The 144,179-nt window shown below is 33.8% G+C and overlaps 5 protein-coding genes and 1 pseudogene across 13 annotated transcripts; 4 read left to right on the top strand and 2 right to left on the bottom strand.

Annotated features, from left to right (window-relative positions):
- Positions 1 to 7,442: 7,442 nt before the first annotated feature.
- On the bottom strand, positions 7,443 to 21,437 carry ARFB1B (ADP-ribosylation factor B1B). Its single transcript, XM_088219920.1, has 7 exons — positions 21,146 to 21,437; positions 10,226 to 10,316; positions 9,063 to 9,178; positions 8,696 to 8,755; positions 8,543 to 8,608; positions 7,757 to 7,956; positions 7,443 to 7,665 (listed from the first exon to the last, which is right to left on the bottom strand). The coding sequence occupies exons 1-6, from the start codon at positions 21,200 to 21,202 to the stop codon at positions 7,765 to 7,767; spliced, it is 582 nt and encodes a 193-aa protein (XP_088076046.1). The 5' UTR covers positions 21,203 to 21,437; the 3' UTR covers positions 7,443 to 7,665; positions 7,757 to 7,764.
- Positions 21,438 to 32,525: 11,088 nt separating this feature from the next.
- Positions 32,526 to 63,868, bottom strand: LOC110816306 (serine/threonine-protein phosphatase 4 regulatory subunit-like protein). 3 transcript variants are annotated; one of them, XM_022044447.2, is made up of 9 exons: positions 63,713 to 63,868; positions 63,399 to 63,517; positions 62,989 to 63,102; positions 59,422 to 59,502; positions 57,773 to 57,821; positions 57,477 to 57,573; positions 44,463 to 44,515; positions 38,642 to 38,704; positions 32,526 to 33,407 (listed from the first exon to the last, which is right to left on the bottom strand). In XM_022044447.2, exons 3-9 carry the CDS (start codon positions 63,081 to 63,083, stop codon positions 33,138 to 33,140), a joined length of 708 nt encoding a protein of 235 aa, XP_021900139.1. In that variant the 5' UTR covers positions 63,084 to 63,102; positions 63,399 to 63,517; positions 63,713 to 63,868; the 3' UTR covers positions 32,526 to 33,137. The 3 variants fall into 3 exon arrangements, with proteins under 3 accessions (XP_021900139.1, XP_021900138.1, XP_021900144.1); XM_022044446.2 differs by lacking the exon at positions 63,399 to 63,517; XM_022044452.2 differs by lacking the exons at positions 38,642 to 38,704; positions 63,399 to 63,517.
- Positions 63,869 to 65,118: 1,250 nt separating this feature from the next.
- LOC148269221 (ethylene-responsive transcription factor ERF061 pseudogene) lies at positions 65,119 to 65,931 on the top strand (annotated as a pseudogene).
- An 8,099-nt stretch (positions 65,932 to 74,030) lies between these two features.
- Positions 74,031 to 131,457, top strand: LOC110818655 (putative GTP diphosphokinase RSH2, chloroplastic). Of its 7 annotated transcripts, none has more exons than XM_088219894.1 (19): positions 74,031 to 74,625; positions 74,999 to 75,057; positions 75,131 to 75,262; positions 75,955 to 76,095; positions 84,930 to 84,986; positions 85,405 to 85,499; positions 86,029 to 86,161; positions 89,977 to 90,150; positions 102,328 to 102,518; positions 102,683 to 102,749; positions 104,513 to 104,646; positions 108,463 to 108,531; positions 114,813 to 114,879; positions 116,575 to 116,637; positions 116,727 to 116,971; positions 117,057 to 117,186; positions 117,990 to 118,082; positions 128,578 to 128,615; positions 128,858 to 128,996. In XM_088219894.1, exons 1-18 carry the CDS (start codon positions 74,274 to 74,276, stop codon positions 128,581 to 128,583), a joined length of 2,208 nt encoding a protein of 735 aa, XP_088076020.1. In that variant the 5' UTR covers positions 74,031 to 74,273; the 3' UTR covers positions 128,584 to 128,615; positions 128,858 to 128,996. The 7 variants fall into 7 exon arrangements, with proteins under 7 accessions (XP_088076020.1, XP_088076027.1, XP_088076014.1 ...); XM_088219873.1 differs by lacking the exon at positions 128,578 to 128,615 and adding an exon at positions 130,944 to 131,457 and having other exon boundaries at positions 74,037 to 74,625; positions 128,858 to 129,043; XM_088219882.1 differs by lacking the exon at positions 128,578 to 128,615 and adding an exon at positions 130,944 to 131,457 and having other exon boundaries at positions 74,536 to 74,625; positions 75,127 to 75,262; positions 128,858 to 129,043.
- Positions 131,458 to 132,701: 1,244 nt separating this feature from the next.
- Positions 132,702 to 134,343, top strand: LOC148269220 (anthocyanidin 3-O-glucosyltransferase UFGT-like). The gene is made up of 2 exons (XM_088221632.1): positions 132,702 to 133,171; positions 133,374 to 134,343. The coding sequence occupies exons 1-2, from the start codon at positions 132,703 to 132,705 to the stop codon at positions 134,267 to 134,269; spliced, it is 1,365 nt and encodes a 454-aa protein (XP_088077758.1). The 5' UTR covers position 132,702; the 3' UTR covers positions 134,270 to 134,343.
- An 8,392-nt stretch (positions 134,344 to 142,735) lies between these two features.
- On the top strand, positions 142,736 to 143,506 carry LOC148269219 (uncharacterized). The gene is made up of 2 exons (XM_088212282.1): positions 142,736 to 143,026; positions 143,090 to 143,506. Exons 1-2 carry the CDS (start codon positions 142,736 to 142,738, stop codon positions 143,504 to 143,506), a joined length of 708 nt encoding a protein of 235 aa, XP_088068408.1.
- The last annotated feature ends 673 nt before the right edge of the window (positions 143,507 to 144,179 follow it).

The raw sequence follows: 144,179 nt of genomic DNA, 5'->3' as shown, positions 1-144,179 counted from the left end.
AAATTCTTTATCAGTTGATGCATAAACAGGATATAATTATAAAGATTTATTATTGTCGTTTTTTATACATAGAATACGATGGTGTTAATTTTCTGTAAGCTGAATTTAAGGATAAATTAACTTGTTTTGGACATTCCTTCTAAATTTCTATGTTGGCTTCCTTTGTTAAAATTCAAAAGTTTTTCTTTTATTATTTTATTTTAATTTAATTTAAAATTTTGTTAATTTTGTTTTATTTTAATAATTAACTTATAATATTTTAATTTAATTTAATTTAATTTAATAGAAATAAAAATAATAATAATAATAAAATATGGTAAAATTATTTTTAGAGATTTAATTGAAATTGATTTTGAAAAAAAATTGTGAAAATTTGGATTCTGTTGGTGTTTTTGAAAAGAAAATCGAAAACTGGGGGTCAAAACACAATTTAGAAAAATAGTGCCACGTCAGCAGCCCGGTCAGCAGTCCCGGCCAACCAGGACACACCGCGTGGTAGGGACGCTGACGCAGGAAGCCACGCGGGACGGAGACATGTGGGTGATCCGTGTGCACGCGATCGGACGGTCCAGATCCGTTCTCGCGCGCACGGAGGGACCAGATCAAAAGTGCGCATGGATGGCCAGATCTCATGCGTGCGAACGGTCCAGATTTGATCACGCATGGACGGCCCAGATCGCATCACAATGGACGGCCCAGATTTATTTTTAATTTAATCACGATCGGACGGTCCAGATTAAATCATGATGGACGGCTCAGATTAAAAGGGGAATGTTATAAATAATCGCATCCACACCCAACCCCAAACCCTAGCCGCCAGAACCCTCGCCAGAGAAGACGACCCAGCCGCCACCACCCACCGCCGCACCGAGGATTTTTCAGCCGCCAGACGAGGTAAAATTTCTCCCCTTGGCTCGTTTTTCGATGTCGAGCCTTCCTGTGGCCAAATCGGAGTCAAATCACCAGCCGATTAGCCGAAAAACACTGCCGAAATCCAGCAGCACCGCTGCAGGTTTCCTTAGTTTTTGCCTCCGATGAGGCCCTTCCCAGTTCCCGTTCGATGTAATTTTTATACCACTATGACCACCGTCCTTTTCTCTACAGGTTGACCAGAGCAAAATACCAATCGCAACTCGTGTCAGAGGAGCCGTCATACCCGAGAGCTTCGTCGCCGGTAAGTCTCGATTTTCTAGAATTTTTTAGCCCACCGAGGGCCCTAAGGGTGTTTTATCACAGGAAACAATGCAAGTTTGACCGAATTCGGCCGAAAACGGCCAACCCGAGGCGGATCACCGCCGTGCCGAAATTTCAAAATTGGCTGAAAGGGCCCTCGGTCTGATTTGGAGTTTTTTTTGGGACATGTACAGGTACCGGAAGTGTGTCTCAGTTTCTGGAGAAAAATTTAGGAAATCTAGGGACTGCCCGTAGGCGTAGTGAGAACTCGATTTCAGATTCCGAAACAAGTAAGGACCCCTCACCCTATTTCCTATCACGACATTAAAGTTTAATAAATGATTAAACGGTATTTTATGAATTAATAGATATGTATAATTAATTAAGGTTGTTAATAGGGCCCGAACCTGATGTATTTGTCAGTCTGTTTCTGTTTGATGTATTTTACAGTTTAAATGCAGTATAGTATCTGATTGTTTATTCTGTGGTTCCGTATGCATGAATAACTGTTTAATCTATTATGGTTTGAATTATTGTGAACTCGATGTTGTGTTGTCTTGTTTGGTGTGCATTGTTGGTTTACGTATTTATGTTGATTGGGTAATTAAGACTAAGAAAAATATGGATGGTATGTGAATTTATAAGTGGATAAGTCGACAGCCTCACTAGATATCCTGGGAGATGGTGGACGGACCGGGTTCATAGGGAACCCTACCGGGAATGTGGTCTCTCATATCGGACGGGGTATGGAGACTTTATGTGTTTTGGCGCCCATACCAGACGGGGTATGAGGACGGTCCGTTTCACTCTCATACCGAACAGGGTATTGAGGTTTATGGTTTTGGCGCCCATACCGAACGAGATATGAGGACGGCCCTGAAATTAAGTTATTAATGTGAATGGTTCACGTGTAGCGGGGACCCCCTGTGGATCTCCATGGATACTAGTAAGTTGATAAAAGAGAAAATTTGTTGTCTGATGATTAAAATACAAAAGTATGACATGTACTATAATACAGATTATGTATGAATTCATAATATTTATGATGTTATTGTTTACATAGGTCGTTTTCATGAATCTCACTGAAGTAAGTGGACAGTAAAGGTTTTATTATTGATAAATGAGTTTGTTATAAATTATGCTCCATTGGTCTTTTTTGTTTTCTACCAACCTTTATTTTTGTGACAGTGAGATAGTGTGATGTCTTTACTGGGCTAGTGTAGCTCATTCCTTACTTAACAATTTCAGATCAGGAAGACTTGATTCTCGACCCCGTTCTGCAGGAAGACGGCGAGTAGAAGCCAAAGAATTTATTAATTTTTCTTATAGCATTAATTAATAGTATTTTCTTTAAGTTAGTTTATTCTTTCATACGTTTAATTCGTTTTGGTTATTGTGTAAGGGATGTTAATCATAATTTATTTTATTTCGCTTCCGCACTTAGAATAAATATATACATTTCCTTTTAATTTTTGGGGCCGTTACATCCTTGTATATGAAGTCAAGTAAATAATAGCTTTCACTTTTGTGCGGTGCTAGAAATCATTATTTATTCGGATAATAAAAAACAATAAATAAATGTTTGTAATAAAAAAGTAATTGCATAATCGATTTATTCTTTTTTGATGGATGAGGAAAATTCTTTTACACAAATGTGTAAGCGTCGATTTTTCTATCCTGAACATCTCATGACATTGTCTTAGATGGCCATCTAATACTTGCATGACAAATGCATAACTTGTACGATCTAAAGTTGTGCACATATTGTGGCAACATCAACTCTTACTCCCCCTCCCTTACATTGTGCTAGTTCCTTCATCTTTTACACAATCAACATCTAACTCATCCATGTTTTACTTCTTCTTCACTTTACTATTTTTGTTATTGTCATAACTCTTAACTAAATGAAAAGGAAACACTATAAAATAAGGAAGAAATTGAATCAGCTCTACTCTGACTTGATTTCTCCATTGCAATACAAATTCAGTCTTAAATCTTTATCATAATCGAAACTACATAGAAGTCCTCTGGCTTCTTTACCCACTGTCCTCATTTTTTTCTTTTGTTTTTTATACCTTGTCTTCATATCATCTAGACCTACGTTAACAATAATCATTATAGTCACCACTTGCTACAATTTTGATTGTATCATGATCACTGATAGTCAAGTACGATGCTTGCAGCTGATTTCTGTGCTTTATGCTTAGTACTATCCAGACCAGAAAATGGTTAACAGTCATACATACGGCCATTAAACGCAAGAGAAGAAGTTGTAAATTTAGTAGCCCTTGGAACCACTTATAGTAATATAGTAGTTAATTTAAAATGAAATACCTGTAAATTTCATACAAAGAGATCTCAGATGAAGATGGAAGATTTTCTTTTTAAGTGTTTTCTCAAACTATAATCATTAGCTTCAATAATACTAGCTTTGTGATTTTCTCCTTATAAAATATATATATATATATATATATATATTTTGTTCAGAGTTGTCACTCTTTTCTTAACAAATTCTATTTATTTTTCAATCATCTTATCTCAAAACGAAGAATTATTTTCCAAAACCAGGAACTAATTAATTAAGTCACCACGATTTAATTAATTAGTGTATCCAGTTAATACCCAACTAATTTAATTATTATCGTTCTTCTTCACTGAACAAGTGGGAGTAACACCATAACCTCCCAAGAGCTTCCCTCAGATTCTTGTGGTTCAAATCAACAACGGCTTCATAGCAGGAAAAACTACAGTTTCTCTGACCTGTGTCTTCTTCAGCAAATGAGAGAGAGAGAGAGAGAGAATGGAAAATTAATTAATAATATATAATTAACGTAGAATAAATGAAGTAAACCTTTTTTTTCTCTGATGAACATATTTACAAGAGAGTGAATGTAATAACTTTAAAATGAGAAGTTTTATTTAAGAAGTCTCTAAGCTGAACGGAAATAGACAGCAATTAGATGTAGTTTTCAAATCGCATTTCATCAAAAACAGATTTAATTAAAACATTTCCTCATGGAACACAACATTTCTTGACATAATCACCTTTCCATCTCCTGTATCCAATAGCTTGTACCCTTTTACACCAAATTGATATTCAAGAAATACATATCTCCTCCCTCTTGGATCAAACTTGTGCCTATTGTTGGTGAGCGTTGAGCCAAAAGCTAAGCATCCAAATACGAAGATATGCTTGTCTGTTGGTTTCCTTCTAAGCAACATCTCAAAAGATGTCTTCTGTTAGGTATTCTACTCATAATATACACTGTAGTTAAGCAAAATCACTCTAATATGTCAGCTTAAAAACTACTTTTGAGAATTTGTTGGTGCGCTAACAACATTCAGAATTTGTTGGTGCTTTCTTTCAATTCTGTCATTTTGTTGCAGAGTCTCAATGCAGCTTTTCTTATGTGTAATATCATTCTCCAAGTAGAACCCTTGCCTGTCAGACTCTTTGCCAATGTCAGTCTGTATGATCCCGATTTTGGCATCAAATTGTGTTCTTACCCAAACATAGAAACCTTCCAATCCTGGGTCTGTCTCAAATTTGTTCTTGAGTAAAATCATCAAGAACAGACAGAAAATATCTATATTCTTCGTAGGATAATTCATTATAAGATCTCCAAATATCACAACGAACAAGAATGAAACAACATTCAGACTTACGTTCACCCATAGGAAAGGTAATCTATTAAGTTTAGCAAGAGGACATATGTCACATTCTTTATGTCCTACATCATTGATCAAATTTGAAAAGAAACCTGATATCGAAAGCTTTGAATACCCAAGATAACAGTGTCAAAGCCAAAAGTTCTTCCTTAAGTTGCCCCGAGGTACCAAATTAGTGACCAGAGTTGCTTAGTCTTCACCAAAACAACTTCTTCCTTCATACAATAAATACATACCATGCTCCATCCTACCCATTTCAATCTTCGTTCATATCGAAAAATCCTACGTTGCATAGATTTCAGATTTAACGATTAAAAAAATATCAATAATCTTTAGCCAATCTCCTAGTTGATCAAGTTAAAATTTAAGATGGTTACACATAGAACATTATTGATGATCAAATCCTCTAATAATTTGATTGTTCCAGCATGAGTCATATTAATTTTTTCTCCAATTGACAGCTCAATAGTGGAGACAACATTGACCATATTACTTGTGTACAAATATGGTGTACACACAAGTGATCCAGGGTACTTGTATTAATTATCCAATGAGCTATTCTCAATAATTTTATCTTATTCTACATGAGTTAAGGCAAAAGTACATCCAAGAAAATCCTGGGATGCTGTTGTCTGTGTATGGTGTGGATGATGATTGTACCATGTATGCCGAGGAGTTATTCTATTGCGACAAGGTCGTTAGTTGTGCATATTGGTCTTTTGTGATCATACTTTGATTTCTTGCCACACTTTCACCAGCTAAAGGAGAAGTTGAAACATGATTTGTATTGGACACCATGCCTTTCCTACGTAATTTATTTCTTTCGGGATATCCATGTAATTTATAACATCCCCTTTTATTGTGCCCATGTATCCCACAATGAGCATACGCAAACTTATTAATAGTGGTCTTAAAACATCTGTCAATAAAATGACTCGCTACCTATGTGTATAGTAGTGTCTCTCCTGACTGAGACTAGTAAATCTAGTGTTCTTATTTAACTCTCTAATGCTAAAAGTCAAATATCCTATTAGATGGAACACTTGGATGATATTTCTTAAGTTTTTTCTGTTATTAAATAATAAAGCACACTTCATTTAATTTAGAGAAATATTTTATTAACAGTACTTAGTACCTTAATATTTTTATATAATTTAGTTAACCCCATCAAAAATTTCATCACCTAATCTCTCATTTGATATTCTAGCATAAACTTTAACCCCCCGCATGTATAATTTAGAACTGACTCAAAATTAAACAGTTCATCAAATAATGTTTTAAGCTTCAAAAAATCAATACTTATAGTATCTTGGTCTTGTACTTCATAAATCCCACAAGCATTATGATATGAATGCATTTACTTCAGTTCATTTCGTAGTTGATAAGTTATTCTAATGTAAAATGTGCTGCATTTAATGTTTACTGATGATGTATTTTGTATTCAGATAATTATAATATCGTTACAATGCAGCTAGTGCTCCATAAATGGACTGCTCGAATCTGCAAATTTCCTAAGACTCCCGTCGAGAAACCCTAAATTGTTTTTGATTTTGAATATATGTTGCATAAACCTATCTCGAGAATGATAGTTACTTGAGTTCAGCCACTATGTGACTCGTATACCTCTAGAACTCTTGTTAGTTTCGATATAATAGGAACTACTTGCATGTGGAAGGATCATAAACAACATCGTTTAAAGGATTTATACTTTGAGTTGCATTTGAAATGAAGATCTTATTCTCTATCATCCGCTTTGATACCATAAAAGGTTTCCCCTTTAGATTTATGTAAAAAGCAAGTAAAATTACAGGAAAATCTTATCAAGTAAGGTCGAAAGAGCCAAGGGAAAAAACCCTATATCAACCATATGGAATGTTCTCTCTGTTTTTCTTATTGTCAAAAAATGAATGAATGAATATTTATATATAGGTGAAAAACATGTGTACCAACACTTCACCCCCATGAAAACAATCATGCAAAAACTCTTAAAAAGCAATCGATGTGGTTCACATTGATTCATATATACATACACACACATTATATATATATTTATGCACATGTAAAGACATCCTCAGGCATCTATTATCATTTAACATTCCGTGCACCACGTCTCGCATTCTTCAACAAAGTTTGTTTCCATTTAACATATTTTACACGATTTTATTAGCTTAAGAGACAATAAATCAAGAACTCCTTCAAAACCATCTTAATTCATTTTTAAATTCTATCAAGTTTGATAACAGTAAAATATATAGTTTTGATTCTAATTTTAAATTTGCAACTAAATTTTCGTGATTTATGCTTAATAAGTATAAACACTACAAAATTTCTAAATAAATTCAAAAAAATAATAATTTATTTGTTATATTTGAGCGCAATCTCTTTCCTGGTTTTGACTATTAATAAAAGATACAAGAATAAACCATGAGCCTTCAACTGGAGTGGTAATTTGCCTTTAGGTAAGGATTTTATTAGGCGTTCTATTCCCACTTTACCAATGTTAACTTGGTCATTTGGTGAAGAAACAAAGATGCATTAAAATTACACATATACGTGGGAATATATATATATATATATATATGTATGCATCTATATAGATATTTTAAAGAAACCTTTAAGATATACATTGAAGAAAAATTACAAGTGTAAAACCAGAGTGAGGTTGAATTAAGCTCCCTAGAAAACTTCATTAGCTTTGACATGACATTTCAGAAGGAATAAAAAAGATCACAGTTTTGGACTTGCCACTTTTTAATGCTAAACTCTTGATTCCTTGAACGAAATATCAATCAACAGGATGTCACAGTTTAAAGCATAGTTTACCTGCAAAGACAGTCAGAAAAAGTTTTTAAAAAATTAGCAATTGCTATATTTCATAGCCATTATGGAAGGTCAAAGATGGAAGAATCCTCACCCGGACAACTAGAATGAGGAGGTACCAACGGATGAGTATCCAGCAGCTTTAACCTCCTTGAGGGTGGAAGCTAACCAATCCAAGCCTTCATAGAGGCCATCACCCCGAAGTGCACAAGTCCCTTGTATATGCCATTTTCTATTCTTGAGACCAAACAGTCCTAGTCCTTCACATACTTCCATTGGTGTCATTGCCCCTTTCTGACCATAGAAAAAATAACATAAAAGCCCTGTTGCATATTATGCTAACCATTCAATTTGCACATCATCTTCAATTGTGGAGTTACAGAGAGGCATCAAAACAAGTCACTTAATAAATTGGAAATCCTACACCAACTTCTTCTCCTCCTCAAGCTTACATGCACTGGACACCCTTTTCTACACAGAAAACCCATAAGTCAAAATATGACAGCATTTACCTACCAGTTTTTCTTCAAGCTGTTAACTAACCCTATACAGTAAAATAGAGACAGACCAATTGGCACATGTCACCCTCTTCAGACAGTATGGTAACCAAAGGAAACCTTATTATGGCGGACAACCAAACTAAGTTTTAGAGAAGCAAGAACGCCCATATAATCTGCTACATGAAAGCTCTATCCCATTGTTAAGTATGGTTTTAATTTATTATCTTGACTGACACAGGAAAAATTCCACATAACTATGATATCAAACGATGATTTCTATTCACATAAAAAACATTATAGGTGCATAAGTGGGTGAGCGTATGACATAATCAAGAGTTGAAGTGCATATACTTTCTCCCGAACAGAAACTAGTAACATACCATGTCCTGTTTGTTAGCAAACACCAAGATGACACTGTTGAGCATGAAGGGATCTTTGATAATAGCCTGAAGATAATAAAGTATGACAAGTAAGAAACAAACCCAGAGAATCTCAAAGACTTAAAATTTGCGTGACTTCCTTAAGGGCAAGACCTGAAATTCTTGTCTTGCTTTCCCAATCCTCTCTCGATCCAAGGAATCAACAACATAGATCTGCATGAATAAAGATGTCACTGTTATCACCAACAATAGACTCCTTTATCAGCTAAGACTAAAAGACAAAATCACAATTCACAGAACAAAAAAATTTACTGAATGTATGCTCGAACTTCTAATAGTTTTAAGTTACAGCTTAGCTGACACTTAAAGAATCCAAGGTTTGGTTATTATTTGTACAAAGAGGAGGAATACTAGCTGACAATTGGCAGAAATTCATAACAAATCTATATACAACTAAAAGAGGAATGAGGTAGCAAGAATCATCAGTTAAAGATAAAGGGCAAAAGAAATTCAGCAGTACCAGTCCATCTGTATTGTTGAAGTAATGCCTCCAGAGTGGCCTTAATTTTTCTTGGCCACCAACATCCCAAACTGTGAAAATCACATTCTTGTACTGCACCTTCTCAACATTGAAACCTACAACAGAGAGGAAATAACATTTAATTCATCAACTTGTCTGTCCACCCTAACAAAAACTCTATGAAATATGATAATAACAACAGAGAAGTCTTGAGACAATAGCAAGAACCATGAAATTAGCAACAGCTTAGTATGAGATAAATTTCATGCTTCAATCAATTAATAATGTAGAGGTAACATTGGTAGCCAATGTTATCAAGGCATCCTCTTTGCAACACAGTAAAATTTTAGTGCATGTCACCTGAGAGGGCATAAGATGGGTGTACCATGGGGATTTCAGCAAATCTGGAAAGTATTTATAAATGTCAAAATTTCTGTGAGGTCCCTTAAGTCCTCCCTCTCTGTTTGTAAAAAAAAAATAACCTTTCAACAAAATTACTCAAGGTCTGCAACTAAAGATTTCTAATTTTAGCAAAATGAGATCAAATGCCTTAGAAAGGGTGTTGGCAGAATCACAAGCTACGAGGAGGTGTTAATGCCTCTACTCCTGGTTTTGCCCACAAGAAGCAGCATCAAAGGGATTCTGAGTATTTTGCAAGTTTGAAAGGGATAGAAAGATAGATAGGACAAGCAGGTCTATGAGGATACTCCTAACTATAGCTTGAGTCTGCCACGTTTAGCTAGGTCATGATTTTGTTTTAGAAAAATTAGATATAACTTATTACAATAACATAATAAGGAGCCTCATTTTGTCATGCTTGTGAATTTGCCAAGTGCACTAGAAGTTCTTATTCTCCTAGTACTAATAAAATTTCTATCCATTTATACTCAATTATCGTATGTTTGGGGTTCTAGTCATCCAATTACAATCATCCCTGGATTACGTAACTAATTCCTAAGAGTGCACAATCAATTCTTCAGCTAATATAGAGCTGTCAATATAACTCCTACAATTCATTCAGTTAATAAACTGGCAACAGGAGGCACACCCAATAAACTGAAAAGGAGGCACATAATCTATTTCCAAAATGATCAACCAATAAAGGAATAGGAGTATCACGTCAATTTAAGAGACAAGAAAAATGTATGAGCTGAGGAACCAACCAATTGTAGGGACTGTGGACAAAACTTCTCCAATATGCAGCTTGTACAGTATTGTTGTTTTGCCAGCTGCGTCAAGACCTAGCATAACAACCTAAGCCAATTCCAATCGTAGATTAAGAAGAAAAAAAAGATAATGATCAACCGAATTAAAAAATGAATGTGCTCGTATCCATCACTAAGCACTAAATATGACCAACAAAACAAATAAACAAAACAGCAGAAGGCCTAAAGGAAATACAGAATAATAGTTGACGAGTGTCATGAAATGGGACAAAATGACTAATTATTGGTTGAATGTCAACAGAAACAAAAAAAAATATATTAAAAGCATAAATTGGAGGGATGACAAAGACAAAGAATGAAAGAGAGAGCAGACTTGCAACATCTCTTTAATAAGCAGATAAAAAGAAAGCAAATAAATTTGAATCATGCTAACAAAGCTAAAAGTATTTAGCATATTGTTATTACTACTATCATTATTATTAGTTTTAATGTATTTAGGCTCTTTAGGTAGACTTAGCACACTTTGACTTTTATTAGGATTTAGAATGTTCTGTCGTTATCTCTTCTATTGTAGTTTTCTAATTTCATTAAATATAATGCCATTAACCTACAGAATACAATTTTCTATTTGTGAGAAAATAATAAGCATTATAAGCAGGGAATCAAGAGAGTGCCACCATGCATAAAAGGCAAACTACGCAGAATTGGAAGTCAATATATCAAATTAGGCTGCCAAGATCATCTCCATCAAGGTGGAGGTTGACCTTTACACAAAATAACCATGAACAAACAGACCATCCACTTACAAATCATTCAAATGCCTAGGAAGCTCAATGTTTCAATTTGATATGCAAATAATCACTCACCATATTCAATTAGCCAAAGTCTTTTAGACATTAGATCCCAATACGAATACCAATACCAGTACCACTATCTTTTCTGTATGTATATCATGTGTCCCATCTAAGCAAATGCTCTCTCTTGAGACTTCACCAGTCCCAGACCATAAAAAATTCCTCATGGTGTTACGAAAGGAAAAGATAGACACTAAAAATCGCTAGAACCCTTTTTTTCCAGATAAAAGTCCCTAAACAGTTATGGGTTGATGTTATTTCTGCAACCTACTTATTTAGTCTATTCTTACCTGTTCTTGCTAGTGATATTCTTTCTTTATTTCCTTCATGACCTTTATCTCCACTTGAAACTTGTTTTTCGTCCATGTATGTGTTTTGTTCACGGTGTTAGTCCCTAGGTGTCCAAAATTAGATCCTAAGTCCATTGAATGTCTTTCTCTTGAATATTCTTGACCTTAGAAGCGGTATAGGTGTTCTTCAATGCAAGTTGTTATTAGGTTTCCACTGATGTGACATTCTTTAAGACCACTTTTATTTTTCAGCCTACAGTCTATAATGGTAAGGGAGAGAGATGATATTCCAATATACAATGTTACTACAGCTAGCAGATCTTCTATACTTGCAACACCACCTATAACGCAAGCTTAATCTTGACATACTCAATATCAAGATTCATCTTCTCCACCAGCCTCTACATCTACAAATTCTAGTATTCATCTTTGCAAAGGTGAAGAGTGTTCTTGCCCTATCTCTTTTGTTGCCTCTGATGCACATTTCTCTCCGTCTTCACATTTGATTGCTTCTCTAGGCTTTGTTTATGTCTGACGTAGCATAAATATGGTTGATTTGTCTAATTAGAAATTTGGGGACACCCTAGGCATCACATCTAGGGTTTCTTAAACATCACATTTAAGAAATTAAGCATCAAATTAAAGGGTTTGATTGCATCACACAACTAGAAAATTAAGAAACTCTCAAAATATTATTATTATTTTTTTTTGAAGATAAAAGTATAGAATTGTTTTAAATATCAGCACCAAGGGGGTGCCACCCTGTGTACAAAAGATTTACATTTCAATGAACATATCTACAATCGCTCCAAAATCTTCTAGTCTAAACTATATATGCTATGACCTAAAATAATGAAACCATCTATTCTTAAAGTTAGTGAAAGATTCTTCCCTCCTATCAAAAGATCTATTATTACCTTCTTTCTAAATAGTCTAAAAATTGGTCAGAGGAATAACGGGCAGCTTTGTCTCTACCAGTGAGCCCCTCCCAAATACTTAGTTCATTAATGATTGAGCCCGCCATCACCCAATTTATACCCATGAGGCTGTAAACAAGAATTCAAAGATTGAAAGAAAAGAGGCACCAAAGCAGTAGGTGATTACAGGATTCAGTGGTGCTTTTACAAAGAAAACATATATTCACCATAATTTTTCCTCTTTTCATTAAGTTATCAATGGTTAATATGCGCTCCTTGGACGCTTCCCAAGCGAAAAACAAAACCCTTGGATGGCAAAAGTCTTCCATATGATTTTATGTGAAAGCAGTCATTCCCAGCAGCCCTGCAAGTGTTCAGATTTCTGTAGAGGGAGCTGACCGAGAAGCTTTTGTTTTTCCTCAATGTCCAACAGAGCCTGTCTCTATTATCACTGAGCTGAACTGTACTCATCAGAGAAAGTAAGCTTTCAAATTCCTCAACCTCCCAGTCATTCAAATGCCTGCTAACAGATACAGTGTAAACCCTGTGATCAGGAACACTGAAAGCTTCCCCCAGAAGAATATGCTTGTCCCTTGCAATGGCAAAAATTTTGGGAAACCTGGACATGAGATTTACCTCCCCACACCAGGTATCCTGCCAGAAACTGACTTTAGTGCTGTTCCCGACTTCCCATCTGGTGCATTCAAACACTCTATTGTAGATGGCCATAATACCTCTCCACAGACTTAAGCCATGGGGTCTGTTGGCTAAAGTGAGTTTGCCATTACAATCCTTTCTCATCAATTTAATGTCAATAATCTTCTTCCAAAGGCTATTGTCTTCATTTAAGTAGCTCCAAATCCATTTGTCATGGAGATCTTTATTCATAGTAGTGAGAGATCTTAGCCCCAGCCCTAGCGACCTGATAGGATCCTTCACCTCCTTCCAACTGACAAGATGGTACGTCTTTTTACCATCAACATCTTCCCAAAGGAACCTGTTTTGCATAGATTCAAGTTGTTTAGCTACATATATAGGTATTGTGAAGACTGTCATGTAGTAGATGGGGAGGTTTAAAAGTGTGTTTTTCATGAGTGTTAATCTCCCCTATTAGAGAGAAATCGTCTCTTCCAACTGGCCAGCCTTCTGCCAAACATGTTAACCGCGGGATCCTAGTTATTTTTGTCTTTGAACTTAACAACCAGTGGGAAGCCAAGGTATTTGATTGGAAATTGCATTTCAACACAACCCAGGACCTTTGCCAAGTGTTTCCCATTGCTACCTTTTTCAATGCCTACAAGTTCATATTTATAAAGGTTAATTTTGAGACCGAAGACAGCTTGAAAGCATAGGAGAATACATCTCAGGTTTAGCACATCCTGGCATCAGGTTTACAGAATATTAATGAGTCATCAGCAAAGAAAATGTGAGTTACTTCAAACTTTTTACTATTGCTTTCCAGGACAGTGCCCTCCACCAACTTCAAGTCCCTAGCATTTAAAAGGAGCTTGTTAAAGACTTCCATAACCACAATAAAGAGCAAGGGTGAGAGTGGATCACCCTGCCTCAATCCTCTATATGCTTGGAAGAAAGAGGATGGGCCACCATCATGACCGAAAAACTAGTCATGGTGATGCATGATTTGATCCATTTTCTCTATTTTCCCCAAAACCATGCCTATGAAGCAAATAATCGACAAAATTCTAGCAAACATGATCAAATGCTTTTTCCATGTCTAATTTGCAAAGAACCCCAGGCCCTTTGTTGTGAACCATCTCATCAACCACCTCATTTACAATCATGAAAGCATCAGAAATCTGTCTACCGGCAACAAAAGCATGTTGACTCTCATCAATGATCAAATGAAGGATTTTAGAGAGTCTATTGGCAAGAACCTTTGCAATCAGGTTCTATAAACTGCTAACGGACTGATTGGCCTAAAATCACCAATACATTTTGCCCCCTCCTTGGGAACAAGGATAATGAAAGTGGCATTCAAGGATTTGACAAAGGATCCCAATCTATCAAAATCAGTGATCATTTCAATGACATAATCCTTGATAAGGGCCCAAAAAGCCTGTAGAAACTTAAGGTTGAAACTGTTGGGTCCTGGGGCCTTATCACCATTGCAGCTCCGAAGCCCATCCCAAATTTCCTCTTCAGAGAAAGGAGCTTCTAGCTAGCTGCATTTCGAGTCATCTAATCTCTCAAATGGGAGGTTGTCCAAATTTCGTCTTTGACGGTATTCCTCCTTATAAAGATTCTAATAAAAGGCTTTTACTCATTCTCTCATAGCCTCATTTGCCTGAGATAAGATTCCCCTCAACACTCATCTCTTTAATGTAATAAATTCTTCTTCTATGGTTGGCAAGACAATGGAAGTAGTTTCTGTTCTTGTCCCCATCTTAGAGGCACCTCTCTCTAGATTTTTATTTCCACGAGATTGCTTCCATATGGAGTCTATTTGCCAATTCACTTCTCAAATTGTTCCGTTTAGATTTTTCCTCTAGGGAGAGAACCGAGAGCCCTCAAGGGAGTCAAGATCGGTGAGTTCCCTCATGATATCGTGAATGTGCCCCTCCTCCTTGAGGTCAACGTCCTTAGTCTAGGCTTTAATTTCATATTTAAGCTTCTTGAATTTGAAATCTATTTTGAAGCTAGCGATGCCCTCAACAGTGGTGTTATTCCACACATTATGCACTAGCTCCCTGAAGTAATCAACCTTCAGCCACTTGTTGTCAAATGGAAAGGGGACAGGGCCCCATTTGATATCATCTTATGTTAGAAAAATTGGAAAATAGTCAGATATGGGTCTAGAGAGTACCTTTTGGATTAAGTCGGGACAGTGGAGAAGGAAATCAAGAGCCACCAAGAATCGGTCAATCCAAGAAACAGACGGAGAATCTCTTTGATTGCTCTGTGTCCACGAGCCCCTATTAAGTGGCAAATCTATTAGGTTGAGCAGCTCAATATTCTCACTGAATTCATTAGCACAAGAGGCAGAAAAGTGACCTCCCAACCTCTCATTTCATCACAGTGTCATGTTGAAGTTGCCCCCTACCACACCCATATTCCCCCATCTGCTTTGACAACCAAACAATTCATTCCACAACAGAGAACGCTCCTCGACGTTCCCTCTATAATAAACACCTGAGATACCATTATTCCTTTTGTTGACAAATAGGCAAGAAGAGGTAATCTCCTCAATAATGGAATCTTTGCATTCTATAGACTCTTTATTCCACAATAGGAGGACACCCCTGGCGGTCCCCTTAGCCAGAAGCAATTCCTACCCCATTTCATCAATTCACTGGGGGCTTTTAGTGGACAAATCATTAACGGCCTCAATCTTGGTTTCCTGAAAGCAGACAACTACAGGCTTCCATCTGCTAAGGCAACCATTGAGGCAATGATGATTCTCCCCCCAACTTTGAGCTCTTCTTGCTTTTGCCTCCATAATTAATGGAAGATTGCAGTTTCTTTAGCTTCCTTACCCCTCTCGAGCTCTGCTTCTTACAGTTTTTTCCCAAAGACCCATCATTTTTTCTCTTTTCCCACATCGTTTTTTCAAGTTTAGCAAACAGGTGCATGACTTGGTGTTCAAAACTGGCAAAGGAGACTCCCAGAGACTTGCTAACTCACCGAACATTTCTTAAAACCTAGGTGGAGTAAATCTGTTCTTGACAGACTATGTCTATGTGTGAGGAACTAGGTCTATTTGTTAATGAACCTCTACGAATGATTTCGCCATACTGTACCTCAGACATCGTCCTAATTCCAAGATTAGAAATGGGCGAAAAAAGAAAAGATAAATCTATGAAAGGTGATCACTCATCCGCCTTAGGTTTGTTGATCCTCGCAAGTGGCATCGATTCAACTTCTTCCCTTTCATGTATTTTGACAATCGCCACAGGACCACCGTGGCTCTCTGCGATGCATGCATTGCCAGTCACTTCAACTCCATAAGCTTCCTCTGTACTCCTTGAGGTCCCCTCCTCGACAGAAAATTTCTATTTTAAAGGCTGGATCAGGTTTCCTTCTTAGGCTGCCAGAGCCATGTAACTCTTAGACTCTTTCTCTTCTTGGTTTCTTTGCTTTGCCCACCCTGTTCAACCCTTCTCGGGTTTTTTTCTTCATAGCCTCCTTGTTTGTCTTGACATGTTCAACCCATTTCCCTTTTCCTTCTCTTGTGCACCTAGGCTTGCCTAACGGACAGAGAACCATTGTTGGGCCCACAGCAGAGGTAGGCCTGAAGTTTCCTGTCTTTTCCTTATGACGATCCAGGCCATACCCATTTTGTGTCTTTCAGGTCCAAGTCAGGTTGGGCAGCTTATGCCCTATCCAATCAACACGTGTCACACCTACCTGTAAAACCTCCGCAAAAGTTTTCCCTCCATCCAGTATCACCACTAGCTTAAAGCTTTGTTTGCAGGGGGGCAGCAAAGTACTGTAGACATGAGAAGAATAAGTACAGAGTTCGAGCATCCCAACATAAGAGGTTTTGGCAAAATGTCCTTTTTTTGTTGGTGGACCAATAGAATTTCGGCAAGTTCAAAAATAGATTTCATCATTCTCCACCAACCGCCAACCTCGACGCCTTCTGGTATAAAGATTCTTTTGTACTCCTTGCCTTTTTGTTCGGAGAAGACTAAGAAATGCCCACATCTATTCCAGCATAGAGCTATCCAGAGCGTACGCTTTTGAGCCTGTTTGTTCTTTGCCCAAGTAACGCCGCCCTTGTAACAATAGAAGTCACTAAGCGCGTCAACAAGCCAACTTACATCTTCTTTGTGGAGAGTGATCAAAACTCTGAACCTCTTTCCGTTTTCACAAATGCATTGGCCATCGAGATCTTTCTCATCGTAAGTGGCATCGAAGGACATCCTATCAATGAGGATAAGCTTTTTGGTCTGATCCAACAACATTAATTTTTTGGATGCGGCCAGCCTTATGGCTAACCCCTCATTGATCCTTCTCGCAAGTAGCCTTTCAGGTTCATGCTAGTGTTCACAGAGAAAGGAGAGAGGAGAGAGAAGATAGTGTTTTACGGGATTCCAATCTTCAAAATTCAGGAATACTTTCTCAAAATATTATTAAATAATTGAATACCTTAATAAGTGAAATTACATGTTATTTATAACAATATTTATGCAATCTTTTCTAAATATAATTAAAATAAGGATAATAAACTAGTAAAATAAGAAATACTAATTCTAATAAGAATAAGAAACTACTACTCATAATATTATGAATACTAATTCTAATACAAATAAAAAAATACTAATAAGAATAAAAATCCTAAGTTGCTAAAATTATAATAATATTCCTCAAAAAAAAAAAATTTAAATAAATATACTCCTCAAAAGTATATACTCCTAAATAGTATAACAGTCTTACATTTAATATAGTTACAATTTCTAAACTATTAAGAAGATCTAATACTTGCCTATTCAGTATCACTGTCTCGGAAACCTTGCATGAAGCCTAAACCAACTTACTTGGTTGACTATTATGGAAGAGGAGATATTGGCTTCAGAAAATAATGGTACTTAAGAACTAATGCATCTCCATGCATCTAAACAAGTTATTGGTCATAGATGCATTTATTTATCAAAATTAATTTGGTGTTTTTATGGCTTCTCTTAAATGATGGCTAGTTGTCAAAGGATATAGTTAAACTTACGGAGTAGATTATTCTAATATAAACTCACTAGTAAACAAAGTATTTATATGCTTGTTTATATCTCTTGCTAACACTAATGGTTGAATTTTACATTATCTGAATATTTTTTCTTTGGTAGATAAAGAAATATTATTAGGAAGAGAAAGTGAATATTACAACATGGGAGAATTAAACATCTTTCTATAACTTTCATTTAGGAAGTTCGAAAAAGATACACAACAACCAGATGGCAAAAATAAATACAAAAAGAAAAGAAAGCCCTCACTCTCAGAATTATGAGGATATTGCATCCCAACTATTGCAGAGCATAGACAGTAATATCAAAGATCTACCCATGAGCCTTTGCCCATAATACAGCCTGGTCAAAAATTAATAATTAAATCTTCTTATTCCTTTCAAGCCATAAAGTCCATTGGTCCATAAAATATCCCCTCTCAACAGGGGCTTGGCCACCCTTCGGATCCCTCTTTGTATAAGAATGTACTCACAAAGTATTCCACTGAAAGGAGAGCTATACATGATAAACCAAACACATCAAATAAACTCGACCACAATTTCCACATTGTGTCACAATTTAAAAACAAATGAGACCCCCACCCGATAGCATATTATACAGATATCTAGAGGCAAAGCCCGATCTAACTTGTGAACTTACAACATGTCATTAGTATATTGAGTTGTCGAAGAATAGCAATCCATGCAAATACCTTTATATTTGATGGTACCGGGGCATTCTACAAAATATTGGCCAAAAAGACTATAGTAGTAGATGGGGCTTTCACTGATATGGTCAAAAAAGGATTTGCAAGTATATAACCCTGAGGCTCCAAGGTCCAGGCTTTATAATCGGGGTGTGAGTGAAGACTAACTAGTGTATGGTTGATATTTCTCAAGTCTCTCTATCAGATAAGTGATGAAAAATGGCAAAGTTTCAACCTGTGATGTCATATATTGAGGTTGCAAAACAAGAAACGGGAGCATTATGTCTAGGAAGTTAGTCGGCCAATGAAGAGTTCCCAATCCTGTGATCCTCCTAAAATAGCCCTCAAGAGCCATCTCTCACTTTTAAATGAGTTAAATTAGGTACAAAGGAAGGACTTAGGAGATGGTTTCCCATGGACTTTTGTGAGTAATGGATCTCCCTATTGTTGTATTATAGCTAGCTCCGCAATTTCCATGAATATTGTTCATTCTATACCACAAAGAACTAAGTTAACCTTGGATAACGTCACAGCCATTTAGCCAAAAGATATAAGTTTTTCAATTTAAGATTTCTGATATCTAAACCATTTGAGTTCTTCGATCGACAACCCAACTCAAGTGAGTGATCCTTATGCTCCTCCCTACCCTCGCCCATAAGAATCTTTTCATACACCTCTATACTCTCAGCACACAAGGAGGAACATAGATAGAGACAAGCTTGAATCAAGGTAACTCTTCCCTTTAAGGAAAACAAACCCCTTTTCAATGCTCCAATGGTTTTACTCACCTTATTTACTACCCAAGAAACCAAAAACCCATAATCATCTGTTTTGCATTACGAAGTTGCTTCAAGGCTTTGGTCTATCCTTTCTTATACTTTTGCTTATTGTTGGGTTGTTCTTCCACTTCCCTCCCCCGCCCCCAACCCTGCCCCACCCAAAATCAATTATTTTCTTTTTAGTTTCCTCAAGGGAGCAAGAAGAAGAAGGATTATTTGGAAATAAAGAGATGAGAGGGACTTTAATTTGGTGGAAAGCTCGTTTTGTTTCCGTCAAAGAGAAATGGCCAGTTTCATTGAGCTTTGATTAAGTGGAAACCCAATTTTAGATCAAGATCATACAATGTGGCTTATAGGCTTTTAGTCTAGCAAAAAGATTCCTTCTTGCATTAGCACTTAATTGGTGCTATTTAGTGAATTATTTTCTCGTAAAAAATAGATCTTATATACAAACAGTGAAAATTTTGTAACCATTGAACATAAGATGTTATTGGAAGAGAGATATTTCTCCCTAAATGTTCGTAAACTTTTGTTATAAAATCTCGCATGCCCTCAACAAAATTCAACAAGGAAAAAAATGGCAAATTTCAACACCAGAAAAGCCTTAATTTCAACTAATATGATAAATCCTTATATTCCATTCAGCTTACCTTGGGAACCATCCTCCATTTTATCCTTATGCCAATGAAAATTTTCATTTTCTTCACTAGCAAAACAATATGCAACAACAAACGAAAAAAAAATGTAATAGAGTTGCATTGATCAGAGCATTGCAATACAGTACCAAGAGAAAAGACCTTCCCACCTACAGTAAACATTATTAAGTTCGTCCCTTCCTTCAAAATAATTCCGTCAAAAGCATAGGACGAATGCCCCAAACATTAAACACACACGTATATTTTCACGGGGACATTGCAAAATATCAATGCAACTGCTGTGCTGTGAAGACCCACAATATTTTCCCTACTTTTCCGTAAAGCCAGTGCAACTGTCTACTTGGAAGCCAATTCAGTAACAAAGTTCACATTATTCTGTATTTTTGTAATACATATTTTCTGTATTAAACAATTAAGTTTATTAGAAAACTGTTCTATACCCATGAGCAATAGATTGCAACAATGTTACATAAACAACAATTGGGGAAAAAAAAAACAACACCAACCCTGCTGGATACTTATTTCAGCTCCTGATACTAACTTAGCTTCTTGGAAAAGATTTATCATACTTACATGAATTTATACGTAATGAGTACCATAAAATTTTCCATGGGTACACTTTGCTGGTATAAAAGAACAGTAGAATACAAACGTCTTCCAAACAGAAAATAAAAATCTTAATATTTGGAGGATTTATCAAACCTTGTGGATAATTTAATTGACATGTAAATTCTTTTGTACATAGGCAACAACCCCTTGGTGCCTATAGTAATATACTACACTGTTTATATTTAAAAAAAAAAAATTACAGAAAAAATAAAAAGGGGGAAAACAGTATTAACCATAGAACAGAAACGCATCAACAACAAAACAGCTGTAACAACTACTTTAATATTAACAAACATAAATCAAAATATGGAAAGTAAAAACTTCTAATACTTACATAAATATCTAACCAAATTGTCTAAACTTGCTTACAAGTAAATCTGTGTATATCCAATATTATATATATATATTATCAGAGAGAGAGAGAGTACCCTCATCTCACTGTTGCCGAAGAAGGTATCGAAAAGCTTGCGAAAAGCTTGGCCCATGCCTTAAGGCTTTTGATTTTGATTTGTTTTTCTTCCCCAAAACTGATCTCCAACAACGAGAAATCAGTCCGTAGATAGGAGAAAGGCAGGCCCGATTTCAGTAGAAGCAACTTCTCTGCGTACAAATTTATGCGATGAGGATCGATTGAGAGAGAAGAGAGGAGAAGGGAGCAGCGTTTGCTTTTCCTTTTCCTGTCGTTCTTGGCTTTTTTTCTTTCTTTGTTTCTTTTTTTTTAAGTGCAAATGGGAAGGGAATTATTTTTAGGAATAAAAAAATAATTTCTTACTCTTTCATTTAAATATTTATAATAACATTATTGGTTTTTTATTTTAATTACAATAAATAAATTATTTTACCTGTGGTTTTTCATTAAAATCAGAACTTCCAATTAATTTATTACTTAAATTAAATAAATTTTGGTATACATTATCAATTATGTTATTTTAAATTTAATACTTGTTGATTAATAAATATTCATATTCATAAAAACTTGTTGTTTTATTTTTATAAAAATACTAAACTTATCATGAAGCTAGTTACAATTAGTTTAAGATAATAAATTGTCAAATATTATAAAATTAAATTACCAAATTGTAATTAGCATATAACAATCTCTTTTCTGTACTTTTATACATATAACTGAATATTTTAATGTCCTACAAATTACTTTTATTTCTTGTTTAAAATATTTTTATGTTCCAAACAATTTTAGTTTGTTGTAAATGCTTCTAGCTTTAGATAATTAGGACAACTTAGAAAATTACTAAAATTAATTAGTAAATAATGTATATTTAATATAAATGTATATGTTTATAAAAACTAAAAAGAATAATAATTACAAAATAAGAGACAATGAACTCAAATGCTAACTTAAATTTATTTCAAATACCTAATGTTATACATATCAACAAAAAAATGTATACAAATCATTATGCAATAAATTAATAACATATTAGTTTACTTTTTAAAATATATTAAAAAAGATTTCTGAACTTTCAGCAAATACATTAAAAACTCTCAATTTTAAAAACTTAATGTGAACCATCGTAGTTTTAAAATTATTAATATAAAAAAAAATATTTTCAAAAGTTAACTTAGGTCGTTAAATTAACTAAAAATAAAATAACAATAGTACTCTTTTATTTTAAGGTGTTATTTTTATGATTTAAAGAAGAAATAAAGCTCTCACTTCCCTCTCTTTAACTAAAGGTTTATAGAGAAACCTGATAATCAATTAAGAAAAAGAAAGATAAAAATCAATTACACAAGCAATATGAAAAGAAAATGTGATTTATATAAAAGATAAATGACTTACTTTTCAACTCAGTAAACGACAAAAATGGACCTCAAAAAATTACAACAAAGTTTGGGTTTTAACTTTTTTCGATATTCATACTTTTGTTATCTACATTATTATTTTTTTTTTCTTCATTACTAGCTTTATTATCGTTGTATTTATTAATGAGATAGATGTCGCTACATTTATAATGAAAAATGGAAGCAAAAGTTTATATTAAAGATTGGTTACTACTTCGATAAATTTGATGAATGGAATAGAGTAGAACTTATTAGCTACCTGTCATGATTGTCCAATAGACCTAAAATATTGAATTTGCACTTAGACAAGATGAAAAATTAGATAGGGAAATAGAGATAGGTAATTAAGATGGAAGATTTGATTTAATTGTGTGTGTGTGTGTGTGTGTTTATTTTTTCAATCTCATTCCTGATTCCAAATATTTGCCTAAAGATGTAGGTGTTTTATCCCCGAGCAATGGTTGGATATACCACAAACTCTTCTCAATGAGATTGATTATTCTGTTTCAACCTAGCTATGACTACACATTAGCTTTTGTGGTTGTTGATCTGAGTGCCTTCTTTGATGAAGCAATATTGGTTTGTCTTAAGCATTACGCTAAATTTAAAGATTCCTTTATTGATTTATAGAAAAGTACTTAATATTGACAAAATCATAGAAATATGTTTTTTTCTAATTAATCTAAGAGAAATTGCAAAAGAATATATATCTTTATATTAATAATAATATGTCTTATAAACCAATCACATTAAATTGAATAGAATGTTATTGATATGATCTGCTTTGAAGATATTATTATTAAATGTTTTGTTATTAATATAAGAAAATAGTTTTTATCATAATATATTTCAAAATAGTAAATATGTAACGATGGAGGAAAAATAGGGTTGAGTTATGCAATTAGAAATTTAGAGATATAAAAAACCTAAAAATCACATCAAGAATTTCTTAAACATCACATTTAAGAGATCTTAAGCATCACATTTAAGGGTTTGATTATATTACACAATTAAAAAAAATGAGAAACTCTCAAAATATATTATTAAATATTTAAATGATCAATAAATGAAATTACAAAGTTATTTATAATAATATTTTCCTAAGTAGAACTAAACTAGAATATAATAAATTAGTAGAATCAACAATACTAACCCTAAAAAGAATAAGAAAATAATATTAGTAATACTAATTCTAATGCAAATAAAAAAATATTATAAAAAATAAAAATATAAGTTACTAAAATTATAATAGTACTCCTAAATAATATAATAATAAACTCTGAAATAATATAATAATTTCATAATTGAAGTAATTATAACTTCTAATATATTTGGTATAATTCGTTATGCATCATTATCCCCTAGTTGAAGAAAACTCATCCACTAGTTTTAAAGTGGGAAACGATATAAAACCTTGACACTTGAGTTTCTCATAAAATTTTAACAATCTTTTTACTATATTATTCTTTTCAATAGCAAACATAATGAAAACACATAAATGTTTAGTAGTGTGAAATTCTGATAGTATAATGAAAACATTATATGACCAATTTGAGCTTCAACGTCATTTTTAAGTTGAATATCTTTAGTCTCAATTACTAACTTAGTTTCTCCTTACATTTGATCACTAGAAGTACAATGACGAATAAAAACAAGACTTTGTTGAGTTAGCAAAATGCTTGATTTATCAATTCATGTTTGGTTATGGTTGGGGATGTAGTTGCATCTAAAGATTGAATTGTTCACTTGTAGATATTCAATCAAAGTTTTACAACATTCCTTATGAATAATAAGCTTTTTATATTTATTTCTATACTATGATACAGTTTGAGAAATTAAAGAATAGTTTGAATTTTTTTATACTTGAACTGTATAGTTGTGTTTAGCAACTATCAACAAGGACTTGTCAATTATATCGTCCTAAAGCAATTACTCATTTTTCTCCTTATAATTTTACATGTTTAAACTTTTTTTCATTACACTAACTTCTTGATAAAGGATAAAATGGTCTGGTCAAACTGGTTTGGCCAACCCTAATTCACAAAAGTCAAACAAAACACATTTTTGCAATGCTTATTCATTAGTGTGCGCACACAAGGCTCACATGTTGACTTCAGGTCATTGGAAAACATCATCTTCTGTTAGTCAACTTGCACGAAGGTTGTGGTTACAGATCAGATGATGGTGTAAGTCATGACTAAGCAATAATATAGGATCAAGAGAGGCAACAACTAAGAACTTACACTAGTGAGTGTTGTGGTTTACTATGGAGTTTCATCGTGGGGCTTTGGACATTGGCCAGTCAGGCCTTCTTAGAGCAAATGATGGTGGTGTTGACCACCTCCGACAGGTGGCTGGTGAATGATTTTTAAGATTTTTTTTTAAATTTTTTTAGATGAGTATCAGATTGTTTGAGTATAAGGTATTGAAAATCTAAGTGTATAATACTTTTAATTATAATAGAAATTGATGTAAATAAAATAAGCTTGATTTATCCAATTAGGGACTGCGAGATAAGAAAAGACTTACATATCACATTGGGGTTTTTAAACATCACATTTAAAGCGTCTTAAGCATTATACTTAAGATTTTGATTGCATCACGCAACTCAAAGAATGAAAAACTCTCAAAATATATTATTTAATAATTTAATGATTAATAAGTAAAATTATTACACAACTATTTATAACAATCTTTTCTTAACTAGAATTAAATTAGGAAATAGTGAAACAAAATGAAGTTCACCGATTAAGCTATCTAAAACTAATGTTTTTGTGTAAAAATGAGAGATAAAAAGGAAAAAAAATATCAAATTTGCACATGCGGTGTTTGGTGATGGTGGAAGGTGCGGAAACAGCGAACGGAGAGAGAAGCTGTTTGCGGGAGTGGCTGAATGACGAGTGTGTGTGTTTACCAGCAAAACAACAAGGAAAAAGTACAAGAAAACAGAGAAAAAATGCAAGTTTTTGGTGTTGTGTTTGCGACAGGAGAGAGGAGAGCAGCTAGGGTTGTTCGGGGAAGAAGATAGGTTTAAATACCCATTATATCCCCGAGTTCAGCTGAGCTCGAACACATTGAATCACTCTTTACTGAAACTTGGGCAGGGTCAGTTACTTCATTTTTCTTCTTCTTCTTCTTCATACAGGCCTGATAACATCCCCCCTCAAGATGGAGAATAGACGTTTTCTGCTCTTATCTTGACCATATACTCTTTAAGAAGCCAACTAGATAAAGCTTTAGTAAAAATATCTACTAGTTGTTGTTTACTGCTCACATACCTCGTGACTATACTCCCAGCATGTACTTTATCTCTAACTAAATGGCAATCTATCTCAATATATTTGTTTCTTTCGTGAAATACAAGATTAGTAGCTATATGTATGGTACCCTTGTTATCACAATATAGGTCTGTTGCTTTTAAATTACATACTTTAAAGTCATTAAGTAAGTACCTTATCCAAGTTAGTTCACAACACACACCAGCCACGATTCTATATTCTGCCTTTGTTGAAGATCTTGAAATTGTTTGTTGTTTCTTAGATTTTCAAGATATTAATGAATTACCTAGAAGAATATAATATCATGTCATAGACTTTCTTATGTCTAGGCATCCCACTAGTCATTGTCAATACAAATATTTAGTTTTAGCTTAGATATATTTGAGTAAAATAAACCTTGACCTGGTGTACCTTTAACATACCTTAAGACTTTGTATGCAACCCTTAAGTGACAGTCTCTAAGATTCTCCATTATCAGAGTAAGCTAGATCAAGTCTTGTCAATATGAGGTATACCAACCTTCCAATCAACCTCCTATACATCGTTGGATCTAGAATTGGCTCTCCTTCATCCTTTGAAAGTTTAATATTTTAGTCCAGAGGAAGCGATGAGCTTTTGCTTCCTAAAATTCTTGCATCTTTCAAAAGGTTTAAGGCATATTTCCTCTGGCATATATGAACCCCTTCCTTTGACCTAACAACTTCAATACCAATGAAATATTTTAAATTTTCTAAATCCTTAATTTTAAATTTGTTATCCAATATTATATTTAGTTCTTTAATAACAAATTCATCATTATCTACCACAATAATATCATTAAGGTATACAAGTAGTACGGTAAAGCTCTCACCATTGGTCTTTACCGACAAACTGTAGTCGGCTTTGGATTGCTTGAATTCTTGTTGAGTAATAAATTTAAAAAATTTGGCATACCACTATCTGGATGCTTGCTTAAGTCCATACAAGCTTTTTTAGAGTCTACATACTTTTCCTTCTCTTTTTTTAAGATGCTTATGAGGAAGCTCCACATACACTTCCTCATTTAAATCTCCATGTAAAAAAGCGTTGTTGACATTTAACTATTGAAGGTGTCATCCTCTGATTGCAGCTAGAGTCAACAATACTTTTACAGAGATGATTTTGGCTACAGGTGAAAATGTCTTGTGATAGTTTAGACCTTCTCTTTGAGTGAAACTCTCAGCAATAAGTCTAGCTTTGTCTTTTTTAATGGTATCATCTGCTTTGAATTTCACTTTGTAGACCCACTTGCATCTTATTGTTCTCTTCTCTACCGGTAAATCAACTACTTTCCAAGTTTTATTTTCTTCAAGAGCTTGGAGTTCGTTTTTCATGGCATTTATCTAGTTTGGGTACTCGTTGGTCCCCTTATATGAATTTGGTTCATTATAGGATACTACAACAAGTATGTATTTCTTATGTCCCCCCCCCCCCCAAGTCTACTATATGCAATTATGCTTAATAGGAGAACGACACCACCATTGCGAACTTGTGGATCAGACAACTCTATGCAATCGTTGTTCCCTTGAATCTGATCACATATGTAGTCCTTTAAGTACTTTGATGGCCTCCTTGTCCTTGTTGATTTTTTCTTTGGCATTTCATCGTCATTCATATGGTCTTATCTTCTTTCTCCTTCCTCATTGATCATTTTTTAATTGTTGGATACTCTTCTATCTGTGTGAGGTTCCTAACCTCCATATTTGGGCTATCTTGACCCACCATTTGGTCCTTGTGTTGTCTTGTACAAAGGTGTTTGATTCTAATTTGTCTATCAATATATTTTTAGACTCATATATAGTTTACATACCCTTTATACACTTCTTTTCCTTGTGAGGAAATATTTTTTCATGAAATATTATATTTCTAGAAATAATAACCTCACTGGTTTCTTCATTTAGCAATTTCTATCCCTTTATACCAAACGGATACCCTATGAACACATTTCTTCTTGCTCTTGCATCGAATTTTTGTCTCCCACTCAATAAAGTAAATGCGAAGGCTAAACACCCAAATACTTTCAGGTGACTATAATATGGTTCCTTTCCATACAGAATCTCAAAAGGTGTCTTCCCACCTAACACAGAGGAGGGTGTTCTGTTAATTGAATATGTAGCAGTAAGCACAAAATCCCTCCAATGCTTGGTGTCCATTCCACTTTAGAATTTTAACGCCCCTGCAGTATTGAGTATTTGCTTATGCTTTCTCTCTACTCTTCCATTCTATTGTGCACTTTCCACACAACTCTTTTGACGCATGATTCCTTTTTCATTATAGAATCTCTTTATTTTGAATTCTCTTCAGTTACTAGTTCTAATTACTCTTATTTTTCTGTCAAATTGAGTCTCAAAAAAAGTGCAAAAATGTTGTTAATGTGAACCTGTTTCAACCTTACTTTGCATCATCTATACCCAGGTAAATCTAGAAAAATCATCAACAGTTGTTAAAAAATATCTAAACCCATCATAAAAAATTTCATTACAATGTCCCCAAATGTCACAATGTATTAAATCAAAATATTATTATGCTTTATTATTTCTATGAGAAAATAAAAGTTTATGTATTTTTGTCCATGAACATACATAACATAACTTAGAGTCTTTGTTTGCTAACATATCAAAATCAAAACTGTTGTTGAATGAAGGGTGTCTAAGTTTATAGTGCCAAATATTAAAGTCTCTCTCCTCTTTGTTGGAGCTTTGTAGTGTCATTCCTGCAAAGATTTGTTGACTTACGTTTTTTGAATCCTTGGGTTGTCTAAGCTCATCCCTAATCTCGCTCATCCCAAGTGTCTTTCAAGTCAAAAAGTCATGAATGACACAATATTGTTGTAAGAAAATTAGACAACATCTGATATCCTAGTTTAACCTTTTTACAGATATTAAATTAAATCTAAATAAAAGCACACATAACACATTGTTTAATACAAGTTTATCACTTAATTTTACTACCTCTACACAAGATACATCTACACTTTTTCCATTTGATAATACAACTTTATATCTAAATTTAATGTTATCTTAGTACATAATTGTGGTGTGTGTACTATATGATCTGAGGCCCTAATATCAATTATCCAAGTTGTGTGTGTTAATATTTCTATCTATTGTGCATATATTAAAATAAGAAAATATACCAGAGAATGCAGTAAGTTTCTGATCCCAAGTTTGCTCTGAAGTTGCTTGTACTATGTTAACAGTAGCCTGATTTCCTTGAATGAAGGACATAAGTTGGTGGAGTTGATCCTCTGTCAATAAATTATGCTCTTCTCCCTAAGTTTAGTTTAATGACATTTGATTGATGTTGGGTTGTCTGATCTTGTTTTGGGTCCTTTGTCCCTTTACTTAGTTCTTATCTCTATAGCATACCTTAGCCGTATCTCCTAGCAGATTACAATTGGTGCATACAGATCTATTTGGATTGATCTTAAAACATCTTTCCAAAGAATGTCCAGTCTTCTTATAATAGATACAATAATACTTCTCTTTGTTCGGACTGACAATTCTCTGTGATTTATTAGCCTCTTTTATATTGAAAGCTATGGCCAGGTTAGTGACAAATTTCAAATAAATTTCTCTCATTTTTTCCTCTTGTTGGATGATAGAAAATGTCTCATTCAAACTAGGAAGAGGCTTTATTGTGTGATCCCTCTCCTGGTACCCAATAATCAGTTTAAGTCTCCCACATGTGCAGATGAGAATGTGTTCATAATTTACGAGTTCATCAATATGAAATTTGAGCTTTGAAAAGTAAGCCCGTACTGGCTCTTAGTTTTGTGTGAGTGCAGATATTGACTGCTTAATTTGATACACCTCAGTTACTTTTTGTTATGCATGTCTTTGTTCTAATTCATGTCATACTTGATGCGTTGTTTGAGTATAAAATATGTCGGTCTTAATATCAGGTGAAAGTGTATTATGTATCTAAATAATCACTATATCATTGCACTATTTATAGTGTGTGTTCAATGGATCCGTTGGATCCGTAGATTATGTTAGGGTTCTATCTATAAACCCTAATTTGTTCTGTATACTCAATACCTGTTCCATGAAAATTACCCATGTGTAATAGTTGTTGTCATTAAGTAGTTTTGGAACAAGAACCATCGTAAAATTCAGTGACTTATCAAGATAATACGAGTTTTTGACATTTGAGGGGTCCAGGTTCATTATGGTTAAATCCCTAAAGTTTGGGTTCAAGTTTGCAGCGGTTTGGTAGGAGTTTTGACTCTCTATTCCTAATATGATATGATACCATGAAACAAAATGAAGTTCACTGACTAAGCTATCTAAAACTAATGTTTTTGTGTAAAGATAATGGATAAAAGGGAAGAAAAATACTGAATTTGCACAGGTGGTGTTCGATGACGGCGGAAGGCGCGAAAACGGGTGAATGGAGAGAGAAGTTGTTCGCGGGAGTGGCTGAATGATGAGTGTGCGTGTTTACTGCATAACAACAAGGAAAAAGTGTAAGAAAATAGAGAAAAAATGCAAGTTTTTGGTTGTGTGGGTGGTAGCAGAGAGGAAAGCAGCTAGGGTTGCTCGGGGGAAGAAGATGGGTTTAAATACATGTTCTGTCCCCGAGCTCAGTTGAGCTCGAACGCACCGAATCACTATTTAATGAAACGATCCGTTTTGGTGTTTGGTGTGGGCCGGGTTAGTTACTTCCTTTTTCTTCTTCTTCTTCTTCTTCATACAGGCCCGATAACAAATAGTAAATTAGTAGAGTTAAGAATATTAACCTTAATAAGAATAAGAAACTAATACTAATAGTATTAATCCTAATAAAAAAATATCTATTAAGATTTGCTTCTTGACGATACATGGGGGATTATAAACATTGATTTTAATCAAATCAGTCTTCACCATTCGACACTAATGTGCACATGGGTACTAAAAAGCATGTAGCGAAAGGATCTAAGAATTTAAAACGGTACATATTAAATCCTTTCTGTTTGGATCAATTCAAAGCAAAAATATTAGTGGTATGTCACATAATAATAAACAAAGGAAAAAGAGATTTCTAATATGGATAATTAATCATTAACCTTAACTGCCCTATTTACAAATCAAAGCACAACAAACACAATAGTATAAAAAAAAAGGGACTTACTTTTATCGTCTATTCAAACATGATGAAAACTAGACTGAAATAATCCTACAATAAGGACTAAATAAATGACAACTTAATAAACATAAGCTTAAATAAAATTCAGCATCAGATGTAACTAGACTGATAATTTTATTAGTTCATGATAAAAGAAGGAAGTAAATTAGAATATTAAAAAAAAATAAATTAAAATATTAAAAATAAAAAAAAAATTATAATATAAACATCTTTGCTGCGTTGATGATGACCAAAAGATGATAATGGATCAAGCACGTGGATGTGAATACCGCCTCCGACAGGTTGTTGGTGAATAGTTTGGCAGCTGTTTTAGGTTTTAAGAATTTAGGGGTATGATACTTTTAATTCTGACAGCAAATTAATATAGAAAAATAGAATTAATTTATCTAATTAAGGATCTGAGGATTAAAAAAGAAAGACTAAGATATCACACCTAAGGGTTCTTAAACATCACGTGTAAAGAATTTTAAGCATTACATCATATAACCAGAAAAATGAAAAAACTCTCAAAATATATATGATTTAATACTTAAGAATGATTAATAAATAATATATGATAATCTTTTTCTTAATTTCGAGCTAAACTTAGGTAATAGGAAAACAGTTCGAACTAAGAATATGTAGAATTAAAGTATTTTTAATAAAAATATAAATTATCTTTAAATGTGATAAAATCATTTTAATTGTTAATTAGACATCGATCTTATTAAAATGACTATAAGATGAACGAGATATAAATAGAGAAATAGGTGATATGAGAATCTATTTAGTGCATAACTTGGGGAGTTTGTAATCAACTAAAAACTAAATAGTCAATTATTGTACATATTTGAAGTTAACTACAAATTAAATTTTATTTTTATATTTTAAAAATTAATAAATAACTACTATAAATATTTAATTTTATTTTTATATTTAAAAATTAAAAAATATATCATTATTATGTATACTGTCAATTTAATTAAAAATTTAAATAACTAACTGTTATATATATATTTTCAATCAACTTAAAAATTAAATTAGATTTTTATATTAAAAATTCTATTATGAATATAATCACTTTAGCATTATTTTTATGTTTAAAAAATTTAAAATAGATATTATCATTTTGCTTTTATTGAATATTTTAAAATTTATTTTAAATTTATAAAAATAGAAAATTGTCATGTGGCACATTTCGGCTTTATTTATAGGTAAGGACAGAATTCTGTAGCCACTCATGGGTTTCATATCCAATCAATTAATTTGCACCTTTTAACTTGACTTGGTTGGGCTCAATTTAACTTTGAGTTTTCATTAAAGCAATAAATAGCCTTTCTACTTAATCTCAAAAATCCTTCGGCGATATTTCTCTGCCACTACGTATCAGAACCAAACTTCTCTCTTCTAATGGATTCTCTCCCACGTTCCCCAGGCTGATTTGTATCACTAAGCAAAAGCATTGTGTTAATGAGATCTTGAAGATCATCACAATTTCACCTTAAAAATGAGAGATCCTACTTGAGACAACCAAGCAAAGTACAGCATATTTTTGCAAGATTTGCCCTCACCAAAAAGAGTGTAACGAAAACAAAAAAAAAAAAAAAAAAGGGGTCTTTAGATTTCAATCTTGAGGAATCATAACAAGTTTCAAAATTATATGAGTAAATGTGAATTGGCATATGACATGTAGATATTGCTGTTTTTGAACACATAATGTGCATCCCCCATCTAAAAAAAATAATAAAAAGCTGGATCCCTTCATCTCATCCAACGGAAGATTTGGAATCACAAACTCTCAACTGCATGATCGCTGCATCAACACGGAATATGCAAATAAACGATCCTACTTCGGCTTCAAACACAAATAACACAACTTGCATCTTCTTGTCCACAAATTTTCTTTCATTTCTTTCAATGTTTAAAAAGGCACATATTCCATCATCAAACCTTTAAAGGAAAAATGGTTTACCAAATACAGCATCCTGGCAAATCAGTGAACAGAAATATTTGCTGTCATTCCATCTACCAACTTAAGATACCCCTTGCTGCAGCTGAGCTGAAGGCTAGAAAACCATCAGAACACAATGTACTCTCCGCACTGTCTGTATTCTCAAAGAATATATATTTGCCACAGTTTCTAGTTCCCTCTCAACAAGAAACATGTACATGAGGCTTCTAGTTGTCCTACTGATGAGAAGGACTCACCACAAGACTAAGACCCAGGGGGCACTGAATTTGTTTCTGATGATCTAACTATATCATCAATTGCTTCCATATCGAGAGCCATATCATTAATATCTCCCCCCTCTACCTCCATAATCATCTCATTACTGTCAGCTGCCATGGGTTCCACCCCATTTGGAACCAAATTTGAGTGCAATAATGGCTCTTCACTGGCTGTGTTTGGTTCATCAGGGTTCCGCATTGCTGTTTGTGGATATGGATCAACACAGACGTTCAATGTAGACGATACTAACAAATTCTATAGACAAGAAAAAGAAACTATAAGAATCGACGAATCAACAATATCATTAGAAAACTACAAATAAATAAACTTTAATGACCACGCAGAAACAGAGACTTGGTTGCAAGAATTTTAAATTCAAATCATATGGAAGGCTTGTTTCACTATCAGCTATTTCGTTGGACCATTGGAGAACCGATGAATGCATCATACATCACTCCACACATATAAAACACCATGAATATGAACGATGAAGTTTAAAAACATGGTAAACCACGGAGTCTTTATGAGCTCATGGATACATGGGGAGGGGGTTTGCAAGGAGGCCAAACTCCTGGGTATAGGGCACTTTTTCTGGGTTTATGGACCTTATGGCTTCAAAAGAATAGACGGATATTTAATGATTACTCCCCCCCAGTCAGGACCTATGGGACTGGATGACATTCTTGGCCACACTATGGGCGAAGGCTCCTGGATGGTATTCAGACACTGCTCTCTTTGTGGAACACAGGAGAAGAGAGGCAATAGCCCATTAATGACTCAGGATTAGGAGTCTATACTCCTCTTTCTTTTGGCCTTTATGTTTATTCTCTCTTCATCTTTCATTAGATAATTTGAGGAGGCTGTCTTATTCTCCCTGGATGTAAATTTCTCTCTTTCTTATAATACTTATTTTTCTGTTAAAAAACATGATTACTCAAAACGACAGAAATCTATAACGAACAAACATTAAGGATAAATCAAATTGATTTGCAGTCACAATAAATGTTTGTTACAAAAAGTTTAATTAACACTAGCAGTAAAAAATAAATTGCAGCTGAACTCAAACCAAGAATCCTAAAACTTCGATCATCAGCCAAGTCAGAACTTGGACAGATACATGAGTCATCATAACTCAGAACTACGTGGACAACCTCAATAGACTATTCAAAATCTAAGACTTATTAATCAGGAAATTCGTAATTAAGCATTTTAGACATCGGCTTTATGACAATTTTGATAAGATTTCTGGAGAAATTGGACAGGTTAGAATATCATCAAAATTTCTTCTGACAACCCACACTGAAATAAGAGCAAATTTTGTTAAAGTTGAGTAATATGCTATGTACAGGCCCTTCAAAATATTTTGAGGAAAAATGAGTTTATATAAGAAAAGATCATAGCAGCTGTGTATTGACAATCTGAGCTTGTAATCTGAATGCAGTTTACTTGTGATCAGTTCACACAAAGTGGTCACCTGAACTCAAACAGATGCTGGGAGGGAAACCACAAAATTTCAATAGTTTATGAAGAAAAAGAACAGAAGTGTCAGATTTTTGCTCCCTCAGCTATTACGTGAAAAACATGTAACAGAGCAACTTGAATCTAGATCTGTTGGCTATTCAAAGTTAGCTGCTTCTAAACTAGTCATTTTAGATTTTCTGTCTTAAGTATTTTACATGTTTCTCTATTTCTTCACATGTGCACATGTATGAAAATACATACAACAATTTATATGCAAGGGCCCCCATGAACACTTCAAATAAGCATGATGCATCACATACCCGAAGTAACAAATCAACAAAGATATCATTCAGTCAAGATTGATTAATACAATAACAAAGCAAAGGTGACTGCTCTTCTCACTATGACTTTTCTACATATGCATGTTATAGTCTTTAAAATAACACTCTATTGGGTGAAGTGTAAAAAAGAATGAAATTATGGAAAATAACAAATGTACTTCTTTAGAGTTCTTTTTTACATCAAAAGGAAAAGAAAAAATATCATTGATATAAAAAAGACACAAAATATGGAGGATTAGGTGTCTTCCAAAAAGAAAAGAAACCAAAAGAAAGAAAAGAGATGACTAGCTAAATTGTAGAAAGAATAGAAGAGTCAACTAATCTCTATACAAAATCGATAAAGAAATATCTTTAAAGTATCCATGCCCTCAGCTCCAACAAAGGCTAAAGAACCTTTATCCCATAAAATCACAAAAGGTGCATCATAATTTCCAATAAAAAATAAAAAATTGGCACTCTCTAGCCAAATCACCCACAAACCAGAAAAAATTGCTGACCTTGACCTCCCTCTTCACTGTCAACTCCATCCGGACCATAGAAAGGATAGTACTAAATCTAATTCTTTAGAGTTTAAATAAATACAAACTGACTCATCTCCTCCTAAAATATTGCATGTGTGTTTCATTCACCTTATAAGCTTCTTTCTATTTTTTGATGCAGTATAAGATCAAGAAATTTGAATATCTCAACTATCAAATGTTTCATTGAAATTTTTGCTTTTAAACTGAAGGCCTTTTCTTTCCTGTGCCAGTTAAAATATGAACAGTAGTTTGGTCGGATTTAGGCCAGGACAGCAATCTGGAGTGCGAAAAAGGAAATATGTATAGCATTTTTCATTTATTGGTCAGTTTTTTGTGCTCATGAGGTAAGACAAATTAGCGAGTAATTTGACTACGTAAAAATTTAGGATAAAATTGGGACATTGTTCAAGACTTCTTAAACATCACATTTATGATTTTGATTATATCAACAATTACAAAGTTCAAAAAAATTATCAAAAGAATTTTTAATAATAAGCTTCTTAAATATGAGATTGTAAAGGTACAGTGCTTCCTCAGTAAAATTTCCCAAATATGATTGAGTAATGGAATAACAAATATTAATATTCTTAAGAGATACCTTTTTTTTCCTGAAAGAAAAAACTTTATTAAGAGAAGAGGGAAAACAAATACAAAAAACGGAGGGTACATCCTCGTAGTTGTTACAGGTTATAATATTATTAGGAGATACTGCTACTAAAAAAAACAATGTATTAGATCCCAAATAATTGAATTCCTAAATAAAATAAAACCCTGATATTGATAAATCTTAATTTAGCTATGTGTGTAGTTGGAGCATAACGCTAGAATTTTTCAGATTTGCAACTCTCCTTTTCTGATTCTTTGGGATAAAGTTCTCTTTTGGCTTCCTTTTGGACAAAAGCCAACAGTTACTTCAAGGATATTTCTTTAATTCTGTGTGGACTCCATCTAATGATTACATATGTTAAACCAATATGTAAAAGGTAATAACTTATCTACACTAGTGGTATAATCCTTCTGCCGTAACTTCTTCACCCAGAATGATCTTGTTTGCAGATTTCCTTCGAGACAGATTTGGAACAGAGAAACATCCACTTATATTTCATTAATTCCAGAATTAATATTTCTTATTTAGTGCTCATCCTTTCCTCGCTGGAGAATATCTATAGCAACTCACAAATGAACAATAATACCCATGGCAAAGTCGGAATTGGTAAAAATTGGGGATACGAGAGAGGAGAGACAGTTGGCGGATGTGTTGGGTTGTAGAGTGGGTGATTTGCCTTTGAAATACCTTGGTCTTCCTTTGGGTGCAAAATTCAAAGACTCTAGAACTTGGGATCCGGTCATTGAGATGTTTGAGAGGAGATTGGCGCGCTGAAAAAAGAATTTTCTGTCAAAGGGTGGAAGACTGACTCTAATTAAAAGTACTTTAGCTAATTTACCGATTTATTATCTTTCGGTGTTAGCTATTCCATCCAAGGTTTGCAAAAAAGTTGGAAACAATACAATGCAGATTTTTATGGGGTGATGAGATAGATAAAAAGAACTATCATTTAGTAAGATGGGAGGAAGTAAAAAACCCTATGGAAAGTGGAGGATTGAGGTTGAGATCTACTGTTCAAATGAATAATGCTTTGTTAGGAAAATGGTTATGGAGAAATTGTAGGGAAGGTGACAGATTATGGTGTAAAGTGGTAGGAGCTAGATGGGGTGCAAGGGGTGGGAGAGATGGTAGGTGTGTGGATGGGAGAGCTCATGGCTTTAGTTTATGGAAAAATATATTAAAAGGTAGGAAAGCCTTTGAGGAATGTACTAGATGGTGTGTTGGAAATGGTTTAAAAATAAGGTTTTGGGATGACATTTGGGTTGGAAATGTTAGACTTAAAGACAGATTTCCAAGAATTTTGGAGATTGCTCAGAACAGAAATATGATGGTAAGGGAGGCGTATGTGGAAAATGGAGACCATAGGTGGTGGGATGTGCAGGTGAAGAGAAATTTGAATGATTGGGAGATTGATGAGTTTTCAGCAACTATATCTGTTATTATCTGAAATAAAAGTGGGGGGCCAGGATGATTATAACCAGTGGACGAGGGAGAAATATGGGATTCTTTCTGTGAAATCCCTATATTGTCATCTTTGGGGTGGAAAGGTGAATGCAGATTCTGTGTTTCCATTCAAGCAAGTATGGAAGACTAAAGCACCTCCAAGATTGCTTTTTTTGTATGGGAAGCGTGCAGAGGAAGTGTTTTAACAATAGATATGCTCATGAGGAGGGGGAGACGCTTGGTGAATAGATGTTATATGTGCAAATGTTATGATGAATCTTGTAACCATCTATTATTGTGGTGTTCGCCTGTTTATGATCTATGAACTTCTATTTATGGAATGTTGGGAATTAAATGGGTTATAGCGGGGTCGGTTAAGGATGAATTGTGGGCTTGGGCTAGGTTGTGTGAGAAGAAAAAATATTTAATGCTGATTCCATTATCTCTAATGTGGGTTGTGTGGAAAGAGAGAAATTCAAGAACTTTTGAAGGGATAGAAAATGATTTTAACAGCATCAAGGATAGATGGTTTCATCTTTTTAGTTCTTTATTTTTGGGACATGACACTCAGGATCTTGAGGATTTGGGAATGGTTTTACATCATTTGATTGAGCTGTAACTGTTGTATATTGGGCGGTACCCCCTTTGTACCTTTGAAATAATATTTTTTTTATTTAAAAATAAATAAATAAACCTTCTGTGATTGAGTTGCACCCCTTTATCGACTAGTGAATGAATTTCCTTTAACTTCTAATTCAATATGTGTATATATATGCATACGTATATATAGACACAAAAAGAGTAGCTGATGGGTTTAGTTCTGCATCCTAATCCTGTTAACCTGGAGAATGAAGAGAAAAGGATAGACTTTTGATAGGAAACGACTCCTTTCTATTACGGTCTATTGGCTTCAAACATAGCTTATGCCTCTAAATGGTCATATGCTAGAATATGTCTGGTGCCTACTTGTATATGACACCATTATGTTGGTTTACCACCCAATTGGTAATTCATGAGTACTCTTTTCTATCAAGAAGTACTGAAGACTCCAAGTTCATTCAACCAATTAAAAATAGAAACAAAATTAACAATGTTAAGCTCTTTTTACCATTGTACCTTTTCTAGTGCCAGAGCAAGCTTTGAGAGATTTGGATAGATACTCTGTGCAGCCAATAAGATCTGTTCAACATATAAATTGGAACACTTGATTTACAGCAAAGCTAAAAATGCAAAACAAAAAAAGTAACTATTCAAACAGTCATCAAGAAGCATATTGATCAAACCCTCAAGCATTTTTCAATATACATCAAAAAGTATAGTCGGGATAAGGGGAAACCTGAAAAACCATTGCAATAAAGTATCATGTAGGTCATATTTGTTATGAAGCTAATTGAATGTTAAAAAATTACTCCTCTTTGTTTACAGGACTAAGTCACTGAAGTAGATGGGCTTTGACAGCACATGGTGCAATTGGATCAGGCATGTCATGTCCCATTTGCAAATGAGTCTCCTCCTCTGCAACTCAAACAAGCCTTATTAGTTCTAGATCATGTCTTCTACTGAGATTCCAAGGCAATTTCCGGTCTTAAGATCAATTTTCAAAAGTTGATCTCAAAAAGTTGGAGACTGTCTCTATCATAGAGGCAATTGAGGTTAGCAAATTTCTTTTCCTATTAAGGACATAGGTATTTTCCTATTAAAGTAAAGGGAAAACCATTAATAAAATCAATGGAAAAGGAACTAACTTTGCAGAAACTCTCCATTTTTCTCAGAAAAAATCAATGTTCTAGATCCATTGGTCCCTATCGTAGATGGTCTAAATATGTTCTAGACCTCTTGAACAAAACTATTCTACCAAGGATTGTTTAACTCCTATGAGTACGAGTCTCATAGAGACTAAGTTTCCTTTCTGGAAAATCTGGAAGGTGAATGCTCCTTCCAGATGCTTTCTTTGCTTGGGAATCAGTGCGCGGATGTATCCTCACTACTGACAAATTAATGAGAAGGGGAAAGGATATGGTGAACTATTGTTACCCATGCAGAAGAGTGGAGGACTTGTAATCATATTTTACTTGGGTGTCCACTTGCATAAATCCTTAGGATCATGGCTTATGGGTTTCTAGGGCTTAGTTGGGTAATGGCTGACGCGGTAAGGGATGAGATTTGGGTCTGGACGCATGCCAGTGAGGAAAGAGAAATGTGGACCTCATTCCCCTTGCTAAATTTTATGTTGCATTGAAAAAAGCAGGAAAGCTTTTGAGGGGTAGAAGAGGATCTGGATAGGGTTAGAGCTAAGTGGTTCTATATCTCGGTTTTTTCGTTATAGGTCATCCTTTATACTCTATTGAAGATTTTAGGAACTTTATTAACATACCGATTAATTTATAAATATTTCTATTTACGGGCTGGCACCTCCTTGATGCTTGTAATTAATGATATTTACCATATTTTTTTTGAGATAGATATTTACCATATTTTATTTCAAAACTTATGAGCACAGGTCCTCGCTTTACCATACTTTTGACATGAGGATCTGGAATTGTATCGGCAAAATGTAGGATGCATTATAAATATGCCACCTTAACTAGACCTTGCATTGCCTTTTCAATGAACAAGTTATACAAATTTCTTCATTAGAATATGTATGATCATTGGCAAACAACTAAGCAAGTTATTTAGTATCTTGATGATACCTATAGTCTCAGCATATCCTTTACTAAATGTCTCTTGATCTATAATGGTTTTAGCAATGTTGATTGAGTATTACCCTACTTTTGATATCTTCACCAAACCATTGTTGTCCATTTGTTTGCAAAGTTTTAGGACAAACTCGTCTTCATCCACCGCATCAGTTTGAGGGGGCTGTTATTCTATAAGACAGCATACATGAATATTTTCAATGTCCTAATATTTATTGGAAACAGTCCAGATTTAATTAACTCCAGTTAGAATTTTGATTCTGCTTCCTGTAATCGCTCTCTTGACAGTTTGAACTGACATAATTATGTTTCCCACAACCAAGAAAACTCTGTTTAGGCTGAGCTTTATACAATTATCTGTTGATCTAAACTTGAGATTCCGTATCACATTTAAACCATATAATTAATTTGGATATATACACAGCAAATATACTAAATAAAATCATGTGAGATTGTTGCTGAAGGTGGGGAGTAGCATGAGGTCATTCAGAATCTCAACGACTGGAAAATAAACGAATATGAACCTCTTTTGAGCTCTTTGACATCAGATTCGCCAAATGAGGATTTTGACCAACCAGCATAGACTCTTAGTACAATGGGTAAAATCATTGTGAGGACTTTCTACAAGTATTTGACCAAGAAAGAGCCATTTGAGGGAATTTTCTGTTTAGGAAAATTTGGAAAATAAATGTGCCCTCAAGGTCAGGTTTTTTTTTTTTGCTTGGAAAGCAGTTCATTGGTGCGTTTTGACTATTGATAAACTTATGAGAAGAGGAAACATCATGGTTAACTAGTGTTGTTTATGTAAGAGAAAGAGAAGACTTGCAACAATATTCTATTTCGGTAGCCCATTGCATATAGCTTATGATCTATGGCTTTTGGAATTCTGGGATACAATTTGGTCATGGCTTGCACTTTTTTTCTTTTTTTTGGAATAGGTCATGGCTGGCACCTAAGGAGGAGTTCTGGGCTTGGAAGGATATTATGAGTCGTAAAAAACATTTGGGACTTATTCCATTGGCAATTTTTTGGGTTGTGGGGAAAGAAATGAATAGTAAAATTTTTTAGGGAGTGGAAGAGTGTCTTAATAGAATTAGAAAGAGATGGTTCTAAATCCTTAGTGTTTTAATAATATATCAACCATTGTATTTTATGGAGAATCTAGGAGAAGGAATTGATACGCTAACTGATATGTAAATTCTTTTATACATGGATTTGCACCTCCTTAGTGCCTCTAACTAATAATACGTATTATACTTTTTATTTAAAAAAAATCATTTGAGATTATTCTCAAAGTTAGTTTGCATAATCATTTAATCTAACACTATGAACGTTGTTTTGAATAATTGGTGCCATGTGCGAGGCCCCTCGCCCAAGAGCAGGAAGTTTAGATATCTGATAATGGCTTACAGGATTGCATCATCATCAAGGTTGAGCTACAATGTCCGACTAATCTCCAAATGGCCATGAATTTGCTTGATTACACAAGAAATGAGGTGACCTTTCTTCACGTTGAAGGCCTTCGTTCTCATAAAAGCATGCACAATAGTTATGCCATGGGTGGTGATTTGCCAAAGTCTATGATTGTCAAAAAAGTTAAAAAGAACCCAAATTGAAGAACACCAAATGAAGAGGCTTCCTTTTATTTGTCATGTGTGTGCAAGGGAACCAATGCACAAAGCTCTTCTAATTGGAGGCAATGGAGGAATGGGGGCTTGATCTACAAGATGCAGCAAGCAAGAAGATCGCTCACACTATGCAGGTCCAAAGTTACTTGGCAGGATACCCTTTGTGGGCATCTCCATACTCCCCTTCCAACATCTTATGTAACACAGGAATAACAATATTTGAGAATTTCCAATAGGTCTTCTCCCGTAGAAAGCTAAAAATGCCATCCTCTCTCATAAATCTTGATTCAAAGATGAATAGTCTTCAAAAATCTTTTGATTAGTTTATAATCATATTTTGATCAAGCCATATTATAATTACTTGGTTATGAATGAACTAATAGAGTCCAAATTCTTATTTCAGCAGATATGGAAGGTAATCACTCCTCCCAGAGTTGCTTTATTTGGATGGGAGGCGGGACGCAAGCATATTTTGGCAACTGACAAATTTTGGTGAATGGCTATTTTCTACGTGAAAAGGAGGCAGAATCTTGTGGCTATATCATGCTTTGGTGCCCGTTTGCGCGTAAATTAAGGACAATGACTTATGGATTATTGGGGATTAATTGGATAATACCTGTCTCAGTAAAAGATGAGAAATGAGCCTGGAAAGGTATTAGCAATGGGAAAAAACATGTGGAACTCATCCTTTTTACCATTTTATGGGTTGTGTAGAACAAGAGAAATTAGAGCTTTTGAGAGGATTGAAGAGAATTTTGTTAGAGTTAGAGACAGATGTTCCATGTATTGGGTTCTTGATGATGGGACATCCAATTCTTTAAATGGAAGATTTTGGGATTTTATTAATATATTAACTAACTAGTAAATGATTTTGTACATAGGCGGTACCCCTTTGGTACTAATGAATTAATGATACAATATACTTTTTATTTTAAAAAAATAATGATATTTTCCAGAGTCATAAAAAGAGAGCCCCCAGCCAAAAGATTTGCTATCTTACTCACCCCAACTTCTTTAAGTTTTTTTGGGGGGTTGAGTGGGGGAAGGATCCAAACTAACTCAAACCAAATAACTCCTTTTACAATTTCCATGTTATATTGAACTTTTGAAACAAATGATTATAACTTGCCACTTTGACGACATATATTACAAACATCCGAGAAAAGAACTCGATTACACCTACTTATTCATAACACTGTTAAGAATAGCAGTTCATGTAAACACCTCTCTCCTTCCAAGTGTCGCAGAAGACACTGGCAAGAGGAAGATGATAACAGTAAGGATTTGGGCGATATTTTAAAAGGATTTGAGATATGCATTCCCGAGGTAAGTACATCCTAGTTCTCTTGCTGTGTTGGATGCCGTAACTAAAGTCATACAACAGGAAGTCTTAATCCAGCAGGTGGCCCCTCACCCGGCAGATTCATCATGAGAAGCTGTTGCTACCATGCTTAGCCGTGATCCTTCTTTTGCATTTGAGAACAAGTTGATAGTTGAGGTGGAGAGTGATGTTACGAGTTCTAACTATAGGGTCAAAGAAGCCAATAAAACAAATGAGATGGATCCCAGTCAGCAGAACAGCAAAGAGAATTTAACTAGAGTAGCTCCCTTTTCAAGCCTGGTTTAGATTATAGAGTCAAGCAGATTTGATTTACTTTTCCTTGTTTCTCTCCAAAAAAATTTATTTACATTTTTTTTGTCTCTATCTAGACGATGATTTCATTTTCCTGATCTCTCAGAATGAATGAAAAGCATATGATACTTTTCTCCTCAAATTCCTTCAGTTATTTGCAACTCTGAATATCAGTATGTTCTCTATAATGAGCACTTACAAAAGATTCAAGATAAGTTGTATATGGACAAAATAGGTGCAAATTGACAAGATAGAAAAGTGATAACTGTTGCTAACCAATCAATCCTTAAGTACTGATGGAAGATCTCAAAATAAATATGAATAGTAAAGAAAAAAATACAACATTCTCATGGATTACTTTTTTTTTAAGATAAAAGAGTAGGAATATGTATTGAATGTAAGCACCAAGGAGTTGCCACCCATGTACAAAAAAATTTACAAGTCAATGATCATATATACAATAAAACCAAAATCATCAAGGATACAAAGGTTACATCCGAGAAATGGACCCAAAAAAGTGAAACCATTTGCCCTTGATGTTACCAAAACTATCCGCTTTGCCCTCAAAAGTTCTATTGTTTCTTTCTTTCTAGAGAATCCAAAATATGGTAAGAGGAATAAGTCAAAATTTCTTGTTCCCTTTGCACAGAAACTCCCAAGCCTTTAATTCGTCTTTTATAGAGCTAGCGATAGTCCAATTAATACCGAGTAACCATGGACCGTGGCCCATAGCTTGTGAGTGAAGGGGCAGTGGAGTAAGGTGGTTACAAGACTCAGCATTTTCTATGAAAATGAAGCATCTATTGGTTAAAATTATATACCTCCTTTTATAAGATTGTCTATCGTGAGGATCCATTCTTTTGTTGCCTCCCAAGTAAAGTTCTCACGGATTACTATTATAACTATTAGACTTTTATTTGAAGCATGCGCATATATGGTGTATGTTTATTGGACGAAGCAAAATGCAATGATCTCACCTCACATAGCCTTTGCAAAGTGAATGGTGGCCCTTCATCAAAACTATGAAGCACTGTAAAAACAAGAATAGGAAACAAAAATAAAAATTAAACCATCACCTGCAGCAAAAGAGCATACACAAGCAAACTGGACAATATAAAGCAAATAAAGAACCGATAAACCTTTTTTGGTAAAAGAGAATGGAACCACTAAACCATTAATAGTAAATGCATTCCCACAAATCATTGAACTAGGCTCATAAAGACACTCATCAAGAAAGAAGAAAAGGTTCATAAAATCAAAGTGACCAAGTAACTAAACCTAAAGAAGAAGCTTAGGGGCTCACAGATCATACCCCAATTTCAATGTGACATTTTCCTGCAGAAACCACCTACTGTTTTCCTTTCGAATAGCACAATCTTTTTTCTCAAAATGTCCCTTTTTCTGCAAACAGGTTGATCACTGACTAGTATAAAAAAAGTAAAGGTCAAGTGGCAGGTTCTTTTTTCCAAATTGCTAAGGGAGTTTGTAGGTACACACACAAGCACATGCAAATTTGTGTTTTTGCATTCTGAGAGAAAGAGAGAGATAGAGAAAGAGAGAGAGAAGGTAACCTATACCAGTTCTCAACTAAATTTTAATCTTAAAAAGTTACATAGAGCATCAAAGCAAGTTCCACAACACTCTATGCTACTAAGGGCATCAAAAAATCTATTCGAGTACTTAACTCAGCATGGATCACCATTTGAATGGAATACAAACCATCCCCAATCAAAGGAGAGGGCAAAATAATTCTAAAAACATGTCTAAACTGATGAAAACTGGTCCAGAAGAAGGCTTGTCCAACCCAGAGGAACTGCACTGTTATGCGATGCAGTCAAAATCCAGAACCAGTTTACCAGTCTTACATTTGTTCTTGGCACCCATGGGAAAAAGAAGAAAAACAGCAACATTTCTCCACCAAACAACAATGCCTCCCCAACAGGGTATTCCACTCTGAAAGTAATAGCCTAGTAAGGGACTCTTACGATAATAGTCTAGTAAGGACTTTTGGTTTAGATATTACATTAAAAAGCCTCAACAAAGGCCCTTGTGTTAGGAGTTGGAACATGACAACAAGGATCTATAGTATCCTGAGGAATAACGGAAGACTAGCTGTGACAGTTTTCCCTATAAATATGTTAACAATCTTCATTGACAAAAGAATCTATTAATTAGTCTAAAAATAGAACAAGCTCTAGTAGTCAGAGGTTCCCTATAAACGAGCCTCAACAAAGGTCATCAAGGCCACAGATCCAACTAGCAAAGCTGCTAATTTGATTGGAGGACTTTTCACTACAGGACCCATGACAAAATTTCAAGCCTGAGACAGTGAAAAAAAAACCGGTATAAGAGGTATCAATCATGTGGGACTTCAAATCATTACAAGAACAGTTTGAGGTCTTCCGCAAGCAGTACCAAGAGGATTGAAACCAACCAGAAACAAGGCAGTATAAATTGATGATCTAAATTGAAAATCTTTCCGCAAGCTATTCGGTGCCAAGGGGATGCAACAGGCGTTGTCATTAACTAGTGCAGAAATAAGAGAGTGATAAAAATTGATGACAGATGGACAGTTCCAAGGAATTGCCAAACTGAAATTTCTTCATTTTGATGGGAAGGTTGATTGCCTAATCTGGTTAAATAGGTATTAACACTTTTTTCAAACATTAGCAGATAGTCGAGGAGTACGAATGTCCTTTCGAACAATTGGAGCATCTGCCTACTGAACAAAATGTACTATATAGCCATATTGGAGGAACTACAACACTTTCCTGATTTGACCACAACCATAGCCTTGCCAAGCTTTAGGAAAGAAGGGAAGAAGAAGTGGACATATTCCTTGCTAACCAAGCACGGGGCCAACATCCACAACAAGTCGCAATTCATTAAAAAAAAGTTAAGCAAAGAAGAGATACTGGAGGAAGAAGGGGCTTTATTTTAATTATGACAAACAATTATTCAAGGACAAGTATGTAAGAACTATTTTAGCTTGAATTCACAAAAAGAATTAGAACTTGAAGCTAGCACTGTCATAGGGAGCTTTAAGGAAGAGGACTCATACATGTTATTAGCCTATTACAAGAGCCACAACAACACAGACAATGAAAATCAAGGTTATAGGTGTTGGTCACACACTTCTCATGCTAGTGGATTCAGGAAGTATTCACTGCTCCATTGATGAAATATTAGACGCCGAATTCTTTGTTCTAATAGAGCCACAACGAGACTAAGAGTCATGCTGACAAACAAAGAGCCCATTCAGAGCCTAGGTATGTCTCATAACACTGGAGTAGTTTTGGATAATTATCCTTTTTCTTTCTAATTGTTCGTCCCACCCCTCAATGGGTTCAAAGTGATGTTAGGTGGAATTGACTATGTAAACTAGGTCGATCTCATAGGTTTTTGCATAAATGAGTATGTCCTTCCACCACAATGGTGGCACCATTAATCTCCAAGGTATGGAGATTATGGAGGAAAAAAATGGAGCACAGCTAATGACTCTTATAATTGAATAGAGTTGTCAATTTGAGTTACAATAGTTGCTAACAAACTTTGACTCCATTTTTGCATTCCAACAGGATTACCGCCCAAACAAGTTCATGATCATGGGATCATGATCATATTGGAAGCAATATTAAACATTAGGAGATGTTAGAGCAAGGAATTATATGAGCCAGCTAGTCTCCTTTCTCTCTGGTATTTGCTAGTTAAAAAGGCAAACGATACCCAGCATCTTTATGACTATCCTGTCCTTATTTAGAAAACAATCAAGGAGAAATTTCCTATTCTAATAATTAAGAACTTGTTGAAAGAATAGCATGGAGCCTAGTTCTTTATAAAGTTAGATCTATAATCCAAGTATCACTAGATTAGGATATCTAGAAAGTATGAATCATCTTTTCTTCCCATCACGGTAATTATGAGTTTTTTTCTAAATAAAAAGAATGGTATGACTGATACTATACAAATATCAAGAGGGTGCCAACTTATGTATAAAAAGTATTTACATGTCTATTAGAAAGTCAATGAAATCCCCAAAATCCTCCATTATATAAGAGGATGACGCATAACCAAAAAACCATGGGTCTATAATCATCTATTTTTAACCCTATCAAAATTATCTTTCACCCCTTCAAAAGCTCTCTTATTCCTCTCTTTCCACACCACCCAAAAGATAGTAAGGGGGATGAAACTCACTTTTCTTCTCTCACCTAATACCTCTCCAAACCAAAATCTCTTTCTTTACAGATCCAACCATCGCCCAATTGATCCATAATAACCTATAAGTCGTGGTCCATAACTTATACACAAGCAGCACCAAAAGAGGATGTGATTACAAGACCCGCTTCCCTCTTGCTTATAGAATAGTCATTCACTTAAATCTTTCCCCTTCTCTTAGTTTGTCAATAGTAAAGATAAACTCACAACCTACTTCCCACTCAAAGAAAACAACTATGAGTGGAGTATTAACCTTCTAGATTTGCCGGAAAGGAAAATTGATTTTTTTGTGGCAATTGTCTTAGTCAAATATTTATACAAAAACTGAGAAAGACCCTCTCGGATTAAGTCTCCAAATTGATTGATCCTTACTCTCATTATTTACTGCAGGAGGAGAGTGCACTTATAAGAGCCGTATAGTCATTAATTCCCCAATCATTAAGGTTTCTCATAACTTCCACATGTCACTCTATTTTCCATCCCGTTATCTCTGAAAAATTCAAAAACCTTCTTCTATCATGCAATAGCATAGATATGAGTTCTTAATTGTATTGTTTTCCAAAGTGCTCACGAATCAAGTTTTCTGGTCCTATCTATGCAAATTGGCATTGCTTTTCTTCAATCATGTTCTGACCTACAACAGAACATGGCGGGACATACTGGCCATCTTAGGATAATTTTTTTCCATGTTAAAGGCTCATAGCTTATTCTTAAAAAAGTCCAAATGTCTCTTTGCTACAGTTGCAAATCTCATATCAGGGCCATACTATATTTGTAAATGGAGTGCCAACCAAAATTTTTTCCATGTTACAATGGCCAAAGCCAACTACCATTAAAGGCTTTGGATTTACTAAGTTTAACTCGGTGGTAGAGAAATTTCTGAAAGATTATGGAATTATTACAGGACTATTGGCAGCCATGCTAGGTAAAGATGCATTTGGTTGAATTTTTGAGACTTCAGTTGCTTTTGAACAACTCAAGAAGGCATAACTACTATACTAGTCCTAGCACTTACAGATTTCCGCAAGAGCTTTATCATCAAGTGCAATGCCTCAAGCTATGGTATAGAAGTAGTACTACAATAGGGAGTCAAACCTATCACCGTTATCAGAAAAAGCATTAATAGCTTTCCCTAGAGACCCCATTTGTAGGGGAGGTTGTTTTATGGTTCACACAAATCATTATAGACTTAAGTTCTTATTTTGAACGAGAGATCAGTTTCCAAAATAATGCTGCTTGGGAAAACTTATGGGTTTTGAGTTTATGGTGGAATATCGAGCAAGGAAAGAAAGTTTGGTGGATGATGCTCCTTCCCACCACTCTTAAAATCAGGGGAAATTAATAGCTACCTCAATGCCTCAACTTGATATTTTCAACACAATCATATTACTAACTCAAATTACAAGAAAAAGTAAACTGATTACAAGTTTGCAGCGACAAGTGAAAAGTGGTCCTTCCAAAATGGCTCACTTCTCTATAAAAGAGGGTTTATTTTCTACCCACTTCTTTGAATTTTCTCATATATTTCTTGGTTTTCCATAACCAAGGACCTAAATGATATCAAACAATGAGTGGCCAATGACTTTTATTGGAACGATCTCAAATAGTAAAATACATGATTTCATCCGATAATGTTCAATTTTGTCCATGCCATTTTGTTAAAGCAACAAGGTTGAACAACTTCAGCTCGTAGATATATCGCAACCCTCTCCCATCCCTCAGCAAATGTGTTGAAGGAATTTTGTGGAAGGCCTTCCTCCTTCACATGGTAAGACAATGTTGTTACTGATTGTTGGCTACTTCCCCAAATATGCATACTTCTTATCCTTATTCCATCCTTATAAAATGGTAAGCATAGCAAGATTATTTTTTGACTCCATTCTCAATATAGATGCGTTACTAGAGTCAATAGAATGGATGAGGAAGAATTTGTGAGAAGTTCTAGATTAGGGGGTTTACAGTTTAAAAGGCTTTCTGAAGACAATAGACTGATGTTGGAAAAAGAATTTTCTGAGGAAGAGATTTTAGAGGGTTTGAGAAAGTGTAATGGTGATAAAGGTCCTGTTCTAGATGGCTTCAATATGAAGTTCCTACAAGATATTTGGCACATTATTAAGGGGGATGTGGTGAAGTTATTTACAGAGCTGCATAAATCTTGTATATTTTTAGAATCCTCAAACTCAACTTTTTTAGTATTTATTGTCAAGAAGGAAGGTGCAAACGATATTAGAGACTTCAGACCAGTCAATAGGTGCTACTTGTGTAAAAAAATTGCAAAATCCTGCAACCATAACCTCTTAAGATGCTCTATGGCCTATTAATTACGGAGAATGGTCTATGGCTTTTTAGGGATTAATTGGGTTATGGCAGTTACTCTTAAAGATGAGATTTGGGTGTAGGACGGGGTTTGTAATTGTTATGGATTACAAAATGAGATTTCGGCGTAGGATGGGGTTTGTAATTGTTATGGATTACAACATATTTTCCTTGTATAGTAACATAATTGTAGGCAATTGACTTCCCATGTATAATATCGTAATTATAGGCAGTAAATTAAAAGGCTAATAAAGCTAGTTACCTCATAAAAATCTCTCTGTATGTGTATATATATATTATGGTCTATTTGAATAAAATTATCAAAAACATTCACATATTTTTCTTTTTACATGGTATTAGAATTAGGGATTGAGAGAGAGCTAAACTAGATCAAGTCAGAGAGGGATTGAGCAAACCATTCCCGATGTCGGCAGCAGATTGACAGAATCGACCTCTGATCAAATCTATATGAGGCTGGCGCGGTGAAGCAAAAGAAGATAGATCGGTGTGAAACAAAATTGCACGACGATCTTCTCGTGCGCGTCTCCAACCTAACCTGTGTCCTATCAATCTGTGTGCGGTAGGCATAGTGGTGAAGCAGAAGAAGCTGGATCGATGAGAAATAGAATCGCGCGGCACTCTTCTCGTGCACGTTTGGAACCAGAAGACAAGCGGCAACCGCATGGAGACAAAAGCCGAAGAGACACTTTTCGACTGGATCCGCGCACGAAACCAAAAGGTCAGAGAGGAAAAAGCCAAGATGGCAGCCAGATTGCATGAAAGCCAGATCCCAATGATTTTCAGCACGATTCACGAGATCCAATCTAAATTTGGCGCGCTGCGATTCTGTGGTGATTTTCGGTCAAAGCGAGCAGTGCGTGGTGTTTCTAACAATGGCACGAGCGGTGGCACGTGGGGTGTTGGAGGTGGGGGGTGCTTGGCGTGTGAGGTTCTGGTGGCAACCATGTCTGTCTAACTATTCTGCCTACGTTTGAATTTCTGGTTTATTTATTGGGTTTTTCGTCTATCTCTACTTGTTGTGTTTTTGAGTGTTTTAGGTTACATTTTAATTACTGAATTATAATTGGTGATAACAAAATCTTTGTAAATGAGATAATTCTACCTTTGTCGAAAATTACTAAACATAAAGTGAATGCCACCAATTATCTGGAGCAGAGCAAGACTATTAAGGTTTATCTACTTAGTATTGACAAAGATGATCAGTTAATTCAAAACTCTCCCATTGATGCAACTAAACAAACTTGGCTGAGAGATATGCACAGTTACTTTTGCAAATTAGAAATTCAATTGACTGTGAAATAATTAGTCTAATTAATCACTATGAGTTTATTAAAAAACTAACAAATTATTTGGAGTTCTTGTATTCAGGTAAAGAAAATGTGTGTTACATATATGACCATCTACTATGCGAAAGAGGTCAAATCACTCACGACCTATTTTATGGACTTCAAGAAGACACATGAGGAGCTCAATATATTTTTGTCATTCAGTGCTAACATCAAGTACAACAAATCTAGAGAGAGTAGATGGTCATAATGAGTTCTGTTTGTTGGTCTTCCAACTAAATTTGAGATGGTTAAAACTCATATTCTCTCCAGTTCTGAGATCACCTCTCTTCAGAAATTTTTCAATTGGGTGCTACGCACGGATAATACGACACCTATTAGCAAACCAATGTTCTTCTTGCCAAAGGAGGAGTAATGAATAATACCATATGAGGAAACAAAGTTATGGATAACCGCAACAACAATTTAATATTGTTTACTGCTACTGTAAAGCAGTGCTACAAGAAATTACAAAATCGCAATCAGAGAACACAAGCTGCTAATATTGCTATTAGCTCCATGTTTGACCAAACTATTATAGTTTCAGCTTACGAGTATACTAAATTCTTTCAGTGTCAAAAATCTTTGAAGGAATGCACTCCAGTTACTGGTCTTCCTAAATTAGGTAAAAGATGTATTATCTTTTCAAACAAATGTGTGATTGATTTTAGTGCTATAGATCACATAATAGGTAATCTGAATATCTTTTTAAACTTTCGATCACACAAAACACCTTCTCTCATAACTATTGTTGATGAGTCAATCTATAAAATTGTGGTTTTGCGATTATAAAACTAATTTCCTCAATTACCTTGTCATCTGTATTAAGTCTACATAAACTTGATTTTGATTTTAATTCTGTGAGTATGTTTACTAAAAACCTTAATTGTTGTATTTCATTCTCTTCCAATCATTATCTTTTTTAGGATCATATGAAAAAACAAATTATTGGTAAAAGACATGTTTCAGATAGTCTCTACATTCTTGATACTTAGGTGCCTCGATCAGTTGTCTACTCTAATGTAATTCCTCCATTTGAAACACATTGTCAATTGAAACATCACTCTCTCCATATGTTGAAGAAAGTATGTCCTCAGTTTCATGATGTAACTTCATTAGATTGCAAATCATGTTAATTTGCAAAACATCACCGTACCACATCAAGTACAAGAATTAATAAACAAAATAAATCTACTTTTGAATTAATTCATTTTGATGTTTTAAATCTTTGTCCTGTTGTGTCTAAAACATGATTTAAATATTTTATTACCTTTGTGGATGATTTTTCTCGAATGGCTTGAATATATTTTGACAAATCATTCTGAAGTGTTTTCTCACTTTTATACTTTTATGCTGAAATTAAAATCTAATTTAATGTTTATATGCATGTATTGAAAAATGATAATGCTAAAATATATATGTCGGACTCATTTCATATTCATATGACTCAACAAGGATCCTTCACTAGTTCTCTTGTGTTGATACACCCTCTCAAAATGGATTTACTGATAGAAATAACAAATATTTACTTAAGACTGCTCGAGCCCTTTTGTTCCAAACACAAGTTCTTAAACAATTCTAGGCTGATGATGTTTCCATTGCCTATTTCTTGATTAATCGTCTACTGTCTATAATGCTTGATAGAAATGTTTCTTACAGTGTTTTTTTTTCAAACAAATCATTATTTTCAGTATAGTCGTGGGTATTTAGTAGCACCTGTTATAGTCGAGATGTACGGCCTAATATTACCAAGTTGGACGCAAACGCCTTAAAGTGTGTTTTTTTGGGATATTCTCCCTTTCAAAAAGAATATCGATGCTACTCTCTATATCTCAATAAATATTTGGTATCAACTAATGTAGTTTTTTTGGAAAATACATTGTTCTTCTCCTCATTGTCAAATTCTACAAATCAGGGGGAAGACGATGAATGGTTCATCTATAGATTCATACCAAATGCCTCTAGTAAGCAATCAAATAATAATGTTTCTCTTGATGATGTGCCTTCAGCTCTAGTTGAGTAAACTAATGATGGTATTTGTGTGCCTTTAACTCAAGTACAACTGTCAATTCTTCGTGTTTATTTCAGAAAAAACCAAACTAATGATACATATCTTGCACCAGCTTTTTCGTCATCTGATCCTACCCCACATAACTTAAATTTTTCCGTTAGTCTTCGCAAAAGTAAACGTCAATGCATTATTCCTAACTCTATTTATCTCATTGTTAATTTTATTTCATATAATCACCTATCTCCTTCGTCTAACTCTTTAATTGTTAATATAAATTCAATTTTTACACCCAAATCAGTTAAGGAGACTCTGAATCACCTTAATTGAAGTAATGTAATACTTGAGGAGATCAATACTCTCGATGAAAATCATACTTGGGATTTTGTGGATTTACCTACAGGTAAAAAAGTTGTGGTGTGCAAATGGGTCTTTTCAGTTAAAGTAAACTCAGATGCCTCTGTGACAAGACTAAAATTAAACTTGTAGCAAAAAGTTATGCTCAAACTTATATGGTAGATTATTTGAATATTTTCTCTCCGGTGGTCAAACTTATATTTGTCCGTTTGTTCATTTCTATTACGTTATCTCAAAACTGGCTATTATACCAGTTGGATATCGAGAATGCATTTCTTCATAGCGACTCTTAAAAAAAGTGTATATAAAACAACCACCAAGCTTTATTACTCAGGGAGAGTACGAAAATCTGTCATATGAAGAAATCTTTGTATGGTTTGAAGTAGACTTCTCGTGCGTGGTTTGGCAAATTTAGCGAAATAGTTTTGGAATTTAGGTTGAATAAGAGCATGTGTGACCATTCGATCTTCTATAGATAATCAACTAGTATTATACTTTTTATTATTTATATCGATGATATTGTCATTATAGGAGATGATTGTGCAAGAATATATTCTCTCAAGTCATTCTTGCATACCAAATTTCACACCATAAACTTGGATCAGCTGAAATACTTCTTGAAAATAGAAACAACAAGAAGCAAGAAAGACATTTTCTTATCTCAGATGAAATATGTAGTTGATCTACTTGCAAAAACTGGAAAGCTGTGAGCTAAGCCATACAACATATGAATGGTGCTAAATGTACATATTACAAAAATGATGCAATCATCTTGATGATCTAAAAGGATGCAGGCGATTAGTTAGGAAATTAAACTATATCAAAGCGACTCGTTCAGATATTACATACGTTGTCAGTGTTACTAACCAATTTATATCTACACTCAGACATTAAGAGACTCTAAAACAAATTCTGTATTACTTAAAAGGAGCTCCAAGACTTGACATTTTGTTCAACAATCATGAACACACTCACATTGAATGTTTTGCAGATGTTGATTTGGCCATATCTAAAGTTAGTAGAAGGTCCATTATGGATTATTGCGTTTTTATTGGTGGGAACCTGATATCATGGAGGAGTAAGAAGCAGGTTGTTGTATCTCAGTCCAGTGCCGAGTCCGAATACAGAGCTATGACCCAATCTGCATGTGAAATCTTATGCATACAGCACTTTTTAGCAAAAGTTGGTTTGAAGCATGTGTCACCTACAAAACTCTGCTATAATAATCAAGTTGTCCTTCATATTATCTCAAATCTGGTATACCATGAAAGAACCAAACATATCGAGCCTGATTGTCACTTTATCCGTGAGAAGATTCAAGAGAACTTAATCTCTATTGATTATGTGAAAACAAGAGAACAACTAGGTGATATATTCACAAAAGCTTTAAATGAAACTCGGACTGAATATCTTTGTAAAAGCTAGGTATGATTAATATATATGCAGGAGTAAAGCATATTTTCCTTGTACAATAGCACAATTGTAGGCAATTGATTTTCCATATATAATACTGTAATTATAGGCAGCAAATTGATAGGTTAATTAAGCTAGTTACCTTATATAGATCCTTCTGTATGTGTATACATATCCTTGGTCTATTTGGATAAAATTATCAGAGACATTCACATATTTTCTCGTTTAATTACAATAATAAAAGAGAGTCTGTAGAGTTGATTTTATTAACTATTTTTTGGTGTTACAAGAATAATAGGACTTTTGAGGGAATTGAGGTTGAGACACACAGAATTAGAGATAAATGATTTCATTATTTTCGACCTATCTTGTTGAGTCATGACATCTACATGGATGAGGATTTGGAAATATCACTGATACATTAACTCAATTATAATTTTTTTGTATACGGGTGGTACCCCTTTATATCTTGTTAATATATATACTTCACACTTTTTGTTTCAATAAAAAATGTGGAGCTTTCTTTTCCTTTGTCAACTCTTTGCTTGTGTTGTTCACAAAGTCAACTGTTTGGTGATTCTTTTGGTCTTCTTTCCCCTTGTCTAGAAAGGTAATGGAATCAAATTATGTTAGCTCTTGCTAGCCAAGCTGACCTCCTAAGCCCATTTCCTGAAAGAATGAAATGTTCTATTCTAGCCTTTCCACCATCTAACATATCTGTCTATCTTCCTTAATACGAGAGCCTGATCCTTCCACACCCAAGCAAATCAAGTCACATTGCAAAGCCTACTCTTGCATTTCTTTCATTAGAAAACTTCAACTCATGATCCGTGGAAGACTTCATTTTTCTCTTCTAGATTCTAATTCTATACGACATATACCAGTTTAAAATCTAATTCTATATCCATCCAAGAGACAATCTCTATATGAGTATGATTTCAATATGATAATCGCAATTAAATGGAAAAGTCGTATTTGTAATGTAACAATTTAAAGTCTAATTCTATATCAAGTTTAGACTAGTTCTTCTATACCGAAGTACACTCCACTTCTATCCCATGGGACAGCCAAAGAAGAACTAGCAGGCAAGCCAATCTAACAAGATTTACTTTTCTTGGCAATATCTGAAGGAATGAGAAATGTCAAGTGGCCTTCCAAAGTTTTGATGGAATATTGATTTTCCTGGTTTTGATAGGTCAGTTGACCGCTTGGGATTATTTGATCATTAAAATCTTTTTTTTTTTTGCCAAAATGGCAGGCAAGCCAATCTAACAAGATTTATTTGTCTTGGGGGTGCCCAAAGGAATGAGGAATGTCAAGTGGCCTTCCAACACTTTGAAGGATTATTGATTTTCCTGGGTTTGATAGGTCAGTTAACCTCTTGGGATCGTTTGATTATCAAAATCTTTTTTTTTGCCAGCGACACTCTCATTCAGTCTCACATATACAATTCAAAACAGATTTTGATGATGCAAATCAAGAGTTCCAGCTCCATCAATTACTAGCTCAATTTACCACGGATTTTGGTACACCTACATGGTTTCCACCTCCAGCATACAATTCTAAATTCTACTGGTGTCTGTTCAGCACAGGAAATTATTCTAGTTTTTTAAGGGCATAAAATTTACTTCAATGCTAGTTGAAGACTTCCTAACTGTTTGGACACTTCAATGACCTTTAGGATTCACTACAACTTTCATTCCATCCATATGAACCACAGGGGCAACCTCCAGATTCGGGATTTTGGGTGGTTATTTACCCTGGGCTGACTCGGTTTCTCATGTTGGTGCTTGAGGACAAGAACCTTACAACAGAAGGTTGCAATCCTATAGACAAAAAGTAAATGCAATGCTCAAAAAGGAGACCAAGGACCAAAAGCAGAAAAGCATGCAGTGTTAAACTCTTGTTGTTTTAGCTTAGGATTCAGTTTTAGGAGTTATTTAGGAATAGAAAAATTAAGCTATTTAGAAATAAAATAAAATAGAAAGTTTAGGTTGACTAATGATGTGTTAGACCCTCCTAATCAGGAAACCGGTAGCAATAGCCTTCCCCATGTATATGTGTAAGCTATTTCATCAATAAAGATCAGTAAAGAATTTATCCCCCAAAAAAAAAGCTTTTGAGTGCCTGACTCTAGAAGATTATCAGGTTGCCTAGCAAACCCTAAGCCTTAATTCAACATATTCAACCATAGTTGGCTGATAAAATCCGATCCTGAGACCAGGATGTTGACAGAGCTTGACTAATTGTTATCCCCACTCTCAAACTCATAAATTTGCATCCACTACCAATGCTATTAGTGACAAAGAAAGATGAAGATTCATTTCAACTACCTTCATCCAACCGTTTTACCAACTGTGTGTACATTTCCCCCAAAGAAGCATTTTGTTCATCAGCTGTCATTCTTGCCTCAGGATATTCTGATAAAACCTTCACGACGAAAAAGAATAACAATGAGGCAAAAACATTATAACATAGAATTGATGCAATCACTTAAATAAAAAAAAATAGAATTAATGCAATCATACACTTCCATTTGTAAAAGTCGAAAATTTTTTAGATTAAAAACAAGAACTACAATCAGTCATTGAGTAATCAGAGACCCACATGCCGGCATACCTCCCCATACCTGCTTCAGCTTAAAGGATAGCATGCCCTTCAATTTTTCCCAATCATGCCTGCAGTGTAATACCATTTAACATAAATAACCATCATGTATTAATCTCTCTCTAGCTCCTCTACCCTTTCATGTCAACAAGATAGTTCATTAAAAAGTTAACAAATTGGAGAAAATATGTTCCAACCAAGACTGCATATAAGGGGTCCGGAAGAGAGTTACCATAAATACGTAAAAGCATGACAACGATGCAAATAACAAGCAAAAGAAAACATTAAGAGAAAACAAGAAAACCATTTATGATTAAAATGGCTCTTCAAAAAAATTAACTTAATCTCACATGATGAAGACTGCAACCCATGAAACATTTTCATGTTTCCCAATAAAGAATAGTTTGACATATTTCTATCTTGTTGTGATTACAATTATGCTGAAGAAATAATACACTATTATAGAGATACCTAAGACAACAATACATTTTTCTTTCTTAAGGATTGGCCAAAAGCATAGCTACTCCCCGAGGGCAACATGATTGGAGTATTCAATTCCAGATCTTATGGCACTACAGCTTCACCAAAACACTAGTCTAAAAAACTATATAAGTTCACATTTAAAGAAAGCATCGATCAACTTAAAACCTCTGGTAAAACATTTTGAACTATCAGTAAAACATGTTGAAGGATTATGCTTCCTCAAAGGAAAAGGTTTTTATTTGGTTTGCTATTTTTGGTAGGTTGAGTACAAATGATTTGCTCCAAGTTTGCATACCCAACCATGCTTTGTCCCCAAGATTGTGTTATGTGTTCCAAAGCTGTTAAGACTCATAACCATCTCTTTTTGTAATGTGACCAGGCTTAAAGACTTTTCTTCCAAATATCCGAATTTTTTTCTTGGACTTCCCATGGTAATCCTGAGATATTTATATCACCTGCACTTCTAGATTTTGGCAAGAAAGGGAGATCCGGCCTTTTGGCACCGGGCAATGGTAGCTGGCTATGGGTGATTTGACTGTGAGAAACCCTTAAAATGTTTACAGATAAATTCTCCAGGTTGCTTCTTTGGAATAAACCATCTTTCTTGGCATCCCTTTGAGTTAAGGAGGCACTTTAAAGAATAGAAATTATCTATTGGCTAAAGGATTGGCTAGCTATCTTTTCCTCAGTCATTGGACTTTCTCCTTTTTTTATTTTTTTTCCTTTTGCTCCATTTTTTGTGCTTTTTTTCTTCATCTATTAATATTTCTTTCTTCTATCTAGAAAAAAAAGACAACTTCGTGAACAATTTCAGTCTAATGCAATATATCAAGACTGTTTTCTACACAAAAAGAAATATTATTAAGAAGAGAGAGAAAATTACATATGAGGAGAACTAGATATCCTCCTAGAACCTTCAAATCAAGAGTGAACAGCATAAGATAAATTCAAATCAAGCCAAATTATATATCACGTAGTACCAATTTCCAAATTATATATCACGTAGTACCAATTTTACACCTTATTCAGGAACATAATACTGGAATATCAATAGAGTAAAGGTGCTTCACATGTTCATGTCAAGAAAAAGTAAAAGATCCATCACATCATGTGTTTTAGTATCATATGTATTATGAGAGCAACAATCGCTATTCCTCACTATCAAAAACTCAAAAAATGGAGAATTACCAAAATTTCCCAGTGGATGCAATAACTTCCAGTGTGCGTCCAACTTCTTCATCATCGACAACAGGTTCAGGTTCAGCACAACTAAAATACCACGGGCAAAACTAACTTATTATAGTGATTTACAGGAGAAATATCAACAAATAATTAACATTGTCCTCATATCTGAATCAGTACAAAAGAAAGAAGAGGAGAATAAAGGTAAAAATGGATGTTTGTGATTGTCATTATTTCCATGAACTTAATAGAACTAAAACACAATATAAAGCTTGAATAGCAAAGAAGAATTCTATTGTTTAATAATTATTTTAAATCAGAGAACATTACAGTTCCACTGTTTCTCTAATCATTATTTTAAATTTGACTAAATCAGTAGTTTCTAAAACTTCATGCCAGTTCTAAGGAAGCTCCTGTCTGATGATAACAGGTAGAATCTTCTCTCTGCTTAAAAGTATCCCATCCAATAAAATCAATATTTTCTCATACAAAAAGAGAATTGTGATAAGTGTTATAATCCTTGTTCGCTGATAATTAAATAACTAATCATCCTGCTGGAAGATGTGCCACAAGAGGGATCTATGTTTTGGTAGTAACTTGATGCTATGCTTAGATAATGTTAAAGAAACAACAAATTAGCTTGAAGTGTATAAGAGTAAAATACACCTTATATAATAAATTTTAATTAATTGTTTATTTCTTTTTTCATCCTAAAAAATCTGTCTATGTAGAGTTGTAATATTCAATAAAATGCACATCAACCATTCTTAACACAATATATGTAACAATCCAAAACACGATTTGCATAATTGCAATTTTTTTTTTGTTTAACCTACACTTGAGATAATTTGGCATGATTTTGAGGTATGTTGGTAAAAATTGTATGTGATTAATATTTAATTTGAGGTATATTTTTGGTGAAAATTAGGAACAGACATTTGTTTGATAGGTAGATGGAAAAAGAGAAACTATCCCTAGGGCGAGAGAAAAGAAAATTAGAGTGAAAAAGTGAAGAAGAGTACCTCCCCAAGAGAGAAAAATCCCCCAAGTGAGGAAAAATCCCCCAAGTGCGAGAAATGAAAGGGAGAGGAATTTATTCTCCGAGAGATAAAAATGAGAGGGAGAGAAAATCCCCCATGTCGGAGAAAAATTCTCTAGGGGATTGGACACCATTTGGACACCAACACAGCAAGGTGTCAACAAAGGGAAGCAAATGGAAGCAAGCTGCCCAGCAAGAAGGGAAATTGAAGCTGTTGGCTGGAACTTGAACAAAAATGGGACACCAAGACATCAATGTGTCAACCAAGGGAAGCAAATGGAAGCAAGCTGTCCTGAAAGAAGAAAAATGGAAGCTAGCTAGCCGGAACTTGAACAAAAATGGGACACCACGGCATCAAGGTGCCAAGTTTGGGAGGAGAGGAAGAGATAGGTGTCCTCTTGCTTGAACAAATGCATGATGCTTAGTAAATGAGATATCCTCTCCTCACAGACTCTCCACCACTATAAATAGGAGGGACTAGAATGGGAGAAGAGCAAGCAACGCAAGAAGAAGAAGAGGAGTAGAGAGAAAAAGAGAAAAGTCGAGAGGGAGACAAATGAGGAAATCTGAAAGGCTGAAGAAAAAGGAGAACCCAAGAGAAGAGGGAAAATTCTGAGAGAAGAGAAAGAGGAAGCTGAGAGCAAAGGAGAGAGAACCCGAGAGGAGGAAGAGGAAGAAAGAAAAGAGAAAGTAAGTAAGAAAGAGCTGGAAACCCAAGAGGTCCAGCCTGAAGCTGAGAAGATAAAAAGCTGGAATTAAGGTAAGTAATGTATGAATTTTTATGATTTTAGAATGTGGTTTAAGTATATCATAATAAGCAAATATTTCTGAAGCCAATGCCGCTCTCAGTCGCGTAGTTTGTCCAGACGCGCATAGCGTGCCATTGTTACTTTCAATCGCACAGTTCACCCAGATGCACAACCCTAGATGTCAGCATATGCGCATCCCCCAGCCACATTGTACACCAGTCTGCACGTCGCTCCCGATGGGTTTGCAAATATGTCTACACAACACTCCTCTACACATCGTTCTCATCTGTTCTGTTGGTCCAGCACAATGCCACTCTCTGCACCAGAACCACACTCTAACATAGTGGTCAGGTGCTTCTGCTCAGACTTTGCTCATTCCCAATGGCCTCTTTCTGCAGCCACACACTGTCGACTGCACCCTCCCACGGCACAACCGTTCCAACCAATATTATTAACCCTAGCCATGTCCAGTTTGTCTCCCTAGCATAGATTCACAAATGTTGAAGGTTACATCTCAATACACAGGCTCATACTCCCACATGAAGGATATCACCAGTGATTTTCAGTCACTGCAAATTGCCTACTGGTTCAAGAAAAAGATTATCCGAGTTGGTACCAATTAATTTGGATCACTCTTAAAGGAAAAGGTAAGCTCAGCCATCTTCTGAGTACTGGACCAAATTCCAAAGACCCACATTCGATGCTTGGATAAAGAAAATTCCATAATCATGGCATGACTCTAGGACTCCATGGCTACAGAAATCACAAAAATTGTGATATTCTTATCCACAACAAAAGTTGTGTGGGATGCAGTTGGCAAATTCTACTCCAAGGTCAATGACACCACACAAATTTATGACCTAACGGTCAAGACCAGGATATGAATACTGTAACATATTAAAAAACTGGTAAAAAGAACTGAAACAATGCCACAGCTTGACCATGGATTGTAGTAAAGACGCAGCCCATCTCAAAAGGTTTGTAAAAGAAAATTGTGCCTATCAATTTCTGCCATGACTAAATCTTGAATATGATCAAGTATAAGTCTAAATCTAGATAAGGGTAGTTTGTAACCATGTTCTGTCACAGAAAAATCAGCTACTCATATTACAATCTAAACTCCCTCAACAAGATTAAGGTCAATATAGCAGTTCAATGTAAAAAACAGCTTGGCAAATAGTAAATATCTGACCCACTATTGCATTCATTACACTGCAGTTGAATCCCTCCCTTTCTCTCATACACGTTCTAATTGACACACTTGTTTTCTGCAAGAACATCTAATGGTATTCCAGACCTTGGCAGGTTTAGGAACTACATAGAAGAACTCCAAAATAATTAGATTTCTTTAGCTTATGCTTTTCAGAAGATTTAGGATTTTGGTAAGACTTGCCTGAATCTTTATTCGTATTCTCGTAGTAAAAGCACACTGAAGCAGACAAGAAAAGTATTTTGACAAATCAGCACCCAGACATCGAACTGGTTTAGTACACCTTCCGGATCATTTTTGCTTGTGAGCAGATAAGAGTAGTAACAACTTACTAAGTTTTCTATGACGTCACATATTTTAACAATTACAAGCACCTATCAGTTAGCTCAGGTCTAAGTGAAAAGAGAATTATAAATGTGTGTGTATATATATACAGAGAGGATATTTCTGCACTAAAAAGAGAAAGAAAGAGAAAAAATATGCCACCTCTATGTTTTTCACAAGTTAACTAGGTTAACTAGGTAATGGCAAAATGTTAATAGAAGTATGAAACATACAAAGAAAGACTTACTTACCAATTATTCAAGATATCAGGAACCATGTTATCCTGAGTATGACTTGCATCATCATTTGAAATTCCCAAGGTCTGCGAAGTTTCATTCAGCGCCATATCCACTCAAATCCTCCCCCTGCCAAGGATTGTAACGAAAAGGAAAAACATTATATTAAAAGACAGATGCTACATGTATTAAAAAAATTAATCCAATAAAGAAAGAATATAAGAAAGCCTTGAAAGCATATGTAAATGCTTTCCAAAGTTTCAAGGCAACCATAAAGCTGGAAACAGTGATCCTCTAATAGCAATAATATAACCGGTTCAATTTGCTCAACGAATTAGAGATTTAATTTGACGAAAGCAGGAAGCAGCAAACGCATTCATTATGTCCGCAGAAAGCAAAAGCAAGAACATGGGCAAAATACTTGCAGGAGGTTTAGGTAGATCTATGGAGACATTAAAACCCGAATAGAGAAATTAAGGGTTTAGAGCGTTCCCTGGCCCTCGCCGATGTTCTCCCTTGCTTCTCGGTTGCTCAGTCAATACTACTGGAAATCGAATGTGCAAAAACTCAACATGATCGAAGAAAACGAAGAAAACAAAAAGATACGATTATGCAAAAGCTCAATATCGTTGGACTTGCAATTACATGTTTCTATTTTTCAATCGGTTTGTATAAAATTGCAATGCAGAACGCATATTTTCTTCATACCAAAATCCTCAAACAACGAAAATGCATTTACCTTAACACAGGATTTTCACTGCCTCCTACTCTGGTCCCAAACTAAACCTCTAATTAGGCGTCCGGCCTCGAGATAGAGTATTGGTTGCTGGTAACGAAAGATGGCATCGGTATTGGGTAAAATGGGTTAGGAAATAGGGTTCTGTAATTTTATGTTATTTTTTTGAATTTAAATGAGGGCTTCATAAAAAAAAAAAAAAAAAACAGAACAAAGAAAACAATTAAATGGAGGGCAAATTTTATGATAACCACTTCAAAATCATGTCACGTGTTATGTTTTAATGTCATTGAAGATAAAAAGATAATGTACTAAAAATTACTTTTTGTTATAAAAAGTGTTTTAACTTTTATATTTCGTTGTATTATCTCATATTTTATTTTTGAGTATTGAAGTGTCTAATATTTTAAATTATGTTCAATTAAGTATGTTTAATAATATTTTTAATAATAATGTTAAATTTAATATCATGTGCAAAGAAATTTACTTCCTCTTGAGATTATACACACCCTTTCAATGATTTCAATTCATACAACAGAGTTTTTTGGCATGTCTTTCATATAATATAATAAATTCATCCACCTATTATAGACCTTACAAATTAGTACCACTAATAATAAAGTGGAAACTCCACATTATACATATTTCACTTATCAAAGTAAAACTCTTTTTTCTAATTTTTTTAAAAATAAAATAAAATAAGAGAGAAATAAAAAGCAATGAACAAGAGCACGAGAGAAATATAAAAACGAAATACGATGATAAGTATGAGAATTAACTATTTTATAAGATAAGGTAAAATAGTGTTACTAAGTGAAAAAGTAATAATTAACGTGAAGATCGTTCTTATATCTAGTTACCCTCAATGAATTTTGCAGTCGTTCTTTCATTTATTATTATTATTCAACAACTATCTTAGAGTTTAAATTATTAATTAATATGGATGTTTAAAAGAAAAAAGGAGTTAAACCAAATGTTACACAATATCTGTTACATTATGACGTATTCACTAAAAACCAAGAGTAAACCCAAAATATTTAGTCAAGATAGTTGATCTTATTTTTCTATTTTTGATTTCATGTTCTTTTTTATTATCGTAATTGCTTAAAAATAAAGATTTTTTAGTTCACTTTCATGTATTTAAAGCTGGAATGAATAAACTATGAAGTAAGTAATTTTTTAATATAAAATTTTGTAGTTTATTCTCACTCGAATATAATTTTTTTACCAATTTTCTTTAATTTCTGACTGAGACCTATCAATTGGTATTTGAGTGATGATAACTGAAAAAGAAAGATAGAAAATCTAAAAATCAGTTTGGGAGGGGTACAGGACAGGTTGAGCAGAATGAAGGTGGGTTTTGCTGACAAGTTCCACCAGCTTGAGGACACCCTTCAACGGCTCATCGACACTTCGATGTTGAACAAAGAAGGATCCAACAGCAATGCTTCAGGCCAAACGGGCCAAGTGCCATCGAACACAACACTGGCACGAAGAAAAGCAACAGGCCCCGACTACCCTTCTACTTAAAGCGAAAACATTTGCTTTTGCGGAACATATGTGGAGATTTATTGCCACACGGACGAGGTTGGTTGCACGAAATTTCCATGCAACTCAGAACCCTAAGTCCTCTTTTGTCACTTATCATTTTTGCAGGAGGCAAAAACACCTTTGAGTCAATCTTCTCTCATTGCTCACCATCAATGACCCCCACCATCATGATTAGCCCTGGGCTTGAGCCACTAGGCTCTTCAGTCTACCTCTAGCAGAGAGATACCCTCCAAAAATTTAGCCAATAAAGCAAAGCAAAAACATGTTATGCTCACAACCCATTAACAAACCCACCTTAAAGCTTTGTGTCAACAAGCTCCTACTTGTGCCCAATGGAGAAAAAGCTATACAGGGAGTGAGACAGAGATACTAGGGGAAATAGGTAGTCGAGATTATATCCCCACAAAATAAAATGAGAGTTATGGTTTGAAATTTATGATATTATAGAGGCTATTTCTTACGTTTATGACCGCCCAATATATAAGCTCAGAGGAGAGTACGCAAGACTCAATTTCCCATACCTCAAAGACCCAATAAAGTTGGGATTTGTAGACTCTATGACATTGACTGCTTTGAAGAACTCTATTGAGACGAAAATCCAAACAATTTATCAAAGAGTGGGAAAGGAGAGAAGGAAGCTGAGGGAGAGGACAAGAGAAGCAAAAAAATAAAAATAAAACAAAAACAAATAGCCTGAGAGGGAAGGGAGGCAGAACGCATTGAAAGTTGAAGATGTGATTATCAGGAGTAACAAGGAAAAAGCTTCTACTATTGGTATCATGTCTTCGAAGGGTGTATCAGAATCTGTGATAGCCTAAACAAACATGATTTAAAAAAAAAGGTTTTAAGAGTAAACAATAGAGTCTTGCTTAGGAAGAGGACAAAGAGAGGTGAGAGAAAACTCTAGATTGAAGAAGAAGATCATATGTATTAACTGAAGTCATATGGGCATTTATACATACAGTTTATACACATGTTTAGCTTACAGCTAATGTACAAACCAAACCCAACACTTATGCATAATTACATTTGTAACCATTTTGTTACAAGAAATCACAATAAATTCTAATAGGTTGCAGTGGTGGTAGCTACAGAAACAGTATGTGGTGATCTTTTCAATCCACTGCTAGTTATGTCTCTTTAACAAGAAGTAACAATGAAGTTTCCTACTGTTGAGAAGTCTGTTGATATTGAACTAGTAAACACTCTGGTTGGGGATGGTTATCAGACATATGAAGATTATATGCTGCAAAAACGACAAAAGGCTGTAAGGAATCAGAAATAATACTCTTGAAGAGTTGAGGATGGATGATCTTCACGAACATTCTCAAATTTGGCGATGACGTGACATTTTTTAATTTTCTATTATGAAGTATGGATGGAGAAGGTCCAAAAATTAGACATGTCATGGATGAGGTTCTGGATGAATTTTTTTAAAAAATTCAAAGCGGCAAGGAAGATGCTACTGCAGAGTTATAAGAAAAGTTGGCTACTTGAACCTTAAGGACAAGTCTCCTGAAAAATAGGAAGATAATGATACACTATAACATTTCCACTGAAAATTAAGAGTGAATCCAAAATATCTGCAACAGTATAACATGAGAAGATAGTCGTTGCGGCATACCCGATTAAAATAGTTGATCCCATTATTCCATATTCGATTTCATGCTCTTTTCCATTACCATAATTGCTTAAAAGTAGGGACTTTTCAGTTTATTTTTGTGTATTTAAAATTAAAATGAACAACCTATGAAACAAACAATTTTTGAATCTAAAATGAACAACCTATGAAGAGAATTCTTTTACCAATTTCTTTTGACTTCTTATTGAGACCTATTAATGTTTATATCAGGGATAGATTTTCTTCTATTTCTCTAATTTCTCAAGTCCATCTGCTTTTATGTTCTTCTCATGGCATTAAAAACAAGTCTTTTATAGTAATTAGCCCAAAAAGATATGTAGCAAGTCAAGAAGGGTGAATTGGGTTTTTAATAAATTGTTTTACTTTTCTTTTGTTTTTTATTATTTTGAAGATTCAAACATAAAATAATAATAATATTAATCAAATTAAACATTAAATAAATTGAAAGTAGCAAATAAACAAAGGATAATGAATAAAGAAAGTGTTAGCTAGATTTATAAAGGTTCCTCCACCAGCCCACATCCTCTTCCCAAGTTTTCCACTTGAAAATTTATTTTATCTCTAATAATGCTCACATAAGCTAATGAAACACAACATCTAGCTCCTGACCAAAAAAATTTGTCACCTAACTCTTTACGCAAGCTAGAGTATCATATTGTCTAGCTTAGGTATTAGTGAGTTTTTTCAAGTACTTACTGCAAAACTCTCTCTTACAAATTCCTATAATTTTACAATATGAAATGGAAAGATAAATATATTAAAAGATAAATATACACTACAAATGTAAGAATAGCTTCAGGATATTAAAGTTGAGTCTCAAAGAGAAGATAGATTGTTATTTTTCTCTTTTAAAAAAAAAAAAATTCTTCAATTATTTTCAATTTCTTGTTTTAATCCTTAAAAAAAAAACATGTTGCTTATATAATAGAATATTTTATAGTTGTTAAAATCTATTGAGGAATTTTTTATGAATTAAATCCAAAATGTAGAACTAAATCTCACCACATGTGCACGATACATGTGTTGGATACATTGCCTACAACACAGACTTATTATGTGCCCGAAGATGTTTTGCATGTGATATATTATAACACATCATCTGACTCTTGGCTGCTTGTATATTGCAGTTTTTATGTTGTGTGTGATACATGCATTTGGGAGACATACAATAAACATTTTGAATTTAATTTTTACAATTTTCTTAGAAATTCAAATTTTATTTTAAAATATTTCTTATACAAAAATATCATAAAATCAAATCAAAAATATTTTCTTTCATTTCAACACTATCAAATCTTATAAATCCTAACTTTAAAAAATTCAATTGAAAAATTTTGGATATCACAATTACCAAAATTCATTTATCAAAGATAACAAATTTAGTTACTAGATTTTGGTTTCATAATCATTTGTGAAAAGATACCAATATATTGAGAGTTAGTTTCTCACAAATTCATAATCATTTTAACTTCTCTACATCTCAAATTTTATTTTCTCCAAGAATCCAAAATTTGTAATTTATCATTTTTTAATATTCTAAAAATCAAATTAAAAAACTTTTACACGAAAAACTTATTTTTCAAAAATTAAAAATCTTTTCAGTATATTATTTATTTCCATAATTACTAAATTCATATCAGATTTAGGCCAATTCTAGTTACCTATTTTACAAACATAACTCTTATCTTCAAATCTTAAAGCTTTTTATTTTCTTTAATCGTTACATTCTTGACACTTAAGATTTGAATTTTACTACAAAAGTTTCTTCAACTAACACTCAAATATTTCTTCGCAATAAACTATGTTTTGTTATTCATCAAAATTAGAACTTAATATGTCAATACTAACATTCTCGTGTATTCTTTTAAGAATAACTAATTCTTTATCTATTGCATGTAGCAAAGAATAAGAGATGTGACCTCTATCAATAGATGACTTAAAGAGGAGGGTTACATCGGTCCTTGGATGATGGTCCAAAAAAACGAAAAACTTGAACTGAGTAAAAATCTAAGACTAGAAAGGAAAGTTGTAATTGTTTAGAGAGGAAATAATTCAAGAAACAAAAGGTTGTAAATAAATAAAACCAACTATAATAAGCGGGCCTTTGGCTGTTAAGATAAAACTTAGATCAGTAATAAAGAGTTGAATTAAATTAATAGTTCATTTATTAAGTAGGTTTAGGAAAATAAATCGAATTAATGGGCTAGAGCCTCATTTTTAGAACATTCTACAAAACCTAATTTGATGAAATCACCTTTTAAACCCACACTAGCTCAAATTATCCAACAAGTGGGTGTTAGGCTAAAAGTCCATCATGCAACTTTCCCTCATACCCAAGTTAAACATAATATGAAAAAAAAAAGAAGAGACGTGTCAATTAAGGTGGGTTATGTAGCATCCCGACATCAAGCAAAAAAGCCTTTAGATGTTCATGGTGAAAACATGATGGTAGTTGGAATTGGTACAAATGGCTTAAGGGTGGTCCAACCTTTAAAAAGGGATTAGATTCCTTTGAATTTCTCTACATTGGCTTTGTTTGTTTATCATTTAATTTTTAACTTTGATCCATGTGAAATATATTAAATCTAATCACTATAACTATCATGAAAATAAATATTAAAACCATGGCCTCCAATACTGATGGACCTTGGATTCTTGCTAGAGATTTTAATGATATTGTTTGCTTTGAGGATCAATCAGGTGCTTCCAATGACTATTATAGAAGGGCCCGAAATTTTCATATTCAAATTGAGAGTTTCAAGCTTATTGATTAGATCTTTAAGGCTCCTAGGTATTCTTATATTCATAGGATCACTAAGGTCTGTTATATAATATTTTTCTAATATTTAGAGTCAGATTATTTTTCAAAGAGGTGAAATTATTTATCTTGTTAAATGCTATTTGGACCATTATCCTATTAAAATTATTTTTTTTACGAATGAAGATTCACTTAGTTTAGGTAAAATATTTATGGTTTCAGGTAACTTAGAAAAACTGTATTGATTTTAGGAGATTTATCTCTTAGTCCTAAACCCCATATGACTAAAATTACCAAGTTCATGGACAAAGCTATAACTTGAAATAAGGAAACTTTTGGTCACATAAGTCAATAAAAAAATCAGCTCCAATGGAGGATTTTGGGTATTTAAAGAGTTCTTCAACATCGTAATTCCCTATTTCTAGAAAATCTAAACGTAACTCTTAAACCTTAACTTAATGATATCCTAATGAGAGATGAGATTTTCTAGTTCCAGAAAGATTAGAAAGATTAGAATAAATGGATTAAAACTAGGGACCATAGTATTATTTTATATCACCACACTTGTAAAATTAGAATAAATTACCATAGAATTTCTCCTATCGTTATCTTGGATAATATCTTTATTGAGGACCCCATTGAAATTAAGTGTATGACTAAATGTTCCTATTAAGTCCTTTAAAGGTGACCTTTAAGGCCCATTTAAACTATATAACCTCATTCTGAGTATTACAGAAGGTGAGAGATAAAAGAGGACTAACCCAATTAGAGATGAAATGATTTCCGAACTTTAAAATCTATGGTTCAATCAAGACACATGGACCAGATGAGCTTCACACATTATCTTATCATAAACATGGGGACATTATTGGCCCAACATTAAAGAGTTTGTGCATGGTGTATTTGATGGATCTATTGATTTTAGATCAATTAATAATACTCTTATTATTCTTATACCCAAGAAAGATGTTGCTAAAAATTTTACTAATTTTGGATTGATTAATTTGTGTAATGTTATTTACAAGGTTGTCATGAAGGCTTTCTCTAATCGGCTTAAAATGGTGATAAAAATAACTAATTGAAATTAGTCGATTTAATTTTATCTTAGGGTGCCATATCGTTGACATTATCATTATTGCTCAAGAAGCATTTCAAAAAATGCATGGCAGGAAAGGGAAAATAGGGTTTATGGCTATCAAGATAGACATGGGAAAAACCAATGATAGACTTAGTTGAGATTTTATCGAAGATACTCTTAAAATAGCCAAGATCTCTTAGAATTAGATACAATATACCATGAGTTGTATTCGAACCCCATTATCCAAATCAATATTAGTGGGAAAGCCACTAATAACTTTATTCTCACTCGTGAAATGTGTCAAAAAATTCTTCTTTCTCCTTATAATTTTGTCCTTTTTATTTAAAGATTTTGTCACATTATCCACCATGAGATCTCTAAGAGAAAGTGGAAGTTGATCAGGATGGGGAAGAGAGGTCCTCGGTTATCTCACCTCTTTTTTCTATGCGGTCTTTTTCTTTTTAGGGAAGCCAATTTAAAGTAAATAAAGTCAACACACTATTTCTTTGAGTCCTTCAATGTAAGTTCTAAATATAAAATTAATTTTATTAAGTCCAAGATTTTCTTCTCTAATAATATGATAAAGAGGTTGTCATCCATTTGAATGAGATCATTTCCATCCACTCTAGGTCGAATATTGAGAGATACCTTGAAGTGCCCTTCATCCATACTAAGACTAATCATAACATGTATAATGGGATCATGGATTGCGCCCAAAAGAGCCTTATATGTTAGAAGATCCCCCACATGGAAATATATTATCTTGGCTTGAAAACTTGAAAATTAATGATTTGATTCTCATTGGATTGGATTTTTAATATTCCTTGATCTTGATTTTCTCTTTACCATTGAGAAATATAGGGACGAAAATCTCTCTTTTGCGGGAAAAAAATCCCTCATGGGTAGGAAAACATTTTTCCTCTATTTGGCCAAATGTACCTTGTTCTCCTCTTTTATGGGCTTCCACATTTGGCTCAAACCTTTTTTCTTCTTGGATCCATCCTTTAACATAGACATGAAAGTTTTTCTTGAATTTATTAATCCATGATTTAGTGATTCTCCATCCATGAAGCCCAAATATATCTTAAAGTGGATCCATCATATGTTTCTCTCTCTATATGAACTTAGTTTAACTTGAATTGGATCTTTTCTTCTAATTAAATGAATTAAGCCATAAAACTCCTTCTTTGTATGCATCTTGTCGTGTCTTTCATGCTTTATGAGACTAAAGTGTGGCCTTAAAAGCTTGAAAGTTTAAACCATGATCTTAATGTCTTGGTCGGTTTCTTGAATAATTCAAGTCGTTTGTGCTCTCATGAAAAATCTAAAACTTGATTAGGGAAAAGTAATGCTCTCAGTGTCACATTAACAAAGGAAACATCTTTCACATTCGCAACTGTCTTATAGTAAGACGAGTATGGAGAGGTATAATCAATTTAAAGTTTTTTAGTACTTTATTCTCGTTTCAGTAAGTGAATTAAGTGTAATTTTCAAACAAATATCATTACTCATGGAATTTTCTTGTTGGAAAACTATCTTCCCTACTACAATGTGGATTATGTAGAAGAAGAGAAACAAGGTCATCTTCGAAAATGACGATAGTTGTGAGACCCTTCAAGCACTCATCTTTTTTAATTAGTCCCATGCTCATTCCATTCAAGAGATTTGTCTAGACTCCCTCAAGCAGGACGAAGAGCCTCGCTTTCAACTTGGTTTAAACTTAATATTGACAACCCTGTTAAGTATGACCTTGGGTACGTTACTATTGGTGGCCTTGTCAAGAACAACCACAATCACTAGGTTATTCAGTTTATGTTCAATCTCGACATCAGCAGCCCATTGTTGGCTAAGATCATAGGGTCTTGAAAGACCTAAAACTTGTTTATAGAGAAGGAAATAAAAATTTCATTATTGTGGTCGATCATTTATATGTCAAACATGATTATTTGAGGTCAATCATGATTAATGAAGTTTTGCAGCCTTAGGCTTCAATACCAAATTAAGGCTTTTTTTAAAAAAAAATTTAAACTTTGATATCTAGGTCTTACATATCTATAGAGAAGATGACATTTATGTTGATTGTTTGGTATAATGGATCCATTGCATTTCAGTGAGATTTACTGGGATTCAACAAATGCTTGAGGACCTTTCTGCCCCTCATCTATCTTAATCATTTTGATATTTCCTAAGCACATTTAACTAGGGGTCATATTTGTTTATGTTTTTTATTTTTCTCTTTTTGTAGATAAAGAAGAAAAAAAAAACACAAAATTTGACCACAAACAATATTATGCATAGCGATGACATGTTTATTTCTTTACATAAAATTATTGGGCATGCCTAAAGCATTCTACAATAACGAAGAATTTACTACCTTAATTATCATGATGGAATATTATAATTAATATTCTATATGTTATTCGCTTAAGACTTAATGTAATATATTGTCAAGAGAAAAAATATTAAATTTTTTATCTATTGATCTTTTTAATTATTTTTTTAATAAAAATTTATTTTATCTTTCTATTTATTATTTTGTATTACAAGTTGAAAGTTTCATAGTTGTATGTTTTTTCAAAATTTAGTATTATGGAGATAGTAAACCTTATTATCTTAAATCATGTAATACTAATTCTCAAATACTTAATTTTGTATTGAAATTGGTTAAAGTTTTTCTGTTTTGACTTATGTAAATATTGTTTGCTATTTTTAACAAATTGCTAAGCATTTTTAAAAGCAATTTTTTTTCTTACACTATCCCTTTATTATTGTTGCCTCTTATGTAAACGTAACCGCTTCTTCTTTCTCCAACCTTTCCTTACCTAGTCATAGCAAAAAATATTGTATCACTATTATTTCGAACATTGAGATTTTCTTTTCTCTCAAATTGAAAGTTCATTCACCATCTCCATTATGTCATCAATTTCAAGCCAAAAGATTGCCATCATGTTGTTTTTCCCACTTCTTTTATTTTCAAGAATCATTCACTCCTCGCCATACCAAATTAACAAATCTTCGTTACTGCCCTATATGGTCTTTCGTCTCTAAGTCTCTTTCTCTTTCTCTCCATTGACCATGCAATAAGTCTTTTTTTCTTTCTCTTTACATTCATGTTAAGGTGCTTTACTTTAATCAGTTATTTTGATGCTATTTTTTGGGCTTTTTTTTTATGTAATAACTTTAAAATTTACTTAATAATTTAAAATATTATTTTACAAGAAAATTAAAAAATTAAAAAAAATTAAATACATGTAATTTCATATCATAAATGCAGGGAACAAAAAAATTGTCTAATACCCCGAGATAGTTATCTGTTTCAGTCTCTGGAAATTCCGAAAAAGGAAAACAAATTCAAAAATTCCCGACCATACACAAGGCCCCTCTCTCTCTCTCCCCGTCTGTTGTGCGTAGGAACTCCTCAGAGGGTCTGATATTTTTTCTTTTAATTTTCTCATATAGATGTACATATGTGTGTGTGTGTGTGTGTATATATATATATAAGCAGAAGTAAGAGGCTCGAATCAGAGAGGGAGGAATGGCGTCATGCCAAATCCAGACGTCGTCAGCGATATTCGCCCAGAGGACTTGTCCCCTCTTCCTCCACAGATTCCCTCCACATGCTTTACGGAATTCCCCCAAATTCCGCTGCATACTCCACCAAATTGCGCCTAAATTCGCGGTTTCCTCCTCCCTCGCGTCTCTCTTCACCTCCGCTAATGTCATAGCTGCCGCCGCCGCCTCCTCCTCCGCTGCGGGTTCGGGTTCAATTCATGGCGCAGTCACTTCCACCATCACTCACGTCGCTTTAACTGCCATGGCCATTGCCTCCGGCGCCTGCCTTTCCACCAAGGTTGACTTCCTGTGGCCTAAACTCGATGAACAGCCAGGTCGGTTTTCTCCTATCTTTCTTGCTTCCACCAACCATTCTTTTCTTCTTCACTAGTTGCAACAGTTTTATGCATTTGCTTTGAGTTTGTTTAAGGAAATGATTTTTTAAAAGTACGCTTTACTGTTCTTCTAAGTGAGAAATAAAAATACTCGGTGAGTCTCTGGTCTTCGAAGGAAATAATTTTGTTTTTCTGCTTTCTTTTGCTCCTTATTCACTTCTGGTAGATGATGCTGATGAATGTTTTGACCTCTTAGGATTTCATAACTGTTGCTATGCTGTGTGCTACAAGTTGTCTGTTCAGAAAATTCAGTATTGTGATCAATTCTTTATCATTAACTTTCATGTTAATAGCATTAACTAACGTTCTGCAGGTTCTTTTATACTTGACGGAGTAGATGTAACGGGGTATCCTATATTTAATGATGCTAAGGTTTATCATCTCTACTCGCATCTGATTTGCATGTAATTATGTGCTGGCTCTAAAACTTAATCTGTGAAGGCAGGTGAAGAAGGCTATTGCATTTGCAAAGAAAGCACATCATGGGCAGTTCCGCAAAACTGGTGACCCCTATTTAACTCATTGCATTCACACAGGAAGAATCTTAGCCATGCTGGTTCCATCAAGCGGAGAACGAGTATGAATAATTAAATTCATATTTTGGGCCTGTTTGCATCCTTCGTATTGAATAATTAAATTGCTCCTATGATGCTCTGGTTATTGTTCGGCTAAAAAGGTTGATATATTTTATTTATTTATTTATATCTAAAAATTCTACCTATCTACAATAGCAAGGGGTTTCCCAACCGTGCTTGTCATTTTTTACCTTGGGGAAATTTTTGATATGTTGCCGAACTGGCATATTATGTTAAATTCTTAACTGAGTTCATCATGATTTTGTCACATTTTGTATGTCTATAGGAAAATTCCTAATGTACTAACTTCATTAGTGCCTTATATATAATGTATAAGAATTATCGAGTGCCCTGGTTTTTTAATAACCAATATACTCAAGTCGTTATTCTCCAAAGAAAAGCCGTTTTTTCTGAAACTCTGCTGGTCTATTGCTTTCGATGTACTGTTCTACTCAGAAATTAAAACACCAAATGTTGTTTTCAAAATAGTTAGGGTTACCAACTTTACACTTTCTGTACTAGTTCTATAACTCTGAGTTGATGGTCAATCAAACTTGATTGCTGATGGATTGATTACCTTAATACCACACATGTTGGATAATTGTATGCCCACTGATTTAGGGCTCAGGAAATGTTTCTCTGTAATAATGTTCTTCTGCTAGTTTCCTCATTAAGATCCAGGAGTCTGCTGCAGGCCATTGACACAGTTGTGGCTGGAGTTCTCCATGATGTGGTAGATGATACTTGTGAAAGGCTTCACAGGATAGAAGAAGAATTTGGGGAAGATGTCGCAAAATTGGTAGCTGGTGTTTCCAGATTAAGCTATATTAATCAGGTAGTATAAACTGGCTGCACCCTTAAAGTCACTGTCATTTTCCTTTTCAAGTGAGGATGTTTACTGGCTTTGCATTTAAATATTATTGTTGTTTAGAGTGAAAAAGGAAGATGACATTGATGGTATCTTGAAATGTTAGAACTTTTGGGTTTTGGTTTTCGTACAACTTGCTTGTTACATAACTTTTGGTTTCAGAACCATTTTTGTATCCATTAAATAGAGATGAAGAACACACTACATTATTAGTCATTTTCACATTTTGCATACTTTCTACAAGTAAATGAAGCAGAAAAAAGAGAAGTTTTTTGGTAACTCAGAAGACATGAGTTTTCTGGAAAAGAAAAAAAATCAGAAGGCAACACTGTTTCTTCCAAAAGATGTGTCTTGTGTCTTCATTTTTTTTTTGTAATCTTGTCTTGAATGTCAAAAATTGACAAAGGTTCTCATTTTTGATGCCTAATCCTCCAGGATAGGTCCCATGGTAGTCGCAAGAGACAAAATTAAGGATGAGATTTGCAGCCCAACCTGTAACTGACCAACCCAAACCTGATCCAATGCGGTTTTTTTCCTTATCATGCGAATTAGGGTTGGATTGGGTTGAGTTCGAGTTTGACTTTCTAAAAACCTATGCAAACCCGCTATATATATACATCTTTTATTATTTTGAATATATTTGTATTTATATTTATATTAACAAATATGGTTATATTTATATATTATATACAATAATGAATATATTTTTGATTTTTTCTTAATATAAATATAATTATATTTATACTAATATAATTAACCTGCAAATCCAACATGGTCCAAAAAAATAAAAAAATTCAAATCCACCAGAGGTTTGGATTTGCTCTTCATAAGGGTGGGTAGGATTGGGGTTTTGGATAAACCCGCACTGAATCCACCCTATTGCCATCCCTAAAGAAAAGGTTATGATATTGCTGTTGGAACTTAGTGTAGATCTAATTTGTGGGTAAATAGAAGGAAGATTTTATTGGAAGAAGCTATAACAGTAGATATTTAAAAAAAGAAGAAGCTATAACAGTAGATACTGCAATTATTGGATGAATATTATAACATAATTGCAGTTTTGGTCATCATAATTATAGGAGGAAGAGTTGGCAGCAGAAGTACGAGATGGGACACAAACATTATTTTAAATAGAGAGTGGTGTCTAATAGACTGCAATGACCAACTGAAAGACTGTGTTAAGCACAAAAAAAAACTGGTTCTGAAAATCTATGAGATTTAGTGCCACAGTCGAGATTGGGTTGAAAGCTAAGAGAGTTAGAAAGGCTTTCAATTTTGGTCCCAATCTAGTTAGAGGTCTAAGATAAGATGGGGGAAGTGGTTTGAGTGGGTAGAAAAGAATAACAATGAGGCCCATAGGGCTTTACAAGTAGAGGCGATGAAGGCCCCTAAACTCAAATCGATTTTTGTGTCTGGTTATTTGGTTGGTGAGGCTTTTGCTTGTGGAGAACTCGGTAATTGCTAACAAATGGGATTTCAACAGGTAGGATTTGATGGACGTTATGGCAGAAGAACAAGAAGAAGGACCCAGCAGGAAGATAGTTTCTAAGCTTATGTTAATTGGTAGTAGTGGTTTGCAGGAATCCTCTACAGAGGTTGCAAAAAGAGCGGAAGAGGTTGAAATTTCTTGCCTTCAATTTTTAGATGATATTTCTCTTCCTTTCAAGTTGTGTGAAATTGGTTAATAACACTGTCACGCGTATGCTAATTTTTAATAGAATTTCTGGTCTTTGCATCATCTTTGGTAAAAACAACTTCATGGTTATTAATGTGAGGATTTAGTGGTATTGTGGAGGCTATAAGTTACAATCATTTATCACGGCCCATTACCTATCTTGGCAATTCATTTTGGTGTTTGGCATGGGGGAATTGGTGGGGGGACCTGAGGTTAGAATTGTTTTGGATGAGGTTGTTAGTAGGTTCTAGAGGTAGTAACCAAATCTTGAGATTCACACATGTTTGAGGAAAATTGAGGAAAACAGTTATTATGACCTTGTGTAAGTTTGCTTATTGATAACTGTTGAATAGAATGAGTTTTGTTATTGATTTTGACGAATGATATAGACTTGTTTTCATGCTAAAGTCAATTGAATTTTTAAGCTAACAAGCATGGTGTGACACAAGAAAGTTGAACATATAGTGAGAGATTAAGGGCATCAACAAGAAAAGAAACTGGAAGATCAAGTGAAAATATCTTACAGGATCTATTCATCTTTTGTGTAAATTAGGTAATTCATGAGTAACGGCTCAAGAGAATTCCTTTTAATTTTTTAATTCATGAAAATCCCTATGAAAATATGCTTTTCTTGAAAATTAAGAGAGAGAATTTGGTTTTAATGCTTTCAAATGAAAACATGTAACGAAGGGACTTTGAAAACTCTGTTTAGTATGTCAGCAAGAATCACTGTCCTAAAAACACATAATATTGCGTTAACTCGGTAGTTTGTCATAAAAGGAGATTCTGCGAAGTACTTCTCAGAACATATAGAAACAATACCTTAATGTTGACTGTGATTGAATATGTGTTCTATTTTATAACAACTTCAAAAATCACACAATTCTGAAAGTAAAACTATATTTATTAATGTTAAGTATATCAAAAATTATAATTTTCGCAAAATCATGTCTTGATTTACACTTATTTTATTTTAGACAAACTTCTATTAAAGTTGGATTTGACAAATGGAATGATTTTCGTAAATTAAGTAAAAAATTATGCAAAATTTAATATAAATTGCTTTTTATGATAAGTGTCATATGCAAGATCACGCTATATAGAAAATCTTGAATTCTAAAATAACATGATTTTAGGTCTTTTTAAATAGTAGATCTGATTTTCGAAAAGTTTCTATGTTTATCTTTGACTTTCAAACATATAAGTAATTCATTTCTACAGATTTTATGAGAGGAATTAAGAGAAAAATTGATTGTGAAAACAAAGGGAAAAGTCTTATTCTCTTGATTCACTTTGATCTATAAGTTTACTTATTATTTGTAAATATGCTCTTTGATAGAGAGAAGACAGTGAATGTTTTATCTATACTCTTTGAAGCATTGTGAGAAACATTTTGAGAGACCTTTGAGGTATATAATGTTCGAGTGAACATGAGTGGAAGGTAAACTTGACACATTGACAAATAGATATATAGTGTTCGAGGAAATAAGAAAGAAAGTTGAGTTTGACACCTTAATAAGCATGTGTATAATGTTTGAGGGAACATGAGTAAAAAGTGAGTATGACACCTTGATAAACAAGCGGATAGTGTTTAGGAGAACATAAGCGAGTAGTGAGTTGGGTACCGTGAACAACTGGTGTTTGTAATATTCTGAAAAAAGTAGTGGAATTTCAAATGGTTGGCTTGAAAAAGAGGACGTAAACACAAGTGGTGTGACTGAATCTTTATAGAAGAGTTTGCACTTTTTTCCTTTCCTCTTTACTTTATTTGCTGGTTATCATCACTTGATATTGCATACTCATTCACACACAATCATTACTTATGCTATTGTACTTGGGTTCCATCTTAGGTTGAATAACACTTACAAGGAAAAATTGAAAAATATCTTTGGAGGCCTTAGAATTTTATAAACCGAGTTCACTCTCCCTCTTGGTATATCCTTGACCTTGGGACCACAATAACAAATTACAGTACAAATTTGGTACATGAAGAACTCCTTTTAGGGTTAATTCCCTTGGAATGGAAATACAATCTGTTCCGGCCTTTTTGAGTGAGATCCATCTGCTATGCATGGATTGTTATTCATGGAACAAAGTTGCATCTCCCGTTATGTAGTTAGATGCACCTGAGTTAATATTGCAAGTATTTTGTTTTCCTGGAATAGCATTAAGAGCACCTAGAGGATTTCGTTTTTGGGTTGTTGTCCCAATTATAATGTTGTTAACGGTTGTATTTTATTAAAGAAACATTTTTTAAAGGGTTTCTATCTTTTTCTACTAAATGTGCATGACTCATTAAGTTAAGTTGCTTTATCGACAGAGACATGATTTCCTTGTTCTTCTTTGTTTTTGACAGATTTTGTATTTTGGTCTTTCATGAATTTTGCAGTAATTGTCACAGGTGTGACCTGGTTTTCTGTAGTGATCACACCAAGGTCTTCCCTTCTTCTGTTAGTTGTCAGTGTTGGGGGGGTCACGAGTAGGCAAGATAGAATTTTGTTGACAGTTGGACTTGTGAATGCCTCTCTCAGTATCACATTTTCCCTGCTTTCTTCTCTTTTTGCTTCAGAAAACACTTCAATGACATCGGCTAATGATTTCATTCCTAATATTCTTCTTCGAACTTTATCAAGATTTTTGTAAGTCCCATGAGGAACTTGAATATCTTTTTCCTTTAGAGAATCTCTCTGTAGTGCCTTCCATCTTTTGGATAGTTCCAAGAGAGCTCCTCGAATACGTCTAGGCGCTGCTAGTGGCATGGGAGGGTGCCATAATACTGGGTTACAGATAAGTCTTCCTACTGTAAGTCATGAAGACTAGGTTCAACAGTGAAAATATCAGAAGTGTTGTCTTTGCTTGAGTAGAATTCCTTAGCTAGTTCGCAGATTTCATGAGTTGTGGTTTAAAACAGAAAATTCTCACTGACATCATTAGTCATTGAATTGATCAGCCATGACAGGTGAACTCTCTGAGATTATGTTAAGGACTGATGTTAATTTGTGAAAAAGGGAGAAAAGAATACCTCATTGGCAAAATTGGCTCACCAAGCACTAAAGACCCAAAATTCCAGACCTGAAGGCTCAAAACAACAGAAGAACATTTTTTGTTGTTTTGTTTCTTTAAGATTCAAAGAACCTGCTTTCATACCATGAAGGTTTTAACTGAAATCAAATATGTGATTTTTATTCATCTATATACAATGCAAAACAATTAGGTATGCATAGAAGAATGTTAGGAAAGAACCAGAGAAGGAAACTATACTAATGGGATCAGCCCTATAAAGTGGACTCCTTATTTTGGGAAGCAAATTATTCTGCTGCTTAATTGGAAGATTTCCCGAGGAAACATAGATTAGGTATAATGTTTCTATTATTTTTATTTCAAAAATAGTGAACCATTATTGCCAAATATTTTTTTGGTCAATGAAAGCAAGTATTTCAGCGAAACCTTCTACTAGGCACTGGAGCTACCTATGAGAGAAGTGACATGCCTCTATAGATTCTGAATGTGACTTGTCTGGCTTGCTTCATCTTTGAACCCTGCTTCTTCAAAAGTTCATGAAGTAGAGAATTCATAACATTGGGGAAGAGAATTGCGTTTTTCAGAGACTTAATTTCTTCCCTATGTTTGAAGTGGAAAATGAGGATGCAGTGTGTTTATATATATATGTGCTTGTGTGTTTATTTATCTTACGTTTACTACTCGAATTTAACTTTGGTTCTACACACATTTTCTAAGATATTTAAAATGATGATTAAAATAAATTATTACAATAAAAAATCTTTAATTATGTTATTATTTATGATATAGAATAAATTATTACAATAATACATACATTGGGTATGATAATTTTTAATTATAAAACTTTTAGGTATTAAAAATAGATACAATATTTTTGTTTTTGAAATCAAGAGAAACTTTATTGATACATATATATATATATGTGTAGAGCACCAATTATTGATAATCCAATTTTTCGAAAAGAATTATTAGAAGAAGATGAAGTGACTTGCTTAATTATAATTCCTCATCTACATGCATACGAATTTTCTGTGACATGAACACTTCTCTCTTTTTCTTCTTGTTAATTCTTTAAAAAAATTATTATTTATGATTGGTGCAGTGCATAAATATATGTATATATATAGGAATAAAATTTGTAATAATTTTTTTTTGTACATGAGTATGTATTTATTAAACTAATTACAAAATAATTAATGTTTTTTGATGGTGTGGCTTAATATGGTTAGATTTACACCAACCTTTGTGTGTATACGTATATATAAGTTAGTTACATGTGATAAGAAAAATTATGAAAAGAAAATATAAAAATTCTAATTCCTATAAATTTAAAATTTTCTTAAAAAGAAACTAAATTATTACAATATCAAAATATACTTATAAAAAACTGGTAATAGTTAAAGAAATTTATTTAATAAAAGACATAATTCAAAAAGCCACTATCCAAAGGTGGGCTAGGTTTGATATCTTTTGGGGAAATGAATAAGGCTATGCAAGACAAGTGGCTGTGGAGGTTTATGAAAGAGGGTAAAGCGCTATGGAGAAGGGTTACAACAGCTAAGTTTGGAACGAATGAGAGAGGGTGGTTCACCAGAGGGGGCATGAGACCTCATGGGAAGAGTGTGTGGAAAATAATAGGTGCAAGCCGACATGTGTTTCAGGAGTGTATAAGATGAAAGGTAGGTAAGGGAGATAAGAGTAAGACTTTGGGAAGATCAGCGGTTGGAAGGAGGTGCCCTTAAGGATCAATACCCTCAGATCTTTGCTATTGCCTAGAAAAAAGATGCAAAGATCTGTGATTTCTTTGTAGATGTGGAGGGAGGCGAGAGAGTTTGACAGGTTTTTGTATCAAAAAATTTAAATGATTGAGAGATTGGAGAATACGAGAGGCTTTTAAGCACTCTCTCCCTCGTGAACCTAGATGGAAGCAATGATAATCCTCAGTGATGCCTTGCTAAGGATGGGTCTTTCACAGTCAAGTCCTTCTAAAGCGTCTGTTCAGATATGACAAAAATGATGCAAGATTCCTGACCGACAAATTTGGAAGGCTAATATTCCACCCTGCGTTTCGTTCTTTGTATGGAAGGCTGGTAGAGGATGCATTTTGACTATTTATAATCTGAGAAAAAGGGGTAAGATCTCGGTTAATATTTGTTATCTGTATAAGAGGGCGAAGGAGAATTGCAACCATGTTTTGTTATGGTGTCCGGTGGTGTGCAAGTTTTGGACCATGGTTTATGGGCTTTTTAAGCATAATCTGGGTGATGACAGAATGGGTACAAGATGAAATTTGGCGGTGTGAAGGTGTTAGAGGAAGGAGGAAGCAGTTGGACTTAATTCCGCTCACACTATTTTAGATTGTGTGAAAGAAGAGGAATAAAAAAGCTTTTGATGAGGTTGATGATGTGGATGGATTTGACATACTTAAAAATAGATGGTTCTAAACTCTTGATTTTTGTTAATGGGTCATTCTCCTCACATGATGGAGGAGTTAATGGGTCTTATTGATACATTGATAGATATGTAAATTTCTTGTACATGGTTTTGGCACCCCCTTGATGCTGTTATTAATACTATACTTTGCACTTTTTATTTTAAACAATAGTTCAAATTAAGATCTTCTTGTACTACATTAGGTGCATTGTCTTATGTCCAATAAAACCTTGGATTTTGGTTGATTTACAAGAAGGACGCAAATCCATGGCTGTAAGTAGAGTGTCAAATGGAAGTTAAGTATAGGTGGATCCGTCTAAAAATTTAAAGCCAAACTTGTCACAAATTGTTGTAACCAACGTAAGGTGAAGCTATTATTTGGACCATTACTTACTGGTTGTAAGGATTACTACTATTGCATTCATGATTGCTTTGATAATGTTATATAATTGGTTCATTCATCAAATGGATGTTTAGATTGCTTTTCTTAATGGTGATTGTGATGAAAATTTATGAAGGAATTTGTCGTGATACCTTTTGTAACACTATGAAGCACCTTAGTGGCGTAATTATTCTTAGAAATTTACATGATAAGGGGATAATTCATAGTGATACCTGTTTTTCCATTCAGAAAAAACTTCTGAAAGACTTTAACCAAATCCCTTTGAATAGCCTCCCAACAACCTTGAAAGTAAATGATGAAAAACTTTTAAGGGCCAGGAGCTTTATCAGTTCTAAGACTGCATACTTGTATTTGTCATGTTCTCACCTTTCTAGAGCTAGAGAAGACGACTACCTTTTCATGCTAGTTACAGAAATAAAATTTCAGTTTGAGGATCAAGCATTGACTAGAAAAGTGCTAGCTCTAGAAATACAAAATTCTCTAGAAGGAATATGTTTAAACTCTTGGCTTTTAAAACAAGTGCCAAGTTAAACGTTTGACGGCTTAAACCCTGAATGTAACTTTCATGGATGCACATTTCTTCTTAGAGGCCCAATCAAACTTATATGCTGAGATAATGTAGATGAAGTGGGGATTGTTGGGAAATGATTTAATTTAAGTAATAAAAATGAATGAAAATTTTTGATATTTCCTAGATGTATGAATCAACATGATATGGATTAATACATGTTGATATCATTTAGGTGAATCATTAAATGGTCACATGCATGTGTCATGGAAACATCACATATATGTACAATTAATTGTTGACGTATATATTGTGGAGAGGTCATACACATGTCTCATTAGTTGTCATACTCATGTTCATGTATTTGTCAACCTAACCCATATATAAGGCTGATTAACTGTGCAGCCAATAATATACACCAACTTAAGCAAACTAAATACATTCTAAATTTGGGCCTCATGGGTTGAGTTTGAGAAGTACCTTAGTTCCTATGGTTAGTGTAATTGGATGAAAATTGGATAAAATCATGCTAACTTACATTCAGAGACAGAGTTACTAAATCCCTTGTGCAGTAGAAGACCCTGATTATTTTCAAGAAGAAACATCATATCTCTTACCCAGTTTTAATATTATTTTCATTCTGGCTTTTTAACATGAATTACACTTGTATTGTGTCCTTTAAGATTCTATATCCTACCCCCTTTACTAGCTTCTGGAGCTTCCTATCATGTTATATTGAGCTAGAGTTGTTGGTTTTGCAGCTACTACGAAGACATCGAAGGATAAATGTGGACCAAGGAGCCCTTGGTCATGAAGAGGTACTAATGTAATTTATCATACTTAGATGGTGGAAACTAGAGAATAGTTGATGACTCACTAAATCACATGTCAATTTTCTTGACTTGTTGGCCTGCAATGCTACTGATCCATTCATAGATTAGAAAATATCTTAAATCATAATGAAATTGCCTAGCAAACACATAACCTAAATATGATTGTTTGTGAGAGGTTGTTGGATGATACAGATTTAGGAGTAATGTATATGCTTCATTTATTTCAAGAAGAAATTTCTAAATCAAAGTAGGAAAAAATATGTCTCACTTTATTTGTTCAGCTGGAATCAACTCTAGCGTTATGGTAATATAGTAAGTGAAGGGGTCTCATCTTCTAAGCATAAGATCTCTATTTAGCTGTTGGTGTTTTCTAATTCTTGTGTTTGCATGGTTATTTTTGAAGGCAAATAATTTAAGAGTTATGCTCTTGGGCATGGTTGATGATCCCCGAGTGATGCTTATCAAGCTTGCAGACCGTCTCCACAACATGAGAACTATGTACTACCTCTGAGCTTCCTGCGTATGGATTATGTCTATATTAGATTTTGATTTGCTTTGTTCTTTCATCTGTTTTTATTTTATAGAGAGTAACTGTATATATGTATATACACACACACACAGAGACTCTACATGTATGCATATATATACTTATATAAGGATACACGATAGTAGTTGTAGGTTTTCCTGTATACAGTTTGTTTCTTGTATAGGTTTTCACGTATTGTAGTTAGTTACTTGCAGTTTCCTGTTCACAGCTTTTCCCTTTCTTGGCATATTGATCCCTATAAACAGCCACTTATTTTTTTCTTTCAAGCATATAATGTACTAACATATTTTCTTTCAACAATCTATATCCACGTGCTTTTGTTCATAAGTAGTCATAATAAACTTTTATAGCAGTCATTGCCTTTAGAAGGACGAGAATATTTTGACGTGATCATCTTCTTGAAATTACGTGGTAATTGATAAGTCTTAAGGTGCTTCTATTTACATGGATCAGGCCTGGCCTAATCATCTTCTTTTGTAGTTATGCTTTGCCACTACCAAAGGCTCAAGCTGTAGCACAGGAGACCCTATATATTTGGTGCTCACTTGCTTCCAGATTGGGTCTTTGGGCGTTAAAGTCTGAACTTGAAGATCTATGCTTTGCTGTTCTTCAGGTATGCTAATTCATTTACTTTGTTATTCTTTTTTACATTTCTTTTTATATTCTAATTCTCTCTCTCTTCACAATCATGAAATGAATGGAACTTTCCAAAACTTTCAAATATAACTAAGATATATGAGCATGAGTTGGGGAAGTTTGGAGAGACCTTTTGAGGAGGAGGAGGAGATTAGGAGGGCTGTTTGGGAATTAGGGCAGGAGAAATCTCCTGAACCAGATGGATTTTCCATGGCTCTCTTCCAAAGCTGTTGGGATATTATCAAAAGAAACTTAGTCAGTGTTTGAGGAGTTTCATTGGAATGCCACCATTTGTACGAGTATGAATTCAAATTCATAACCTTGATTACCAAGAAGGATAAGTCTATTTGACTATTGCCTAATTAGTTTGGTTACAATTGTGTTTAAGATAACCACTAAGGTGTTTTCTTTGTGACTTAGTAGGATTCTTGATGACACAATTTCATTAACCTAGAGTGCCTTCGTTGAAGGCATGCAATAGAGTTCATTTGAGATTCTTGAATGGGGTCATGGAGCATAAAGATTTTTTATCACAATGGTATAAATGGTTTGGAGATGTTTATCTTTTGTTTCATTTGCAGTAATAGCGAATGGAAAACCACAAGAATGGTTTGAGGCATTGAGAGGATTGCGCCAAGGAATCCCCTCTCACCTTTTCTTTTTACATTGGTGATAGACATGCTGAGTAGGATGTTGATCAAGGATCGGAGTGTGGGTCACAATAGGGTTTGTGGTTGGGAAAGTTTGTTGATAACACTATTCTATTCTCGCAATATAATAACGGGTCTATCTATAATGTGCTTACACTTGTTTAATTAGTTGAGTATATTTTTGGAGTGAAAATTAATTTGTCAAAAAGTGGGTTGATTGGGATAAATGTAAACGATGGAACTGTTGAAAAATTAGCGGAGTCAATAGAATGCACTAGGCTACTATGACCCATTATATACTTAGGAGTGCTCTTAGCTAGGATGGGGGGGCGGGGGGTGGTAACCCTATCAAATAGGACTTTTTGGGATGGGGTAAGGAATAAGTGGTTAAACGTTTTGAGTGTTAGAGAGGGGATTTATTTTCTATAAGGAGTAGAATCACGCTGTTCAAGCTTGTCTATCTGCCATACTTACTTTACTATTTGTTGCTGTATCGGGCGTCTGTTGGGGTAGCAGAGAGGATAGAGGGCCTTATGCGCAGATCTCTATGGGCAGAATGGGGGAGGAAAACTAAGACCATTTCGTAAGTTGGGAGATGTACTGTTGATCCAAGAGTTTAGAGAGGTTAGGCTTTAGAAACCTTGGATCCAAAAACCTATCATTGTTGAAAAATGACTATGGTGTTTTTCACAAGAGCCTAAACAGTATCAATGGGGATTGCAGGGATGGATGGGAGGCCCTATCAGGATGATCGGCATCTCATAAAAGTCTCTGGAAAGCTATATCCCAAACCTAACCAGTAGCTTCCTTTAACGTGTTTGAGAGTCATTATCTCAAAAAAAAAAAAAAAAAGGAACTTGTTTGAGAGTCATTGATGGTTCTAGAGCCTTGTTCTAGGTGGATCTTTTGGATCAACCATTGACCAATCAATTTCTTTGGTTGTTTAGCTTATCTTCTAACATAATGTTCATCTTATATTTCGCATCCACCATGGAGGGAAGAGTAACCCGAAACTTTGACTTTCTATGTAACTCCTCTGATAGGGAGATTTCTGATATCCTAACCCCTATTTTCTCTACTGTAGCCAGTTTATCTTGCATCACTTCTTGACAACACAACTTGGACATTAGAGTCCTTAAACTTTCATACTAACAAGTCCTTTTCCCATTACCTTGTTAAACCCCACATACATCATCCATTCTTTGATGCCATTGAATTTTGGAAAGCTCTAGTCCCTTTAACAATGAAGGTGTTTGCAAGGACTGCTACTTATCAAAGACTTAATACCAATAAGATCTTACATATCCATTGATCCAGTCGTGCTCTGTCTTCAGGCATATGCATCATGTGCTATAGAGAAGAGGAAACACATTCCCATTTGTTCATACATAGTGAGACAGCCTGCACATTTTGGACTAAAGTAAACTGCTTTATTTAGTTTATGTTAGGTTACTCCTACCAAAGTAGAATGTTTTATTCACACTAGCATTCTGGGAGAGGGATTACAGATAGGGGCAAGACCCCTTTGTAAAGGGGCCACTTTTGCAGGGCTATGTATTTTATGGCTTGGAAAATTAACTACTGTTTCAGTTTATGTTAGGTTACTCCTTTGACGATGGAATGCTTGATTCACACAAGCATTCAGTGGGAGGGAGTATGGGTAGGGGCAAAACCCCTTCGAAAAAGGGCCTCTTTTGCAAGGTTATGGATTTTATAGCTTGAATAGAATCAGAGGATTTTTTATGATTGCCACTCGTCAATTCAGGAAAGTGTGATAGATTAACGTTTTTGGCTACTTTATAGGCCAAAGCTCATTAGACATTGTTACGACTATGCTTTCACTGAGATTCATCATAATTGTGTCAGTACCAGTAAATCATTGGAGGTGTATTATCGGAGGAAGCATCAAGGGAAGGTTGGTGATGTGACTCATCAAGAGGAACCCACTTGAAATGTGCAAAAGGTCACTCGAGTACTCGATGCAAGTTGTTCCTCTTAATGAGTCACTAGTTAGTTTGTTATTTTGTATCATTGTTGTGTGAGAACTTGTCGTCTGAAGTGTTGTGTGAACTACTTTCTTAAGTAGTTGCGGAGTTGTTATTCTGTTATAATTGATTAGAAGATTGTTTTTATTATTTTAGAAGTAACTTAACTGAATAAGTAGGAATCAGTTAGAGGATTGATGTATGACAATTTATACTAAGAGATCAAGAACTCAAATCATCAGTCAGTCTTGAAGAATTTATCCCAATTTTTCCGGAGTTTCCTCATCTTTGCTTCTCTATTTCTTTTCTCATCTTAGCCAACCCTCTTCGTACACTCGTCTATAACCTAATATCAAGAGTTAACGTTTAGGCTCTTGGCATTGGGATGCTATTATTTGGTCTCCCACAGGATGACCTCTTCTCAGTTGCATGTTCTTCTTTTGATTTTCATGGAGTATGCCTTATTCTCCGTGATTTTTTTCCTTCTCTCTTTTTTTTTAAATAATAATTATTTATCTATTAAAAAAATTCGAAGAAAGACTGTTCCAAGAAATGGAACTATTAGAGTAATCCGCAAAAGAAGTGGCAGTATGGTAGGTCTAGGACGAATTGTAGAGTCGAGGGAGGATCCTTGAAAAAAAGAAACTTGGAACCATCACCAGTCCTGGGTTTGAGCAAGGGTAAGAAAGAATAATAAAGAATTGAGATACCTTTCCAGGGACTTTTTTTTTCCTCCCCCTTAAAACATTAACTTTGGAATCTCAGCCATTCGACACAAACCAAATTGCTCTAATTACCTTGTGAAGTATGGAGTTAGATTCCAAGGAAACCTTCAAGCCATTTAGCCAGAAGATACAAATTTTTATTGGAAAGATGACCAGTACAAAAGCTTCAATTAGACTCTAATTAAGAAAAATAATACACATTTGAATGTACCATTTTGTTTTCAACTTCATGTAACATTTATTATCTTCGAACTCATATCATACTTTCACTGCCATTTTGTATACTTTTTAATGACTGTTCAACACAATTTCTACAAACTAAATAGAATGCTAATATTTAGTGAGACTGAATCAGGTTTATCATGTCTTATGCTTTTTTAACTGTTGGAATTTTATTTCTGTATTTAAATTGGAAATTATATCTGCATGTAGCCTCAAATTTTTCGGAAGATGAGGGCTGATTTGGCATTGATTTGGAGCCCTAACAACAGAGCAGGATATCCAAGAAGATTATCTGCACAAGCTACCTTGGCATCCACATGTGAAACATGTCCTAATAGGAAGATTGAAGATTCAATGGAGCTTGATGAGGAAATTAGTATGGAGGTAAGCATGTTGTAGAATAAAACATAACATTTCTGATATGCTTAGTAATGCAGAAGACTCCTTTAGACCTTTTAGTTTTACCTTTTTTTCTGATGAAGGTAAAGGCAAGCATGGCCTATGGGGAGTTAAACTCACAAGAGTCTAGTATATGACCACTACGCTAAACTTGATAGACATTTTAATAGCATTAAACTGCTTCTTAAATTGGCTTTTTTTTCTTATTATGAATGCTTATTATGTTTTTTTAGTAAATGTCCATAATTAGCATATGAAAATTAATGTCTATAACGAGCAGTCAAAATCCTTGCGTTCGTTAAAGCATTTTAGGGCTTTTCCTTAAAGATTGTCTCTTTTATTTTTAGTCTTCTGTAGCTGCCTTACAAAGTTTCAGGGTGTAATTCAACTGTTTTGGTGAAGTTAGCTGGTAATTTGATGCTCGATAAAATTTACACTGCATGTGAGAAAAGCTAGGGTAAATTACAATAATTACCATTCTGTTTGACCTATTCTACAGTTAGCCCGTTCAATTTTGAATATATTCACTTACCACCCGGTAACTAACTGATCACTTTGAAACATAATAAAAAATATAAGTTACTACGTTCTTTTTTGTAAATGCAGATATGCAAAGTCTTCTACCAACATAAGTAATGCTTATGAATAAGTAATGCTTGTAGGTGTAATTTTTTTGGAAAGTAATTATTAATATAAACAATTTATTTTTGTATGACATCTCATCATAATAAATTAATTTTAGAAATTAATATATATTTCACATAAAATATATTTTAAATTAAATTGATATTAATTGAGAATTAAAATAAAATGAAAATTTAAATTCTTCGCTTAGTAGGCATTTTGAAAATAGTATAGGATTATAAATAGAGAGCATGGAATAAGAAAACGTATTCTTCTTAAATACGGCTAATTTTTAGGTTTTTAACTAATAGGGTGAGCTGGTAAAAAGTCAACTAATAAATAATTGATTGTTAACTAATTAGGAGAATGTACATGTATGGTTTTTCTGATACGAGGATAAGTGTATATTTTAAAGTAAAAGTGGATAACTGTATGACATTCAAATTTTTATGGTCATTAATGGTATTTACCTTGAAATTTATGTCATTTAGTATCTGATAGAAAAAGAAGTAATATTAAGGATGAGAAAGGAGCATTATGAAAAGTGTGTCCATATAAAGTGTCAACACTTTCAAGCTGGGGATGACGTTGGACAAGTTAAGGTTAATAAGCTAGGGCAAGTTGTTAATAAGTTAAGGTTAACTGGGATTTAGGGGTTTAAACATAAATTTTACACACCACGCCTAAACATTTGGATTTAGGAGTTTAATAGGCTTTTGACTAGAAAAGTAGTTGTTAATAAGTAGATTTTCATTACATCATTAAATCATGAGGATATAATAGGTACCATCCTGTCAGAAAGAAGGTAAAGACATTATGAAAATGAAACTGTTGGCCTTTCCCGAAATGGAAGTAAAGATAGTCATTCAATCATAAATCAAATAAAACCATCCTATGCAAACTATGCAAAGTGGTTTAAATGATGAGCTTAAATTCCTAGTATTCCATTCTAGCAAAATAACCCCACAAATTAACAAAGATAGCCCCCTTTCACGAAGTGACCTGTGAACTGACAGACATACCCTCCTTTCACAATATTGTCTATCTTTGCCATAGTACTCTTGTAGCAAATAAGACGAGACGAAAATATCCAACTTAGGAAGTAGACTCAAACATTCCCGAATTATTAAAACTGCCTAGCCCATGACTTCCTCAAATATAAAGCTCCTAAGAATTCATGAACACGGTCAAGATTGACCTGGTTTCTTTGCTGGTTACTTCTGTTATCCACTCACTGCTTGCTGGTTTACCATAGAGTTTCCAGCACTGCTCCTTATATCGTTGGAATTTTTGTAATAAGAGCATTTTGAGCAAGTACTTTGGTTGATCTTGTGCATATATGAATCAATATTCATAGGAGCAATTTTATTTATCACACGAATATATTATTTATAATATTATTAGAATTCTACATTAGGATGTAGAGTTCTAATCTTACAATACATTAGGTTGTAAAACCCTAATGACAGTGATAACACCAATTTTAATGCTGATTAAATCTAATAAGATATTTATCCTTTTACCTCCTCCCCTCACAAGCTGTATAGGGTAGCATGTAAAGACTGTGTCTCAAGTGATTGAACTTTGCAGAAGAAATTCCTTCAATGAAAATATTAGCTAACATATCTTGATTGGCCCTATATTGTACTATAATTGTCCCATGAACAAGATGAATACCCAGTTCAGCATGCTTAGAACGAGCAAGATTGACCAAATTAGAGACCCTATAAGTGGCGTTGGCATTGTCACAAAATAAGATAAGAGGTTTGGCTAAAGTAAATAAAACTTTTGGAGCATGTTTTGTAATTAGGAAATGTTAGAGATTACCACAGGAATAACCCGATATTCGGCCTTAGTAATGGAATGAGATACTGTAGTCTGCTTGTTGCAGCACCAAAAGTTCAAATTATAATGAAATATGCAATATCTTGTGCTGGACTGATGGTTTTTTGGGCATCCTGCCCAGTCTGCATCCGAAACTCCTACTAATACACAGTAGAATTACAGTAAAGGTAAATGCCATAATACATTCAGATATAACATCTTGTTCTTATCAACACATCCATGCATTGATTCATTGAGTTCATTGAGGACTATGAGTTAATTAGATCTCTTGTTAGCAACTGCCCTACCTTACTTGTCCGTCATATGTTTTTGTTTCATCAAGTCTTATGTTTTGGCATCTATGTGATGCAGAATAGTAAGCTCCTAAAATGAGTATATTTCAACAATAAATGTGGCAGAACCAATAAAGGAACCTAAAGGTTTTGGGAAATTAACTAAAAGGAATAGGAAGATTTAATTTCCTTTTCTAAGTTCTAGAAAGTTTTACAAAAAAGGAATAGGAAGATTTATTTTTTTTATTTCCTAGATTTCCTATTTTTCTTATTCTCTCTATTTATTTATTTCTTATTTATTAGGTTTTCTAAATTTTCTATTTTTGATATATTTTTGTGCCTATATATAAGGTATCTTAGCTTAATTATTAGGTAAACCATTGGTGAATTATTGTTCATTTTGCTTTGGTTATTGAGATCCAGGATCTCTAGGTTTAGTTCTTAATAAAATTTCTTTAAGTTCTATATTCAACATCTCTTTATCCTACATCAATTGTCATTAGAGACTAATTCGATTCAGTCACGTTTCCCTAAATTTTTAAGCAGTTCATTTCCCAAAATATTCCATCTGCTTTGTGCATAAACACCTCTCTCTCTTTCTTCTTCATGAAAAAAAAAACAATCTTGAACCAAAAAAGCAGGTCAGCTTGTTTGTTGTTCCACCATCTGGAGGTGCTTGCCACTGCATCCAGCATTAGACTTAGAAGTTCCTAGTCGACGAAACCCCGGAGCCCCACTGCAAAATGACTCTCGAGCTTTTTAGAAGTGCTTTCTTACTTTTTTGGGGTTACTTTGCTCAAGTTTTTGGTCTCTATTCATTTTTGCAAGTTGTTATTGGAAAACAAGCGTGTTTGAGTAAGAGGAGGGCTTGATAGATTTAACACATGAATGGAGTTAATCATGTTCTTGTAGTTATGTTCTATTTGATATATGGTTCAGTTACAAACTGTCAACACTTTCCAACGCTACGTTACCATCATCCCGTAGCCGCCGCTGCAACATGAAACGGTGGCACAATTCCTGCCAAAAAGACTGTTTGATATTATTGTATTAAAAGCCTATAAAAGGCTCAATCTCTATGCTTGTAATCATGAAATAAAATCAGAATTATTTACCTCTAAAGTTATCTCTTTTCTCTCCTTTTTCTCTATTCTATTTTTCTTTTTTTTTTTCCCTTTAGATCAGAATCCATGTCAAAGGTTTCTGACAGAAATCTGCAGTGGAACCAATAAAGGAACCTGAAGGTTTAGGGAAGTTGACTAAAAGGAATTGAAAAATTTAATTTCCTTTTCCAACTTTTGGAAATTTTTACAAAAAAGGAATAAGAAGATTTATATTCCTATTTCCTAGATTTCCTATTTTCCTAAATCTTTCTATGGCATTTATTTCCCTATTTACTAGATTTTTATATTTTCTATTTTTCATGTATTTTGGTGTCTATTTATACTTTAACTTATTTATTAAGTAAACATTTTGATGAATTATTATTCAAATATCGAGAGATTGCTTTGCTTATTCAGATCCGAAATCTCTTTTTCGGATAAAGTTTGGGTCTTAATAATTTTTTTTTAAGTTTTGTATTCAGCTTCTCTTTTTCCTACATCACTTTGTTATGTCATTACATTTCTTATTTCTCACGTAGGCTAAAAATGCCTTGTTTCTCATTTATTAGTTTCTAAAGTTGATTCCTTTAATTGCTAATCTTTTTTAAAAAGCACAAAACTATGCTTTCTTTTTTCGAGTCTTTTGTTTATGTTAATGAGTTATTCTGAAAAATACATTCAGACATAATATTTGAATTCTCGTTAGAGATTTGAGGAGAATAAAATAAAGTAAGAGTTCAAATATAATATTAGTTATAAAGACAAAACATAATACATATTAAATATAATAATAGTATATTTATCCCTTTAGATCTAGGCTATTTGGATTTCTTACTAGTGAATTCTAATCCTGCTGCCTTGGTTGTGCCCCTATTCATCTTTGTAATCATAGCTGAGCTTTCTACAGATTGTGATTCTAAAATAAGTATGCTCTTATTCTCCGCAAGATGAATGAGGTATATTGTTTCATTCAGTGAAGGTAATTCTTTCTTGTCCAATATTCGAACTTTTACCATATCGGATTCCCTATTCAAACCACCAGAAAATCATAATCCAATCATTTTCTATAAATTTCTTCAAGATAGCAGCATCTTCACTGCACTTCATTTGAATGCATTGGTATGACTCATTTCTTGCTACAAACTTTTGAGAAAATGTTGGCATGCTTCTTTTCCAAGAGATTGTCTCGTTTGGTGGTTGAAGTTTTTCTTGATTTCATAGATCAAAGTTGCATCACGTGTCTTCACATATCCCTTATGTCCTTTGTTGGGGGTAAAAACATGCTTGTGTCCCTTATATCAGGTGGCATAAACTTTGATGACCATCCTATACCATGGAGTCCTGCTTACCCCGAACAATTTACTCGACATCTCCTTTTTCGGGTAAAGACCAAAGCAAGTGATTGATCTTGCTATTGCCTTTGAGAAATGTCTGAACCAATGGGCCACTTCAAAGAATTCTTGCCATTTAAATGGCAGGCTGCTTGAATTTTTTACACATTGCAACTTGGTTGGTGTGTGTGACAAGTTCTAACATATTGAGGATTTAGAAGTAATGAAGAACTATGTTCATTCAACAATAAAGTTTGAATTAAGGTTCAATGCTAAAAGCTAGAAAGGATTAAACAATCAGATATCCAGCAACAAAGGCTGGGGAAAAGGGGCCTGTTACAAGATTACAACATAATTTCCTCGTATAATAACATAATTGTAGGTAACTGAATTTTTATACATATTAATGTAATCATAGATAGCAAATTAATAGATTAATTTATGTTAGTTACTTTAAATAGATTCCTCTGTGTGTATATATATCTCAAACCTATTGGAATAAAATCATCAGAATGTATTTCTATACTTTTCTGTTTAATTACATGGTATCAAAGTTAGAGATTCAGGGAGAGGCAGATTAGATTAGATTTGGAGGAGACTGGAGAAGCCGAAGAGATACTGTCACCATCTAGATTTGAAGCAACAGTGGCGTCTGTAACCAGGAGGCGGTGCGCGTTGGCTGTAAGGAAGCAAAAGCTGAGTCGCGCAAGCCGTTTGATGAGAAGATGAAACACGTACGATCTTTTAGATATGCAAAATCCGATTTGTCAACGTGTGACTGTAAAACTAGGTAGAAGGAGATGAAGATGTCGCGACGGATCCACTTAGATTTGTGCGGTGCAGAGAGGGAGAAGCCGAATTTGCACGGTAGAGGGAGATTTGTGCGGCACGGTTAGATTTGTCTGGATCTGTGTGAGATCAGTTCGGAGAGAAGCCAGAAGAAGCTGTTTGTGCTCGAAATCAGATTGCTAGAGAAGGAGAAACCGTGGCGGTGGCTAGTTGTGTGGAAGCCAGATTGAGGCATTTTCGGTGCGATTTCACAAGTTTTGTTCTGAATTTGTGCCCTCCATAAATTTGTTGTGATTTTTGTTTAAATCACGGCTGCACGTTGTAGTTTTGGCGGCGATGTGTGGTTGTTCCGCTAGTGGCGCATGCGGCGATGCATGAGGTTCTGGCAATGGCGCGTGTAGCGGCTTGTAAGATTCTGGTGGTGACAGTACATCAGCTTGTGTGCTTTTCTAGTGGTTACACGTAGTGGTTTATATTCTAGCATGTGGTGGTAACTTTTTTGCACAATGGTGTTTCCCTATGAGTAGTTGTTTATTTCTGATAATGAAATTTTTCTATATTTGTTTTTTATTTGCTTCAGGTTGTTAGATTTATGAGTGTTTTAGTTGTTTTGAGTATGATAGTTTAATTCTTGAAGTAAAATGGGTGATAATATTGTTTGCTACTACTGCCATGAGTAAGAGCATACAAAACAGTATTGTAAAAAATTGCAGAATTCAAATAAGAGAACACAAACAGGTAATATCATTGTTACTACTACTAGCTAATCTTCTGAGAGAACTGTTATGATTTCAGCTGATGAGTATGATAAATTTTCTTAGTATTAGAAATTTTTGAAGAAATTATATGTTCTTGCTGAATTAGGTAAAATATGTTTGGTCTTCTCTTCAAACAAGTAAGTGATTAATTCTAGTGGTACAGATTGGATGATATGTAATCCATCTTTTCTAGCTTTCGATCACAGAGTAGTTTTTTCTATAACCATTACTGATGGGTCAATCTATAACATTGTAGGTTTTGGGAGCATAAAATCAATTTCATTTATTACATTTTCATCTGTATCAAGTCTACCTAAATTTGTTTTCAATTTAATTTATGTGAGTAGATTTACTAAAGATTTTAATTGCTGTATCACATTCTTGTCCGATCATTGTCTTTTTCAGGATCTTATGATGAAACGTATTATTGGTTAAAAACATGTATCGGATGATATGTACATTCTTGATACGTAGATTTCTCGATCAGTTACTTGCTCTAATGTGTTTCTCTATTTGAAACACATTGCCAATTAGGACATCCTTATCTCCTTATGTTGAAAAAGTTATGTCATTAGTTTTATGATATACTATCATTAAATTACGAGTAATATCGGTTTGCAAAATATTACCGTAATCCGTTAGGTTCAAGAATTAATGAATGAATTGAATGTGCTTTTGAGTTAGTTTATTATGATGTTTGAGATCCTTGTCTTGTTCTGTGTAAAATAGAGTTTAAATCTTACGTTTTTGGATGATTTTTCTCGAATTATTTGGAAATATTTTATGAAAAATCGTTCTGAAATCTTTTTTTACTTTTGTGCTTTTGTGCTTTTGTGTTGAACTCAAAACCTAATTCAGTGTTTCTGTGCATGTATTGAGAAATGATAATGATAAAAATATATGTCAGACTTATTTGAGAATTATATGACTCAACAAGAGATTTTTCATTAGTCGTCTTGTGTTGATATACACTCTTAAAATAGAGTTACTGAGAGGAAGAACAAATATTTAATTGAGATTGCTCGAGTCTTTTTGTTCCAAATGTAGGTTCCTAAACAATTCTGGACTGATGTTGTTTTCACGACCTGGTTTTTGATTAATTGTTTGCAATGTACAGTACTTGATGAAGATGTTTTCTATAGTGTTCTTTTTTCAAACAAGTTCTTGTTTCCAGTACAATTTATAGTATTTGGTAGTACCCGCTGTATTCGAGATGTGTGGGCTAATATTATCAAACAGGACCCAAAGGTCTTGAAATGTGTATTTTTGAAATATTCTCGCATTCAGAAAGGATATCGGTGCTATTCATCAGATCTCAATAAATATTTGGTATCAACTGATTTGGTCTTTTAAGAGAATTTGTTGTTCTTCTCCTTACTGCCTACAACTCAGAGGGAGGACGATAAGTGACTCATCTATAGGTTCACACCAAGTTCATTTACTGAGCAATCAAATAATGGTGTTCGTCCTGATGATGTTCTCTACCTCTAGTTGAGTAAGTTGATGATGGTGTTCGTGTGCCTTCAACTCAAGTACAACCGCCAATTGTTCGTGTTTATTCTAGAAGACGATAAATTAATGATAAATCTCTTGCAGTAATTTCTTCGTTATTTGATCATGTCTCACATTAGCTTGATCTTCCCATTAGCCTTTATAAAGGTACATGTCATTGCACCCTTCCTAAATCTACTTACCTATTGCGAATTTTATTTCATATGATCACCTGTCTTATTCGTTTCTCTCTTTAATTGCTTGCATAGATTTAATTTTCAACCCAAGATAGTTAAGGAGATTTTGAATCCCCCTGTTTAGTATAATGCAATGATTGAGGAGATAAATGCTCTCGATAAAAATTATATTTGAGATTTAGTAAATTTAACCAAAGGTAAAAAGATTGTGGAATGCAAAAGGATATTTTTCAGTCAAAGTAAATTTAGATGACTCTATGATAAGACTTAAAAAAAGGATTGTAGCATAATCCTATGCTCAGACTTGTGGGGTCAATTATTTTGATATTTTTTCTCCGGTGACCAAATTTACATATGTTCATTTATTCATCTCTATCGCGGCATCTCAAAATTGGTTTTTACATTAGTTGGATATTAAGAATGCATTCCTTCATGTCGATCTCCTAAAAGAAGTGTATATGAAGCAACCACCTAGGTTTGTTGCTTAGGGGGAGTATGGAATAATCTGTCATCTAAAGAAATCTTTGTATAGTTTGAAGCAGAGGCTTCGTGCGTAGTTTAAAAAATTTGGTGAAATAGTTTTAGAATTTGGACTGAAGAAGAGTGATCACTTGGTCTTTTATAGACAATTAACGGTAGGTTATTTATTCTTGTTTTTATTGATGATATTGTTAGTACAGGTGGATATTGTGCAGAAATATCTTTTCTTACGTCATTCCTGCGTACAAAGTTTCACACCAAAGACTTGGATAAGCTAAAATACTTCTTGAGAGTAGAGTAACAAGAAGAAAGAAAAGAATTTTCTTGTTTAAGAAGAAATATGTACTTAATCTATTTGCAAACATTATAAAATTGAGAGTCAAGCCATGCAACACACTAATAATGGCAAGTGTACATCTTATAAAAGATGATAATGATCCGAAAAAGTACAGACAATTAGTTGAGAAATTGAACTATTTCATAGTGATTCGCCCAGATATTGCATATACAGTCAGTGTTGGTAGGTAATTTATATTTACACCTACAGTCAAACACTAGAAGGTTATGGAACAGATTCTGTGCTACCTTAAAGGAGCTCCAGGAATTGACATATTGTTTAGCAATCATGGGTACATTCACATTTAATACTTTGCAGGTATTGATTGGGTTAGATCTAAAATTGACAGAAGGGCAACTATGAGTTATTGTGTTTTTGTTGGTGGGGATCTGGTATCATGGAGAAGTAAGAAGTAGACTCTTGTCTCTCGATTTAGTGCAGTCTGATTATAGAGTTATGAAATAGTTCACATGTGAAGTCTTATAAATAAATCTCCTTTGAGCTGAAGTAGATTTGAAGCCTATGTCACTTACAAAACTCCAGTGTGATAATCAGACTGGCTTTCATATTATGTCAAATATGATGTATCATGAAATAACCAAACATATTGAGGTTGATTATCACTTTATCTGTAAAAAGATTCACGAGAACTTGATTTCTACTGGTTATGTGAAGATAAGAGAATAATTAGGTGATATATTCACATAAGCTTTAAATGGAACTCGGAGTAAATATTTTCGTAACAAGTTAAACATGATTAATAATTGTGCTCCAGTTTGAGGGAGAGTGTTACAAGATTACAATATAATTTCTTCATGTAGTAGCATAATTATAGGTAGTTGACTTTCGATATATATTAACATAATAATAGGCAGCAAATTAATAGCCAAATTTATGTTTGTTACCTTACATAGATCTCTCTGTATGTATATATATTTCAAATCTATTAGAATAAAATCATCAGAAAGTATTTCCATATTTTTCTATTCAATTATAGGGCCTAAATCAGCAATGAAGGTCGAGAATATACAGTTATGATATTATGTGAAAAATCATGTACAGAATATGTAGAAAGGTATCTTTACAATTTAGGCAACTAATTAAGCCTAGATCCTTACAAGTCAAAGGATATTACCAGATACTAGTGAACCAAATTATTTTTACATCTAATACAAAATAACTATTAATTACAAAATCATTAAACACAATTTTCCTTATATAGGGATAAGCTTTTTTATTTTTTATTTTTTTCGCATTTACATCTAGTAAATCCTGTGAAACTCCTAATTTTTTTTTCTATTAATTATTTGGATTAATTGATTCTTAATTCTTAGGAATTCCCAGATTTTAGGAATTGATTGTAGAATCATATTTCCCCAATTAGGTACAAAGTTTTGTATATAAATATCGTTTATATACTCATTATTCATCATTACGAAAGTTTTGGTATGATTTATTTAGTAATCACTAGGACCAAAGGGTTATAGTTGACACATAGTAGTATGTCGTGGTAATCTGATTTAAGGTGATTAATTTATTAATCCTTCAAATATCTCCCACAAGAGTTGCTACACAGTAAGTTATTTCATCAATATCAAAATTTGAAAGAATCTGGAGAATAGGTACAATGTCAAATCCCAAATGCAATATGTAGACTTGATTGAGAATAGTAATTCAGTTGACTTAATACTTCCTAATTAGACCTTGGCTAAGCAATATCTGCTATAGATTCTATCAGCAACATAGGACATCTCTCTTTTACAATGTGAACTGCTTCATTGGTACTCACTCACTTATCTCTATAGATTATTACCCAGTGACTACTTCTGTAAGGCACATAAAAAATTTCCATATATTAATATTATCAAATTTTGACCGAATAATTGGTCTTACAATTAGGAACTGTCTAGAATAGATGAAAACTTGGCTAAGCAATATCTGCTATAGATTCCATCAGCCACACAGGACATCTCATCTCCTACGAGCTTTACGTATTACCTGGTGAGTACTTCTGTATGGGACACAAAAAATTTCCGTATATTAATATTATCAAAGTTTGACAGAATAATTGGTCTTATAATTAGGAATGTTCTAGAATTGATTTTTAAGAAGTTCAGTTTCATTATTATGATATCACCATGATGCTAATTTACTTTTCCTGTCCCAGTAACTTTCACCATGTGTGAGAACAGCGATACTGTTATTAAAATGACATTACACAACTCATAATAAAAAAGGTCAAAAATTTCGAGTGTTATTACATCAAGAATAACTTGACAAATATGTATGAATAGTAATGCAATTTTACACCCATCACATGCATGCAATTGGTTTGAGGATGCATAATCAACATTTTAATCTTTTGGGATTTGTGTTGTTCTGTTATTTCTATGATAACAGATACCAAATTTTGAAAGAAATATAACCCTAATCTATTAGAAAAGCTAACTAAATGTCATCTGCTCCGGGGTCTGAATCTGTAACTGCTACGCAAGATTGCTTGTCATGTTTCAATTCTGGAATGAAGTTCTTCTCCTTAAAGAACTATCGTTATAGGTAACTGATGGTCGATTATACTTCATTTTTTAACACAATAGAAAATTTTGAGTTCTATACCGACCATGATTTAATTTGTAACTTCATGGAAATTCAGTGGTTCTATCAAATACTAATTTGGGCATATTGTTTCTTTGCATCATACACCTCAATGACACTGTATAGAAGAAATTCTTGGTTGAAATAATGGAGATATAGGGGCAAGCTTATGCCACATATTGGTAGCATTGGACTGGCTTGGATCGGTAAAACTGGGACTGTATCTAAACTAAGTGATTTTTCCTTAGTGCATGTTGTATTTCCATGTGTGCAGAAGAGCATCCTTTGTTTGTCTCTCTGTTTTGAGGGGCTTCGGCAATGATTGTTTATTATTTGTCAGGATCTCTTGGAAGCAGTTGTGCCTTTCGATGTCTTGTTTGATAGGAGAAAAAGGACCAGATTTCTTAATAATCTTGAAGAAAGTTCAAAGACTAGGAGAAAACCCAAAGTCGTACAGGATGCTGGAATTGCTTTAGCCTCACTGGCAGTTTGTGAGGAGACATTTGAACAAGAATTAATTATATCAACATCGTAGACATCTCTTCTTCACTACTTTTTGTCTATATTTTATGAAAAATAAAATTAGTCTTATTTACATCTTTAGTTTTTTCTTTCTCTTGTTAACTTTGGTCGGTGTAATAGTCTAATAGAGGCTCCTTTTTCCCTCTCTTCCCTCCTTTCCGTTATGATTGCAGTTACGTTCCTGGGATGGAAGTCACTTTATCGAGTCGATTGAAAAGTTTATATAGCATCTACAGCAAGGTATTGATGAAGTTATTTTGATTCAGGCAGTAACTACAGTACAGTTCTACATTACTTATCTATCTATTTACAGAAATAAATTAATTCTACTTTATCAAGCAGTTTCTTTGTGCTTTTATGTTTTCTCCAGTTAACTGTTCTGAGATAATCTTGCTCTCTCTCTCTCTCTCTCTATCTATATATATATATATTATATTTATATGTTTATCTAGTGATCTATCTTATTTCTCCTTTTTGTGCGCATGTATCTTAAAGGGATATTCAATAAATTTTCTTAGATATTTCTATGAGAGGCTGCAATGCATGCACAAGCAAGGATGGTTATTGCTCTCATTTTAATTGTTTTTTTCTTCTGCTAACTTGCGCTACAGTAGCCTAAGGAGAACAAGTGGTGCATAAATATGATGTTATATCGGAATAGTTTTAAGATTAGGAAATATCTATGCAATTATTATTATTGTTATTTAGTATCTTTAGTTTATTTAGCTTATTTAAGTAAGCTAAATTTTGCTAGGAATTAAAACTTTTGATTTCCTTTTTATTATTGCAATATTTTTGTATTAGTTGTCAGAAGTGTGATGCAGAACAAGAACATCCCAATTTAGAATAAATTTTCTGCCGAAGAAATTTCTTTTAATTATTTTATTTTGTATTTTTTTAAACTATTTGTTATTTAGGTTTGTTTGAGCGCTATAATATTTTAGTTTTCTTCTTGATATATTCTAAATATTATAAGAATCAGAATACTTAAAATTTCCTCTTTTATAATTTTTCTTATTACTTGTAGCTAATGCCTATAGAAAGGCTAAGACTAGTAACTATCAGCAGATGTTGGTTAAGAATTTCTTTGTTAAGGTTTTACTCCCTGTTATATCTATGTATTCATTCTTCTAGTTCTTATTTTGTCTAACTTATCTCATTGGTCTATTTATCCCTATATATATTTTTTTTCTCTTTGATTCTTAATTTACTTTTACCTATTTTTATTCTTCTGTTTATCACAAAATTTCTTTGCTTCAAAATTGTTCGTAGGACAAGTTAGTCTAACCGATACTCGTCTTATATCAGTTAATATCACAGCCTAGTTGCTATTTTCGCTTTCTATCAAATGTCTACTAGAAAAAAAAAAGAAAAAATTTAGATTCCTCCATCCTGCCCAAAAACACTTGTCCTTGATCCCAAAAAAAATCCATCCCCAAGAAAGAAAAGAAACCATAAAAAATCTGTTTTAGGTTGGTAAAGTTTCATTGTCGTATCGCCTGCATTGTGGTGTGGGCGAGAGACCCTTGTCCAGGTTATTTGATACATTCAGCATTTTTGGGTTTCTCCCCCTTCCCTTGAGTATTCTATTACTTTCTTCGCTAGAGGAGTCAAGGTGAAGGAGGTTAGGTTGCTACCAAAAGCTCCTTTTGCAGAGTTATCAGGTATTATGATTGCAGAGAAATACTAGAATAAAATTTCTAAGAATCCTTTACCTTGTTCCTTCTTTGGGACATAACGACCTTTTCGGCTTCTTTTGGCTTAAGGCTCATGGCTATTTTACAACTTCAATGTATTGATTTTCATGTTGCTTTTTTATTTCTATTTTTTTTCTATTTTTGCCATTAGGAGGATCTCTTATGTCCTGCTAACATACTTTTTCCTTTTCTCAATGTTTTCATCCTGTTACATTGAAGTTGCTATATTAAAGCTTATGTTCCTAGTTATGCTGCTTGTTCATGAGAAATCTAAACTTTTTTTTGTTTGATATTCTTCTTGATTAGATGAAAAGAAAAGAAGTTGGAATTGGTAAGATATATGATGCCCGTGCATTGAGGGTGGTTGTTGGAGATAAGAATGGAACTCTACATGGACCCGCGATACAATGTTGCTACAATCTTCTCAACATTGTGCATAGGTAAATTGATTCATTACAGTTTTATATTTATATTAAGCTATTGTATTGTACTTTTTATATGAAACTCTCTCTTCTTAACCAAAATATTCATGTAGTTTCTCCTAGGTAAAGATCATATTCTTTGAGAGAGACTCGAGAAATTGTTAGAAACCCAGCCTTGACATATACTTTACTGGGACTTTGAACAGTAAAAAAATTTAAATTAAATTCATGAGAAAATTTAAAAATGAGAAAGAAATCTGGAGAGGGAAAAAATATAGTTGAGACTAAGAGAGAAAGGATTTAGAGAGAGAAAAGCAGAGAGAGAAAGAGTGTTAAAGAGAGAGATCGGGAGAAAGAATAAAAGAGAGAGAGAGAGAGAGAGATCTCGGAAGAGAGTAAGTAACAAAGAGAGAGGAAAAGAGAGAGACCAAGAGTTTAGAGAGAGAAGAGGCTAAGAGAGGAAGAACACAGATCCAGAAGATAGATTTGTGAGATTAACTTCAATATATTACATGATTGATTTCCTTTTACAATTCACTATTTATATACATGAAATGGTACATGAATCTTCTTTTAATCTGTTAATCATCATCACGGAAGTTAACGTTCAGAGGGGATGCTTTCCGTTTGGGCGCATCAAGTGGAGAGAGAATGTCACAGCCACCTCTCTCTTATAGGGCGTGTCCGGAGCACACTACACTTTACATTTAGTTAAATAAAACATAACAAGCTTTCATTAATAGAAAAGTACAGAATCGTTACGTCCCTTAATATATGTACATTAGATACATGCAAAATGAAGCTTTAAAATTTTTTTTTTCTTACATTACAAAGGAAAAGTAAGTAGTAACCTGAGTTCTTATAAAGTCTAACTTGCAAAAGACTTCTCTACTATTACTACTTACTTCTCAGCGGTCTCTGTAGGGTTTGAAAATGATGAGAGAGTGAGATACACTATCCCAATAAACATATATCATGATACATAGCATAATACATGCAATATATAAAGTTTTCACATACATCAAAATATATATCTTATATATTTGTAAATAATAGATAACAGATAACTAAATTATCACATTTCCTTGTTACATTATACAACGAGCTATACTACATCACCGTTATGGAGGGTCGTTCACATCTTCCTACTGCCATGCATGCATAGGCGCACACTTAACACTTAATACTTAACACATTCCCATATACCCGAAAACGGAACGGTTATGCATAGGCACAAAAGCCTAACATCATACAGGTGCTTTCGGAACGGCTTACCTCAATAACGATCAATGCACACTTATTAAAATCATTTTCTAAAACATATGGGTAAAATAACACTTAAGACACAATAGCACTTTCACAAACGTTTGCACTTTACATATGAAAGTACGTATAAAACACTGATGAAAACACTTGAAAATTTTGTATGCTATACGATCACAATATCCACTTACCTTGGGTCTTACGCAACCTTGATTTGGGCAGAGTCTCCTCTTACACAAGCTCTAATGAGTCTACTCAATCCGGAAAAGTTTTCCCTTATAAAACTTTTAAATTTCTCGATAGATGCGGGTAGAGTCTCCCCTTATGATAACCTTAATTTTCAGTTTTCAAATGGGCAAAGTCTCCCTTTAGTTTATCTCAATTTTCTACCAAAATTTTTGACAAAGTCTCCCTTTAGAAATATTGATAATTTTTAGTCCAAAAATAATCTCTTCATATGAAAATTACATTTCTAAGAAAAAAGAGGTTTAAACAGGGTTACCTTAATTCTGGCAAAGTTCTGACTTAATTTGGAGCATTTTTTTCCCAAAATTTCGGCATGTTTTTGAATTATTTCTAACCTCAAAATTTTAATAGAAACGAAATACAATTGATGGAGAGAACTTACCTTAATCTCATAGGTTCCCTTATGCTGGTTATGAGCTTTCTTCCCCTTTTTATCTCTTTTCTTTTGGTTTCTTCCTTCCTCTCCCTTCTTCTCACAATTTGGGTAGAGTTTCCTCAAGGAAAAACTCCCAAATTCCTTCAAATTCCCTCACTTCTCTTAGGTAGGCACCCTTTTTCTCTCTTTTCTTCTACTCTCTCTCTCTCTCTCTCTTCTTTCTCTTTCTAACTTTGCTCTTCTTCACTCCAGAATGCATTTCCCATCTCCCCACCCCTATTTATAGGGGAGGGAAGCCCAAAGGGTCGGCCAAGTGGGGGGGTTGCCACCTCAATTCCTCAAGCTTATCCATTTCTCTCTTTTCCCCTCTTCCTTCACCCTTAAGTAATTCTAGAGTATTCCATCCTTGTCCAAACGCCACACACATCCTTATCCTCCTTCCAGGAGCTACCATACTAGATTTGGGCCCTATTCAAGTTGTTTTGGACCGCCTTAGGCCCACCTACACCCATAAGGCCCAAAACTGCACTTCATGCACATGCCTTCACTTCAAAACTCCATAACTTGCTCAATTCTTAATCTTTTTGGGCAAGCTTATGCTTCATGTGTTCCTCAAGAAGGCAGCTATCACATGGTTTTTGTTTGGGCTTCATTCGAGTCCATTTGGCCCACTTATGGCCCAATAAAACCCAAAAGGTCAAAACTGTCTTCCATGTACATGCTTCTCGGGTTTGGCCTCATTTCTCCCAAATTTTCTTTTATGGACATTTTTCTTTTTCCACACACTTCTTCTTTAATGGCTTGGCTATTCCTCAATTAAATTTGAGCCTCAAACTCCGTGTAGTTTGGTTTCGGCATACAAATCAACCCAAAAAGGGTCAATTAGGACTTCTTAGGGAATTTCCTCCCTCACATGAGGGATTTCTCTCTCGATTTTTTACCCGACCATTTTATTTTGTTCCCAAAGTATTTTCTTGCCTTATATGATATTGTTCTAGTATTGAGAAGCATTTCTGGGTCTAGAAAACTCAGTTTCTTCTATTGAGAGAAAAATCTTCTTAAGGGATTTTGGCTCTCTGAATTTCATTGTTTTCATTCTGTTTGACTGGAAACTATGATATGTAACATAAATTATGATTCCAATCACATGCACACATACAATCATACCTATCATATAGTCAAGACAAGCTTAGGGGAGAGTCGGGTTATCACAGAGAAAGATGAAGAGTCGGTCCGATTTACCGTGTGAAGAAAAAAGTTTACCAGTTAGAAACTGGTTCAATGCCTAGAGTCCTAGGGTTTTAAATACCTTCTCTTTGATCATGACATGTGCCCTTCTAGTTTTTTCAAATTCTGCCACGTATCCTTATTACTTTTTGGAGGGAGAATTGCGCAACCGACTTAAAAACCCTTATGGGTTTTGCTTCCCTACGGATGCTTCCACCATTTTCCTCATGCACCCTTCGTGGTTTCCTATTCTCTAGCTCATTTTCTTGCATGTGCAACCCGTTCACAACAGTATTATCCCCATGAGCGTCAATATTATCCCTAGAATTGAGAGTGAGCTTCCAAATATTTGGTGCCAATTATTTTTGTACTGTGCTACTTGAAGAATCCCTTGCTATGTTTTGCAGTGATAGAGTCGAGAAACTTTTGCATTATCTTGTTGCTCTTCCTTTGGAGGTTGATCCTCTTCACCTTCTCCATCTTTTTTTTCACACGTCTCCACTATTATCGTTATTTTCTCTTTAAGTTGATGTTCTAGAAAGTATTTTTTTCTGCATCTATAGCAAAAATTGCTTTTCCTTATTTTTGAATGATTTGGACCCTTAGGGGTGATATTTTTTAGAAATTTTGAATTTTGGAGAAATTTTTAGTGATGAGAACACTTCATTTGGAAAACGTTGTACAATGCTTTGGTTTATTGTGACGGTTGATGATATCTACAGTTTGCTCTCACCACAAAGTCAATTCAAATGCTTGAGACAAGGTGCGGCCTATACATCCTCATCGCTGGTGTAAGTTCCTTATTTATACCACTTATAAAGTTAGAGATAAAATATTTTTTCTAAAGTTCGGGGTTTTCAGTTAATAATAAAGACCTCATTTTTTCAAAATTTTCTTCATATTGGAGGACGTTATTTTCTTGGATCAGTTTATTAAATTCCTCGACAATATTAACTCCAGCTAATCCTCCAAACCTTCTAAACAGTTTTACCTCTAATATTTCCTGTTCAAATATATTAGGGTCATTTGCAAACCTATATAACTAAATTTTATCCTATCTTTAAGATACATTGAAACTGTTTCCACTTTATTTTTGCTTGAAATGTTGAAAATATAAAAATATTTGTTGCATATTCTAATCCATGTTTTAGGATATTTTTTCTTCAAAGATAGGAATTTCAATTTTCGGGATTAAGTTTCTTGGTTGGTTACCTCTCTAGTCTGAACTGCCAACCCCTATTTCTTTGGTTTTAGGGTTCGTAAAATTCCTTTATCAATATTTAAAACAGCGACAGAGGGGCTTACCCTTGCAGTTGTTTCACTTATCTATGTGCTGCCTTGTAAGAGTTCAACGAGTCTTTCTAATTGCTAGCCAGACATAGTCAATCTTTGGTCTACAATGGCTTGGGTTTGCTGTTGAGATTCATACATTTTAGATCTAAAACCTGAGAGTTTTTGTCCACCTCATGCATATTTTCCTCCAAAGTGGGCATCTTTTGAGGTTTAGAGACTGTGGCTTTACTCTTATTTATCACCATAGCCATGAAACTTGTAAAAGTTTTTTCAAAATTGACCTTCTTTGATATTAAGTTATTAGGAGCTGACCTTGACATATACTTCACTGGGAATTTGAACTATAAAAGAATTTAAATTAAATAAGGAAATAAAAAAATGAGAAAGAAGTTTGGAGAGAAAAAATATAGTTGAGACCGAGATAGAGAGAGGACTTAAAGAGAGAAAAGTTGAGAGAGACAGAGAATTAGAGAGAGAGACATCGGGAGAGAGAATAATATAGAGAGACAGAAAGAGATCTCGGAGGAGAGAAAGTAATAGAGAGAGAAAAAGAGAGAGATCCAAAGTTTAGAGAGAGAAGAGCCTGAGAGAGGAAGAACACAGAGATGTAAAAGATAGATTTGTGAGATTATCTTCAATACATTACATGATTGATTTTCTTACATTACATGATTGATTTTCTTTTACAATCCATTATTTATATACATGAAATGGTACATGAATCTTCCTTTCAATCCGTTAATCATTGATGTGGAAGCCAATGTTTAGTAGGGATCCTTTCTATTGGACACGTCAAGTGGAGAGAGAAAGATAAGAGGTGGGCCGGTTCACTGCGTGAAGAAAAAATGGTTCAGCTGTTCAGACACTGGTTCGGTGCCTAGGGTTTTAGGGTTTTAGATATCCCCTCTCCGATTGTGACACGTGTCCCTCCAATTTTCTCATATTCTGCCATGTGTCCTTAATACTTTCGAGAGGGAGAATTGCAGGGCCGACTTAAAAACCCTTATGGGTTTTGCTTCCCTGCGGACGCTTACACTGTTTTCTCGTGCACCCTTCGCAATTTCCTGTTCTCCAGCTCATTTTCTTGCATGTGCAATCTGTTCACAATAATACCCTCCCCTTGAGCATCAACCTTATCCCCAAGGTTGAGATTCAACTTCCTTATATTTAGTGGCAATTTTTTTTTTTGTTAACTCTGCTACCCGATGGTATGTTTTGCAGCGACAGGGTCAAGGATCTTTTATATTGTTTTGTTGCTCTTCCTTCAGAAATTGATCCTCTTCACCTTCTCATTTCTCTTCTTCACATGTCTCTACTGCTATGAATATTTCCTCTTTACATTGATGCCTCGAAAAGTATTTTTCCCCGCATCAAAGAAGGAAGAAGAAAGTAGGAGTTTAATTGTGTTTAATTATTTAGTAGATTTGTAAATGATGTATTAGGATTGATATGTAATTGTTCATGTATAAAGCATGCACCACCTTCCGTAGTTGGTACTTATATAGAAATAAGGCAGAATAAGTCAATATTAGAATAAGAGGGTAGTCAATATAATTCTGTAAGTAACTTCCAGGATAACTAACACCTTATTGTAATAAAGGCCTCTGTCTTTTGAGGCAGATTTATGCATGAATAAATTTCTGAGTAAGTTTGAGTATTTTCTTGTTCAAGAGATTATAAGGTTCTCTCCTAATGAGTTCTTAAACTAAATTCCAGAATAGGTAAAGGAAGAAAAACTCAAGAATATCCCCAAGGTCTTGCTGATTTGTATGCTCGTAAACCCATAACAATATCCATCAGTGGGGACCATAACAAATGTTACTCCCTCTGGTACTTCTAGATATATTATTGGTATTAGAAATCCTATAAATAAAAGGGTGTGACCTTATTGTTAAGCAGACTGCTTATGGAGAGAAGTTGACATATATTTTCTTATTGACTGTCCTTGCACTCTATGATTGTGCTTGAAATATGATTATGGTTGTGCCTTCGTTTAAGGGATTGTGGATTGGATATTTTCTTTTTCTCTTTTTCTGCTTCTTCTATGTTCTATTCTCTTTTGCTGCATCATTGTTCCTCTATTCCTTACCTACATTTGTATCTTCAACCAAGCAGAGATAATATTTGTATAATTTTGTTTCTAGCTGTTGCAATTCATCTTGCAAATCAGAATAAAGAATGAAATTTTTGGTATACTTTACAGTTTTACTTTTACATGTTTATGACCATTTACATGGTTTCTAAAAGGAAACTATGGATATACAATCACTATCTGTTTTATACAAAAATTGAGGTGCAACAATATTTTGATTTGGGAGAGATTTTTATCAGTTGAAATTGTAATGAATTTTTGTTTTGGAGTTCTCCTCAATCTTAATAATACTTCTTTTTTTATAAAAAAATTATCTCATTGAATAGATTAATACTGAATCCCTTTTTCTTTGACAAAATTTTCCAAACATTCATTACATTTTCTTTCATTTTTAGAATGAAAAAAAAAATTCTTTGTTTAAAATTAGTTTTCAAGCATATAAAATTTTCCAAACATCATATATGATCATCTATATAGGTTACAAACCATCTTTATTTCACTATAGGTTGTAATTTTTGAAAGATCCCAAACATCACAGAAAATTAAAGAGAGAGTACTTGACTTACAATAAGATTTAGATGTGTAAGTATTGAGATGGCTTTTTCCTGATGAACAACTTTCACTTTGAAACAGTGAGCAATTTAAATTCTTGAAAAAAGTTGGAATAAGATATTTAGAATATGAAAAGCTAGGATGTCCTATTATGAGATGCTAAAGCATTATTTCTTCATGAATAGAAATTAAACTAATATCACAAAGCCTTAAGCTGGTTTATTACTTGATAAGTGCCTGTTGTCCAAACTTCTGTTACTGCTTCTTCTCTAAAAAAAAGGAAGTCTAAGCAAACAATAAAAACAAAAGTGCTTTTAGGTAAAAGCATAAATTATTTTTTGCTTTTGATAAAGATGACATCTAAACCTATAAATGCTTTTGAGAATCCTTTGTATATGGGCGGTACCTTCTTTGGTACCTTGTTAATATATATTTTACACTTTTTATTTCAAAAAATAAATACGTTTGAGAATGATTTATGCTTGAAATAGAGGCTTTGAAGAAATGGCTTGTGATGGAAGTGAATACTTTTGAACAATTGTTTGTGCTACAAAGAGATATTATTATATTCTCAATGAATATATTGTTTCATTTTATGTTCCATTAATTAATAAATTTAACATTTTTTTTAAATAAAAATATAATGTTATTTATTGTCAATAATTTTATATTTATTATAAATTATTAAGACAATATTTATTTTAAAACTTAATAATAATGATTTGAAATTAATATTTATTTTAAATAAAATAATTAAACTGAAACACATACTTTAAATTAATTTCACTTATTAGAATAATTTTTTAAAAGATAATATTATTAAATAACTATAATGATTAATTTTGTTGTTGTTTTTTCTAACTTCAATATGTGTTATTAATTTTACAACATAAATTTAGTACTACGTTTTATATTGAAAGGATCCCTTAGAGCAAATTTTACCAAATATTATATAAACTTTCCCCTTTAAAGTTGTGTTTGCTGAATTATTTTGAATTGCTTTTATCAGCTCATGGCACAAACACCAGTAAAGCCAAACAGATCCTAAGGTGTCATCATAGTAGTAAAGACCATCTCTCGTCCTAGCACTGCCAGTATCCTCACTGGATTTTTTCTTCACTAAATAGACAGTAAGGTTTAAGTAAAATAAAATGATAATTGGAATCTTCATTAAATTTACTCTTTGATAAAAGATTACGAGCTAGTTTAGGAACATGAAGGACAAATTTAAGATCTATATTCTTTGAGAGTTCAATTAGACCTTTTCCTGCTATTAGTGAGAACTGCCATCTGTAATTCTAATTTTTTTTCATTAGCAGGGCAAGAGAAAGATGTGCTAACAAGTAGGCAAAAGTGGTCATGTGTTCAGAAGCACCCAGTCTATGATTCACTAGGCTAAAATTGGAAAGCAAGATAAAGCATTAAGATTACTATTTGATTGTGCAGTAGAGACATTAGGAACACCAGATGATGAAATAGATTTTAGTAGCTTAAAAAGTTATCCATATGCTATTTACTAAGAGATTGGTTGAGTTGATTCAACCTCATTTTGCTGTCGGATATGCACAACCAAGTTTCTCATCGGGGCTTGGTTTGCTCCTTTTCCAGTTGGTTCGTTTGGCTTATATCTATCAATAGGTTTCCAGTGTATGATGAGGTTTGTTGCAATAATCATGGGATGAATATAGTTCTAGCTGTGGTAGTATTACTTGCAGTCAAAAGCTGAGTTTTCAAGTAACATTTGCACTCTTTGTCTTGCACATAGCATTTCTGTGGCTTTCCTTGCTTCGAACTTTTGAGAAGACTTTTCCTAGTGGTGGCAAGGGTTGCCTGCCAATGGTCCATCACTTCATCAAACTCAACTTTTTAGCCAACCAACAACTTGAAGATATTATTGTCTGCTGTAACCTTTTTGTAATGGTTGCATCTTAAGTTGATTTCCAGTTATAGTTATTTAATAGATACAGGTGTTGCCATCTTAAGTAGATATCCAGTTATAGTTATTTAATAGATAGAGGTATTGCCATAGATATTTCAACATATTGAGGTACTTGGTGACACTCTAATTGTCCTGTCTAATTTCGCCAAATTTCAAGGTTAATTATAGATCTTGATTATCTAAATCAGAATGTATTTGATTGACTTTTTCCCACTCTGGGATCGCACATGTAATTGGAACTAATTTCTTCTGCCATGAAATTCACAAGCCATGTCATCCATGGAGTTTCTGGTATCCCAGGCTGCATACACGCAATCCTCTTGTGCTGGCTCCTTCGTGTCGTCAGTTAAGTAGTCAATCTTCCCTCACCCTTAGATGTATCTGCTCACAGATTGTGAACTATGTAGGAAATTGTTTCCATTTAGCCGGATTCTCATCCTTTGGACTGAATCGGAATCAGAGTAGGTGTTCTTCAGTTCATTGATTGTGGAGAATGTTGTAATAGGTGCAGCCTCAAATATAATGTCAGACATGGTCTATTTTTCTCTTTTCTGTGTAGATGTGATGGTGGTTGTTGGAAGATAAGAGATCTTATATTTTTCATTCCAAAACCATTGCTACTCTTATATTCTATGAATTCAAGAACTTAAATTGAAAAGCTTTATATGATTTCCTCTTATAGGAAATATTGTTAAAAAACATGGAAACTAGAAACTAACTACAGCCTAATTTTGGCTTCATTTATTTGCCTAGAATATCAACAGTAACTAATTTCCCTAATATGCTGAAAATTAATTCCCAAATCTGCTGAAATTAAGACTGAAAATTAATTTCCAAGAGATTTGCTGGAAATGAATCCCCAAATCTATTGGAATTAATTTCCCTAATATGTTCAAACTGGTTACCAAATCTGCTAAAATTAATTCCCAAATCTCTCAACAGTAACTAAATAAAAAATAATTAACTTATTAGAAATATAATGATCATATGTTGCTATTAGAAAAGTATCCAGAGATGATCCTGCAATTTTCTTCTTGAATCTTAGATGGTCCTACATTAATTATCTTAAATAATTTTCCTTTGGGAATATTCTACATGATGATGTAGTTCTTTTTGTTGTACTGATTCTGACCTCATAATGAGTCATGTATCGGTTTTAACCTCATAGTGGTGCCATTTTGTTTACTTCTCTGCAGGCTCTGGACCCCTATTGATGGTGAATTTGATGATTACATTGTTAATCCAAAACTTAGTGGCTATCAGGTACTTATCTTGATTTAATATTAAATAAAAATTCTTTCAAGGGCCACATTGTCGTTTCTGAATCTTTATGTTGAGTTGGAAGGGAGCATATAAGCATCCTACATACGAAGATACACATCTGCACATGCATATGATCTTATGTTTGTAAATGCATCTGCACACTTGTCTCCAATACTCTCATTCAGATCATTTCATCTAGTTTTTTTTATTTAGTCATCTTGTTGGATTGATCTTTCTTTTCTGATTTCCTTTATGTTATAAACTTAGTTGGACAAATTATTACCTTTAGTACCTAAAGTATGGCATATATTGCAATTCTCTACCAATTTGATCTTTGAATTTATTGAATACGTAATTTTTTAATGAAATTTTTAATAAAAATAGCAAAAGTTTCTTTTCTCTTGCTTGAGTTTCATAAAAATTGATTTAAAGAATATTTATAACTAGAAATTGAAAAAAACTTGAAAAAGCCATCTCCCAAGCCTTTTCATTGTCCATTTCTCTAATTTAGTTACAAGTGGGAGATGGCACTGAAGTGATGTTTGGGGAAGATACCTGGTCGGAGGATCAACCTTTAGGTACCTCAACTCCCCCGATCATTTACTTTCAACTAGGGATTACACCCGTGTCTTGTTTTGTATCCATTGTGGATGGAAGAGTTGTCTGGAACTTCTATTTAACCTGTCAACTTCTAATAGGATGACTTCAAACATGCAATTTGATCCATATTTCACTTCACTTCAGCCTGATTCCAGAATTTGGTCCTTGGGGAGCCCTCATGCTTGTGCACTTGGAAGTCCTTTTTCAACAACCTCACAGAAAAACCCATCCCCAGCCATGTCTGTTGCCAAGGTACCTTGGAAAGGTCCAATGTCATTAAAGATAAAGGTTTTACAAACATGGGTAGTCATTATTGAAGGCTCAGCAATAATGAGATGTTATAAATCCAGCAGTCTCACCGATCCCTATGATCGGATATATGCAGTATTTGCTTCGAGAGAAACGAGACACATTCACATCTAACCCTACATTGTGAAACAAATTGGAAGTTTTGGACCAAAATGGAACATCTATTCGGTCTTAATGGATCACACTTCAAAGAGTGGAAAGTTTTATACGTTCATATATTTACAGGTTAGGGGTGAAGAAGGGAGCCAAACTCCTATACAAGGGGCAATCTTTTCAGGTCTGTGGATTATTTGACTTGAGATGAATTGTGGGACTTTTGACAACTGCCATGTGTCCTCTTAGAAGCTATGGGATAGGCACCTTTCTTACCACCCGATGGACAAAGGCACATGAGAAATACACTGATAGACCCATCTCCAAGCTCCATTGGAATAGGGAGACAATCCTTTTCATCTCATAGGGTGTATCCATTTCTGTATTTCTGTGATTTTGATTTTTTAAGGAGGATATTTCATTCTCTTGATTTTTTTTCTCTTTTCTTTCTCTTGTTAATAAAGTTTTTCTTTTCTATATAAAAAGGCTAAAATGTAAATGTATAGATTTGATTTTGTGTACGAAAAGAGTTTCACCATCAAAACAAATTGTATTGAGATCTTTCCCAACACAGTTAAATCTAGGTGAAGCTTGAGCTTGATGTTTAGTTGCTAGTTAAGTCTTTAAGTCCTAAGGTTTTCCTTGAAACTGAACTTCCATTTTAGACCTAAAACGTTCCTTTACTAATTGCAGTCTCTGCACACTGCAGTACAAGGTCCTGACAGCTCACCTTTAGAAGTGCAAATAAGAACACAGGTGCAGAACTCTATCTACTGATTTCTCATTGTTGCAATTCTATTAGTGTGCATAATAGGTGATACCTCAACCATTTTATTTTTCTGCAGAAAATGCATGAGTATGCAGAGCATGGACTTGCAGCCCATTGGCTTTACAAAGAAACTGGCAGCAACATGCCTGCAATAAACAGTTTTGGTGAATCTGAAATAGAAGAATCCCCATATCTCTCTAAAGATGTGGAGGACCGTAATTCTATGGAGTATGATTTGTTTCTGAAGTATAATTCCTTGAAAGAAGGACACCCAGTCCTAAGAGTGGAAGGAAGCCACTTGCTTGCTGCAGTTATCGTCAGGTAAATGATAATTTCATTGCTAATATATATATTATGCATCATAAGCTTTTTCTTTCATATAGTGTATCGTAAGTTGCATTTTCAGAGTTGATAAAGATGGAAGAGAGTTGCTTGTTGCTGTGAGCTTTGGACTGGCTGCTTCTGAAGCCGTAGCTGAGAGAAGATCTTCTTTCCAAACAAAGAGATGGGAGGCTTATGCAAGGTTATACAAGAAGGTTCTGTTCTTCACTTCTAATCTTCATTACTCTGTCAATAAATCTGAGTATTATCCAAGAAAGTGATTTACTATTTCTGAAATTCTGTATTAGTGAACATCATTTCTTATTTTCGAAGCTTGGTAAACCAGGGGAAAGGACAAAAATGGGACTGTTTTCAGGCAGGATCTCTTGATGGCTTCTAAGTTCTGATATATACAATTAAATTATTAGATAGAGGTAAAAGAAGTAGAAAAACAAAGAACAAGACATCCTCCTAAGGAAACAAAAAGGCTGAAAGGGCTTCACATAAGTTATGATGGCGTGGTCAGTTGAAATTTATGGTTTGTGAGGCTACTTTTTGCAGTAGGTTATGATGTTGGAACAAAAATTTATGATAATATTATGAATAAAGTCAGACTCTGTTACCAATTGATGCAGGACAAAAGAGAATGTGAGCAGAATACTTGGAGAAACTTTATTAAGAACCACAAAGTTGGAGATCTTGATCTCGATAATCAAATTAATAATTTGATATTTTGTATGATGACCATTTGAATTGTCTAGCAATAAACTTGGATATCTGATTTAATAAGTACCAAAAATACAGTCAAAATAGGATATCTTAAGTCTATGTAGGAATTCCACTAAATAGAAGATAGCTAATTAATTAAATGTTATAATAAAAAAGTAGAAAAATTAAATCTTCTTATTTCTTTTAATGTAAAACTTCTTGATGCGTATATTTCTCTTTATTGGTTCTAGAGCAGTAGCTTGGTGGGAACGACCTTATTTGTTCTAATGCTTCTGGCTTGGCTTTGCAGGTTTCAGATGAGTGGTGGTGTGAGCCAGGACATGGGGACTGGTGTACTTGCCTTGAGAAGTATACATTGTGTCGAGATGGTATGTACCACAAGGTATGTTCATGCACTAAAGAAAAATACAGAACTTTTTCTTCCAATTTTAAATGTCAGATGTTTGAGGATGCAATGCTTGCTTTTTGCAATTTTGCACATAATAAATTGTAAAATAATCCACGATCTTGAAAGTTTATTATCAGAATCTTTTATGCTCATATACATATAGTCTGTACATAATATATTTGTTTAACTATCTTTAATATGTGTATCATGTAAAATTAAAAAATATTACTAGAAGGATCAGAAATAGTGCAAGAGAATAACATATCCTCCTCTAAAAGTAAGAAAGAAAAAATAACAAATAAAAATATTTAATACAAAAGTAAAATCCACTCCCTTTGTGAAGTTGATAAACCCCCCAAAACAAAGTGTTAATCCGAAGTGAAGCAAAGAAAACCAGTCTATCTCAAAGAAGCTTGGGGTGTGTGAAATGATTTTATAAAAGTTATCCCCCTTGTTTCCAGCTAGAAGACCCATAATTTAGAAAAGATATCCCTCTAAATAAAACTTTAGCTCATTATTTTTTCTCAAGCACTCATAACTTTGTAGATATAGAACTTTCAAGGGCAAGGGAACAAACACAAGAAACATCAACCATAGTAAATAGTATATCTATAGGTTTAAAGGCACTTTACAGTTAAAAATCAAATGCCTGTTAGACTTACGGTTCTACTAGCACGCGCAATAAGCATTCATAGATAGAGCTTGATTTAATCTGTGACCATGCAGCAAATTATTCACACTTATTTGGTTTAGACTTTGTTAAAGATAGAGTAAATTGAGTTAAAAGGTATAAGAGTAAATTATACTATTTTTAATTAATTGTAGTTATTATGTGTTTCTTTTTTCTTTCTAGAAAAACTATATATATATATATGTTGTAATATTCAATAAAATACACATAAAGACTATTCTTAACATGGTATTAGAGATTAGATTAAAGAAACTCTAATCTCCATTACAAACCCTATTGGCCTTTACTGCCGAAATAGATAAGAAAAGCCATAAAAATGTTAGGTCAGCCTTCATAGCTGGTGACTGTTGACTAGCTGGCAGCACTAGTAGCAGCAAAATCGGCCTTCATCGCTAGCACCAGAACCATCATGTATGGACTGCCCCTCTGCCACAGCCACTTTCCTCTAATCCCTCTCTGCCATGCAAAAGGCCCCCCAAATGCAGTCACATAGTTGTGCATCAGATCCCTTAGTTGCAGTCTTCTTTAGCTGCACATCTAGATGCAGCCGCAATGTTAGGTCACAAACCTAGCCATGGCCACCACCTCAGTTCTCTCTCGATTGCACAAACGTAACGCCACACAGCTCCATCAGCCATGCAGCAGACACGATCCCCAGCAATGTGCAACTCTCCACCATTGGCACAAAGTTCTCTTGGTCGCCTTCATCGCGACTAGATGCAAGTGACTTCCTCTGAACGAGAGCTCCATTACCGGCTGCTTTTGGCTAGGAGCTTTAAAGTGACTAGATGAGCCGCATTAATGGATGCGACGAATAGCAGGCACAAACAAACGGTCCGCCGCTCCTGCTACACGCTGAGTTGACTCATTGAGTTGATTTTGTGAGTTCCTATTCCAAGTTGATTCAGGGATATGACTCAATGAGTCAGTGCACAGCTTAATTAGTTGCAACCTGCAGATTCCCTCCTCATGCAGCCACATGTGGAGATAAGATTCTTCCAATAATTCTTTTTTAAAAGATTCGGACGTAAAATCCTAAGTTACTAGAGTAAATCCCAACATAGCAACATCACATCTTAGTAAATTCAAATTGGAGATTGAAAGACCAAGTTTTGAGTCCTTTAAGAAACAAGTATGTACTAATTTATCAGTCACGCCTCTGTTTGGTACAACATGGGAATTCTAATATAAAATCAAAATAGAAATGATTTAAATGAAATCATAAAAATATATGTCGTACACTTTATTTTCCTGGGATTGTAGTTCAATTGGTCAGAGCACTGTCCTGCCAAGGGGAAGCTGCAGTCAGTCCCGACAGATTCAAAAAAAATACATCAACCTCTCCTTTTCTATGAATAAGGGATACAAATGGTTCCAATAGTATCTTTGTTTTTTTTCTTTTTTCATTTCTCATCAAACAAATATGGCACACTCAGGTACGGCTTTTACCTTACATGAACTAAGTGCCTCGGAGAAATCCTTTAAAAATTCTCAAACTATAGACTCAGAAATCACAGATAATATGACCAATACTTCTAAATATTTTCATACATGTCCTCCAGGTACATATTATAAAAATTTGTCATTGTAGATGATTCCTTCAATACTATTGCCGGCAAAGTGTATTCTATATCTCCCAATTGTGTACTAGTTTTTTTTGTCAAAAAATTATTACAAGACTTCAACTGCAAAGTACTATTTAACTATTGTCGTTGTAACTTTTAAAATCAAAATTTGGAGAAGATAATTAGATGTGATGAATATATAAATGAACTATACTACTTAGATGTACTTGGGGATCCTTCTTTGCTATTGCTACCAACTCCTCACACAAGATTTAACTTCACTATAAAAGGTTTGGGCATCTGTCTTTTTCTATTTTAAAGGATATGTTTTCTTCATTATTTAAAAATTCAGAATATGAAAATTTATACTATGATAACTGAGTTTGTAAAAGTATGAGCGTGTGATATTTCTTATTAGTAATAAATGAAATTTAGTTTCGTCTTTATTAAATTCACATTGATATTTTTGAACCAACTCACACGCCTAATATTTTTTAGGTTCGATGGTTTGTGTCATTTGTTGACGATTGCTTTAGAATCACCTAATTGTTCTTATAAAAAAACCAAATATGATATTAGTCATATATCCTAGTTCTACAATATAATAAAAACTCAATTTGGATCACTCATAAAAAATATTTTACCAACAATGCTAAAATTTTTTTTGATCACGCATTTTCTCATTCTTCTATCAGGAAAGAATTTTTTATGAATCATTATACGTCCATACTTCACAATATAATCGAATAGTAGAATGTAAGAATAATCACCTCTTAACCACTACCATAACTTTTTTTTTCTAAAATAATGTTCTAAAATAATGTTAGAGCAAAATTGTCCTTACTGCCACCTGCGTTATTAACTGTGAGTTTGTAAAAGTATGAGCGTGTGATATTTTATTAGTAATAAATGAAATTTAGTTTCGTCTTTATTAAATTTACATTGATATTTTTGAACCAACTCACAAACCTAATATCTTTTGGACTCGATGGTTTGTGTCATTTGTTGACGATTGCCTTAAAATTACCTAATTGTTTTTATAAAAAAACCAAATATAATATTAGTCATATTATCCTAGTTCTGCAATATAATAAAAACTCAATTTGGATCACTCATAAAAAAACTTTTACCAACAATCTAAAAATTTTTTTGATCACGCATTTTCTCATTCTTCTATCAGGACAGAATTCTTTATTAATCATCATGCGTCCATACTTCACAATATAATCGAATAGTAGAATGTAAGAATAATCACCTCTTAACCACTACCATAACTTTTCTTTTCTAAAATAATATTGGAGTAAAATTGTCCTTACTGCCACCTGCGTTATTAACTGTGAGTTTGTAAAAGTATGAGTGTGTGATATTTCCTATTAGTAATAAATGAAGTTTAGTTTCGTCTTTATTAAATTTACATTGATATTTTTGAACCAACTCACAAACCTAATATTTTTTGGACTCGATGGTTTGTGTCATTTGTTGACAATTGCCTTAGAATCACCTAATTGTTTTTATAAAAAACCAAATATAATATTAGTCATATTATCCTAGTTCTGCAATATAATAAAAACTCAATTTGGATCACTCATAAAAAATCTTTTACCAACAATACTAAAAATTTTTTTGACTATGTATTTTCTCATTCTTCTATCAGGAAAGAATTCTTTATGAATAATCATGCGTCCATACTTCACAATATAATCGAATAGTAGAATGTAAGAATAATCACCTCTTAACCACTACCATAACTTTTCTTTTCTAAAATAATGTTCTAAAATAATATCGGAGCAAAACTGTCCTTACTGCTACCTGCGTTATTAATCATCTGTATATAAGTGTTCTTGAGTTTAAAAGTTCTCTCGAAACACTTTAACAGTTTCACTTAGCAATAAATATCATAATCCATCTTGTCCATTGGTTATTTGGATGTGTTGCTTTTCTACATTTTCATTCTCACCAAAAAGGAAAATTTGATCCTCGAGGATTATAAAATGTGTATTTATGGAGTACTCCTACAAAGGAGTACAAATATTATCATCTGACCATCTAAAATTTTATGTATTTGCGGATGTCATATGTGTTGAATAAAAATCTTATTTCACCAAATCTTATCTTCAGGTGGAGGCTATGTTGGAAGATAAACATACATAATTCGTAATGGATTTTAGTCTACCATTTTTGCCACACACTTAAAGACTATGACCATAAGAGAATGTTCCCAACCCACCAGAAAACTCACTACTACAAGAAAACTTTCAAAAATCCATCCTTTCAAGAGATCATATTAAATTCTAGGTTTTCTTAGGTAAATATAAAGAGGAAGATACTGAGCACTAAGTCAAAACCGGTTCAAGAATCCAACCTTGATATTGGAACTTAGGTAAATAGCAAAAAAACTTGTACAGTTATCTGATAATGATAGTGCACTTCATAAAGGTACAAGAGAATGCATTAAACACCCTTTTGTATCCTATATCAAATTTGTGTAATTTAATAAGTGTTCATAAACCCATAAAACTTTTCTCATAAGTTTAAATAATGAGTATATTCGTAATATAGTATCCTGCAAAAAATGAAAAAAGTATGTTATGAGTATAGAAATACAGGCACTTGAAAAGAACTATAATTGGGAAATAGTGGATCTACCCAAAGGTAAGAAACTATTGGGATGCAAACGAATTTTCTCAATCAAATATAATGCAGATGGGACAATTGAGAGATATAAAGTGAAACTGGTGGTAAAAGATATATATAGACATATGGAATAAACTATTAGGAGAAATTCGCATCGATAACTAAGACTAACTGTGCAAATCTTCTTGTCATTAGTTGCTTATTTTGATTGGTAGTTAGAATAGTTTGATATAAAAAATGTCTTCTTGCATGGAGATTTATAAGAAGAAATCTACATAGATATTCCACAAAGCTTTGACGACCAAATAAGATATATAAGCTAAAGAATATGCTCTGTATGGACCAAGCAATTGCCAAGAACATGGTTTGACATGTTTGTAAGGGTAATGCTAGACCTAGGATTTAAACTGACTTAGGGAGATCATACTCTGTTAATCAAACACTTAGAGTCAGGGGGGGTTACAGGTCTCATACTATACGTTGATGACATTGTCATAACGGAGAATGATGAAAAAGAACAATGCATGCTAAGATAATTTTAGCAAAAGAATTTGAATTTAAGGAATTAGACAAACTGAAATATATTTTTAGGAGTTGAAGTTACCTGCTCTAAAACTAAAATTTTTAATTCTCAACAGAAATATATTTATGATATACTAAAAATCACTAGCAAGCTAGCATGCAAAGGTGTTAGCACTCTTATTGATCCTCATAATAAATTAGGAATAATGGAAGAAGATACACTAATAAACAAGGAAATGTATTAGAGATTAGTTGAGAAATTAATTTACCACAAGAGACCAGACATGATATATGAAATAAGTATTAAAATCCAATTTTTGTATAATCCGAAAGAAGTGTACTTACAAATAACCTACAGAATACTGCAATACTTAAAAAAGTCATCTAGAAAAAAAAATTATATTTAAGAAAAATGAAAAATTGCTCTTAGAAGTCTATATTGATGCAGATTCTGTAGGATCAATTGTAAACAGAAGATTTATTATAGGTTACTGTATATTCCTTGTAGGTAAGTTAATCGCCTAGAAAAGTAATAAATAAAATGAAGTTGAAAGATCAAGTGCAGAATTAAAGTTCCGGATAATGATGCAAGGGGTATATGAACTATTATGGATAGAGAAAATTTTGGACGATCTTATAATCAATTGGGAAAACTTATTGTGACAAGCCCACCATAAACATCGTTCACAATCTGGTACAACACAAATGGACCAAACACATTGAGATCCACAGATATTTCATAAAAAGAAAACTTAACAACGAGCTAATATGTACTCAATACATGTCTATCAATTCTCAATTGGTAGATGTCTTAACTAAATGTATAAATAATTCAACACTCCAAACTTTTATTGACAAGTTAGAGATGAACAACATATACTCCCTAACTTGAGTGGAGAAGATTCCAACATCCATTCAAGAGAGAAGAGTCATAATTTATGTTAATTTACAAATTTTTATTTTATTATTTTCTTTAAAGTCTTAGATAGGAATTCAAGATAAGTTTCTTAAATTTTAGAATTTGATTTTTATTGTAATTCTTATGGTCTTCATCTATAAATAGGCCCTAATTGTAATGATTGTAATCATTTAAGTTTGAAATCAATAAAATTAAACTTTTTAAATTTTGGTTAGCCGCTGGTACGTTGTTGTTTAGGGAAGTTTTTTCAACCTTCTTGTTGAGTGGGGAGTTGATGTTTATTCATCAAGATAATTTGTAGCGTTTTTATCAATTTCATTTGAATAAGATCTCTAAAGAAAAGACATATTTGTAGAAAGATGGTCATCTGATCAATACATTATGCAAGACATGGGAGCATTGTGAAAAGGGTCTATGAATGGGAGAAAAGCTAGGAAAAAGAGAGGATTCAGCTAACCAATTGTTTTATGTAAATTTTGAAGTCAAGACCAAGTAGAATATGAGGGCTTTCATCTGGAAAGGGGAAAAGCATGTGAGGTTATTGACTAGCACAATGTAGAAAGCTGGGATGGATTTATCTCGCTGCTTAGTACAAGTCACTCCTCTTTTAAGCAGCACTTGAAAGAGCCTGGCATCTCCCAGCATCCCAAGTGAGGAGGCAATGTATCTGGATTAGTTAAGTTGTGATCTTGGAAACTGTTGGAAAGGAAACTTTTAACAGCCTTTTTTATCTGTCAAGCTTGATATTGTTGTGTTAAAATCGTCCTTGCAAAGCAGGTCTTCTTTTCTCTGTTGGCAGGGAGGCAGACGGGTTGGGTAAGGGGGCATCTAGGGGGAGGGGAGGAGTTATTTGGTGTTCATGTGAATATAGATCTTGTTTTAACATTAAATAAGGGACAATATATTTCCTCACATAACTCCTTCCACCTTTTACTTGTTGGAAAACCCTGTAGAAATTTCTGGTTTTTGGATTTAACTACAATTAGGTCCATTAGTTTGAAAACAAATGACCTAGTCCCTATGTTTTATACAAATACGATAACTCAGTTTGATGAGCTATTAAAATAACAATCAAAGCACAAATCAGTCCTTTTTCTTAGAAGATATAAAAAAAACTCATATATAAAAGAAAAGGCACGAGACTTGAAGAAAATGAAAAAATCTCGGCCAAACTTTGGAGAATTGGTATTTGAATAGAGTGACTGACTAAACTCAAGTCTCCAGTTTCAATCAAGATTCTTGCATTTTCTGTAAGATTTAACTTTTTTATCTTTTTACAGAATCTTGTCATGTATCCTCTTGGAAAAAAAGAAATATATTTCTAGTGGTGATTTTAACATCCGCATTAGTTTATTGGACTGAGTAGTAATTCTTGTTTAAAACAAAAAGACTAGATTGTAATTTTTCAAACTAATGGACCCCATTGTGATTAGGTTCAAAATTGGAAAATCTTCTGTTGACTTTTGGAAAAAAATTAAATAATTGTATTTCTCACTCTTTAAATTATTATATTAAGGATGTTTGTAAAACTTTTATTTTTCTGATAGGATAATTTTTATTCAAATTAGATTTCTGATTCTATAAGATTATTATTTTCATAAAATTCTAATTATATAATATTAAATAATTAAATAATAAAATAAAATAATTAACTAATAAAATATAGTATTCAACACCCCCCATTAAGTTAGTGTTAAGGATATCTTTAATGCTTAACTTGCAGATCAAGTTCTAAAAAATTATTTTACAGTTTACCAGTGCTGAAAGATGCCAAAAAAAGTGTTGCAAACTGGAACTCGATTTTTCAGGTAGCAGCCTCGGCTCGACTTGACTCAAAACGACTCGACCCGGCTCAAAACGGCTCGACTTGATTCAAAATAGCTCAGCCTAGCATAAATAGTCGGCTCGAAACGGCTCGGATTTGGCTCTAAAACAACTCGGCCTCGGCTTTAAAACGGCTCGGGCTCTACCGGAGCACCACACAACTCATGCACCAACGAATGCCATGTCACCGGACCAACATGCACTGCTGTCGGAAATACCACCGCACACAACCACCAAAATCTCATGCACCTCCACACGCTGCCGCTGGCCACCACTTGCCGCTGGTGGAAATCACCGAAAACCACACAGAACATGCCAGCGAGTTCAGATCTGGCACGGATCTGGTGAGATCGCCCCAAAAATGCACTAATTCTGCCTTCGCGCAAAGCGGACTGCTGCAGCTGGGTCTTTTTCTCCAACGAGCTCCACTGCATGATCTGTCTCTGGCTCTTCTGGTTTCACACAGACGTTGCGGTCTCTTCTTCTCTGGCCCTCTGGTTTCACCAAAGCTCATCTCACCTTCCAGGCCATGCATGGTTCGTCTGTTCCAACTGCACACACAGGCTGTGTTCCTCCTCATGCGCGTGGATCTGCTTCTTCCTCTTCAGGCCACACCGCCGAACAGCGTACCAGCTTCGTCTGGTTGCAGATCTGTCAACAGCCGCTGTCCCCGCTGCTGTATCATCTCTCTCTAATCTGACCTGTTATGAGACTCCAACGTTGTTCAAGGTGGTGATAAAAGTAGATTTGAATAAATGGATATTAATCTAACCTATTGTAATATTGTTGTTTTTTATAGAAAAATAATAATTTTATTTTTTATCATTTAAATTGTTACATTTAAAGTATTTATAGAATTTCTATCATACTGATAGAGAAATTCTTACTCTATTATATTTCTAATTATATCAGATTATTATTTTTATAGAATTTTAATTATATAATACCAAATAATTAAATAATAAAATATTAAAATATTGTAGTTAATATTCCCTCTCAAGTTGGTACAGGGATATCTCTCATACCCAATTTGTATATCAAACTTTGAAAAGTCATTTTGCAGTTTATTAATGCCAAAGGATGTAAAAAAAAGTGCTGCAAACTGGAATCAGATTTGTTAGGCAGCAGCTCGGATCGACTCAACCCAAAATGATTTGGCCGGGTTCAAAATGGCTCAACCCGACTCAAAATGGCTCGATCTAACATAAAACGACTTGAGTTCAAAACACCTCAGGTTCAGCTCTAAAACGGTCTGGGCTTGACTTTAAAACGACTCCGGCTCTACCGGAGTACCACACGAGTTCTCATGCGCTGACGAACGCCATGTCACCATACCATCATGTGCTGCCGCTGGAAATACCACCTCGCGCAACCACCATATTCTCACACGCTTCCACGCATCACTGCCGACCACCACTTGCTGCCAGCAAAAATCACCGAAAACCAAACAGAACACGCTGGTGGGTTCAGATCCGGCACGGATCTGGTGAGATTGCGCCGAAAATGCATTGATTCTGCCTTCGCACGAAGCGGCCGCCACTGTTGGGTCTTCTTCTCCGACAAGCTTCGCCACGTGATCTGTCTCCGGCTCTTCTGGTTTCGCACAGACCGTGCGGTCTCTTCTTCTCCGGCCCTCTGGTTTTGCCGAAGCTCGTCTCCCCTTCCAGACCGCGCATGGTTCGTCTTCTCCAACGGCCCGCACAGGCTGTCTTCCTCCTCACGCACGCAGATCTGCTTCTTCCTCTTCAGGCCGCGCCGATGAACATCGTATCAGTTTCGTCTGGTTGCAGATCTGTCAACAGTCACTGCCGTTTCATCTCTCTTTGATCTGATCTGTGATGAGACTCCGACGCTGTTTAGAGTGGTGATAAGGGTATATTTGAATTAATGGGTACTAATCCAGTCTATTGTATTATTTTAGAGTTTGAAGAAAATTTTAAAATTAAAATTTTAAAATAATTTTATTTGACTTTGATATTATGTTCATTTTTTTAAAAAAATTAAATAATTTTACTTTTCACTTATTTAATTATTATATTTAAAGTATTTATACAATTTTTATTTTACTAATAAGTTAATTCTTATTTTATTAGATTTTTAATTTTATGAAATTATTATTTTTATAAAATTTTAATTATATAATATTAAATAATTAGATAATAAATTAAAATAATTAACTAATAAAATAAAATATGTTACTCAACGACTTTTGATAATTTACCTCATGTTTACTAGGTTCTTCAATTCCATACGGCTGATAGGAGCCACAGCTTTCAGTTTTTTTGTTATATTTTATATAATTCATCTTTCCCTACCTTTTATTGTGTTTGAAAGATGTGAGAATTTCATGAATGATATCAAAATGTGATGAGGTAATTCTTGGTAGATGGAATGCAGAAATTAATAGTCATCTAAAAATGCGATGATGTAATTCTGGATAGATGCAATGCAGAAATTAATAGCATGCCCAAACATTCGAAAGGATCTTGAAATTCTTTTGAGTAACTTCATTTACCTACCTTTTTAGGATTTCTAAATTTCTACGTGGTTAAACATTCAATGGTTCACTGGACTTTCTCTGAGAAGTTTACTATATTTACTTTTTTGCCTGCAGCAAGACCAATTTGAGCGCCTTCTACCAACCTTCATCCAGGTTATTGATTTAACTGATCAAGAAGAATCTGAATACTGGGCTGTTGTTTCTGCTATATTTGAAGGAAAACCCGTTGACTCTATTGCATCAAAATCAAATGCAGACTATGTAATTTCAACTTCTACGGAGACAAGCATCAATAACAAGGTTTGTTGTCAATCAACTTATCCTCTCTAAATCCATTCTGTTAGTGAGTAGTAAAGGCTAATAGATGCAGGACTGAAACAGAAAATAAAGAGAGTTTAAATACGTAGTTTGGAAATAAATAAAATTTAGGTCAGAAACAGAAAATAAAATCGGCCATAGGAAATTAGAAATCAACATAAAAAAATATAAAAAAAGACTAGGCTTAAAGAGAGAGTTTAGACAGAACATCTGAATAATGAACACAATGAAAAATAATAAGGAACTGATCCTAACAAAAAAAAATTTTATTCATCATCGTCTATTCTCTTTTTTATGGCAGCTACTAGTCTTTAGTAAAAATTAACTAAAACTAATAAAAAATTTATAAACTAAAAATTTTTAAATATTCTAATTCTTATAATATTTAAGATCAACATAAGCAGAAAAATAAAATATCATGATGCCCAAATAAATCTAAATAAATTTCAAATACAAAAATAATAATAATTATTACAAAAAAGAAATCTTTCATTGGAAACTTATTTTAATATTATTTTGTTCTTTACCATTTTATTCTACTTAGTGAAAACTTGATCTTGAGTCTTTTGAAGTGACAAAGCATCAAGATAATAAAGGCTCCAACATGCTTTTCAAAATCTTCAGAAAGCCGAGGTTTTCTATAGTTTCCCTAGAAAAATTAAAAGTTAACAAAAATTATTGTTTCCTTTGGATCTTCTTGGCCACCTTATGGTTTTGCTCACTGGAAATATTCAGATCTAGTGATCTTCCAGCTTCATCAAAACTGGGAGGTTATATTTCGCTCCCATAGGTGGTTTTGGTTTCTTGTTGATTTTTTTTCCTATTGTATATTATTCTTCTATACATATTGTTTTCTCTCCTTTTCTAATAATATTCTTTTTCTAATTGAAAAAAAAAACTGCTTTAAAATTAACGCTTCATTAAGCATAGGCAAAGCTTGGCGCAGTAGAAGTAATGGGTGCCTGCTTATATAAGATTAGTTAAAAACTGTTATATGAGAAAATGAGGAAAATAAACATATCAAGTATGAGAAGACACCAAAAAAGATGGTCTAAAATGCCATCTAAAATCTTGACATTTCTTTAGTAGATAAATAGGTATACTATAGTCATGACACTGCAAGTGTGGCCATATATTAAAAGAATAATTTCATGTTAATCAAGAATGTCTAGAATGTCATCTAAATCCTCTGCCTTACAAGGATGATGACACTTTTTATAAGACGGTGACCCTTAACACATCTAAATCCTCTGGCACTAATGATTTTTTGTCTTAAATTTGGATATATTCAATGCTTCATATTCTTTGAGGATTAAGAGAAACTTTTTGGCTACCTGTTCCATGTTCAGTTGATTTTCTTATATCTAGTTATTTTATTTATGTCTTGCATGTTTTACAAGATGTAAATTATCCCGTATTTGCTGATAATACGTAATTTTTCAGTATCATGAATAATCAGTAAGTGGGAGGGATAGATTTGCTGCTGAGAAACTAGTTTAATATACATTTTCTGCAATTGAGAAAAATGAAAATCTTTTTAGAGTCTTTTTCCGTTTATTTTGGTAAATTTTAGCCGTATCTTATTTGAGAGAATCTATTGAAGAATCCATTTGGATCCTTTATCTGGCATATGTTGCCCAAGGCATTTCACAAGGTCCCTTTATTATTACAAAATCTCCCACCAATCAACATGTCTCATTGTGGAGTGGCTACCATTTTATGTTTTTAATACATGCACTATGTTTGTATTGATTTAAACAGATTCCGGAATGGAACTGCATTTTTTCCCTGTTGGAAGCCCTTCTTACTATGATCGGTGGTGTATTTTTAATCCGTTCACCATGAGTTCGTGGCTGATATCTAAGCTTAATTTTGTATTTAGGTGCGTTTACTGAGGACAATGCTTCAGTGGGAAGAGCAACTTCGTTCTGAATCAAGTCTTGGCCAAATAAAGAAAAGGGAAGCACCTAATGGAGATACTGATTCTGGCTTCCTTGGGGAAATTGTAATCGTATGTTGGCCCGATGGTGAGATAATGAGGTTGAGGACAGGTAGCACCGCAGCTGATGCTGCCAGAAGAGCAGGCCTAGAGGGAAAGCTCGTTGTTGTTAATGGTCAGCTGGTATTGCCTAACACGGAGCTTAAAGATGGTGATGTAGTTGAAGTAAGGTTGTAAATATATAAGGCATAATTGATTGGTTCACTTTGTATTCATGGCATGTCTCCTTAGGTATAATTGATTAGTTAGTAGCATAAGGTAGATCCTTCAATGTCGATTTTAGTTTAATTAAATCTCATCTTTTGGGGATCTGGGATATTGTCAAACCTTGTGGATATTTCAGTGTAAATATGTCAGCCTTCACCACTTAAATGAAATGGTGAAGAATTCTATTTTAGTTTCCTTTGCAAGTGATGAATTCTATTTTATGGTGCTTCCAAAATATCATATTTCTCTATTTAGTTTTTTTTATATAATATAATAGTTAAACTACATTTTTACAATAATCAATAGTTACAATATACTATTGAATAATTAGCGCAAAAGGTTATTAAATTACTATGAAACATTAATAAATTTCACATACAACCATAGTACCTTCAAGCTACTAGGAATTTTGATTGGTTAAATTTTCAATTAGTGTTTTTTTTTTCTTTTTGTTTATTTTTTAAAAAAAGGGGAAAAGAGAAGGGAATATTAAAAATTTGACATAAAACTTAATTAACATATTTAAATTTTGTCATCAAACTCGATAGAGTAATTTTTTTATATAATTTTAAAATACATTTATGTCTTTTAAAACATTATAAATTTGAGTAGTATTTTTGTTTTTTTTTTTCATATAATTTACATAAAATTTAATTCAATTTTACTAAATCTTTGAATTTTTTTACCACAACCAAATTTTATGGTAATCAATGTAACCAGTCCTAAATTTATATTAATTAATGTCGTATATAAATTAAGGGTAACCTTTTAAATGATTATGCAATAATTAACATAAAACAAGGCAAACAAAATATTTTTGGCTTGAAATATTACAAGTATAATGAAAAAAAAATGATATATTCTTAAAATAAATGGTAGCTTAAGTTTTTAAAAATAATTAATATAATAGGTTATATAAGATTAAGCTAACCGCTGGCTAAGTGGTAATTAGTTTTCTCTGATAAATAAAATAAGAGAGTAAATAAAAAATATTAGAATCTCTGAGGATAAAAGTACAGGGTTGTATCAGGTTTTGGAATTGTGTGTGCCTGATATATAAAGATATATTTTTTATTTTTATTATTTTTAATAAAAATAGTAAAAGTAAAAATAATAACGTATTAGATTATTTTTAAAATACTATTTAAATTTTTTAAAATAAATTATTTTATAAATGTAAATTTCTTATATATTTTATCAATAAATCCATAAGTAAACATTTATAAATTTAAAAAGAAAACTTATTCTCACGTACAAAAATAAAGCTTGAATTTTTGTACGTTAAATAATTACCACGTGCTTCCGGAAACAACCCACCATTCCAATTCTTCAATCTTCAACTCCCAGGGGGTTGGACGTCAGTATCTAGGGTATATATCTATATATAATATATGTATATATCTATGTAAATATGCAAGCTCCCCGAGGCAAAATCATGTCGCAGGCTCACGTAGCGGTTCTGGCCTTTCCCTTTGGGACTCATGCAGCCCCGTTGGCGGCCATGACCCGCCAGCTAGCTACTGCAGCTGCAGACACCATCTTCTCCTTCATCAGCACTCAACAATCCAACTCTTCAAACTTCTCCAACCACCACCTCAATAATCTAAAACCCTACAACGTCACTGATGGTGTCCCGGAGGGCTATGTCTTCCTCGGCAAGCCCCAGGAATCCATTGAGCTGTTCTTGAAATCTGCTCCGGTTAATTTCAGAAACTCCATTAAAATCGCCGAGGTGGAGACGGGAAGGAATGTGAGCTGTTTGATTAGTGATGCCTTCTTCTGGTTTGCTCAGCAGATGGCGAGGGAGATGGAGGTGCCTTGGATACCCTTTTGGACTTCAGGACCTTGCTCACTCTCTGTTCATCTTTACACTGATCTCATTCGCAAAAAAATTTTCCTTCCAGGTAATCTTTTTCGTTTCTCTCTCTCTCTCTCTCTCTCTCTCTTCCCTTAACTTTATCATCTTTCATGAACATTAATAAGATAAAATAAGGTAAGGTAAGATGACGGGTTGTGCTAAATAAGATGAGAAAATATCTTAATGTGTTGATCAATTCAACTATTGTTAACTAACTGTTTGATTTTGTTGAAACCTATGGAATACAGGTGACTGTCAGCATAAAGATGATACCTTGAGCTTCATTCCTGGAATGTCTAAGATATTAATTGGCGACCTTCCTGAAGGAATAGTGTTTGGCAAATTGGAATCAGTTTTTTCACAGATGTTGCATCAAATGGCAATAGCTTTGCCACAAGCAGATGCAGTGTGTATAAACTCTTGGGAAGAATTAGACTTTGTCATAACAAATGATTTAAAGTCCAAGTTCAAAAAATTCTTCAGCATTGGACCCCTTAATCTAGTATTATCATCACCATTACCATTATCAGACGATAAATATAGTTGCCTAACATGGCTTGATAACAAGAACCCTGGTTCTGTTGCATATATAAGCTTTGGCACAGTAATAACACCTCCGGCTGCTGAGCTTATCGAACTAGCTGAGGGCTTGGAGAGAAGCCATGTGCCCTTTATATGGTCACTTGGTGACAATGCAAAGACATATTTACCATGTGGGTTTCTTGAGAGGACTAAATCACATGGGATGGTGGTGCCATGGGCTCCTCAAATGCAAATATTGTATCATGATGCTGTTGGAGTTTTCGTGACACATTGCGGATGGAACTCGTTGTTGGAGAGCATAGTAGGAGGGGTGCCCATGATTTGTAGGCCGTTTTTTGGAGATCAGAGACTTAATGGAAGGATAATTGAGGGTGTATGGGAGGTTGGAGTGGAAGTGGAGGGTGGGAAGTTTACTAATGATGGATTTAGGAGATGTTTGGATATGATTTTGTTCCAAGAAAAAGGGAAGAAAATGAAGGAGAAAATTAGAGAAGTTGGATTACTTGCTCATAAGGCCATTTCCTTAAAAGGGAGTTCCACTGTTGACTTTATAGCACTATTGGAATTACTATCAACCCAAAAAGTTACTGTTAAAAATTAGTTATATAGATTTTAAATAAATGAAAGTATTTAGTTTTATAAGATCCATGTACACATACATGGATTGTTATGTGATAATTAGTTAAAGGAATCCTTTTTAAAAATAAAATGAAATTTATAACTGATCAAATCTAAAAACGAGTTAATATATAGTGTGATACTAATTGTTAGTTATTGTATTTAATTTATTATGACAACTCAAGAGTAATGAAATGGTCTTTTGAAATAGGACATCATTCAAAACAAGAAATTAAGAGAAATCAATTGAGCAATCTCAAATTCATCTACAATATAAAGATAAATATAATGAATAAATAAAAGAGAGTAAAGAGAAAAGATTGTAAACTAAACATTTTTTGGAGAATGAATATTTACTTTTATTTCTAATTCCTTTGATGTTGTTACAAGATGGGACATATATACAGAATCTATATATTCAAATAAAGAAATCACTCTTATAGTAGGAGTCTAATTAATTACATCATTATGGAAAAGATTATAGGAAGAACTATACTTTAGTCAATACTCTCCCTTAAATTAGTGCAAAGATATCACACAAGCACAACTTGCAGATCAAGTTTTGAAAAAATTTGTTGTAAAGTCATTTAGTGACGATATATGTCCTCTGATTGCTAGAAAATATATGATATAAGCATAATGAGTCGTCAATCACTTTCTCTTTTATGAAATGACTATCAATCTCAATATATTTTGTCTATTCATATTGAATCAGATTATGGGCAATATTAATGGCTATTTTATTGTTACAAAATAATGATAAAATCTTTTCTTTAAATAATTTTAATTCATTCATTAGCTTTTGAAACTATAATAATTTACATATCCCTTGAAATATTGCTCTATATTTTGCTTCAGTACTGGAGCGAACAACTACACTCTACTTGTTACTTTTGTATATAATCAAGTTGTCTCATACGAGTGTGCAGTAACTAATAATTTACTTTCTGTAATACGAAAATTCAGCCCAATTGACATCTGTAAATGTTTTTATTTTAAGAAGGTCATTTATGGAGAAAAAACAAACATGTTTCTAGTATAGATTTCAAGTATTAACTCATCAGGCTAATTGCATATATTATATCAAGTCTGATATGTGAGAGATAGATTAGTTTTTTAACCAATCTCTGATATTTTATAAGTCAATTGATGTACAAGTGCCTGATTATAGTTTGTGATTACTTTCATAGAGAGATTTTGTCGCCTTGCAACCTATCATATCAGTCTCTTCTAATAAGTTTATGATACACTTTCTTTAAGAAATGAACATTCCTTTATTAGATCTGAAACTTTAATTCTCAAAAAGTACTATAATTTTTCTATATTCTTTATTTCAAACTCTTGAAGAAAAAGTCATTTTAACTTAATCATCTCCTTTGTATCATCTTTAATCACCACAATATCATCTACATAAACAATGAGAAGAATGACCTTACCCTCATAATGCTTGATGAATATGGTATTTATCAGCATCGCCATGTTGATATTTAAAAGAGATTATAACTTTTCTAAACCTTTCAAACTATGCTTTTGGAGACTGTTTCATTGAATATAAGACATTCTTTAATTTGTAAACATTTCTTTGTGTTCTTTCATCCTCAAATCCACGAGAAATTTTATATATACCTCTTCCTTTAAATCACTATGGAAGAAAATTTTTTTGATATCAAATTGTTGCAAGTCTCAATCAAAGTTAACTGTACAAGAATAATATTTTAATTGTGTTCATCTTTTTGACAGTTGTAAAGATCTCTTGATGGTCAACTCTATAGGTTTGAGTAAACTTTTTAGCCACTAATCTAACTTTATACCTTTCAATCGATCCATCTACTTTGTGTTTTCTAGTGAACACTCATTTGTAATCATTTAGCTTTTTTCCCTATAGAGATTAAATAAGCCCCATGTTTCATTTTTTGCCAATATTTTCATTTATTCAATCATATCTTATTTGGGATCTCCTAGAGCTTCCCTTCAATCCCATAGAATATATACAAAAAAAAAAACAGACACGACAAATGCTCTATAGGAGGGAGATAGAGTCATAAAAAATAAAATTATACACAGGATGCTTGGTGTAAGTCCTAATTCTTTTTTTAAGAGTAATGGATTTATCAGATAAATTACAAGGTAAAGATGACTCACCAGTATCTTCAAGAACTGAAAAAGATTTTTGACCTAGAATAGATTGCATGATGGTTTTTCTTGTCTTATCTTTCCTTGAATACCTCTTCAAGTCTGGTTTATCTAGCGGCCAACATTTTCTCCTTGAATAAGAACTTTAAAATGAAACTCTTCTCCTGAATATGATTGTTAAGAGTTACCGAACCAGCCATCACATTTTCTTTCTCACTCTCCACCTGAGGTGTGTTAGTTTGAGCTCAAATAAGACTCATATTCTCTAAAAGTAACATCTATAGTCATAAAATATTTTTTAAACAGTGGATGATAACACTTATAACCCTTTTGGGTAGAAAAATATCCAACAATTATACACTTAAGAGATTTAGGTTCTAGGTTACCTACATTTCTAAAATAGATAAAATAAACACATCTAAATACTTTTGGTAGAACAATATAGGAACTTTTTCCTTACAAAACCTTAAGAAGACTTCTAAAATTGAGAATTCGTAAAGACATTTTATTGATAAGATAAACAGCTGAGAGAACTGTATCTTTTCAATAACTTTTAAGTAAATTCATGATGAACATTAGGGACTGAGGTACCTCCAGTATGTATATGTTTTTCCTCTCAGCAATCTTATTTTGTTCACTAATATAGGCATAACTTGTTTGATGAATTATTCCATTTGATTCTAAGTAGGAAGAAAAGCCATTATCCATATATTATGTATCATTATCAGTTTTCAAAAACTTAACTTTAGCATTAAACTATGTACATATCATTTTATGAAATGATTAAAAACATGAAAATACATCAATTTTTGCTTTTAATAGGTAAATCTATGTTAATCTAGTAGAGCAGTCAATAAAAGTAATGAATTATTTATGATCAGATAAAGAGATATTCTAAGTAGATTCTCAAACATCAGAGTGAATAGTCATAAAAGGACTAGAACTTCTATTATTACTCAAATAATAAGAACTTTTTATATGTTTAGCAAGTAGCATGCATTACAAAATAAAGAATCCATAGAAGTTCTCTTAAATAAGTGTGATATAATTTTTTTAAAATAAAAAAGGAAGGATGTCCCGACTGCCGATGTCATTGTAGTATTAAGTTTTGACTTCTATCTAAGACATATAAGTCATCTTGCAGTCTACCAGTATCAATCTTCTTTCCTAATCGAAGATCCTAAAAGATACAATAATAAAAAAAATTTAATTTTACAGTAAAATCTCTTATGATAACACTAATAAATAAAATGTTATCAGAAAAACTAGACACATGTAAAACTAACGACAGTGTAATAGATGGGGTACAATGAATGAAATTTGTTTCAAAGACAGGAGTGTATGATTCATCTACTATACCGACATTTTTTCCTTTTGTATAAGAAGAATAGGTTAGAAATTTTTTAGAAGAGTATGACATGTGTTTGCTAGCTCTAGAGTCTATAATCCAAATATTATGGGTGGAAATAAGAGGGAGATAAGTAGTACATGATTATACCATTTTTAATGCACCAATAGTTAATGAAGTAGTTAATGAAGAGTTAAGTTGAGACATAATACACTTCAAGTTTTGAATATCTTCGATTGAAAAGGTTCCAACTGTTGGTATTTCAGGTGCTTCACTTGCCTCAATAAAATTTGTTTGAGCTTTCATATACCCATATTTTTTTTCTGCACGATCTCTAGTTGATTGTCCATGCAATTTTTAGCAAGTTTTCTTGGTGTGTCTCAACTTCCCACACTAATCTTTCAATTAGTCTTTGGATTGGTCAGACTAAATAACTAATTCAGCTTTCTTAACTAGTGATATATGAAGCATAACATTTCTTCTACTTTCTTCTTCATAAATATAAGAATAAGTTTGTTCTAATGAGAGAAGATGATCCTTACTAAGCACCTATACCTGTATTTGATCATATTCAGTGTTCAAACCAGCCAAGAAATCATAAATTCGCTCATTCTCTATTAGTTCCTGAAATTTGACTGCATCTCTAAGACAATCTACTTGAAAATCTTGATAGTAATTTATCTCCTATCATAGTCCACTAAGTCTAGAAAAATATTTAGAAATAGTTCTCTCATTTTTTTGTTATAAATCATATTGCGGAGTTCATAAATTTTGACATCATTACCCATTTGTGAGTATATAAGAGATATTATTTTTCAGATTTTTTTATGTAATATTGAGCAACATATATGTTATGGCAATGTGAGATTGCATGAAATTGATGAATCAAGACATTACTAAGGAGTTTTTAGAGTTTTATTTGTTATATTCCAAACTATCAACATCTGATTTCTTCATACCATCAATAATGTAACCATGCAATCTTTTAGTTTTGACAAACAACAAATAGGATCTTAACCAAGTAAGATAATTAGTTCCATCAAAATCTATAGGACTGATTTATAATAAGGGATTATCAAAGTTAGAAACAATTGATTTTTTCTCTTATATCATTTTAAAATACTAGAAATAAGAAAAATAATACCCAATAATGAAGAACGTACCTTCTAATAAGTATCAAAGGATACCAAAAAAATGTTGTAAAGTAAAACCAAATCTGTCAGGCAGCAGTTTAGCTCAACTTGGCTAAAAAATGGCTCAGATTAGCCCGAGTCAGCTCGATTCAAACAACAGCTCAAGTCGGCTCAGCTCACTCGGCTCAAGTAGATCTGCGCAAAGTGAAGTAGGTCATGGCAAAGGAATCTCATATCTGCATGTGGCACAACAAACTTAAGATTTATGCGCGATAAGGCGCGGCTAGAAGCTTCATGTGTGTGGATCTACGCGAGGTGGAAGAAAACCAGCGACATGAAGTCGCAACACGACGTGGCCAAACATGCACGTGGATCTATGCAAGGCAAAAGAAGAAGACTCGCGATGTGGATAGACTGGGCCTACACTAAGTACGTGCAGCCAAAAAACTTCCTACACGAGGATCTATGCGCGATGGAAGAAGGAGCTCAATGCACAACGACTAGATCTGAGTGATGGCAGCAATGATTATCAACTTAGTCTATTTTTTTTTATTTTTAAATTTTAGAAAAACCCTAAAATTATAGCACTAAGAAACATTTATTTTGACTCTGATACCATAAAGATCTTTAGAGAATGAATATTTACTTTTATTTCTAATACCTTTAATGTTGTTATAAACGGGTATATATGTAGAATTCTATATACAAATAAGAAAATCACCCTTCTAGTAGAGATTTTAATTAATTACGTCATAATGGGAAAGATTAGGGAAAGAACTATATATAAAAAATTTATTAGCTAATTAAGTAACAAAATATTCTAGTCAACATAAATTTAATTTTATAGTGGTTTTGAAACAAGGATTAGTTGCCTATTTGTGGCAATTTCACAAATTTATGCACCACACATTCAACAAGTTTATAATTTATTTTAAAAAATTTTATTCAACTTTGATGCACGTTTAATTTTTTGTGATTTTTAAAACATATATCTAGATATCATTTTTTTTAAAATTAAATAAAAATTAATTAAAAATCTTTTTGTAGACATTCACCTCAAGAAAAATGGGAAACTACCACGAGTTGAATTTTAGGATTAAAATAAATATACAGTAATTTTAATTTTGTGTAATACTCCGTTGTAAATTAAAATAAATATACATTAATGTACGAAATTAAATTCTTAATTAAGTTTTTGTGCGTAATTAAATAATAAATAAATCAAAATAAAAACAAAAATTAATGAAAAATAATAAAAAATAATCAAGTTATTAATTTTGGGTGTCGGTAAGCCATTTTCTTTCCCTTTCTCCGTCGTTTGCTTCCTACTCTTGATTTTATTAAGTTTTAAATGCATTCCTAGTAAAAAATCGAAACTCGAGAATAAAGAATCTTGAATCCGTGACTGGATACCGAGAGAATGCTGGCATTTTTTCATCCATTTCAACTAAAGATACAAATATATGTTGATCTTGAAATCAGCTTATCAAGGGTTAACCTATAATGTTAATATATAATGTCTAATGATTTTTAAGCTAATGCATGCAAGTTTACCGACGAGGACAAGCATTTTGTTTTCTTTGATTAATTCTGTTTATGTTATTTCTTCTTTAAATTGTTTAACCAGTGGCATGCATGATGTTTAAGAAAAATATATTCTGTCATTGCTTGATTTTAAGTGAAAAACTTAAATTGATAGATGGTAAGGATTTGGAGTAGTGTGAGGGTGACTTAAAATTGAGTTATATCCCTATAAATATTTATATATGATTCAAATGGTTATATATCTAATGCGCATATGAGATATACATTTGTATGTCTTGGTATATATGGTTAAAATAATAATCTGTATGTATGTATAATCTATATATGTTTAAAAGAATATTAAAACAATATAAGTATGCTTCAATATATATTTGCATGCAATAATATAAATAGCACTGCATGAATGTGTGTATATATATATATATATATTTGATTAATATAATAGATTTTATAATTATAGTTATAAAATTTATAATATGATATAAATTATAAAAGTAAAAGAATATGATAAATGAATAAATTTAAATAAAAAATGTATATGTATTATAAGTGTGTGTGTGTGTGTGTATATATATATTAATGGGATAAAATTTAAATGAATGAATTTTGAGAAAAGAAAATATCTACCACGTGCTTCCAGAAACAACCCACCGTTCCAATTCTTCAATCATCAATTGGAAGGAAAGTGAAGTTGATAGTGGTTTTATGACTCAAGCTTTTATCTTACTATGTACTAATATAGGTGAAGAAATAAATTGCAAGTTTAGAAAATTCATTATAAAACTATAATTAAGTTGAAATTTAAATCAATGAAATATTATAATGTTAATGAAAATAGCATTTCCTAGGAATCTCCTCAAATTTTTTCTATAAACAAATAGTTGAGAAAGTGGATGACAACGTAACCCTAACTCCCAGGGGGTTGGACGTCAATACCCAAGATATATATCTACGTATATGTATACGTGTATGTAAAATATGCAAGGTACATATCTTCCGCAATGCAAAAGCATGTCGCAGGCTCACGTTGCAGTTCTGGTCTATCCCTTTGGGTCTTATGCCGCCTCGTTGCTGGCCATGACCCGCTAGCTAGCTACTGCGGCTGCCGGCACAATCTTCTCCTTCATCAGCACTAAGAGACCAACTCTTCCAACTTCTCCAACCTACACCTCAATAATCTAAAAACTCTATAACGTTGCTGATGGTGTCCCGAACGGCTATGTCTTCCTTGGCAAGCCCCAGGAGCCCACCGAGCTGTTCTTGAAATCTGCTCCGGTTACTTTTAAAAATGTCATTAAAGTCATCGAGGTAGATAGGGAAAGTGTTAGATTATTAAGAATCAGTTAAAATTTATTCTTATCAGCTTATATTTGAATTTTAAATTTCAATTTTTGAATTTAATTGTAATAAGATATGGTAGAATTTGAATTCAGTTGTAAGCCTATCACTTGTACGAAAAAATGAGATTTATGGTTGTAAACTGGCTTATTTAAGCCATGCAAATATGAATGAAAATGGCAGACCCTTTCCTTCATTGCCTTCTTCAAAAATCATCTAAGCACGAAACAAAGGCGTTTGCAAGGTTTCACTCTATTTTGGTGCCCTCTCTCTCTCTCTTACTTTCTCTCTCTACAAAAGCCACATAAATAGCTTTTGTATGCAACAATTTTCTACGTAAAAATACTACATGATATCAGAGCCTCTTGTCTTGATGGATCTGTGAAAATAATACAGCTTACCTACCAATCCAAAAATCCCAAAACTTGTTACAAAAATGGCAACCTGTTCTGGTTCATCTGCACCTCCACACTTCAATGGCAAAAATTACCATGTTTGGGCACTGAAAATGGAGATTCATTTGCAATCTCTGAATCTCTGGGATGTGGTTCTTGACGACACTAAGCCGCCTCCATTGTGGGACACTACGTCCCTAACTCAGATCAAAAGGCATGAAGAGGAACTTATGAAGAAACCTCGTGCACTTGCTTGCATTCACTCAGCTATTTCAGACACGGTTTTCAGTAGGATCATGCCCTACAAAACTCCCAAGCTGGCTTGGGACAAACTTAGAGAAGAATTTGAAGGTGGTACCAGAAGCAGGAGAACGAAGCTGCTTAAACTAAAAGCAGAGTTTGTGATGTTACAGATGAAAGAAGATGAGACGGTGAGACAGTACGCGTCTAAGTTGATGAATGTTGTGGACAAAATAAAGCTGCTGGGAGAAACTGACTCACGGGTGGTAAAATAGATTCTAATTAGTTTATTAGCTCGGTTTGAGTCCAAAATCTCTATGTTGGAAGAGCTGAATGATACCAATACCATCACTGCAGCTGAGCTTATCAATAAGCTGGAGTCGCAGGAGCAGCGAGCCAATAAAAGGGAAACTAATTACATAGAAGGAGCTTTGTTCATAAAAGCCAAAGCAGGAATTGAGAACAAAGGAAAACAGACTGGAGAGAAGAGCTCAACTGAGAAGCAACATGGAAACCAAAACCGTTATAAGCAATCAAAATTTCCTCCTTGTAAACTTTGCACATTGACCAACCATCTAGAAAAAGATTGTTGGTACAAGGACAAGAAGGCAATTTAGTGCCATTTCTATAAAAAGCTTGGCCACAAGGAAAGAAACTGTAGGTTGAAGTAGAAGCAGAATGAAGGCCAACCTAAAGGAGAACCTCAACAAGCAAACATCACCGAAGCAACTGGTGAAGCTTCAGCAAATTTGTATGTGGCCTCAAATGAAGTCATAAATGAGGATGACATAAAATGGATCGTTGACAGTGGGTGTACATCCCACATGTGCAAGAACGAGTCCATGTTTACCTACCTAAACAAAGCTCTGAAAGATAAAGTGAGGTTGGAAAATGGCAAGTTTGAGAACGCAGAAGGTAAGGGCATTGTCTCTGTAAATACCCACCTAGGTACACGGTATATTACAAATGTGCTTTTTATACCTACATTAAAGCAAAATTTGTTAAGTGTGAATCAGATGACAAATAATGGGTATAAGGTTCTTTTTAAGAGCAAATGTTGCAGGATTTATGATCCTGATGGGAAGTAGATCGAGATAGCACCAAAGATTAATCAGAATTACCTGCTGTGCATGAAGAAGCCAACACACATGGCCTGTTATGCTAGTGCAAATGAGGGAGAAATTTGGCACAGAAGGTTTGGACATTATCATATGTCCGGCTTGAAGAAGTTGCAAATTGAGAACCCGAGTCTCAATCCCCCTACACTTGGTGAAACCAATACTATCTGCAGTGTATGCCAAATGAGCAAGATGCACAGAACATCATTCCCTGCGCAAGCTAGCACACAGGCAACAGAAAAGCTTCAACTTGTTCACTCTGATATATGTGGGCCAATGAGCCAAGATTCCTTGAATGGGAGCAGGTATTTCTCCCTTTTTATTAATGATTAGACCCGGATTGCCTGTGTTTACTTTCTCAAAACAAAGCTGAAGTGTTTGGTAAGTTTAAGGAGTTCAAATCGATTGCAGAAAGGAAAAGTGAGTGTTTACTTAAGATGTTAAGAACTGATAATGCCCTTGATTATAATTCACAGGAATTCAGGAATTTTTGTAGCTCTCATGGGATTAAAAGGCAACTTACTGCCCCCTACTCACCGCAGCAAAACAGTGTTGCAGAAAGGAAGAACAGAACTGTGGTGGAAATAGCGAAATGTCTGATGAATGACAAACACTTACCCAAGCAGTTCTGGGCTAAAGCAGT

The sequence above is a fragment of the Carica papaya genome, chromosome 1 (assembly GCF_054855325.1).
Source record: "Carica papaya isolate Zhongbai chromosome 1, ASM5485532v1, whole genome shotgun sequence".
NCBI lineage: Eukaryota > Viridiplantae > Streptophyta > Magnoliopsida > Brassicales > Caricaceae > Carica > Carica papaya.
The sequence above is the reverse complement of the archived record's forward strand: the minus strand, read 5'-3'. Positions and strand labels throughout refer to the sequence as shown.

What these genes read in the sequence shown, in the direction of transcription:
- LOC110816306 (XM_022044447.2), bottom strand. Translation starts at nt 63,083, where the DNA reads ATGGCGCTGAATGAAACTTCGCAGACCTTGGGAATTTCAAATGATGAT. An exon ending in GGTAAAACGGTTGGATGAAG is followed by an intron (nt 44,516 to 57,476) that starts GTAGTTGAAATG and finishes TTGTTTTTACAG; the next exon opens with TGCTTCATAGTTTTGATGAA. An exon ending in CTTTGCAAAGGCTATGTGAG is followed by an intron (nt 38,705 to 44,462) that starts GTGAGATCATTG and finishes TATGTTGAACAG; the next exon opens with ATCTTATTGGCTGCACAGAG.
- LOC110818655 (XM_088219873.1), top strand. Translation starts at nt 74,274, where the DNA reads ATGGCGTCATGCCAAATCCAGACGTCGTCAGCGATATTCGCCCAGAGG. An exon ending in TATGCTTTGCTGTTCTTCAG is followed by an intron (nt 86,162 to 89,976) that starts GTATGCTAATTC and finishes ATCTGCATGTAG; the next exon opens with CCTCAAATTTTTCGGAAGAT. An exon ending in CAAAACTTAGTGGCTATCAG is followed by an intron (nt 114,880 to 116,574) that starts GTACTTATCTTG and finishes TACTAATTGCAG; the next exon opens with TCTCTGCACACTGCAGTACA.
- LOC148269219 (XM_088212282.1), top strand. Translation starts at nt 142,736, where the DNA reads ATGTTGGAAGAGCTGAATGATACCAATACCATCACTGCAGCTGAGCTT. An exon ending in GTTGGTACAAGGACAAGAAG is followed by an intron (nt 143,027 to 143,089) that starts GCAATTTAGTGC and finishes AGGTTGAAGTAG; the next exon opens with AAGCAGAATGAAGGCCAACC.
- ARFB1B (XM_088219920.1), bottom strand. Translation starts at nt 21,202, where the DNA reads ATGGGCCAAGCTTTTCGCAAGCTTTTCGATACCTTCTTCGGCAACAGT. An exon ending in TCGGCAACAGTGAGATGAGG is followed by an intron (nt 10,317 to 21,145) that starts GTACTCTCTCTC and finishes GAATTGGCTTAG; the next exon opens with GTTGTTATGCTAGGTCTTGA. An exon ending in TCAACAATACAGATGGACTG is followed by an intron (nt 8,756 to 9,062) that starts GTACTGCTGAAT and finishes TTATTCATGCAG; the next exon opens with ATCTATGTTGTTGATTCCTT.
- LOC148269220 (XM_088221632.1), top strand. Translation starts at nt 132,703, where the DNA reads ATGTCGCAGGCTCACGTAGCGGTTCTGGCCTTTCCCTTTGGGACTCAT. An exon ending in CAAAAAAATTTTCCTTCCAG is followed by an intron (nt 133,172 to 133,373) that starts GTAATCTTTTTC and finishes TATGGAATACAG; the next exon opens with GTGACTGTCAGCATAAAGAT.